At 35.3% G+C, this 144,179-nt stretch overlaps 4 protein-coding genes and 2 long non-coding RNA genes across 7 annotated transcripts; 3 read left to right on the forward strand and 3 right to left on the reverse strand.

Annotated features, from left to right (window-relative positions):
* Positions 1–29,052: 29,052 nt before the first annotated feature.
* Positions 29,053–30,705, reverse strand: LOC122518269 (SUMO-activating enzyme subunit 1). The gene is made up of 6 exons (XM_043637086.1): positions 30,521–30,705; positions 30,088–30,259; positions 29,761–30,017; positions 29,508–29,689; positions 29,304–29,436; positions 29,053–29,216 (listed from the first exon to the last, which is right to left on the reverse strand). The coding sequence occupies exons 1-6, from the start codon at positions 30,616–30,618 to the stop codon at positions 29,057–29,059; spliced, it is 1,002 nt and encodes a 333-aa protein (XP_043493021.1). The 5' UTR covers positions 30,619–30,705; the 3' UTR covers positions 29,053–29,056.
* A 291-nt stretch (positions 30,706–30,996) lies between these two features.
* LOC122518373 (protein C12orf4 homolog) lies at positions 30,997–35,113 on the forward strand. 2 transcript variants are annotated; one of them, XM_043637267.1, is made up of 10 exons: positions 30,997–31,331; positions 32,027–32,540; positions 33,177–33,398; positions 33,524–33,727; positions 33,834–33,946; positions 34,024–34,160; positions 34,254–34,374; positions 34,439–34,557; positions 34,639–34,764; positions 34,853–35,113. In XM_043637267.1, exons 2-10 carry the CDS (start codon positions 32,035–32,037, stop codon positions 34,964–34,966), a joined length of 1,662 nt encoding a protein of 553 aa, XP_043493202.1. In that variant the 5' UTR covers positions 30,997–31,331; positions 32,027–32,034; the 3' UTR covers positions 34,967–35,113. The 2 variants fall into 2 exon arrangements, with proteins under 2 accessions (XP_043493202.1, XP_043493203.1); XM_043637268.1 differs by lacking the exon at positions 33,524–33,727.
* Positions 35,114–36,633: 1,520 nt separating this feature from the next.
* On the forward strand, positions 36,634–38,904 carry LOC122518365 (leucine-rich repeat neuronal protein 1-like). The gene is made up of 4 exons (XM_043637253.1): positions 36,634–36,895; positions 37,328–37,684; positions 37,812–38,413; positions 38,605–38,904. Exons 1-4 carry the CDS (start codon positions 36,836–36,838, stop codon positions 38,897–38,899), a joined length of 1,314 nt encoding a protein of 437 aa, XP_043493188.1. The 5' UTR covers positions 36,634–36,835; the 3' UTR covers positions 38,900–38,904.
* A 15,617-nt stretch (positions 38,905–54,521) lies between these two features.
* Positions 54,522–113,648, forward strand: LOC122518289 (homeobox protein SIX3). The gene is made up of 3 exons (XM_043637155.1): positions 54,522–56,296; positions 112,307–112,696; positions 112,788–113,648. Exons 1-3 carry the CDS (start codon positions 55,653–55,655, stop codon positions 113,143–113,145), a joined length of 1,392 nt encoding a protein of 463 aa, XP_043493090.1. The 5' UTR covers positions 54,522–55,652; the 3' UTR covers positions 113,146–113,648.
* Positions 103,469–103,725, reverse strand: LOC122518320. Its single transcript, XR_006304050.1, has 2 exons — positions 103,661–103,725; positions 103,469–103,525 (listed from the first exon to the last, which is right to left on the reverse strand). It is a non-coding gene; the product is annotated as an uncharacterized LOC122518320 (long non-coding RNA).
* LOC122518323 lies at positions 104,522–105,002 on the reverse strand. Its single transcript, XR_006304053.1, has 2 exons — positions 104,914–105,002; positions 104,522–104,551 (listed from the first exon to the last, which is right to left on the reverse strand). It is a non-coding gene; the product is annotated as an uncharacterized LOC122518323 (long non-coding RNA).
* Positions 113,649–144,179: the final 30,531 nt, after the last annotated feature.

Below are 144,179 nucleotides of genomic sequence, written 5' to 3' on the forward strand. Positions count from 1 at the left end.
CAATTTATCTCACAATTTTCTTATAATTTCATACAATTATATATTTATATTTCAATTGAACAAATGTTTAATATACTTACATTCATTTTCATTTAATAGTAATTGAATTTTTTTGGAAAACGAAAGATACAACATATGTTGCAACAGTATGCAATGAGTCTGATTACATTTTCGTAAAAATTATATTCCATCATATAGACACCCATAAAAATATACAATCATTATTAATAATAATTATATTATACTATTATCTCAAATTACTAGCAACTTACTTACAATCCACTGTTATAATTACCAATACGAACGATAATCTACATACACGTACACTTAAGGGTTGCAACAATAAATAGAAATTTCGAAGAAACAAAGAATCAGAAATAAAGAATCATCATCAAATGGAGAAAACGAGATGGTATAAATTACAAAATCCCGGATCCTGATCGTAGTATTATTGCGTTACTACGCAGATAAAAAGAGAAAGAGAAATAAAGAGAAAGAGAAGATATAAGGACAACGACGTACGCTCGCGATTTTACTACTCGTTATCGTCTTACACACGCACGTGTGCATGTAGTACGAGACGTAGTACTACGTATCCCGTCTCTCCGCGTACCCCACCCTTCTTCGACCCTTCCCGTCCTACACCACAGCGTCATTACTCTCTCTCTGTGGCTAGCTGTTTGGCCAGTTTCTCTCTGCGGCTCCACATATCCCTCCCCCTCTTCCCCCCTTCCCCCTTCCCCCTTCCCACATCTCTCCTTCCATCACCCTTTCTCTCTCTCTCTCTCTCTCTCTCTCTCTCTCTCTCTCTCTCTGTGTGTCTCTGTCTCTGTCTCTTTCTCACTCGTTCCCTCAGTTTCTCTTTTGCTCTTTGTGCATCCCTCTTTTCCCCTCACCCTTCCCCTACAGCGTCACAGTCACGTTCGACTTGTTTTATCGCAGTCACGTGACTCTCGTTTCTGACGTCACGCGGTCACTAACCATATTATGTCCACGGCACTGACCTTACCCCTCCGTTGCTCCTCCAACTATTCGTTTTTAAAAGCTTTTCGATCGTACAACATACCTACATACATATATACGAACATATATATACATATAAGTGCATGTGGCTAGCTCAACTTTATCTACTTTGAGTTACGACTACTGTACGTGTATGCATCTATGTATGTATGTATGTGTGTATGCATGTTCACCAACGTGAACGTTGTGGTATAACCGTTAGAATAGAGTTAGAATCTAATTAGTAATTACACGTTAACGTTGTCACTGATTAAACTTACAATGTACACTTTCGATAAGGGATCGTTGTTCATGGGGAATTGTTTCAATAAAGATCTATCAGTCAATTTGTACGAATGAATTTTTGTTTGAAATCATGTATTGTTATGTAGATTTATCGACGTTTATTTAATTTTATTGAATATATTTTAATTATACCACAACGAGTCGAATTTATTATTCAGAATGAAGAAAATTATGAATTCAAATGGAAAATCTTTCGAGTTCCAACGGTCCAAATAAAATATTGAGAAAAAAGGTTTCGATTAAATAAACAATAGGCAGTTTCAATTAAGTAATTGGAAGTAACATTGACTTAATATGTACAAAGTTGACTCGAATTCTCGTGGTTTGTTGGTTGTGAATTCCCATTAACCGCGATGAACTTTTCATAGAAGGGATAAGATGCCGAAGTGAAGGGTTGATCTTGGCGAAGAGAGGCTTTAAAGTTCGCTACCTAGCAAAGCTCGGTCTCAAAGGCGAGCTCGTAAGAAAGGATTAAAGTGTCATTAGTATCATTAAATTGTATTTAATGTTGGTTAGTAGAAAGCTAAAGTAGGAAAGTAATCTCTTACGATCGAAAACAGAATCCCTCTTAGCTTGTACAATTTCAACGAACGTTTATTCCATCGTTAAGAAAGAAAGAAAGAAAAAAAAGAGGAAAGAAAAAAATAATTAAGGGAAACCTTTGACCATTGACGAGTAATAAATATTATTTTTTTTTCTCTCTTCTCTCCCTTTCTTTATTATTTCTTTCCTTCTTTCTTTCTTTCTTTATTTTTCCTACCCTCTCATTCGTGTACCGCATTATTATCGATCTCCAATACTTTCCCCAACATAAGAAAATAATAACTAAGAAAAAGGGCAAGAATTAAGGGATCGATGAGATATAGGAAAAGGGTCGTAAAACTGTAAGAACCGAAGTGATGGGTGCAGCCATTGATTTTATTCCCATAAATCGTAGAAATCGGGTATCGACGGTGGTAGAGAACCAGTAAATGAATTTATGCGACTTATGAATAAGTGATAAACGTTCCCTGACTTTTTTTTTTATATTCGATATATCTATTCGTTTGTTATTGTTAATATTATTAACGAAAAAATTGCGATAATAAATTAGACGATAAAATAATGAATAATTACTAACTATACGATACTTAATTCATTATTTTCAGTCACTCGATTATAATATTATTTGTCTCGGATTGAAATTTTTCTCGTAAAATTGTAACGTCGCAAATTGAAATTCTTTTCGGATTATATTCATACGAGAATCGCGAAACTCTTTCTATCTATCGGGTAGCAGAAATAACCACCGTGAAGATTTTCTACGTCGTCTTATTCGCGATTGCAATATACCGACAAACCCGTTTTCCAATAAAATAGTAAAAGACCAACGTAGTGGAAGGAAGGAAGCAAAAAGACACTCTCACAACAACAGCAACAACGACGACGACGACAACAACGTCAACGAAAAAGGATGGAAGAAGAGAAACGAAGAACTTTATACGAACATAACTACACATACATACACACACACACACACACACACATACAGAAAGTCATATGTGTATGGAACAGAGAGGGCTTACAACGTGTAAGAGAGGAAAAGAGCGGAGGTTGAACGCAAAACGGTTAAAAAGAGACGATCCTCTCTCTCTCTCTCTCTCGTGGTGAGTCAGAAGCGGCAACTAAAATAAAAGAAAAGAAAGGGGTAAAAAAAGAGAGAGAGAAAGAAAAAAAAAAGAAAAAGCCAGAAAAGAGAACGATGCAAGGCAGGAATAACGGACGCGTTAGTGGGATAGAAAGAGAAAGAGAAAGAGAAAAAGAAAGAGAGAGAGAGTGTGAGTGCACGACACACGTGGTCGAACACGTGTCCACGAGAGAACCACGAACCCATTCTGCGAGAGTTCGGTTCGACTTTATTTCTACCTTGCGCCACGCCGATTCCCGTATTCGATTAAGTACACCGGTGTATCTTCGTTATCGTAAAAGCCCTGGAAATACGAGAACTACGACGGGAGGGGAGGGGAGGGGAGGGTGTGGGTGTGGGTGTGGGTGTCTTGCTTGAAAAATTGCCCCGAGGCTTTCGTGATATCGCAAAATTTTTCGTTAAATTCGTTTAGTTTTCTTTTCGTTTCGTTTCGCTTTATCGTAACGTTGACAAATTTTCTAACGGAAAGATTTATTATGAATTACTTTTCTAATTGATAAAAAGATATATATTAAATGTTTATATGTAATATAGATTTTGTTTGTAATACAATCGAATTTTTAGCAAGTAAATGATGGAAAAAACAATTGATGCATCCGACTTAATCATAATATGAGAAACGTAATATTTTTTTATATTTAAATAAAAATATACTATATTCATTTTTAATATTATAAGAAAATGTGTATAACGAATAGGATATATTATAAATAGATTAGCATTGAAAATAATTCATTCGATAAAATTTGAATACCGGTAGCACTTTGAAATTTACATTAGCAAACACAGATATCGGGATTATCTCTTATGGTCGTGCGATACACGCTCGCGTTACGGATCTTACCGTAATATGTTAGCCGCAATGAATGGAGTAATCGTGTCAACGGAGAAACGAGAGCTGTACCAACCAACCCTCGTTTGAACTTCCAGCCAAGCGGCAAGATCACCTAGCTCTGTGTGCGTGCATTCAACACAGCGTTGATGCTGGGAACACGCTCGAATAAATTTACGAAAATATATATTTTCCTTTTCGTTGTTTCGCATTTATGCAATAACAAAAACCTCCAACCAACAGAACTGCTATTCCAAATGAAGTATCGATGAAAATGAAAAATGCGTAATAAGTGTACGATTAAATAGGTATAATATGTTTTAAAAAAAGAAAAGAAATATTTTACGAATGAATCAAATGAAACTTAAACTTTAAATTCGACGAGATAAATGGATCGTTTGCGTGACCGCAACAGATACGACGCAGGAGTAACAAGCCGAAGACAATAAACCTCGGTAGACGACGACATCCTCTCCTCCGATATTCCGATTCTCTCTCATCGAAAACCGAAACAGAGACATTGAAGTACGTACACAGGTGTGCCGGAAACAAGATGGGTAAACCACAGTAGTAGTAGTACTAGTACGGTAGTAATAGCGAAGCAAGAAGGAGAAGGAGGATTCACAGGACTTGGTAAATGCATGAGTAAGAAAGAGAAATAGAGAGAGAGAGAGAGAAAGGAACGTTCAGGTATATAGATATAGAGATATAATCTGATAGTAGACACGTAGGAAGCAATAGTATCTTGAATCAAGGTACAGCAGAGACCAATCAGTGAATTTCTAGCGATCCGTTGCATACAATTGAAAATCCAACACGATTATAACGCATAGAGGTGTATAAGAGGAGAAATCATCTCCTCTCCCTCTCTCTCTCTCTCTCTCTCTGTTTCTTTCTCTGTCTTTCTCATTCCATCTCGTAGGTTGAAGCAGCATATATTCATGTATGGCTTGCCAGTTGCAAGAACGCGAAGCTATAGCACGCTTATAGGTAACTCAATCCGGTAATTGCCGGTACGTTCAGAGATCCAGATGCTCCCCAATCAGTGAGAGTCTCCTCTTCCTCCGGATCTCCTCTTCGGGTATTCCTCTTCCTCTTCCCTCCGTCTATTCGTCGAACTTGAATCCGTGTGAGTGCGGAGAACCGTAACCGTGTTGAGAACGGCCGGTTAGCTCCTGACCATACGCATGGGATCACCGTTTAATTGGCACTGGACACAATGGATTATGGAATGGTGGTGGTGGTGGTGGTGGTGGTGGTGGTGGTGGTGGTGGTCTACCCTCCTCCTCTTCCTCCTGACATTCTTCCCCCGCGCACACACTTCATGTCAAAACCATTGCGCTCTCGTTTTACGTACGAAAGTGTCGTCGAGTCGAACGATCTACCCTTCCACCCTCCCTCTTTTTGTTTTCCTAGCCCTCCTGAGCGTTTTGAGTTACGTTTCTAATCGTCCCAAAATTGTCTTCCATTTCAACGATTTCGATCGACGAGAAAATAGACGAATTTAAGGGATTCCTCCTACTCCTGTTACGTTACTTTTATGATCGTCCATTTTTTTTCGTGCGTTAAAACATTTCTTAAATATTATTAGAAAAATATATTATATATATATATATATTACGAGATATTATCAAATTAATAATGAAAATAATATAAGGAAAATCATGTTACTTATTATATCGTAAAATTGTTGTTGAGAATTCTCTCTCTCTCTCTCGTGTATGCTTATGGATCATCTTCGCTTTGCTTTCATGGAGGACCGATAAACTATAAAGGAAACGTAGTAGTATATATCGTGCACGCGGAGAAACGCAATTACTGAAGGAATATTCCGAAGTTTATGACGGCACCTCTTGGTAACCATCGCCCATCGCGATAACGATGGTAATGACAGTAATAAAAGTAGCGACCTCACCTTTTTGCCGACTGCACCGCACTGCACCGCACCGCATCGGACCGCACCGTTCCGCACCGTTCAACTTCTAACTCTTATAGTATACTCGCTTCTATATATACATGTATATATGTATATATAAATACGCGTAGATGGACGAATGGTAAAATACTAGAAAATACGTATATAATGAGAAAAAAAGAAAAGAAAAATAGGATAATGTGTGTAGTGCTCGAGAGTATAAAACCCGTTATCCAACAGTTAGGAATTTCATCCGATAAAAGGCCAATACTACTTCTTCTTTTTCGATAACGATATTTTTCATTTATATATCATTCGTTTTTTTTTTCTTTTTTTCTCTTTTTCTTCTTACGGATTTTTTTTTTTTTTTTTTTGACGAAAGGTTATTAGCGAGATGAAATAGAGATAGATGGAAAGATATAGGAAGAAGAGAGAGGGGGTGGGGGTGGGGGGAGGGGTAGAATTTAACGTCAATATCTGTTATTATCGAAATGCAGTAAGCGTCTTAAATTTATCGTCCCTAAAACTTCAGCGAATAAAGAAGGATGGAGATAAATAATAAATAAAAGATAAGAAAGAATGGAATAAAGAGAGAGAGAGAGTAAAAAGAGAAGCGAAAAAGAGAAAATAATAAAAATAGACAGTTGCAGTTAAGGCACGGTAGACTGACCCTCGACAATCGTCGTTAGCTATATTTTGAGAGTCTCATTACGTTATTCCCGGATCCGCGCTTTTCCCTTATTTTCCCGGGTTTTCCTCGGTTTTCTCTCGGTCGAGACGCCGTATCGTCGACGTAGACGTCGCCGTCGCTTTCATCGTGGGAGTCCGCCCATAAAACCCCGACCCTTTCCTGTCTCCGTGTGCTCCCTCTCGTTACCGGAATATACGAACACGGATCTCTCTGCTGCAAAAAGAAACGAATAAGACGACGCATCAGATTTCACTACTTCGGAAAATCACCCCCCACCTACCCCATGGTTCTTCTTTTTTTTCTTTCTTTTTTTTTTTACTCTAAATTATTACTTTTTCCAAATAGAAATTATTCAATATTAATTAGTAATATTATAGTTATAATTATAGAATGCGTTCAATTTTAGAGAAATTCGAAATGTAACAGAATTTAATTATTTTTTGTTAATTATTTATTTCATATATCACATATATGTCGATAATAAAAATCAAATATCAAAATATGATATATATGGAACTTAATAATAAAATTCAATGTTTTACACTGTATACATGTACAAGAAATAGTTTCAATACATAAATGTATTTATATAAAGAAGGAGAAGTAGGGGGAATCTTCCGATTCCCTCTCACAGTGAAACGAGTCGAGCATTGGAGGATCGAGATGCAACGTCCCGGTCGAGACAGGGCATAATTTAACGCGGCCATTGCGAACCTAGGGGGTGGGTGGTGGTGATGGTAGAGGGTATATTACTCGAGTCCGTTCGTGGAGCTCGTTCTATTCGGGAAACTTGGCGCCCTCTCGCCCTTCTCTCCAACTTCTCATCCTCTTGCACCCTCTTTCTCTCTTTCCATCTCCCTTTCAAACCCATTCTCGCTTCTATCTTTTTTCCTCCTCCCTTCCCTCTTTCCTCCCCCCGTTTCCCCTTTCTATCTTTCTTTCTTTTTTTCTCTTTCTCGTAATATCGTACGGTCAGACTGAGCCGGACAATGCGTCGCATTCAATTTTACACCCAGCCCTGTGTATGAAAGTCCCGACACTCACCGCAGTAACGCGTCCTGGGAAAAGGGTATGAGTTAAACGAAAAAATAAAAAGAAAGATAAAGAGAACAACTGTGCGAGTAAAAGAGAGAGAGAGAGAGAGACACCCATCCATGGGATACTCATGTGTCATTTAACTGAAATACCTACCGATGCGTCGAACTGATTTACAGCTAAGGGGGAGGGTTCACTTCGCCAACGCGCGTAAAAAAATACCATCCACGGGTTCTTTTTTTTTTTCTTCGTCCCCATGTTTAGAAGAGGATCCTTGATACGCGTAAATATACCTATTGTTTTTTTTTTTACATTATTTTTCTTTTTATTCCCTCCCTCAGATTCAAATTAATTAAGGTAATTTGTAACACGTTTAAATGTTCATTTTGTTTAATCGGATATTTAATAGAATAAGTTAATGTAGATTAATTATCAACTTTCTTCAAAAACTTTGTTTTAAAGTAAGATAGGATTTTCTAGGAATTTATTTATGAATAATTTCTAATTATTTTTCATGATAAATATAACATCGTATTCGTATTTAATTACATTTTATTAGGTGGACCGTAAAGTAATGTCGTGTGTTTAATATAAATAATAATAATAATATAATATTAATATAATTTAATATAAAAATATTCAATTCAAATGCAGCTTTTAAAGTACACAATGAGCAGAAAAAATAAATGATAAATAAATATTGATAATGCACATAAACGACATTACTTTCCAATCCCCATAATACATATTTAGGATGAAATATTTATTGTATTCCATTATAATTCAATAAATGGATACAAATAAGTTAGTATTCATTAACGATTTAATTACGTATATATATATAATAAAGGTAAATACAAATATAACCGCTATAGTACATATTAAACAGTGTAAGGAATAGAGTATCTTGGTTGTAGAATATCAAGAAAGGAATTTGAAATCTTAAACACGCGCGTATGTATGCACACATAGGAAGATCGTTAATGGCGATGATCAAACATCAGGAAACCCTGTGCGCGTCTAGTCGTTGCTTGCACTTAACGTTAGAATCGATAACTACATCTTGGTTTGACGTTATAATCAATTACCAGCACCTCAAGCTACTGGCTATTTGCTTTTAAGCCGAGCTTCTCCTAACATATTTGTACGAACGAACGTCGTCGCGTCCTTCCTAGATATACATAAGTATGTATATGTATATGTATATGTATGTATGCATGTATCTATGCACGGCATGTACCTTCAAGTAAATCCTATATTCGTATGCAAACGCGAACATTATACATCGATTGAACTTGCGATACTAACTAAAGGTACACTAAACTCTAATATCGATAAGATGATGATAAATGGCAAATTTATTTATTTATATTATATTATTTAACAGTTGATTTTATTAACCGATTAGCTATGGTTAATCTATCTTTGAAATGCATTAAATGCATAAACTTTTAATTATGTTACTCAAGATAAAAGGATATCGTAGTATATTAGTCACAAAAAAATAAAGTATTTGTGTAATTGTTATAATATTCAATTAAATTCTGTGATCGAATGATTGTTTTATTTATTTTTTTGTTAAATGAATTATTTTTAAATATGATTTATTATATTTTAAAGGGGGAAAAAAATAATTTCTTTTTTTTTTTCTAAATTAATTAGTTAGAAATTTAATCTAGTGTCGTGTTGAATGTAATTGAATAATTATATAGAATAAATATATATATTTTAGTTAGAATATAGTAACATATATTTAACATATATTTTAGCTTTCACTTAAATTATTACTTAAAATAGCAAACGGTAACTATTTCTTCCGCATGAGGAAGAAGTATACTCTCTTTATATTAATCATGCTAAACGGTTAATAAATATCGAATATTAGAAGAGGATACTGATATTATAATACGAGAATATTTAATTAATTGTCGTAGCGTTGATAATGATCTGTTGCAATGAAAAAGAGAGAAAGAAAAAAAAAAAAAAAAGAAAAAGATCATTTAATTGTAAGACATCATTCTAAAGAAAATTAATTCGTAACTACGTGCAGGACGCGTATATCGCTTATGTTAAGCAATAATGTAATAAGATATCAGTAGGCACATAATCAAGACTTGCTAGCTCGCATTCGATGTACATAGAGAATATCTGAGTAATGCACGAGAATATACATTAGATCGGGAGGAAGGAGGGAAAGAGGGAGGGAGGGAGGGAGGAGGAGGTTAGAACGTATCAAGCAACGGTAATTCCATTGGCCATAAGCGTGGAACTTCTTAGAGACTAATGTTCTAAATATTACTCGTATCCCATTAGAATGTATGAAAATTAAACGAATTCGTTGTCTATTTTTGAATAAAATTATATTAAAAAATTTATCATAAAATATATATGTTATACATTCTTTATATTTCATTATTCTTCATTATTTTCAATTTCCATATCTGTTAGATTAAAAAGAATAATAGTTAACGATCAAAATATCAGTTATTCCTATTTTACTTTACTTATTAATTTCTAAATATAGAAAACAAAAAAAAAGAAATAATACAATTTATTAAATTACGAAATAAAAATAAACATATATATTTTACGAATATTATTTATATATAAATGATTGAAAAGAATAGGAGAGAAGACGCCAATGGATTCGCGAGTATGGTAGCAATAATCATCTCGGCGTAGTACACGATCGATCTATCCCATCCTGGAAATTGCATTCAAAGACGTGCAAAGGCGTTGCACTGTGGTGTGGCACCAGCTACCGTATATATCGCTACTTACACTTCCGTCTTTTTTTTCCTCCCTCCCCCTCCCCCTATCCCTCCCCCTCCTGCTACTGCTGCTGCTGCTGCTGTTGCTGCTGCTGGTGCTGTTGATTCTCCTTTTCCTTTTAATATCGTTTCACACTAGTCGTACGATCCTCCTTCTCTTCTTTTTCTCCTTTTATTTCTCCACCACCTCCTCCTCCTCTTCCTCCTCTTCTTCCTCCTCTTTCTTCTTCTCCCTTCTTCTCCCCTTTCAACCAGCACTTCTTCTTCCAAGAGTACGAGGACTATTACCATCGAGAGAAAAGACCTTAGCACAGTTGTTATTGGCGTCCATTAGAGAAACGTGTTTAATCAGAACTCTAAAGTTTCCTCTGACTGAAACTCTGAATGATAATTGGTTATTCGACGAGTATATTTGCGTGATGCTTTTGACTAAACCGTTTGGCGGAAATAAAAACGAGGATTGAGAGAGGATTAGAACGATGATGATGATGATGATGATGATGATGAGGGGGTTAGGGTGAAGTAAAAAAAAAAGGTAAAGAAGAGGAAGAAGAGGAAAAGGAAGCATGAGAAGTACAAGGATTGTATCACTAACCTTTCTCCTCACCACCACCATCACTATCTCTCTCACTCTCTTTCATCCTTTCTTTCTTTCTTTCTTTCTCTCGTTTTCGTATACATATTGTTTCTCTCTAAAAAAAAAAAGAAAAAGAATAGAGAGAAAGAGAAAGATTTAAGGGGGTTGTTCCTAGAGTAAACATGTCAAGCACAGTGTCGCCCATTAATTAGAACCCTCCGTTACTCTCTTTCTCTCTCTGTTTCTCTCTCTTTTCGCCCTCTTTAAATGTACAGAAGAAAGAGCGACTGAGAGAGAGAGAGGAAGGGAAAAAAAAGAACACATACGTATGCATACGTATACATACGTATGTATGCATCGTGTAACCCTCCTCTCTCTCTGAAACCTCTTCTTCGTTCTCCGGATGTATCATGCTAAAATCTATCGAGACAAGGACCGGGTAAAACCGTGAAAGCGGGTTTTGCTTGTTCAATCAACGACGCGACAAAGGGTTTAATTACTTGCACGAAGTGGTGCGGTACCATTGGCTTTTCATAAATCGTAATAGGTTGCAATACACGGCTTCCCACGCGTCACCTGTCCGAAGATTCTTATCTATGTCGGATCGGATATAATATAATAATAATAATAATAATGATATATGAATGAATAGAAAATATTTTATATGCGTGTAATAAGAGTATATAGATTGATGGAGGATTTCGATTGAAGTTGGAATAGAAGGAGGAGGAGGAGGGAACATGAACGAATGGATTTAACTATACAACGTGTTCATTTTTATTGTACTCGACTTTTAACTCGAAAAAAAGATCTTCACGTATATATGCGTGTACACCTATTTTCTCGAGACAATAGGTCTCGAACTGGTTGAACGAGGGATGCAACAACAACAATTAAAATTGTTTGAATAAACAAATAAACATATACGATACATTAACTTGTTTTCGCATAATTGACCATCGGTAATCTGTAATATAAGTTCGATCCTACCAATCTTTTCAAACACTCTGTATATTTCTCTCCCCTCTCTCTCTCTCTCTTTATATATATATAAATTATATAGGAACGTAGATGAAAGTATACTTGGTTCGATCAAAGGGCCTCATCGAACAGAACTAGACTGAAAAGGCAACAAAACGAAAGGTCGATAAGTCGTCGAAAGGGAAGGAAGGAAAAGGAAAAGGAAAAGGAGACCGATAAAGGGTAACGTTGGAGGTGGAAGAGAATGAGAGGGAGGGTGGGGAGGGTGGAGGGGGAGGTAGGAAGACAATATTAGCCGTTCATTATTCGTCGAGCACCGTAATTACAGTGCCACGAAAGCCCTCTCGTGAAGGCACGCGACCCGTAAGCGACATATGGCGAGCGACGTACGAATGTCACGTATATTATACGCCTAACTCCTCTCACCTATGTACACGCATACACGCGTGTCATATAAAATCTATTGCTTAGATGACGCGCGATGAGCAAATCTATTTATTTAATTTTTTTTTTTGTTCTTTTTCTTTTTCTTTTTCTTTTTCTTTTTCTTGAGTTTTCGCGAATCTCATTCCTTACGATTAAAAAGGGGGAAAAGTGATAGACGAAATTTGATAAAAGAAAAATATTCAAATAATCGGCTCGGGTACTCTTTCTAACTCTCTACGAGATGTGAAATCAAAATATTTAAACTTTTGCATAGTTTAATATAATATATATATAACGAAGTGTTGAGGAATATGATCATAAAGCATAGAATACTTTCGATTGAACGTTAGTAGAAAATGAAAAAGTTTATTTCGTTATTTCATTTGTCTGATCGAACACGATTGCGGGGGCGGCGGGAATGGGTATGTGACCTCTCACGAGAGATGAATAAGAAGATAGAAAGATGGAAAGAAAGATAAAATAATACGTACGATTAAAGAATGACAGATTATATAATAATAAATGTATATACGAGATATTAAATTAGATGATTAATTAATGGGAAAGGAATAAAAGTATATGAAGGAAAGTCAGGAAATAGTATGAAAAGATAAAGATAAAGAGATAAATAGAAAGAGAGAAAGATAGTAGTAGTTTAAGAATAATATCGAGGCGTCATCGCGAGTTAATGGTCCTGGATGCAAAACAGGCGAAACGATAAAATCCTTCGTACCGTGACGAAGGAGATAGAAAGAGAGAGAGAGACTGAAACAACTAAGGACTACAACTACCAACAACGTCGATAATAAGTAGACGTGGATATAACGCGAAAGACACGAGTCACGGAAAATGAGAAAAGGGGGATGGAGGAGAGAGAGAAAGAGAGGCTTGGTTTGTTTTGAGTTTAACAACCACCAACGTGGAATAAATTCCTTGGAAGAGGAAAACCCTTTGGACCCTGAAGCGTTACGCTACCTAAAGAAAGAGAGAGAGAGAGAGAGAGAGAAAGTACGAGTATAGTCATTGCCATAGTCTTCCACGTAGCCGACGGTGTCTTCATTACTTTAATGGAGTGCGAGTAGGATACGCCAGAAGGTGAATGTAAGAAAGTAAGAGAGAGAGAGAGAGAGAGAGAGAGAGAAATAGGGAAGGAAAAGGGAAAGGGATGGTAAAGAGGCATCGCCTACGCCTCGAAGGATCTTATGAAATCGGCAGGATAATAATCCTGAAGAGACGAGGTGAAGGGAAAGGGTAAGGGTAAGGAAGAAATGACTCAAGTCGAAAGTAAAGTGCTAATAGCAGAAAGGATGAGACTTTAGAGTGAAGGAGGGGGAGAAGGGGGAAGAGAGGGAGGAGGATTGGTTGCTTCGTTGACTCCTCCACCTTTTCTTCAAATCTTCTCTCTCTCTCTCTCTCTTCCCTATTATTCTTCTTTTTCTCTCGTATTTCTCTTCTTGAAAAGATCTGATGGATTTGATCCTCCATATTCGCGTTTTATTATTATTATTATTATTATTATTATTAATATATATTATCTCGAGAAGAGATTAAAATAGGGGAGGGAAGGGGTGAATCAGTAATTTGTATTTTATTTATCTTTTATATCTTTTTCTCTTTTCATTTTATTCTTGATTAAATATTTTTTTAGTTTTGTTTTTTTCTCTTACTATTAATCTGTTATTATAATAAAAGAAAATTGTATTGGACTCGTTACTAAATCCTTCACATTCTGAACTGAAAATACACGGGCTTCCGTTGGGATGATGATTAACACTCGAGGTAAGGAAAAACTACCGATAGGACTATCTGTCGGTGACATATTGTTGGAATCGTCCTTCCCCCGTTAGAAAATCGAGATCCCTTTTCTTCCCTTCCCATATATTCTCTCTCTCTCTCTCTCTCTCTTTGATTTTCTCATTCTTAGACCAAGACGTCTATCTCTCGTTTCCTCTCGTTTCCTCTCGCGAGCTGCCATTTCGTTGACAGGGCTCCTCTTCTCTACCAAAATCGTCTCCATTCGGATTCAAATGAGGCCTCTCGTTCGCACCCATGCCACGCGTCATATAACTCGTAAGGCACTTTTGGATAGCGGTAAATCGAGCTTTCCCAAATCGTCCGCGCGATTGATGAGGGCTTGGAAATCGTGCATTCACCTATTTCCAACTTTCTTTATTCCGTCCCTTTTATGTTAAAAAGTTCTCAAGAAAACAGAGGAAAAAGGTAGATGAAAATAGAGAGAGAGAAACGAGATTTACGAGATTTCTTTAACCACTTCCGGTGTTACACGCGTCTTCAGGCGATAATTTTTGTTTGCCAGTGCAAGTGGTTAATATTTTCAAAGGGATTCGTTTAAAAAACAATTGGAAAAATATTGGAAAACCGGAAAGAACGAGTACATCCTATGGGGGGAAGAAGAGAGTACGAATGGGGGGTTGGGGGCTGATATCTTCTCGGCTAATTAAAACCACCATAAAATGTTTATAATTCCACTGCGAGTACTGGATAATATAATGACGGTATATACATATATATATATTTTTTTCTCTCTCTCTCTTTCTCTCTTTCACTTTTTCATTCATTCCACGTTCTTGTTTTTATTTGAGTACTTTTACCACCGGCTTTCTGGACCCGGAATAACGTACAGTATTCGTCCTCGCGCCGCTAATGAATATCTAACGCGAGCAACGGTCCTTTTCACGAGCTCATAAAACTTGGACAGGGAAAGAAGGAAAGGAAGAAGGAAAAAAGAGGGAATGGTCTGGTTGCGAACGATGCTTGGGTGATAGAGAAAAGTCGACCGGAAGAGGACCAAAACTGGACACGCTAGTATTTTTAATCCTCGTTTCGTGAGAAGTTAAAGCCATCCTTTTTTTTCTTTTTTTGAGGGAGGGAGGGAGGGAGGATTTAGATCTGAACTGAACGCAACGAACAAAATAAATAAAAAGTAAAAGAGACAGAGATAGAGTCAAACAGAGAGAAAAAGACTCGTCTGAATAATTTAGTTAATTTCCGGTTAAACCGAAATCGTCGGCAAAGTTAAGCAAGGAAACACTTAGGGTCTTGTCCTCGAACCAAAAGAGAAATAAAGAGTGAAAGAATGAGATAGGAATAGTATTATAAGCAAGGACGTTCTCCAAGATCACAGCAAAAGCAGCAACAGCAGCAGCAGTAGCAGCAGTAGCATCATCTCGGTGAAACGGAGAAAGAGTTTTCATTGGAGAGAACAGGCAACCCGGTTAGGTACGGTAACGGATCAGAGCTAAGTACGTACTTAGTAGACCCCAAGCGAAGCCTGAGGCGTCTTAATCACGTAATTGCTCGCGAAATCCCGTACCCTGTGTATCTGCCGTCCCTTTTACCCACTCACCAGTCTTTCTCTCTCTCTCTTTCTCTTTGCATCTATCTGCCTATCCATCTATCTATCTTTCTCGTACTTGGAAACGATCCGTTATACCACAAACCTCTATACATAGAAACCGGGCTGAAACTACAAAGTGGGCGCAAACGGCTCCAGGCTCGATATCTTCTTACTTATTCATTCGTCGTTTCGTGCCTTGGCAATCGAAAATTACTCGGTCGAGGAAGTAACCACCCCCCTGGATACAGAGGGGACGGGAAGAAGAAGATCCCACCACCAACATCAACACCACTACTACCACTCTCTGCACGGTAAAAGATATATATGTATACGTATTACTTGACTTTGAAGAAAAAGGGAGGATAACTCGTGGAGAGAGATGGGAAGATGAGAGAGGCTTTTCGACGTACGAATTTCATTCAGATTTTCTTTGGACTCTAGTAATACGATCTTGTTTAATGCTTTTTATGTATTTCTTCTTATTCGTGTGCAAAGAGTGGAGTGGAATGGAATAGTCTTGTAAATATACAGTACATTTTAATAGTATTCGAACGTTTTAAACGTATCCGTCTATTAACGCTCGTTAACTCGCGGCTGTTTTAAAGATTCATTTGGAAATTATAGCGGATTGGTTCTTTTCCTTTTTTCTAAATTATTTTTCATTTAAACAGTTCAATATTTAGTTTTCTAATTTAGATTATTACTTTATACATCGTGCAAATGTAAAAAAACTTATTTATTACGAAGTAACGAGTTTGACGAGAATATAAATGAAAAATAAGAAATATAAAGAAAATTGAACGAACAAATGAATAAATAAGAATGAATATATTTAACGACGACGAAATCTTAATGCGAATCTCACGAATGTCGTAAAATCGAAGTAAATGTTCTTCGTAAAAAGGGAGAGAAAAAGGGAACAGTTTGTTCTATCGATGATCGATAATTCGACTGAGGAATAATAGTGGACACGCGATTTCACCCCAAATATTCGGACTCGTTGTTCGCGTAAGGTTCTTCACCCTCCCCCTCTCTTTCTTATGTGCGCGATAGTAGAATCGTATGAAATATAACCGAATCAAATCGGAAGTCACGGGAGGCATTACGTTCCGGAGTCCAGTGCGGAACGGAGGTTAACTTCTTCCGGCTTTTTCGAAGATGTTCATCGATATCTCATGTTGATGATCCCATAAACGTTAATGCCTGTCAACTAGGTTTGATTCTTAAGATACGTTGAGAACAATAGAGCTAAAAATTACCGGTAAAACTATAGACCGATTTAACGAGCGGGATCGTAAGCGGGAAAAGAAAAAAAAAAAAATTGGAAAAATTCTGTCTCTAACTCGTTTAACGAGAAACGTTTCGAGAGGAAGCCTTTTAATTATCGTTTCGATAAAACATTCTCTCTCTCTCTCTCTCTTTCTCTCTATATGTCTTTCTTTCTTCTCCCTTCTTTTTTTTTGTTCCTTTAGCGTAAGGGGAATTAATTCTTACGTAATTAGCAAAAAAATTCGTATTTGAAAATGCACCACCTGCACATTGAGGTATCGGTACGACCCGGATTCATCCGAGAAATAATGTTTCCTGGAAACTTGTTATAAGCTCGTTCGATTATTTTCTTTTTCTTTTTCCTTTCCGTTTTTTTTTTTTTTTGCTTTTTCATTTTTATTTGTATTTTTTCTTTCTACGCACTTTTCCGCTTTTATCTATGTTTTATTATTCCTTTTTTATCATTTATTCGAATTCAAACGAACGGCAGGCAAATAATCGTTACTTCGTAATTACTCAATAATTGCCTTCGAGGAAGTGGATTCGCGTAAACGCGCGTACGAGAGAGAGAGAGACAGAGAGAGTAGCTTAATGGATAGGAAAATAATATGCACGGGAATATAAATTATCGAAGGAAATAATAAACGATCTTAAGATACTCTTCTCTTTCTTTCTTTCTTTCTTTCTCTCTCTCTCTCTTATTTTCTTTTTCTTCTCTTTCGTACATTTCTTTTATCTCTCTCTCTCTCTCTCTCTCTCTCTCTCTTATACTCACATCCAACTTTCACGCGAACATTTTCAAACAGAATGTATATATATATATATATATATATACACACACGTATACGATTATATTAGTTTTCGCGCAAAACACCAGCTGGCGACACCGATCGGGAACGTGTACTTCAAATTACCCGCCACACCTGTGGACACTCTTGTCAATTATTAATTATTAATAATTAATAATAACGTTTTCTTTTGTGTTTTTTAAACATCAAATAGAATATTTTTTTTTTTAAATCATATTCTTGGAAAACATTCGACAATTTATTCCACCCCTTAAAAGAAAAAAAACTGGAACAAATTGAATAATACAAAACAATAATATTACGCCGAAAGAAATGAGGAAAAAAGGAAAAATACGAAATACGAAATATCAAAGAGAAAGTAAAGAAGGAAGGAAGGAAGGAAAGGAAACGAAGGGAGGAAAAAAAAGGAATTAAGAAGCACGCGTTGTTGAACGAACGGCGCTTGGTAAAAATAAATGTGACCGAGGAAATCGACGATATTCCTTGGGTTCTCAAAAAGAGAAAAGAAAAAATACGGAGGAGGCCTTATGTCCCAATGGCTTTAACGTTATTTCCGACCGAGATTTGCTCGAAATTTGCTTCCGTGCCGGGACCAGAAGCCCATAAATATGTAATACCTCCCACATTGCGAATATTTCTTTCTCTCTCTCTCTCACTCTTTCACTCTCAAATATTTTTCTCCCTCTTTTCTATCGTCTCTTTCCACCTACCTAATACTTTCCTCGTACCCTAACACGGTGACTCTTGCAACCCCTTACGTGTTTTTGCAGGAACGGGTAGTAGCTCGCGGCAATACAAGGGGAAACGCGGTAAATCATTTGTCCCGAAAGAAAACACAATGCAATATCCCGGCTCGAGACGCCACCGTGTATATATATATATATATATTCCTCTCTCTCTCTCTTTTTCTCTCTTTTACGTTTTTCTTTCCTCTTTCTTTCTTTCTTTCTTTCCTATCCTTTCGGGTGGAATCGCGCGAGTCATAAGTCAACCCCTTATATTGCCAAAAATACTTTAAAGTGCCACTCGGCTCCTTGTACTTTCATCTTCTCTCTCTCTCTTTCTCTCTTTCTCTCTCTTTCTCTCTTTCTCTCGCTCTCGCTCTTTCTCTCTTTCTCTCTCTCGCTCTCTCTTTCTTTCTCTCTTTTTTTCTCGCTCTCTCTCTCTCTTCTCTCTTTCTCTTTCTCTCTCTCTCTCTCTTTCTCTCTTTTTTTCTCGCTCTCTCTCTCTCTTCTCTCTCTTTCTCTCTTTCTCTCTTTTTCTCGCTCTCTCTCTCTGTTTCTTTCTCTTTTTTTCTCTCTCTTTCTGTTTGCTAGGTTCTCCTTCTTTTCCTTTCTTTTTTTAAAAAAAAGAAATGAAAGAAACTCTCTTGGTGCCTCTTAGAAGCTAAGACATGTTTTATCGCAGCAGTTAAATGCTTAGAAAGGAATGACATTTTTCGGATACACACACCGTGGGAAGGAATAATAAAGGAAGGAAGGAAGGAAGGAAAGTTAGTCTCGAACGAGTATAACTAACACACATTTCTTCGTAGCTTTTGCAAAAAAGTACAAAAAAAAAAAAGGAAAAAGTTAAATTCTTCCTTATCCATTCGTCTATTAAGATTTTTCTCTTTTACGATATACGATTATAACTATAATAATCTTTCGAACGTAGCCAGTGAATGAGTACGTGCGTGTGTATGTATGTGTGTGTGTTTGTGTGTTATAAGAAAATACGTCGAATAATACTTATATCGAAAAAGAGAGAAAATCGTTCGAGAGATTACAAAAAAGAAAAAGAAAAAAAGGAGTGCATTAGTAAAAGCTTTTTCTTTTTATTTCTCTCTCTCTCTCTCTTTCTACTCTCTCTCTCTCTTTCTACTCTCTCCCCCCTTCATCCCCTTTTTGTAAGCACGAGCAAGCAGCAGGAACACGACATATTTTTACTACTCGGTGGTTATCGAAAAAAAAAAAAAAAGAAATGGAAAAGTGGTGGGGGGAAGGGGGTGGGTGATTGCGGGGCGGGAGGGGGTGGGTCAGGAGTAAAAGAGAAAAAAGAAATGGGGGGGAAAAAGAAAGAAATAGGAAAAAGAAGGACACGGTAAACCGCGATCCCGAAAGCATTTCTCGACGTAACCTAAAATAATGCCCGACAGAATCGAACAAAAGCATGAAATATGGACCGAACCGAGACCATAAGTCTCTCTCACTCTTGTAACTTATGATACACTTCCTTTTCTCCACATATGTGGAAAAGAAAGGAATGGAAGGAGAAGGGTGATAGTATATAGATAAAGGGGGGGTAGGGCTAGTAGGGGGTGGGGTGGTGGTAGACTACATGGGAGAGGGGGTGGGGGTGAAGAAAGAGATGGTATTAAAGGAACGAGACATGTTAACGTGCGTGAGACTACCATTGTAATTTAGCAGGTTCATTCCTTCTCTCTATCTCTCTCTTTTTCTGTTTCTTTTTCTTTCTTTTTGTTCTCTCAGACGAGTTTTGTGTTTTTTGTCGAAGAACTAGACGAGTATCGTCTTCCTAAAATCGATCGAAGAAACGACACCCCACCCCTTCTATATATATATATATATATATATATATATATGTATGTATATGTATATTAGAAAGTTCGTACGTTTTTTAATTAATATTTCCAAAGTAAATTTTAACAAAAACAATTCATTATGCAGTTTTAAAAGTAAAGTTTCAACGCAATAAACGTACGAACTTTTTGTTCACTCTAATATATATTATATATAAAAAGATATACCATGTACACCATATATATCCACTTAAAGTAGTAGTAGTAGTAGTAGTAGTAATAGAACAAGAAACAACAAAAATTAACGATAGGGAGAACTCTTCCTATTTTTCGAATACTTTCGGTATCTACCTATAGTTATTTCGTTTGCTTCGAATCGAAACAAATAATTAACGGTTACTTTCTCGAAAGGGGGGTGAAACCAACTTTGTAGACGATGACAGAATGTGGGGAGTACTCGGTTAGTCAGTTTGCGAGGGTAATTTAACAATTGAGATAACTTCTAGAAATAATACGTCGATCAAATTCGGCAATCTTCGCGTAAAATATTTATCGAACGATATATCTATGGTACAGTTATTGTATATAAGAGAAAGAAAAAAATGAAACGAATAAAAAAACAAAAAGGAAGAAAAAAGAAAGAGAAAACATTGTTAACAAATTTGTTCTATAGAAAAAGAGAGAGAGAGAAGGAAATTGGCCTTGTTACGTGTTTCACAGAACAAATCGATTTCTAATTTTTCTACGATATTCGTATAAGTTTCGTCTATCTTTTTCTATTTCTTTCTGTTTCCGTTGATCTCCACATAGGCGTAAATGATAATTCTCGTGCTTAGTTAGGGACCTACCAACAACTCTCTGACAAATTACGGGTTTGTTCTGAGAGTGGTTATATACCTAGCAGCAACACGCGTGTCGGAGATAGATTTCCTCGTTCCATCATCGTCGGAGATAACCGAACTCCGGTGTTCTCGCGAGCCTTGGTTGGTCGGTTGGTTGGTTGGTTGCTTGCTAGCCAGGTCGTATTAATTAAATTTTAATGTAAATTACCGTACTCTCCACTTGCTCGCCCTTACTCGTCTACGTCTATGTCTATGTCTATGTCTATGTCTTCTACGTTGTCGTGGCCAACGTGATCCGACATTTTTGTAACCTCCGAAAGAAGCCCCAAGCTGAATACATTAATAGTCACCGGGTATATAAAGTTACGTTAAGTAGAGTTTTTATAAATAAACAAAAATATATATTTATATAGTCCTTTTTTATTTATTGTTAATATTTCTATGTATATATTATCTATTTATTTATATTTATTTGTATATATTCTTTTTCTTTTTTTTTCTCTCTTCTTTTATATTTTAATTAATTTATTTATTCATATATATAAAAAAAAAACGACAGGAAAAAAAAAAGATAAAACAAGAATTCTACCCTTAACAAATAAAATCAAATCAAATCAAATAAACACCTCGGTGTGCAAAGTTAAAGTAAAAAAGTTTCCTCTTACATCCGAGTATCGTCCAAAAAACTTCACTTCCCGGTGATGTAACGTCGTTGTCTCGCTAATGTGACATCGTATTAGTTTATATCACCAACGATGCAATTTCCTCGTTCGAAGACCAAAGAAAGACACTCAAAATGGCTTTAGCAAACTCGGAGAATAATACTCCGGTGTTTAGGTGTTCGGTATACTCGGGGACAAGTTTATTCGTGAAACATACCGCGTCCGATGTTCTTCCACAATCACTGGAAGATACCCACCCCCCCACCTCCTGTATTTTATCCTTCTCTCACTCACACACTCTCTCTCTTTTATTCACACACATACACACGTAGACATAGACATAGAGAAACTTAAGCAAAGACAGTGCAGCCATTTCCGCATCCCGGTTCGGCTAGCAAGCAAGCAAGCAAGTCCACGGAATTAATTGCAACGACCGTGTCTTAATTGATAACGAACGGGCATTAAGATTTCGCGTAATGTCTTTACCCCCAAAGACTAAGGTACTTCGAATAGAATGAGAATAAGAAGAAGAAGAGAGAGAGAAAGATAAAACATGGCCGACGCCAAGGATCCCAGACACACACACAGACACACAATTCTAAAACTAGAATGAGAATCTTAAGGATAATAGAAGAGGTGAAATAATGTCGAGAACAAGGATGAAACACTTCTTATTTGCATTAGCTAGCTAGCTAGCTAGCTATTCGTTTGACCCTAAAAACTGTCTGAATAATTGTACCAATGGTTGTGCTGCTCGTAAAACCTGGGCAATATCGCAACGAGGATCACGCTGAAAATTCGAAATTCTTTTTTCCCGTCTGCTTGATTACTCTCGAAAATTGAAAAGAAAAATGTATATATGCGATGTGTGACATTGCAAAATGTAAAGAAGCGTGAGATCGTATACGAAATTAATGTTTCTCTTTATTTTCTTTATTTTCTTTATTTTTCATTTCTTTCGATTTCTTTTTATTTCTCGTCTGTTGCGTGACCAAACTCGAGACGACAACTAATAACTCGTGTCGCGAAGACAAATTTCAGGAGACTTTTCTAACCTTATCGATTGCGATCGTCTGATATATTTAACGTCTTCTTATTGCGATGAAAATAATTATAATGATTTTTTTCGTCCTAAGTTGGACAGGTCAATATCCCTCGTGTTCGTTCCAAAAAATTTGCCATCATTTTTATATTCTTTTTTTATTGTATATATATATATATATCTTTTAATTAAAGTTATAAGTTTATGTCATATTTGTTTTACCTAGTTATCAAAAATAATTCTTTTAATTATTTTTGTATTATTAATTTATTAGTATATAAATTATTTATTATACATTTATATATTTAATTGATTAAGTTCATTATCATCTTCGTTTCGTGTTAAAATTTTCCCTATCGAAAAATATTATCTTAATCTATGATTTATTTATCATATCAAGTTTATTACAATTATTCAATTATTTTATAGATATAAATGTATCAAAAATGTACATACATTTATTTAATTAATTAACGAATAATACTTCTTCGTTTTCGTGAAATTGAAATATTTCTTGACAATATTTATTCTATCCAAAATATCATTCGTATATTAAATATCTAATTGTGATTTAAATAAAAAAAGATTAAAAATGTATATACAAGTATAAATAATATAATATAAACAAATTTTCATATTTAAAAAAAAAAAAAAACAATCATCTCGTAGAAAGAAGAATATCGAAGGATAAAATTGTCGATCGATTCGCATTGGGGATAGGAAAAAGTAAATAAAATCTATAAGTAGATTACTCAGTTCGCGGTCAGACCGAGAATTCGTTTTGATACGTTGATACATCGGACTTCATAAGATTGTACAAAAATATTGTTATAGATGTAGAAATATAAAATAAAATAGAGTACTCTATATAAACTCTTCTATGAAATTTCTTCTACGATCGATCCCAGGAATACTCTTTCGGTAGTATCTACTGTAAAAAGTAAAATCGTAAAAAAGGTTTTTCATATCGTTGGATCGTGAGTCTGATGAACAACGTCCAAGGAAAAGGGAAGTACATATAAAAAGAAGAAAAAGGGAATAGGTGGATTGAGAAAAAGGGTCGATTTCTTTTCGTTCGTCGCGTGTCCAACGATGATGGTCGATGGTCGACAACCAACAGTTACATACATGACGAATAATACCACTGCACAATGTATCGGATTTTACGAGTAACTCAGCTAGGAACGAAAAAAAAAAAAGAAAGAAAAGGATAAAGAAAGGAAAAGGGCAGGGAAAGAGGGGAAAGGGAAGGAAAGGTGACGGGGTATAGTACGCGAGAATTCTCGTTGGTCGAAAATAAAAGAAAAGAATAAAACGAAAAATAGAAAGAGAGAAAGAAAGAGAAAGGGATAGGACAGGAAAGGAAAGGAAAGGGGAAAATAAGCGTTGGAAGGCACTCAGATTTTATTACGTTATTTTGTTAATGCACTCGGTAAGGCTCGCCCACCACCACCACCACCCACCCACCCCCACGTCGCGAGTGTAAGAGAGACTTTTTGCCCCGACGAAAAATATTATGTCCCTCGGTCAGAAAACGGGCTATGAAACCTCTTTATGCTTTTTCCTCTTCCATCGAATCCAATGTTGCGTTCCTACGTTCGTGAAATTTCACCTACCTATATCATCGTCCTATACCCGAGTTGCGTTTGTTCCGTACAAGAAAAAGAATATATCCTTCCTTTTCTAACCTTAAGAGAAGTTTAGCGAACATGGGAAAAACGGGAAAGAAGAGGGAACGAGTGAGTGAGATGGGTGAAAGGGGGGAAAGGGGGGAAGGGGAAAAAATTTAATAATGAAGAAGAAGAAACCATACCGACGACGTAAGTAGAAATAGGTAGAGACGACGATAAGACACTGATAAGGGAAAATCGTGTTTCCTATGGAAAAAAGCCGAGCTTATAAACGGTTTAAGCCAATGGAAAGTGATATCAACGAACCACTAGTCGTAACCAGTTGACTCACGTACTTACACCATACTTTCTTTCTTTCTTTCTTTATTTCTTTATTTCTTTACATTTATTCCTTGTCTTTTTCGTTCTACGTGCACGCGACGATACCATTTTCTTATTTCTTTTTCTTTTTTGCCTTATCCAAACGCGATGATTGATTTTTATTCAAGAGAAAGATTCAGTCGATAAACAATGTATTTTTAATGGATTCCGTAGGAAAATTATTGATTAAAAAAACAATGTGGTGTAATATTAGGGTCAAGCAACAAAAAGTTCGTACGTTTTTTAATATTACAGGTAGCCCTTCTACAACACACGGGATCCTATAACAAAATTTGGATAACAGCACATATGGTATACGGATAATAACACGATGGTTGTTTAACATATTTAAAAAGCATATTTTTTTAGGAACCTATCTACCGTGTTATAGTAGGATTACATGTATTTTCAAAGTAAATTTTACAAAAACAATCCATTACATAATTTTAAAATGTAAAGTTTTCAACAACGGCAATAAAAGCGAGAACTTTTGCTTCACCCTAATAATAATGTTTCATAAATTGAGGAATTATAAAAAAGACAAAAAAAAAGCAAGCAAGTAAGCGAGCGAGCAATCATAATTCGAACGAATGATACTACGATAAAAGAAGTTAAAAAGGAAAAAAAAGAAAATTAAAAAAAAAAGAAATAATGCACACGAAGTGTTCCAGGAAAGTGATTATTATATGTAGTAAGTTAAGTTCAGTTTCAAGACCGTTATGTAGGAGAAGATTTATTATTTACTCGTCGTAATCGTTACTATGCACGATCCTCCCCCTCCTCCTCCCCCTCCCCCTCCTCACGTGCAAACTCAACGCCCAGGAGCAGCAGTTGTAGACGGTCAAAAAGTTAATAGTGCATTAGCCGAAGAATGTGCTCTCCTTATACACCGAAAAAAAACTCCCTGCATTCACGAGTATACATTTATGCGAATGGTTTTTTTTTCTTTTTCTTTTTTTTTGTTAGAAGCTTTACAACGGCCCGTTTAAGACCATCTTTAACTATACAGTCTTGTCGTTTTAGAAGGGCAACCCTTCTCACCGTTGTACGTACGTAATAATATTTTTCGCATCTCTCTCTCTCTCTCTCTGTGTCAATAAATACGCGCCAGAAGAGAGATCGTTTTTTTTTACGGTGGTAATAATTTCCGTCGCACACCGTAAATCAAAGAACGGGACGGGATGTGTGAAAGGGTTACACCCGGTTTTTTTTTTCTTTCTTTTTTCTTTTCTTTTTCGTTTTTTTTTCTTTTCGTTTTTTTTGTTCTTTCTCACTTGGAAACCGCGAGAAGAGAAAAGGGCCGACAAGGTCGTGGACGTTAAAAGGACCTTTAACGTCGAACTTGTGTACAACCATAAAAATATAAACTCTACTCTTGCTTGCGTTAGGCCAAATTCCTTTCGTGGAATGGAATAATAAAATTGTTACTGTTTCAAAAATAAATGATTGTAGTAATGCAGTTTCAATAGTTCGTTCGTTGGTTCGTTCGTTGGTTCGTTCGTTCGACTTTAAAAACGGGATTTGTTCGATTATTTTTCCTACCTTGATGACGAACTCCAACATTCCTAAAGAAGTACGCGTTTTATCGATTTACTTTATAAGAGAGTCGCGTATTATAGGTAAAAGCATTAGTAGTTGGTATATACTACGTATATTAACGTGTTTATGTAGATTAATAGTGGTAGAGAGGTAGTCTCTTGGTAAATTCCTTTTCCTGAGTCACGGGAAGTACCAACGAGTCTTTTTACATTATTTAACGTGCTTCTTTCTAAGCAGTCACGCGAGAAAACCTATTCTAACAATTCTATGAGGTGTCGCCATCGCTCTTTATAATGTTTTCAACGAATGTCATATTCAACGTTGCATTAAATAATAATTCTCGTTGGTCAAATGAAAAACAAATCAAAATATCGATCAAATGCATCCTTCATATTCATATATATATACATTCGTACATTTTTTTATATTAACTTACACAAATTTGTGAATATTTGTTGAATCACACGGTAGAATAATTTTGATCCCATGTACTGTATATATATATATATACATTTATAAATTTATTAATTTAATATACGGATATCGGTAAGGAAAAATGTTATTTAATCGAATGAATAAGTAGACGTTAAAGTTATAAATCATCGAATCTAACAATTCGATATGCTTTTCGAATCGCGAGAAATACATCAGTCACGTAACACATATATACACCTACGAATAGTAATATCATCCCCCCCCACCCCAACAAAATACGATGCAACAACGGTGTTATACCAGCAGAACTTTAACATGGTTTTAGGTGAAGCTCGACTAATGGTTTTTCGACGAGCACCAAATAAACTATCATGAAAGATAATTCGACAACCGTGAAGAGCACGTGTCTGGATCGTTAAGGGAAATGTCATTTGTACCTGTATAAAAGACAACTACATCTAAGGGCATGACATCTACGAGGATCATTAGACTTACGTGCATACATACATACATACACCCATACTATTACTATGCATCTCGTAATCGTTACAACGTCGAACGACACGTCGCGTCTATAAAGCACAAAAAAGTTGAAATAGAACCGCAACAGCAGAAAAAAATCAATAAGTGCTCTTAATTGCTCAATCAAAATCCATAGAATTTCTCATTTTATTAATTAATTATTTAATTAGTTATTAATAATTGAAAAAACAAAAACGTATTTTTTCATTTCTAAGCAAACCTATGAAGATTTCTATTGTTTTTTGTTTTCAATTAATCCCTCACTTTTTATTTGTCCGGCTCCTCAACTTTATTTTATTAAATATTTTTTATTTATCGTTAATTAGTTGAAAATAATGACTACACTTTGAATAATTATTATATTATTATAATTAATTATTATTATAATTTTTTAAGTCTGTTATTAAACAGTTACCGTATATAAAAGCAGTACTTTACTATCTAAATGTTTTTAAATTATCAGCCGTATAAAAAGAAAGTTCGTATATGTTTTACGTAAAGATTCCTTAATAATTAAATTATAATTTTTCTTAAAATAATATAATATCTTAATATAATATATACTTCTATAACATTTCACTTAAATATGAATGTCTATAAAGACGATTATTTAATTCAAACGGTGAAAAAGTAAGCTACTCGAATGAGCCACTATAGTGGCCATGGACCTGGAAAAAATAATCGCAAAAGCCACTTTAGTGGCAGGCCGGCTAAGGCCTATATCGGTAATTGTAGTGCTCTACCTTTATCATTTCGACCGTCGGTAACTGCCACTGTCGGTAACTGCCATCGTCGGTAACTGCCACCGTCGGTAACTGATTCCTACTTTTAAAACATCGACCGTTTTTAATGAGAATTTGTACTTTAATAATATTGACTGTCAGGAATCTAAATACAAAATATTACCGACGTAGATTAAAAAAATTTCAAGTTTACTATTACCGACGGTGGCAGTTACCGACAGTGGCATTTACCGACGGTGGCATTTACCGACGGTGGCAGTTACCGACAGTGGCAGTTACCGACGATGGCAGTTTACCGACAGTGGCAGTTACCGACGGTCGAAATGATAAGGGTAGTGCACTACAATTACCGATATAGGCCTTAGCCGGCCTGCCACTAAAGTGGCTTTTGCGATTATTTTTTCCAGGTCGATGGGCCACTATAGTGGCTCACTCGAGTAGCTTACTTATTCACTGTTTGAATTAAATAATCGTCTTTATAGTCATTCATATTTAAGTGATCTGTTATAGTTTAAGTATGTAGAATATATTTTTAAGAAAAATGAAATGGTCCTTAGCAATGTTACTTGAATTTCAATAAATTTTAAACTTGCTTATTGTAGTAACTTCTTTCAATTATTAATTACTAATTAAATAGTTAATTAATTCTTTTACTCTCTTCCGTTCTCATTTTACGTATTGCGACTTATGAAATGTATTATACCAATAACCCGAATATAACGCGAGAGAATACGAATAAACAGAAAATTTCTATGAATACCTGTGATCGTGTTTTAAAATTGAAACGTTTTAGTATACTGCTGAAACGTTGCTTGAATTTTCTCAAAATTCGACATGATTTTCTTTTTTCGTCTATGTTCTAATATTGCTGTTTATATATATGTGTATGTGTGTGGGATTACAATATGTTGTTTAGTATTTTACAAAATGAAAAAAACGTTTGTATTTTCAACGTAGAAAAAAGAACTTTATTGGTAAAAAGTTAATTATTCTTTAAACTTAATTTTTACTATAATTTATTGATGGAAAAAATCAATAAGAATTGATATAAAAAAAAATAAATCCTTATTCGAAGAAAATGACAATAATCAAAAAAATAATTAAGCTAATTTTAATATTTTTCCGCACATCGTCGTAGGACTGAAAAGGAACACGTTGTTGTGTGGTGCTTCCTTAAGTGAAACAGCTTTTATGATTTCTTGAGCCATAACTCCGCCAATTATGGCACAAACTGGACTAATTTGGCCATACAAATTTTCCCTGAAAATTAAAATCAAATGATATATAATGAGAAATTATAATTTATATTATGTTTAGTTTTAGATGAATTAATCGAAGGATACGTACTCTGACAAAAATTTGACTATATCTTGTAGTTCATATTTGTCTGCAATCTCTTTGATTTCCTCGTGCAATTTTTCTGAATTTCTTTCACTAGGTAAAGGATCCCTGTTATGTTTCTCACGATAATGCAACATTGCTATAAAATTGAACAAAAAATGAAAATTTTGAAGATTTCGAAATAATCATTAAAAAAAAAAAGATACTTACTCATCAATCCATAATACATTACTGCATCATTTGTAGGAACACGACTTTTATCCAAATCTATGATAGATTCAAAAGGGACAAATGTATCCCTGCGTTTGTCAGTAACAACTATTTTTTCAATTCGATCTTTGGCTGGACTATCTCCGGTACCGACAGGTACTGACTTAGTTTGTACAACTTCCCTAAAAAACATAGCACCGTATTGATATCGAATTATAGAAACATTTTATTTCCAGTAAAGAAAATAACTAACTCGATATATTCATGTTCCATCAAATCTGCGAAAGTATATCCGAAAGAACCCCAAACATCTCCAGCAAAGAATTTTACATTATGCTCCCTGCATATCTTATTAATTCTTTTTAATTGAGTAATAGTACACTGTATAGCACAAATAACATTGAAATTAGTGAAATATTCATCCGGTTTATCATCCACGTTAGTAGTGTCTGCCTTAACGACAACCATAGGATTCAAATTCTGCGCTCTTTGCAAAGATAATTCTGCTCTCTGTAAATACATAATAATATATAAAGAAAATGTTTAGTTGTATCAAACGAATTGTTATAAAACTACTTACATTTTTACCTAGTTGATCACGAGGTAAAAGGAACTGAGCACAGGTATCTTCTATTGTCATATTCCTATGATCTAAAAGTGTTACTGTTTTAACACCCACTAATACTATATTTTTTGTAACCTCAGATGCAAATCCATTCATTCCAATAATCAAAACATTTGCTGATCTTAATCTGCAAACAAATAATTACACTTATGATTAATTAAATAAATATTGCTTATAAAATTTAAACATATTTTTAAATAAATATTTCTTAATATTAAATAATACTTCTTCTATTCTATACTATGGTATATATGTATGGTTAAAATATTTATAAACATTTATTACCAATATTTAGGACCAAAAAAATTTTAAATAAACATATTACCATAAAATTCTGAATACGTTCAAACACCGGTTATCATTTATAGGTTACAATGATTATATTTACCGTCTCTGTGATTCTACACCCCATAAACGAATTTGCCGATCGTATAATTCAGCCTCGGCATCTGTTAATTCTATTACGTTATTTTTATTCTCAGTCATGATTCAAATAAAAATAAAATTATCAATAAGAAAAGCAAATAGTCTGAATAAAAAACGTTAATAGTGTCACTAGATACAATTCAGTGGTGTCAACATAATCATTTTCCCGCTTTAAATATCAAATCTAGTAATAATTAATGCCATTTTTTTTTGTAGATTATATTGTCCATATTTTTACGAAAAAACATAATAAACGTGTAAAAAAAAATCGACATTAAGTATAATTTAACATAATTTAAATTATAAAATTAATAATTTGATTTTACTTTGACTTTATAAAATATACGAAACGATACAGTTTAACTTTATTCAATAATAATAATAATATGCAACACAAAAATATCTATATAGAAATACAAATTTTAAGTTGGTAGTACTGGATTCAGTAATTGCGGGGGCGTTTACAGTTGAGTCAGTGATTGTTTTCCTTACGAATGATATATTAATTTGAAAGGATTATTTACAACAATGTGCGGTAAATTAATCAAAGCACACGTTAACCGGTCAAGATTAAATTATAATCAATTAAATCATTGTTAACGATAGTATGAGTAGATTAAAAATTTCATTTAAGAGATTTAGGTTAACCACTGAGAATCACAACATGACGTTCCAACGATCTATCATCTGAGTATTGTATATATATGTATTAGAGTGTATGTACACATTAACGAAAATATTGAAATTATTTCTATTTTATATAATTAATAAGCGTAAGTGTTTTAATTCATATGTATTTGTTTTTCTTTTTTAAACTAATTCTATTTCACGTAAAATACTTATTTTATCAATGTCAATGTAGAATAATTTATTCGGCTTGTATTAAATTCCTTTTTCCATCGATAACAAATTTACTATATATCCAATTTTATTATCAATTTGATATTTGATGCCATTTAAAATGATCGGTTTAGAAAAACTTTACCATTTTCAACAATTCATTTTTAAATAACATATATTAATGTTTTAAGATTTCATATTTGTTGATAAAATAAATTGTAAACATTATATTGATAAAAATAATTCCTATTTATAGAGAATATAAAATTTATTTTAATATTAGATTTGATATTATAGATGACTAAATTAGGTGTAAAAATGTTTATCGTGAAATGATTCTTGATAAACAAACACGTACATATATTTCTAGAGATTATCTTGAACCATTTGACCTGAACGTTGCGAAAGTTGACCTTAAAGCAATAAGCAACACTCGCTTTAATATTGAACTGCATTGACCTCTTATAATTTTTTAATATAATTATGTGTTTATTATAATAACCAAATTTAATTATATTGATACATATAATAGATATATATGTAATCTTTGACTTATTAAAATTATTAAAATGAACGTTTTATAAGATGTTATATTAAGTTCATATAATACAAGATTTTTCATTTTTAGCATGAAAAATGAATCTACTTGAAGAAGAATGCGTTGAAAAGGTTTTTATATATAAATTTCCAACATGTACAACAAAGGAAGAATACGTATTAGAAATACCTTTGAAAATTCCATATCAAGGTTCTATCAAAGAATTAACGTATAGAATTATGTCATCGTTTAAATTACCATGCTACGTGGAGTCAGATTTAATGGAAACTATACAACGTACTATTAAAGAATTAACTTTACAATATTACGATGAAAAGTCAGAAAAAGTTATAGACGCTACGAAGAAAGGTGATCTGAATATAGAAGATATTATTAAAAACTTGGAAAAGATATATAAACAAAAGACAGTAGAATACGCTGATCCGATAGGAACAACCGATGAAGAATTATTTGCGACAGCTTATCATAGATTAGTACACTCGCCGTCCTTAGAACCAATTCTACAAGCGGAACATAAATATGGTAGAGATGTCACAGAAGTCATTCAAATGAGAAACACAGATTATGAACAGCTCACACAAAAGTTAGTACTCATATACTTGGTCTATGTTACCTAGAGTTACTTAGAAAAAAATATTCTTATTCTTATGCGAAGAGTCTTTGCCAGATGATAAGTTTAATCGATAGTACAGAAAAATAATATATAATATCATTTTTATATCAATCATATTTCACTTAAAAGTTTACTAGCAGAGAAAGGTCAAGATTATAATATATCTTTAGTAGACAAATTTATGGGAAATAAGTTACGACTTGTATAGACTTTCTCGCATAGATTATCTCAGTAACTTGAATACTATTGAGATTATAGAAGAATACACACACACACACACAACGATCGTTTTAACTATACATCATTGCAACATACTAATTATCTTGAACTAATTGATAGATTTATTAGGTTCGAGTCGAGACAAATATTTTGTTCCCAATACTGATAAAGTCTTATATACACACCATCGTTTTATTTATAACAAATTATCCACCTATTCATTTTTTTCTGTGAAAAAAATGTAATTAGAAATTCCATATATATCGAGTATATTTTATTATAAATTAAAAATTTTAAATAAATATGTTAGATATTATCTTGTTAAGAATAAAATAATCATAAGGCATAGTTTATGAGAGAATGGATAGAAAATAAATGGTCTTTCAGACAAACTGAGGAAATGCGTCTTGCCGTAGAAGCTTTGGAAGCTGGATCGACTGAAAAATCTATAAATGATATGGCAGGTCGTCATTTTGAGGAGCAAAGTTTACTACAGGGCCACTGGGGTTCGAGAGTCGATGCATTAAAATTAGAACAAAGACGACAGTATCGTAATTGGATTATGAGATTATTGGAAGAACAACAGACAAATATGCTACCGACTCCTATGTAAGTTTCTTTTTTTATTTTTTATTTTGAGGACCTATGGAAGAAGAAGAAGAAGAAGAAAAAACAAACATTTAAAATGATTCTTCGATAATAAGTAAGGAAATTAATGATAAAAATAAAATTAGGGGTTCTCCGATGATACCAATGCCACCATTAAGACCAGGCTTAGGTACGTTTGTACCAAACGAAGAAAAACAAACGTCAGACTATCCCGTGCTTGAAGAAAGTTTTACCATACATTTAGGCTCGCAAATGAAACAAATGCATAATATAAGAATACTCACCGGCGATGTTCTCGATTTTTGTCGTACAAAAAAAAGTGATTCAGGGTAAAAAAAAAAACCGTATAGAAGAAAAATTATTTATATTATTTCAACGATATATTCATTTTTATTAATACTACGTTTGAAATTAAATGTCTCTTTAAAACAATAGGGATCCAACGCCGCAGAGATTGCAAACAGCGTTAGGATTATATTCAAATGATTTGTGCGGATTGGTTTTGTTAAGCGACAATCATCTGGGCAGTTATTCAGGAATAACAAAAGGTGTTAGATTGCTTAATATTGTTCGTTGATTAGAAATTTAACTGTTAATATTTTTTAATGTATTGGGTGGATTGTAGAATTGTGTTCGATATGTCAATTGACGACAGAATTTCATTTTCCCCCGATCGACGAACAATTGGAAAAGATTCGTGATGATGTTAAGGAAGCTGTTGCATGGCGACAAGCTCATCATCGGGAAGGAAGCGATCCTCAGGTAAAATATCGCATCGAATTTTCTTGTTTCTTTCGAATATAATAACAATAATAATAATAATAAAAAGAAGATTATATTATTTTATTATTTTAGACAAAAAAACCACCAATGAGTAAGACGTTACAAACCGGTGACGTTTTTATCACGAGACATTCCAATTTAGCACAAGTCCATGTCGTATTTCACATGGTTGTAAATGATTCTTTAAGATCTGGTAGGTGATTATTATTTTATAAATAAAAAGGAGGAACGTACTTTATAAAATGAACAAATCGTAGGTGATATTAATTCAAGGCATCCAGCCATTTTAGGATTGAGGAATATATTGAAAACAGCTTGTTGCAACGACGTTACTACATTGACTATTCCAGTTCTTCTAGTTCATGAAATGACAGAGGTCAGTTTCATAATGTTACTAGAGAGTACAATTTAAATTATATTCGACAAATTAAATCGATGGGATTGTCTTGATCATCAGGAAATGACAGTGGCGTGGTGTACCAAAAGAGCCGAACTCGTTTTCAAATGTGTCAAAGGTTTTATGATTGAAATGGCATCGTGGGGTGGAGCAGAATTAAAAAATTTACAATTCCTTGTACCGAAGGTACATTCATTAGTTAATCGTTGTCAAATTGATCTGATCTACTTTAATATGTTTCTTTTTTTCTGTTTCTTTTTATTTGTTATTATAGGGAATGTCGGAAGAAGTTTTTGGAACTCTAGCAACGATGTTACCAAGCATATTTCGGGTATCTAATCCATTGGTATTTAAAGCTACGAGTACACCACAAACTCCAAAAAAATGAATCGCGTATCTTGCCTTTGTTATTGAAGAAAAATCCAAAATATTACGATATTTGCTACTACGTGTCACCATATATCTCAAGCGCAATCGTTCATTTCGAACGTATTAAGATGATACGAACGCTGTGAATAAACGTCTAAACTCTTAATGAGCTTTTTGTTGAAATTTATTTCGCACCGTCGAACCGATAATCTCGTAAAATATCGTTCGTCTTCGTCTGGCTTATTTTTCTTTTCTTTTTTTTTTTTTTTTTTTTTTTTCTTATAATCGAATCTCGAAATGAATTATTAATATTGCAAAATAAAATGCGTTAATAAAATTGCGATAACGCGAGATTTAATACAGAATTTTTATATTATATTGGATAAAGGAAGAAATGATCTTTGATTTACGAGTACTCGAGCAATAACAATTTGTATCGAAGATCAAAAGGGCAATTAAAAAGAAAAAATGAAGAAGATTATACCTGCACGTTATTATAATATATAAAAAAGACTTTAATACAATTTTTTCGGTTTATTTATCGCAAGAAGAAAGGAAAAAAAGAAAAAAAAAAAGAAAAAAGAAAGAAGAAAAAAAGGAAAGAAGAAAAAATTGATAAAAACTCGGCACAAATAAGTAAGATATCATTATTTTTAACTGCAAATTAATTTAGCAACTGACAATGAAGAGAGAGAGAGAGAGCTCCATGGAAAAAAGAAAAAAAGAAAAAAAGAAATCTTTATCGTCGTTAGACATTCGGTTCATCTACACGAAGAGTCAGGAATTATCACGTTCACCCTGTATTTTTATTCCCAAAGAAACACATTATAAAGAATAGATTAACGTTTATAATATTTCGTTGCATCGAATTTTTTTACGAACGAACATTTTGTTCTTTCTTTCTTTCTTTCTCTTCTTTTCTTCTTCTTTTTTTTTTTAAGATCATCATCACACCGATCAAAGAATTTTGCAATCAAAATCATCGCGATCAGCGTGAACAACAAAAAATATTGATAACGATTAAACGTTTGACGGTTTAAAAAGAAAAAAAAAAAAAAAGAAAACAATTACAGCGTTTCGATCAAAACACACGAGATTGTAATAAATAATATTGGTATTAATACAATAGTAAAGAAGAATCGAACGCGAACGAGAATTAAACGCGAATAATAATAATCGCCGGTTTTATCGTAAAAATGAAGTACGTTCGCCTCTGAACGATTCTGAACTTTTGATTCGAGAAAACGTATTCTGTAATTACAAGTGCCCCGGGTATATACACAAATGGTTCATTTTCAAAAATAAATAAAATTATTTTTTGATAAATAAAATTTTATATAAGGAAATATTAAAAAGGAAATATATTATTATATTGAAATTACGTTTTTCAAAGAATTTGTTACAATTGTTGCGGACAAAATTTAATCAATATTTTGTCGATAGAAATTTATTTAAAAATTATAATTAAATTATTCGAATTATATCATGAAAAGATTGAACGAATATAATAAACGAATTATAAAATGTTATATATTTAATAATTTATGATAATATTACAAAGGTAAATTATAATATTTTATATTTAATAATTAAAATAAAATTTGTGACAGTATATAATATATGAATGAATAATAATTGCAGTTTGTGTGCAGTTATCACATACGAACCCCTTATGGTTCGGCACTGAGATGAACGAACACAGGGAACTGTCGCTGATGAATTCGTTGTCATTCCACTGGATCGTTTTGTGAGAAGCATTTATTCGTAGTTAAGTCTCTCAGTTATTAAGAAAGGATCCAAACGATTAATATCTCGATCTCGATTTAATTTTATTTTTATTCAATTTAATATCGAGCCAGCAACTAAACAGAAAAAAACTTGGACGAATATGTCGCTTGGAATATTTTTCGTTTTAACTTCGTTCCTGTCTTTCGTTTCGGCAAATATGGTGGGTGGTGTTTCACCTATTATCATCGTCATTAATATTATCATCACGATCATCGTTATCTTCTTAGTGAATACTGACTTTAGTGCTTGTTTATTTAATTAATCGTTTATCAAAACGCAGCTCGTAATCGTTTCGGAAATGTGTGCGACACTATGAAATATCTTCTTCCGGTTTCGTTATCTATTTCCTACGTGTTTAATATTTCCTATTTGTCTCTCTTTCTTCAAACGTTTCAATTAAATCTTATCGTTATTAATAATCACCCTTAACGCGAATTAACAACAAATTTATAGTTTTTCTTTCTTCTTTTTTTATAAACGTAATATTATCGAAATCAAAACCGCAAAAAATCTTCCTCGTTCCCGCGTTAAAATTCGGCTAGAAAAATGTGAAAAATGAAAAAAAAAACAATACGAATTTTTACATTTTTAGGTAAATCTTACCAATAGCAATTTAAAGAAAGAAGATTTCTTCTTGAAGATTCAAGCGATGATAGCTCTAAGCGAGGTGACGGATCTGATATTACGTCAAAACCAATTCGACAGTTTTTTAGATTGCTCAACGAATTTGAGTTCATTGAAAACGTTGGATCTATCGCAGAATCATCTCCAACGTTTTTTCTTTCTCTGCAAAGACGAATACAATCTTCAGGTGTTAAATGTCAGTTATAACAAATTGGAATATATCGACGACAATGCGCTTAATAATAGAATACCAAAGTTAAAAATATTGGATTTATCATCTAACAAACTTTCTATCGTCAATGAGACTATGTTGGAACATTTGAAGGTACGTTTTTTTTTATATTTATTTTCGTATTAAAAGAACAATCGAAACGAACGAGATTACTTAAAGGATTTCGATAAAAAGAAAAAAAGAAAATTTGACCGACGAGTGACACGAATTTGTTTTTTAGATTTTAGAATTTCTTTCGCTAGCTAACAACCCGATCGGCGATGGAATACACGAGAATGCATTTTGGCCTTTGACCAAATTGAAACATCTCGATTTAAGAAACATCTCGAGTACTTTCTTCTCCGCGGAACTTTTCAAAGGTTTAAATAATCTTTCCACTTTGGATTTATCTTGGAACCCGATAAGTACGATTCCTTTGTTACCGATAAATCTAGAAAAATTGGATATATCAGGAACGCAGATATTTCAATTGGCTGGTTTCTATTTGCCACGATTGAGAGAATTTCAAATGAATAATATGCCAAATTTGACGAAAGTTGCGTTAAATGATTTAGAAAATTTAACGAGTTTGGAGATATTATCGTTGATCGGTTGTAGGAATTTAATTCAACTCACGGTTTGGCCGCACCGTGGCGCTTTATTACCAAGATTGCAACGTTTATCGATCGATAATTGTGCTTTGGAAACATTGGAATCCGATCTTCGTTTAATTTTACAAAGAACAGCGGTCGTAAGTCTACGGGATAATCCTTGGAAATGTGATTGCAGAATGCAATGGGTTAATATTAATAATTCTTCGAAAGAATTGAACACGGAGATAAGGTAGGAAATTACATTCTTATGATAAAAATGGTTTCCATAGTTTCGCGTGTTCGTTCATAGATGGCACTAGTGATACCTTTTCTATAATTAAATTAATTTTTATATAATATAAACATTATTTATATATATATATATATTGTTAAATGTCAATAATGTGTAATAACAATTAGTGATGAAATGAATATTTTTAGGTGTTCCATGCCGGATAAACATCGTAGTAAACTTCTCAAAGAAATTCCTATTTACGAGTTAGAGTGCGACTCGATTTCATCGATTTTTTATCCGATTTTATGGACTTGCGTAACGTTACTGATCGTTTTAATTATTCTTCTAAGTGTTTTCTTCATCGTTAAGAGACAAGGTGGACAATGGACTGTTCGAAGACGAAATCAGGATACCGTTACGTACACGAACGTTGTAGAATCCTCGAACGATCTGATAAGAATATTAACTGTTAGCGATAATCACGAACGTAATGACGAATGAATGAAGGAAGAAAGGAAGAAAAGAAAGAAATAGAACAACAACAACAACAAAATTAAATATCGAATTAAAAAAGAGACAATTATCGTTTTCGAACAACTTAATATATTCTAATTACAATTAGAAATAATTTTGTTAAACATGTTTTTTGTTTTTTGTTTGTTTGTTTGTTTGTTTGTTTTTTTTTTTTATACAAACACACGTGTACAGTACTTCTTTTTTCATAAATAATAATATTGCGTTACGCGTTAATAAAAATTGAGATAATATAATTAATATAGTCAATTGCGAGAGATTAGGAAAAGATTAATAATTTAATAATTGCACGAATACGTTTTTCGATCATTCTTCTTACATTATCGAACTTTAGTATATTAGATATAAAATAAATGAATTTTAGTATATTATATATAGACATAAAATATAAATGAAATGATCTACGGATCAACAAGGCTCGTATTTTTGGTGCCATTATCATTTTTCTCTCTCTTTCTCTTTTTTTATATTTTTTTTATATATTTTTTTTTCAAACCCGATTCACCGGTTAGCAATTACAAGTTGGAGTACTACCCAACAACGTATGCTTCGTAATATTCGATAATAGTTATAAGTTCTTTGTAAACGAATAAAACACTTTTGTCGGTAGGCATTCAACTGTTTTTCGAAACCCTTTACCTTTCGAAAACCTTGTCCGTAAACTGTGTTGCCATACCACAAAAGAATGAGTACAAAGAGGGAAAAATGGTTGATTGCGTTCGAATGAAACTGAAGAGAGGAATAGTAGTACTAGTAGTAGTAGTAGTTTTTATCTTTTTCTTTTAGTATTGCCTTTTTTTTTTTATTTCTTTCTTCAAAGGCAAATAATCGTACATACGAATATTATATATCGTTTCTAAATCTTTGATATACATATACATATATATATATATATATATATACAACGATGGGGAAACAAATTAAGATAATTCGTTTTAAAGGATTTCGTATATAATACACGAGTTGTTGAATGAAATGAATTTTCTATTGAAAATGAATCATTAATTAATACACGCATAAATGCCCATTCGGGATTGTATTAAAATTCTAACAACACTTACATTCTTACATACAATAATTATAATATATTATGTCAATGTTATTAAATTAATTATGATATATTAATTTGATTTGAAATTAAATATTTACAAAACATATATATATATATATATAAATTACATTAATAAATATTATACCATATTAAAAAGTAACAAACAAAAAAATCATAAAAATCTATAATCAAACATAACGATAATTTTCACGAATAGATATGATAAAGAAAAAAAAAAAAGTCAGAGAATATATCGATGGGGTTTTACGTAGGGTTTTACGAAAGCCAGCCAGCACATACACCTATAGCACGTTATAAAGAAAGAATAATATAATCGAGCAAATGGTGCTATGAAGATCATCAGTTTCCCTGACGTGAATCGTGATCGCGTGCGATGTAGCGATCAGCCTTTGTACCGAAGCATGATCTTCCTACGGGAAGCCTATTGGGTTACGGGTCGTGCATGGAGAGCCCCCATATGCAAGACCGACGTATTACGGTAAAGGGAGAAGATCATGGAGGCAGCCCACGATGATGGTCAAAAGAAAGAGGAAGAGATAGACAGAGAATATATATAAAAAAAAACAAAAGAAAATATTAATATGTACAAGAGAGAAAGAAAATATCAAAATGAAAATGCAATAGTGTGTGTGTGTGTGTAAGAGAGAAAGAAAATATAAAAAAGGAAAATATGGGTGTGCAAGAGAGAAAGAAAATATCAAAATGAAAATGCAATAGTGTGTAAGAGAGAAAGAAAATATAAAAAAGAAAATGCAAGTGTGTGCAAGAGAGAAAGAATGTTTGAATGGAAGAAGAAGTATCGTCAACTTCATTTGAAACATTGTTCGTTCGTTTAATAAAGATAGAGATACGATAAACGTGGTGTACGTGTGAGAGAGAAATCGTTGGTTTGTGCGTATGAGAGAAGGGTGGTGGTGGAGGAGGAGGAGGAGAAGGGGTGAAGGGTGGTGCAGAAGGTAGGTGGAAGTTTTATCCTCCTGGTGATATCGAGTATCGAGTAATTCGAGATTCCGTGCGAGCCAATTTGGCGAACCGGTGGAAAAATAATACACTGGCTCCTCTAGCAGGGGAACGAGGATGATGTCGCGAGCTTTTGCAGAAGAGGCAAATTTTAACGGTCAACGTAAAACACGTGGGCGGACCAACAAGCCAAGAACGAAGGGATGGATATCGTGTTTCCTTTTGCGAAGATGAAGATGAAGAAGAAGAAGAATAAGAAGAAGAACAAGACGAGAGATTCTCTACCTTTTTCTTTCTACTAAAACCTCTTTTTAGGGCTCTCATATTTTCTCATAATTTTCTATCTTCTTTTATTCCTTTATTTCTTTTTTTCTTCTCCTTTTTTTTATTTTTGTTATTGTTTTTTTTTTGGGTGCTTAGTTTTTTGACCGTAGCGTGTAATATTCTTCGATGGATCGATCATTTTGATTATCGAATCGATCACGTTGATTGGAACCTATTCGTTAATGTTAATTATTTGTAATATCGAATTTTGATCTATGGTGTGTTTATATACGTGAATATTTTTTGTAAATGTATCAACGTTGGATTGTATTTTATGTAATGTTTTATTTTAATTTCTTATCTTTTTTATTTCTTTTTGGATTAGTATTCTAAAAACTCATCATTTTGTCTTCTTACGTTTTTTTGTAAAATTATCGTGAATTTTGTTATACTCGCAATTAGGAGTAGTATTTTAATTATAATATTATTATTTGAGTTTTCTATTTATTACGAGAATCGAAAATTATTTTAAATAGTTTTACTAAAATTTGAAAAACACATACACACATATGTATATGCATACGAGTATAAGATAAAGATATTTACATGGTGTGTTTTAGAAAGGAAAAAAAAAAGAAAAAAAAAACAAGTCGAGATATGATTAATCGCGGAACGATTTTCGGCATGTTCGCCACGGTTTTATCTGATTAAAGTGGCATAGAAACATGGGGTTATACGTGTAAGCTTTCGAACCATCCATGGGGAACAGCCGAACAAATGAATAATGAAAATAAAACCCATGATGCTATCGGTAAGCACCATGGGATTACGTACGCATCAGCGCGCCACCGATGAACTTACATTATGGAACCCCCTCGTTGTATTCGCCAATCGTTGACGTATATGAACGCACATATGCTCACCCACACACACACACACACACACATACATACATATGTATATATACAAGAAAAGAAAAGAGAACTTTTTTTGTTTACAATGCTAACATTTCGCGAATCTAATTCAAAGTTTGTCGTTTTAAATTTGGATTTAACTAAACCAAACTTATCGATACATTTTTGTATGCAGTCAAAATGCATTTATAATTAAAACGTAGAATAATACGTTATTATATATATATATATATTTTTATTTTCTTTTAATCCGGTCATTTGATGGTACATGGTACTTGGTAGAAATTTGGTATGTTAATGACAAATTGAATATATTAAAAACAAAAGAAAAAAAATTCAATTTCCCCCCCTCCTCATTAGAAAAAATTAACGAAGTTAAAAAGAATCTCCTTAATTTCCTTTTAAAAAGTGTCACAATATCAACAATAAAAGAATAAAAAAAAAAAAGAAAATAAAAAAGAATAAATAATGAGAAGAACGTGAAACGATATTCATCGTCGATGAAAACCATGAATCCGACAGTTTCGTCGGATAATCTTTTAGGATCACGAAAATAGGGAAAAAAGGTTCCACGTGGGTAGAAAATTGTCTATCGATTCAAAAGAAAGAAAGAAAGAAAGAGAAAGAGACTACAACGATGACGATGATGATGGTGGTATGATGGTGGTCTCTTTTGAAAATAGTGAACGTGGGTAGAAGGTTAGGGTGATTATAATAACTCAGAAAACGTGCCTACAACCTCTCTGTTAGATATTTGGTCTGGTCAGTTCTGCTTTGGTCTGATCTAGATGGCACTCCGATTAAGTCAAGGTGTGAAACTCAGGAGCTTCACGAGGCAAATAGTTCTGGTTCTAAGCACAAAGCTAAAACCACCCCATGAACCAGCCAAGCCGCTTACGATCAATACATTGATCCTATGATCTCTCTCACTCGCTCATTCACTCACTCACTTACTCTCCCAGATTCATTTCTATTCTTCTTTTCCTTGAACGGTCATGGTATCTTTCACCTATCCCATCCCCATAGTGAATAGTATACTTTACAATATATCGAACATTATGGAAAGATGAATATCTTGTATATTAGTCTCGAAAAGAAAATCTTTTAATATGATATTATCATATCATTTCTGGTATTAGTATAGGATATTTATGAGTATCAGGTTACTTTCAAGATTTCTTTTTCAATCATTTCTTTATTTTCTTATTTTTATAATAGATAAAGGATTATAGTATTTATTGATCCTTTTTTCTTTTTCTCTATATTTGCTATCCCTAGGGATTAACAAATAGTAGGTGGTCTAGGAGATATGTCGGATTTTAATTTTTTTGTGTGTGGAATTATTACAAGTATATATATATATATATTAATATTCAATAATAATTTCGAAAGACCACGATGGTATGGAAGAAATAAAATTTGATGATATTGTTCGAGATATCTTGAGATTTTTTTTTCTTTCTATTCGTTATAAATATCTAAATAACTATGTGTATGCACAACTGAAACTTTCTGTTCTACAGTATCCGATCTGTAAACATCATTTTAACCTTTTATACATTTTCTGGGTTATTTTAGGACGCTAAAGCTGGCCAACGTAGGCCAATTTTCTAAAGGAAAGATCGGTTCTGAAAAAGTCAACACGTAAAGATAGTTCCTAAAAATCTTGACTTGACAAAAATTACGATACATTTTATATTTCAAAGTAAAAATTCGTAGCTCGGTCTTGTGTCAATAATAATTATCATTCGAATTGATCATGACGTATACACTTTTCTTTTTTTAAATAATAATATTTAGATTTATATTAAAATACAATAATATTTATATAAATATATAATCAAATAAAATCAATCATAATGATACTCTAAAACAAACACAAAAATAGATAAGAAATATTAGAAAACGATTATTCTAAACTGGTATTATAAGTTTTAAAAGGCTCCTACCACTACCACCACCATCAACACAGAGAAAGAAAGAAAGAAAGAAATAGAGACACGACATACCATAAGATGTAACATAACAAACAAGCTCGAAGAAAAGCGTATTTGCTCTGGTCGACAACGACGACGAAGAAGACGACGAAGACGACGAAGACGATGATATCGAGTTCCCTTTTTCTGAGCACTTCCTGCGCATCTTTTCCTTCATCATCGTAGTCTTCTTCTTTTTCTTCTACTTCGTCCCTTTCCTCGGAACTCCCCTAGCCCCCCGTTGCCCCCTTGGCCTTTAATATTCCTGGTACACCTCTTCACATTGGCGCCGTCGCGTAGACGCCGACTTGACGGGCAACAGATTGACGAGTGCCACCCCTGAAGACAACAGGAATAGACCCAGGGTGTCTTCTCACGGAGAGTGAGTGCATTTGCCAACATGAACTAACGCTGCTAACACGTTACTACTCGCTCTCTTTATCTTTCTCTCGTGTGAAAAACACAGAGTGAGATAGATAGATAAAAAAAGAGAAAAAATATAAAAAAAAAAAAGATAGGAGGTACGCGCGGTTAAGAAAATACACGCTTACGATACTTTTTCTGGTTCCAACTAACTACTCTCTCACTCACTCTATTTCATTTCGAGGGGTGAAATATAATAATATAATAATAATAAAAAAGAGGAGAGGAGATAGGGGAAGAGGGAAGAAGAAGAAAACAAAAAAAAAAATATATGTAGACGAAAAAATATGAAAGAAAGATAGGAAAGAGTGTGTAGATATGTTTTTACGTGTATTTTGCTATGCGACAACGGAATAATAAACTGGCGTAAAGCGTAACAAGTATAATATGCGTTCGTGAAAATATAGAGTGAAACAGAGAGAGGAAGAGAGAGAGAAAGAGAGATATATAGAAAGATAGAGTTAAATCGTGCGAGACTAACGACCTCACTAAAATATCAAACCGTGGGTAATACTTTTATTCCGCTCGCTCGTTTCCGAGCTTCACCGTACGCGTACGCTTCTCTGATTTCTTTATGATCGATTTATCAAATAGGTCGATGATCGTTTGAAACTCTCTCTCTCTCTCTCTCTATCTTTTATTATTTTTTTTTATTTTATTTTCTCTTTTTTTTTTCCCATTCATATATATAATATTTTATTTCATATAAATGTATATTCTCCGTATGTATGTATGTATGTATTCCGTTCCTCAATAATCATAATAAGTAGCATAAAATATCGAGCGTAACACAGTGGGACTACTACTGCGTGTAGTAGGAAACGTCATATAACAACCGATGGTATAATTTTTGAATTCCACGATTCCACGCTTTGTAGTGGGGTGGAAGGGGGGGCGGGAGGAGGAAGGGAAATTCGAAATTCACGTGTTACGTGACTCGCGCCAACGACAAAACGGTAGTAGTCCTCGTCATAGGGTGGTGGTGGTGGTGGTGTTTCCGGTCGAACGGTTTCTACTAACAACCAAAGAGAGAGAGAGAGAAAGAGAGAAAAAGGGGGGGTGGGAGGGAGGAGGAAAAGGAGGAGGAAGAGGACAAAATTATGGACAGGAGTCGTCGATGTTAAAAGCACGATGTAAATTCGGTAGAGCATTGGCAACCCATCTACCACCTATGGGGGTGGTGTACTGCTGCTGTTGCTGTTGCTGGTGATGGTGATGGTGATGGTGGTGGTACATAGATAGGAAGGGAAAGAGGGATGAAGGGCTCGTGAAACGAGGTACCTAGCCAAACACCCAACGATGTTCAACGTGATTGCGATAATGCCAAACGCAATAACTTGGCTAAAATTTATCGGATGCATCGCTCGCGATGGCACGCGTGGCCAAGCCGCTTAAATAAAAAAAAAGAAACAAGGAAAAAATAATAATAATAATAATGATAATGATGACGATGATGATAATAATAATGAGCTTTCCGGATAAAGGTGAGGAAGGTGAGAAAGGTGGGGGGTAGAATGAAAAGAGAAAACGTAATGCGAAAAGATGGGTGGACGGATAGTTAAGTAAAAGGGGAAGGGGGAAAGAGAAAAGAAGAAGAAGAAGTGAAGGAAAAAGAATAAAAGGAAAAAAGAAAAATAGAAAGAAAATAGGGAAAGTTAGGAAAGGAAGGAAGGAAGGAAGGAAGGAAGGTATGTAACACGCGAGAAACGTTTTTAATCGACGTGCAAAGCTGTCCTACGTCGATGGGAATATCTGAAAGATATGAGGAACAGCCATTGAAAAAGCCTGTCAATCCAAGTACTTTTCATTTTGAATATAAAACAGTCGATAGAATTTTTCTATCGTCTTTGCGAATTGAATTAGAATGGAATGGAATGGAATGGAATGGAATGGAATGGAATAGGATGTAATTCCTTGCGAGTGGAATGTACGTCTTGAGGAATATATATATTTTTTTTTTCTAAGGATAATATTCTATTCAATTATAAGATTTTATTGGGATACAATAATTTTGTATATATTTTTGTTATATTATCTATTCTCTATTCTAATCTAGTATACATCAAGAATCTTAATAAATTTGCCAATAAAAAGGAAAGAAAAATGAGAAACATAGATGCCACCGATGAAAACGTAGAATACGGGAGGGGTGGGGGTGGTTACTTCGATCATCTTTTCAGATAAGTATCACTTTGGAAAAAGGTTTGGAAGGAAAGAGAGAAGAAAAAAAAAAATAAAATTGTAGAGTTTCTTCAAAACGAGAATTACCGAGACCTCGATAATGGTTAACGACCTCATTAAGGTGCGGTTAGAGTAGAAGGGTGGAGTAATAGATAGAAAAGAGTAGTAGTGGTAGTAGTAGACCTTGGTTAGAAAAGTCTAACCTAAAGTAAAACAAACAAATGGTTGTGGCGCCATAGAAGCAGATGAGTCCTGTCATTCGACCGGCTTTTTCTTTCTACTTTAAACTCTCTAAAACCATCCAACTACCCCCTTTATACCCTTACCCCTATTTATTTCCCTCTCTCTCTTTCTCGCTCATCCTCTCTTTTTTCCTCGTCATCCTTGTTCCCCTTTTCCAATCCCTGCAATTCCCTCTCATCGCACGTTGCACCAACTTTTCGAACACCTCGAATTTCAAACCCTCCCCCCACAGTCACCCCCCCCCCAGTCACTCCTCCGCTTCTTTCCTTCTTCCGAGATTCTTCTGTAAACACACCCTAAGAAAAAGAAAGAGAGAGAAAGAAAGAGAGAGAGCGCCACTTGTGACACGACGACGACGACCTACCGAAAATCCGACTTTTCTACTCTCCTTCAAAGTTTTACCCCGAGTCTTATGTTAGAAACCTTCTTCTGCTACTATGTCTTTTTCAAACTTTGCCACCTTTTTGTTTCTTTCTTTTTCTTATCCTTTTCTTCTTCTATTTTTTTTTAATTTTTCGTCTCTCTCTCTCTGTCTCTTTTCCATCCTGAATAAAAAGGAAAACGACCTTCGTCAAATTTCTTCGCGATAAAAATCTATCCGAACAACCCATTTTTTCTCTCTCTCTGTCTCCCCACCCCTTCCCCAGTTTTCCTAACTTTTGAATAACGAAAAGTGCCTGGATAAATATAGGAAAATGATGGAAAAGAAGAAAAAAGTAAGCAAATCGTGAAAAAAGTAATACGAACAAAAATGATATCGCAAGAAAAATGTATTTTAATCGTATTACATTAGAACGAATGAAATAATATTTATTAATATTTAACGGGAGACATCTAATTAATAATAAGTAGTCAGGTGTGTGTGTGTGTGTGTGTGTGGAGAGATGGAGGGGGGGGGTAGGATGATCTTGAATAGAAAGAAAAAAAAAGGAAAAAGAGAAGTGAAAACAATCCGGTCGTAACGCACATTTGCAAGAAGTAGTATACAATACGGAATAAGGCTGAGAGAGATGAAGGAAGGTTCAGGGTTACGAAAAGGGACCCCATTAGGAAGCCGTTAAATAATAATACTAGGCATATTAGCTAGCTGCAGACACCCCATAGTCCGCAGAACCAGAAGAGGATTATCCCACAACGATACGTCTCGCATATTCTCCTCTTTCTTCCTTCCCCCTCCCCATTTTTTTTTTCCAAGCTTTTGCAGTAACACTCTCTAACAACAGCAGTAAAAGTAACAGTAATAGTAATAGTAACAACAACAACAACAACGGTATTCAGCAAGCATAAGTAGTAGTCTTCGTTCTCGTTGTTGTTCAATGAAAGACTCGATTCATACAATGGGAAAACTTCTTCTTCTAACTCGACAAACGTTAACGTGTTATTCCCTTTTTTTTTCAATTGAACCTATGATCCTGGCAGAAAGGTTTATATCGTTAATTGACATTTTTCTATGGTCGTTCAATTATTACAAGTATAATATATATATATTACGTATACAAAATCATTGTTCAATGAAAGACTCGATTCATACAATGAGAAAACTTCTTCTAACTCGACAAACGTTAACGTGTTATTCCCATTTTTTTTTTCGATTGAACCTATGATCCTGGCAGAAAGGTTTATGTCGTTAATTGACATTTTTCTATGGTCGTTCAATTATTACAAATATAATATATATTGCGTATACAAAAACATTTTTATTTCAAAATGTTTCTATGCACTCGAATGCATATATATATATAAATCTTTCTGTCTCTCTCTCTCTCTCTTTCTCTCTCACTCTCTTTCTTTCTCTCTCTTTCTCTCTTTCAATTTATCTATCTTTCTTTGAAAAACTTTATTTACGTTCTGTAACAACTCTCTAACACCGACGACGAGATGTACTACTTCCACCGAAGTAATGCCGTTGCCAGATGAAATTCGATAAAGAGAGGAGAGAGAAGAAGAGAGGAAAGGAGAGAAGAGGAGAGGAGACGAGAGAAATACGCGTTGCACATTCACTCGACACTCTCGGATAGATTGTTACACTCGTCTCTTTGGATAAATGAAGACAAGCATTGGGGAGTGGAGAGGAGGAATGGAGGAGAGGGCTTGGGATTGGGGTGTTTCAAAATGGATGAACAATTTATTTTATATAAAAAAATAAAACGAAAACTCGTTTCTTATTTTTCCAAAGGGGTGGGTGGGGGATGGGGTTAAGAGAAGAGAAGAGAAGAAAATAACATCAAACCGAGATGGACAAAGTTGTGAAATAAAACGAAAGAAAAGAAAGAAATAGATAAATAAATGAACGAATGAACGAATGAATGAATGAATGAATGGTGGGAGGGGCAAAAGGTTAAGAAGAGAAACGAAAAAGTAAAATGGCTACCCGAGAACAGACTACGATGGAATCATTTGTCTAGGAAGTGGTAGGTCTCTACAAACAACACAAAGAGAGAGAGAGAGAGAGAGAGAGGACGGGCAACAACACGCAATGGATCGATTCGCATAATCGAGGGTGAGATGATGGAACGGTGTAATACTCATGGAACTACCCGTCGCGTTATCGCGACATTAATCTGCGAGACGTTCACATGCCCGATATTCTATTATATCCTACGCCATTGTAATCCATTACTCGTGGTCGTCAGTTCATTCGGTGAACTCGTCGTCTATTTCTATATATATATTATGTGTATATATATGTATATGTATTTTGTATTCGGTTGTTCTTCTATCTGTCTCTCTCTCTCTCTCTTTCTGTAGTGTTACACGAGTTTATTAATCACACGCAATATATTCGTAAATATCGATGGTGCTCGTTAAAAGGTCGTTAAAAAAGTTTTCAAGCCTAGTTTACTATCATCATTTTTCTATCTCATTTGATCTAATTTTACTTATCTATCACATTGTCTTGCTCGTCCTTCTCTTCTTACTCTATTACCTGTGTGTCTACTTATGCAACAGATACTAATTGTTAACAAAAAACTAAACGATTATGTTTATTTTTGACGAATTATAAATGAAAAAAAGAACACCATAAGAGATAAATCGTATATTTAAATATGATCGATTGAGAAATAATATTAATAAAAATTTGACTGAAACATCTATATATATATACACATACACACACACACAGACAAAGAGATGCGTATCGCGTTAATGGACGATACTTAAGAATACTTTTCTTTTTGGTTATATGTTGAGTTTAATCGTAATTAGGGTCGATGTTAACGTAACTGTCGTTATAATAATCTGCCGTATAATTTATCTACGAGACATCCGGCGTGTCGATATATTCCATTACATCCTACGCCACTGTAATCCATTATTGGGTAACGTCCCCGCAACCAACCAACCAACCAACCAACCAACCAACTACTACTACTACTATTACTATTGCTACAACTACAACTACGTGAACGCGAACGCGCGAACGTTGCTGCTATTTATTCACCGCGTCGCTATTATTAATCCCATAATTATTCGCGTAATATAGACAAATATACAGAAGGACCGAAGGTCATTAATAGCTTACGATAATGCGAGATCAACGTTATTTATGCATCGACGCGTCCCTCTGTACCCAATGTAATTGCGTTTTATATAATTTAATGACAAACGTTAATGAAATTATTACTCGATTTTCGTACGCGTATCGATGAGATTACCCCGTTGTTAAAATTAGACTACCTAAACGTTTCTCTCTCTCTCTCTCTCTCACTTTCCATATATATATGTTTCTCATTTTCCCATTAATCATGTAAAAACAATTAGATTGTTATTGTATTAAGAAAAAACATAGTTTATATATTACTTTTCAGTATTCATACATTCATACATTAGATTTTCTAATCTTATATGATATTTTAGTCCTATTAAGGTAAATTATTAGATCGTTATTATAATAAGTAATATCTAGATTATATTTGTAATAATATAAATACCATTACCAAATAAAGATTAAATTATAATAGTATTGTGAAGAGAGAGAAAAAAGGATGAAATTGGTGCTACCGTAAAAAAGGTTTCTTTTCCCCTTTTTCTTTGGAAGAAAATATTCTGAAAATATAAGAATCGATAATATTTTTAAACGGACAAAAGAAAATTTCTTCGAATAAGGTAAACAAGCATTAGTCATCTTTTCTGACAGGAAATTTTATTTCGGCCATTGTTATCGTTTAGGATCATGGGGTGTCAGTGGCATTTTCTTGTCTTCTGCATAACAAGTTTCCATGTATATTTAACAAAAAATCTGTCCTATGATATTCCTAATATGGTATTTCTGTATTTATTTTTCTTTTTTCTTTTTTAAAAAATGTGCTTTTCATAGCGTATTAAAGTATTAAGAAATACAGGTATATATTTTTCGTCCTCTCCTCTTCTATCCCTTCTTTTATTCTTATTTTTTTTCTTTTTTTTTTCTATAACGAATTTCAATTAAAATATTTTGACATTCCGTCATATATGGAAAATAAATCTTAAGTAATAAAAGTATTTGTAATCGATTGCACGAGGTATATACATTTTTTTTTTTTTTGAAACAAATACAATATTCATTTGTAATGCAAACAAAACTTTTCAATTCTTGCACACGGAAACGGAAAAATTTCGAGATTATTCGCCATTCAAATTAATATCAATTTGATTGGAAAACAACCATAGATCGTTTAATTATAATTTCAAATAAATAATTAACAGTATATTATATATATATATGTATCTCTAAGAAAACATTTAAAACAATTGGAATTAATTAAATGGGACAGGAAACAATTATTATGTCTTTTCGAACAAAAATTCATAATCCCTGCTTTTCGGTCCGTAATCCGATTTGACTGACCGGATGCCCGGTCTGAACGGGAAAGATCGATGAACGAAACGCAATGGAGACATATCGATGAAAAATAACAAACACACACACACACACACACAGAGACAGACAGAGAAAGCCGAATTTTATGTTGGATTTTTCTCTCCCTCTCTCCCATTGACTATTTGTTTGTTTTTATTTTCTTTTCGCAATTTTTCGTAATACTTTTATTATTCTTTTTTGATTTTGATTTTTATTATTTTTGTATATTTTCATGTTCTTCTCTCTCTCTCTCTTCTCTTCTTTGGCAAATCACGTGGGTAACGCACTGTAATTCCGCCAGTAATTCCAAACAAAATCTCTGCCGTTGATCGTTCGTTCGTTCATTCGTTCGTTCGTTCGTTCGTTCGTTCGTTTGTTCGTTCGGCGAAACAGAAATTGCGTGAAATTTGTTCTTTTCCAAATCCAAAGCGAGCCCAGTCGCGCGTCGTTCGTTCGTTCGTTCGTTCCTTTTATCGGATCAATCGTAGCTTTGATATAAAATGTCAGAGGCATCGAGTAGTAGTAGTATGCCCTGGTTACTTTTTCTTCTTCTTCTTCTTCTTCTTCTTCCTTCCTCTTTTTATTCTTTTCTGCTGCTTCTGCTGCTACTGCTCTCTCAATATTTTTACGTAGAAAACCGAAAGTAGATACGAGAAAGTAGCGAAGTGCGAAGTTATAATGGCCGTACGAAAAAGTTAAGAGCATTACGTCGCACAAGTCTTGCCCCCCCAGCCTCCCACTCTCCTCCTCTTGCTCCCATCTGCCATAAGTGATTTGCATTTTTTACCTAAAGAACAAAATTTTCATATTCCTTTCCTCTTCTTCTTCTTCTTCTATCTTTTACGTTCCATCTCTTCCTACCCCTTCCCCATTCCCCACGTTTTACTTTTTCTACGCGAAGTTTGCGAATCGTACGTACACGATTGATCGTATAATGTTTTTTTCCATATGGGGGTTGAGGGGAACAGGGACAAAAAAAAGGGAGGAATAGGACGAGTAGGACGAATAGTGGGATGAGAGTAGTTTTGAAAATCAGGGAATATATTTATCCGTGAGATTCGTAAAGCTAGCTAGCTAGCTAGCTAGCTTCGCTATTAGAAAACACCATTGAGAGAAACGCTGACTGTATGGTGGTGGTGTGGCGTCGTCGTCGTTCGATAAAACGTAGACGCCTTCGGCGCCGTCGCCGCGTCCTCTCTTCGCGTTCTCGTTCGAACACGTACCAACATATCTATCTATATATCTATATACATAAAGAAATATATATATATGTGTATGTATCCTAACACGTAGGTGGGAATCCTGTCCTTCTTTTCGAAATGGAAATACGAGTCGTGAATAAGCGCGTCAAAGCCTTAATATTCCCAGCGAGTAGGAAGGAGAGCTTGTTTCCAAGAGAGGAAAAAAGATAAAGCGAAAGAAAGAAAGAGAGAGAGAGAGAACGAGATAGGGAGGAAGAGGGGTAAGAAGAGAGAGAGAGAGAGAGAGTGAGAGTGAGAGCCAATCGCATGCACCTACATCCTAACTGTCATCATCGTTCGCGATAAGAGCAAAGAGCAAAGTGGCTGTCAACGAGACAAACGAGCCCACATCGATAGGAGTAGGAGAAGAGGGTGGGGGTGGAGGAGGAGGGCTCGGTTAGGAGGAGGATTCTCTTGGTAGTGATAGATACGTGGAAACAAAAAGGAACGAGTAAAGTAATCATTTCGGTGAGAAGAGGAGGAAGAAGAAGAAGAATAAAAAGAAATGAAAGATAGAGTAGATAGTAAAGAAGAAGAAGAAGAAGAAGAGGAAGAAGAGGAAGAGGAGGAAGAGGAAGAAGAAGAGAGGCTATAGAGAAACCCAAAGCCACCAAAAATCCTGTCAACTTTATCCCGCTATCGAGGATCCCGAAGAAGACGACGAGGACGACTCGGGGATAGGGTTCCTTCTCTCTCTCCCTCTTTCTCACTCTTTTTCTCTTGGGTAACGTTGGGCTCGGGCAAAAGATCACGCTAACAGAAGCAACGCATTGGTAACGGGAGCGGGAACAGAGAGCTAGAGGGATCATGCTGGTCTCTCTCTCTTTCTCTTTCTCTCCCTCTCCCATCTCTCTCTTTCATTTTGCCCCCTCTCCAAGTTTCGTTTCCACGATCTCCGTCCTACTTTCCGCACCGTGCATCGATCCTACTCTTCTGTTCTCTCTCTCTTCCCCCCTATCGTAGTTCTATAGCCGATATATGTGGTCGCGGAAGAGAGAGAGAGATAGAGGGGGCGGGAGTAGAGTATGGGTGGGATATACCCGACGAGGGGTTGTGTGTTCGAGCGGGTAAGAGTGGGGCTAGGTTACACGGAAAGTCAGGTTGGAAGGGATAATTAAACTGACACAAGTCCGTACAGTCCTGACACGACGTTACGGAAGGACGAAGAAAGGTTACCATGGATACGTGGATGGGATCCGGCCAATCCTGGTCTTCCTGGTAGGCGTGGCTTCTTCATTGGCCACCGAAAGTCCCTTTCTCTCTCTCCCTCAGTCTCTTTCTTCGTCCCTCTCCCGAAAACATTCGCCCCGAATCCGTCCTCCCCTCTCTCTGGGTTTCCTATAGAACCCAAGAAGACCATGAGAGAGTGGAAAGGAGAGGGAAATAGAATCGGGCAAGGGGGTGGGGGGCCAAACGGTTGGATAGAAAGAGAGAAATGGTATTTGGTGAAGGAAGGTAGAGGTAGGTCGCTACGAACTGCTGCTGCTGCTGCTGTTGCCGCTGCCGCCCGCTGCTGCTGCCGCTGCCGCTGCCGCCGTTGTCGGGGTACTACCCGATTCCAACGGGCGCGTACAAACGTATCATGCTGGGTAGGGCCGGTGCCGAGATGCCGGCTTGTAAACGAAACCAGTTTGCTATCCGATACGATCCAGGCAACAGCGGCCTCGCGCGATATATCCTACACGAGCTAAGATCGTTCCTGCTAGGTGGAAGGATCCAAACTCATCTCGGTCCAAGAGGAGACGACAGGATGTGGGGATAGGAGGAAATCACCTGACACCTGAGGAGGACACACGAGGAGAAAGCTGCTGTTGCCGCTGCTGCTGCTACTGCTACTCCTGCTCCTGCTCCTGCTGTTGTTGCTGTTGCTGTTGTTGCTGCTGCCGCATAGTCCACGAGAAGAGATACGACGAGAGGGACAGTTTTTCAGTACAAATCTACATGCTCCTACGATCGGGATAATCGTTGTCCTTCTTTCTTCTATCTGCGTGGGACTAGTTCTTGTTCTTCTCTTTATTATTCTTATTCTTCCTAATATTATTAGTATTATTCTTTATTTTTGTTGTCATCGTAGTTATCGATTCGTCAACGTATCTGTTGTTTAAATCGTCGATCGGGATAGTTCGCGTGCGCGACGAAATAATTCTATACTTTATTATTATTATTATCGTAATTAAAGGACCGTTGGCAAATTCGAATCGTTCTTTTTTTTGGTGTAGATAGTGTACAAATTAATAGTGAACTTTGTCAAGTGACGATATACAATCGTAAACATCTATTCAGATACATTTTTAAATGGGGGGTTCGTTCGGTTCCGATTGTCAGTGAGTTACATTGAACTATTTTCTTTGATTTTTCTTCTCTTATCGTTGGAGAAGAAAAAAAAGAAAAAGAAAAGTCAAAGTAAAAAGAAAACCATGAAACTGTCATGAGAGTGTCGAGAAGAAAGTACAAATCGGAAAGGCGGGAATCCTGAGACAATAAAAGTTATGAAGAAGAATCGCGTTGTCGATCGACTGTTGTATCAACATCAATAATAATAATAATAATAAGTAGACGGTTCAATTATAATTAAGGAATATTGTGAGAAAGTTTGGGGTTCCGAGATGTCGGCAGTGGCACCGCCAGGAACCGGTGGTGCGGCGCCCGCACCAAACGGCCCGATTGTTCCGGCTCCGGTTTTTGCTTTGCCGACGTTGTCCTTCACCGTCGGTCAGGTGGCCACGGTTTGCGAGACCCTGGAGGAAAGCGGTGACATCGAAAGATTGGCCAGGTTCCTTTGGAGTCTTCCGGTTGCTCATCCGAACATTCAAGAATTGAATCAAAACGAGGCGGTACTTAGGGCACGTGCTATAGTTGCCTTTCATTCGGGACATTATCGGGAACTTTATAACATATTGGAAAGGAACAAATTTACCAAGGATTCCCATGGTAAATTGCAAGCCATGTGGTTGGAGGCCCATTATCAGGAAGCCGAAAAACTTCGCGGAAGACCCCTGGGTCCCGTCGACAAATACAGAGTAAGAAAGAAATTCCCTTTGCCGAGAACTATTTGGGATGGCGAACAGAAAACTCATTGCTTCAAGGAAAGAACTAGATCGTTGCTACGGGAATGGTATCTTCAGGATCCTTATCCTAATCCAGGAAAGAAGAGAGAATTAGCTGCCGCGACTGGGCTGACACCGACGCAGGTTGGTAATTGGTTCAAAAATCGAAGGCAAAGGGATCGTGCTGCTGCAGCGAAGAACAGGTATAATATATCAACATATATATATATCATTTTGATCTTTTATTTTCTTTTCTCCCCTCTATTCATCCTCTTAACTCGCTAAGTAAACGTTCGTAAAAATATGAAAAAGGGAAAGATACTAATCTTTACGCTTTAAGAACGACGACGATGACTATGACGATTTTTATTCAGACGAATAAATAAACGACGATGGTAAACGTTAAATGTTGTGAAAAATGTAAGATTTAAAGAAGCAATTGTTGGCATCGATTGTTAAATACAATATGATAACTCAATCCCATAATTATTTCTTTTCGTTTGCGACTTCCGAATGCATAGAAGAACGAAAAATAATAATCATCGTCGTCGTCGTCGTCGTCATCATCCTCTTTGATGATAAGTTGCGCCTAATGTAGAAGTTGTTCGCGGTATGACGCGAAAGATTTGTTCATTAAGTAGCGTTTAATGGAAGTTAATCGCGAAACGATTAGTGGTTTAGGTCCCTTTAGCCAGATTGTTGTACTGTGTCCTCGACAAACGAGCCTTTGTGCCCACCCCAAGGTCCCCGCGCGTTTCAAGGGTCGCGTAATTTCATTTTGACGTCCGACGGAGGGTCGCTGCCGTCGGGCGAACAACGATTTTCGAATTACGTCTTTCAAATTGTATTTCAACGTTGTTTTATCTCTCTTTCTCCTTCTCCATTTCTATTTCTCTTTATCTTTCACGAGATGGTTTCTGTTCCTCGTCGAAAGATAATATTCAAATCGTTTCCTGACGCACAACCCTCCTCTCCCTTCCTCTCACCCTTTCTTCTTCTTCCTCTTCTTCTTCTTCTTTTCGTATTTCGATAAAGGACAAAAAAATAATAAAAAAGGATTTTATTTTAAATATATTATTTTAAATATATTTATTTTAAATATATATTCTTATTGCATTTCTTTTCTTTTCTTTTTATATTCATTCATTATTCACACACTTCGAAGTTTGAAAAAATTTTATTAAGTTGGAACGTCTCGTTAAAATTTGTTGTTGCTTTCTTCACTTTTTTCTCCTCGCTTTTCTTTCATTTTATTATAATCTTATTTTATTGACAGACAGCCGAGACTAATGAATAATAAAAAAAGGAAAAGAAAGTTTTTTCGGTATGGTTGTTAGACGTGATTATTGTGATCACCATATTAATACTAAATAGAAAATATTAGATACATATTAGGATACTTATCTCAATTTGAATCTTTTCATTAGTTGTCACCTTACTGTCATAGAAATTTTTCCATTGTATATAAGAAAACTCATCCCATGGAATTCTATATAGTTTTGTCTAAAGAACACCATGATGTCTTGGTTCGTGTTTTCGAAGACTAGTCTCAAGTTCTCAAATGATTGACATTTGACAATTTAAACCACAATTTTCTATTGAAATTGATTTACAACTTTCTTGTAAGGAATACCTTCCGATTTTTTGGTCAACCCCAGAAAAGAAAATAATATTTTTATTGTAACATTATTCTTTTCAAGTATTTCCTTTTCTTTTCCTTTTCTTTTCCTTTTCTTTTCCTTTTAATTTTCGTCTTCCCTTTCCGACGGTTTAGAAAAATAATTTCAATTTGCCGTTTGGTATAATTCTAAACGCACGATATTCAATGGGTATAGGAGGAGTATTATATATATTAATGAGCTAATAATAAATATTAATGAAACTTTTAGAAAATTGTTAATAACAATATAGAATATAAATAATACTTAAATGATCATTCAAATTAATTTCATGTAAAATACAACCGAGAACGTGCGATAGATCAATAAACCAATGACAATGTTTTCTTTCGGACCACATATTTATAAATATCATTATAAAATATTTTAAAAATTGTATTATATATTTATAAAAAACAATCTCTACGTAACTTAAAGAAAAAAAAAAGAGTAAAAAATTCTTATAATCGTAATACGTAGGAAAGTTCAATGCCTGTCACAGATGATCGCACATTGTAATGAATATACTACGTCAATTCAAATGATCAATTTTCTTCAACTATAAAATTATCATTTTCTATTACATACAATCATCCTATTCTATTTTATTCATTCGAAACTTTAATAATAAACTAAATGAAATTTAACAATATTATTAACAACATCTAATATAAACTTCACATATTACGTTTTATCTAAAAAAAATTGATTCTAATATCTCGATTAAAATAAAAGAAAATTTGTTTCCAAAAGATTCAAATTTTGTTTGAAACAATTGTACGTATTACGAATAACTTATGAATTATTTGATCGTGTTATCATTAAATGATCAAATGACGTAATTTTTTGATGTCTTTCTGTATTTTTATATTTTTTTTATATTAAAATTCGTTGAGGTGCACGAAGGTTTAGGTTGGAAAGTTGCAACAACGACCCATATCTGTCGCCACGCTTGCTCGTCTATAATTATTGCGCTCTGAATGAAGTCATTAATAGTCATTATCTACGTCTACGTTGTAATTGATATATCGTTAACGGTCGACGATCGTCCAGGCATACTGCTCTAATTGATCTTGATGAGCTCTTGCAATCGGTAAGATTACACGTTTGAAGTTCAACTCCATCCTTAAACGTATACAATGTGTTTTGTCGTATTTAACATCATCGAGAATTACAATGAGAATATTCATACTCTTGATTTACTAGTTCAATTATACAATAATTATATATATATATAATTATATAAAATAATTTTATATATATATTGTTTATGTTACATCAAAAAAGTCATTAATTAACAAATTTTTCTATTTTATATTTATCTGAATTAATTATTCTTCCGTCAAAGACAATTTTATAATTGCGACAAATTAGTTTCGAAAAAAAAAAAGATGTGTTCTTTATTAATACATATGCACATAATATTGATATATCTTTTTTTTATGGAATAATGAATAATAAATTAAAACAAATGTTAAACTATGTAAGCTACATGAGTCATTTTTATACTGAAAAAGTATAATTAGTATAACAGGTTGATATTTATATCGTATATGTTAAATCGAAAATCATTAATTAACATTTATGTTAATCCGAGTTATCTTAACTGAAAGAAAATCTTTAGAAGAATTTCATAAAATATTGCATTAAAGGAAAATATTGATCGTTAGAAAATTGACGAATAAAAATAGGAATATTTTTGTGACTTATTACGTTAGCGAATAAGTAACAGAAAATAATGGAAATAAATACTAAAACAATTTTTCAAGTATGCATTATACTTATCTATCATCGATGACGTAAAAGTGTACTTCTGTTCCTGGCTCAAGGCCACTGGTTTTCTTTTAGATAAACCAATGCATCCCCCTTTTCGTTGTACGTGCATATATGGTGTATCAACGTCGATAGAAAAGCTTCTTTCAAAAGAATGAACAAAAAGAAAAAAAAATAGAAAGAGAGAGAGAGAGAGAGAGAGAAAAGTAAAAAAGAAAAATGCACAGTTTTCTTTCAGAAGCATCGATCTACGTATAGATAGGTATTCTCCAAAGTCTCGACATCTTTTCTTGTCCTTTCTATTTTTCTTTTATATTTCCAACCCCCCGATTTCTTCGTAGACAATCTGCATATCTATCGGAACTCGAGTACTTTCAGATATTTCTGAATTTTTTCGTCCAGTTCGATATTCACGATATTTTATACAAGATGAATATATAATTATATAATAATAATAATTATTATTATTATTTATAGATAACATTATAATATATCTTGGATATTTGATATCAAATTATACAGCTTTATGATTTCATAAAAATCAATGATACTTTTTTCTTTTTCAAATATTTCTTTAAACGTCAAATAATTTGTAATAATTAAATGTAAAAAGTAAATGGAAAATCAAGCTTAATATTAATTTAGAATATTTGACGATATTTCAATTAGTAATTTTTACATTTTGTTCACTCAAAAATAGATAAATATTAATTTTCTATAATTTCTAGTATCAGATCATCCACTATATGAATACGCAGAAAAATATAATATAATATAAAATATAATATAATAATAATAAAATAAATATAATATAAATAAAAATATAATATATAATATAAAATATAAATATAATACATTTTCCAGAAATACTTTCTGAAAATCAAACGTACAAAATCAATTAACAATATTTATTAACGTTCCAATTAATAGTCTCATCATTTCAATCTTAAATGAAATCATTTTCCACGATACCTTTATATTCCAAAAATATATTTATATATCAGAAATGTCACTTAAACGAAAATGAATATGAATTTGAAGAATAAAGGAGACAAAAATTCGTGGAACGAATCTCTTTCGTTATAACACTGTATATATATATATATTATTTTAAAAATCAAACGTACAAAATCAATTAACAATATTTATTAATGTTCCAATTAATAGTCTCATCATTTCAATCTTAAATGAAATCATTTTCCACGATACCTTTATATTCCAAAAATATATTTATATCTCAGAAATGTCACTTAAACGAAAATGAATATGAATTTGAAGAATAAAGGAGACAAAAATTCGTGGAACGAATCTCTTTCGTTATAACACTGTATATATATATATATATATGGTGGTTGTCGTCATCGTCTGGGGTAGGTAGGGCAGGATACTATATAGACAGAGTGCAGTATCCGCCCCGAGGATCCTGCAAGGTCCTTTCAGAAACGTCGATCCGCATACTGGCAAGCTCGCGGTATATTTTCGCGGTCCAGCGAGCGAGTTATTCAATATGCTCAACCCCAAAAGCCCTGGAGCCATCTCCGTGCTTGCACGTTCCTCCTCGTTCGCACACCTTTGAATATCCGACCGTATAGGAATTCACATACACACACACACGCACGCATATATATATATACGTTTATTCGGTCCACGGTTAAGTTCTCGCATTCTCTTCTATGCTTTACAAAGAACTAACTCGTACAAAGTTCATTTTCGTAGTCAGCAAGTTAATGCAAATTGTTAACATGGAATAATTTCTAAAGTAATTTATAACAATCATTTTATTAACTAACAACGATACGATTGATTTAGATAGAGAGATAGGAAAATGAAGAAGAAAAATGATCGTTTACTTGTTGTATTATATATTATTAAGATAAATCAAAAGTTCTGTGCCGTTTATTGTGTTGAAAACTTTACTTTCAAACTGCATAACGGATTGTTTTTAATTGTATGATTTATTTTAAGAATATTAATATAAAAATTCACGAACTTTGGATTCGCTCTTTAATATTATTATCGACTAGTATGCAAGATAAAGAATCAAGATAAAATAAAAAATATAGAAAATAAAGAATCAATCGAATCGTTTTTGGTGAAAAGTCGTGCTTGGGAAAAAAGAAAGAAAGAAAGAAAGAAAGAAAAAGGAAAAAAAGGTTCAATTGGTAAATATTCGATTCGTAGGAAGGAACCTTCCTTAGGTATTATAGAAGGAGATGAGAAAACAAGAGGGTTTTGCTAGAGGGTGCGTGTTAGAAGGGTGGGGATAACCACCACGGAAACCCTCCCGTTCTCTTTGGGGGTTAGCTTTACTTCGTGAATACGTATATATACATATACAATCACACACATTTATATATATACATATATACGTACACCCTTACTTCGTGTTCTCCACCTCCACAACGAGTTATCAGATTTTGATAAAGTCCCGGGTGTATTAGAGAGCTACGTTGTTTGCGTTTCCACGCAGATCCTGTCTGGCTTGGATTTCCTACCTTCCAACCTTCTCTCGTATATTCCAACATTTCATACTTTCATCCGTTCTTGTTCTTCTTCCATCATGCATCTTCTGCTTCGTTCTTTCGTTTATCCTTTTTTTATTCAAGAATCGCAAATTTCGCGACATCCTTCTCAAACGAATAAAATAAAATAAAAAAAGGAAGAAGTATAAACGACGCAATTTAATGCGAATAGAAACAGGAGGAAGGGATGGGGGGGTAGAGGAGGGGGAAAGTCGGTCAAATATTTTTCTACCCATATTCTCATAATAATATTTCATTCTACTTTTTCTCCCTATACGCACTTACATTTCAAATTTATTTCAACTTCTTAATACTCTTTCACGTTTATCAAAGTTGCCTCGTAAGACCAATTCATCGATCGTAAATTCTACTTACTCTTCTCTACTACTACTACTACTATTACTATTTTATTTATTATAATATACTTAACTTTTGTTAAAAGATCATTCGGTTGAAGATGGTTGTAAAAAAAGAACAGAATAAAAAAGAAAACAACAACAACAACAAAATAGGAAGAAATTCCTTCACGACACGGATCATTCATTCGGGAAGACACACGTGGTCTTTTACGATAGACACATTGAAGTACTATATATATATATATACACACACATTATATACTTAACCGGACCGTTCCGTATTCTATTCTATTCGTGTCCCGGAGTTTGATGAAAAATCGTAATTCGTCTCGTGACGTTAAAAATGATAATGGCCGAGTCCAAGATTATTTCTCCAAAGATTTTGCGATTAACGTCCGTTTTCATGATTTATGTTGTCCCCATATACTCGTTGGATCATCTTATAATACTATACACGACGAGAGAATCTAAAAGCTTTCGAATCATTACCGTCCTCGTCCTCGTCGTAGTCTACGAACCTTTCCGGTACCCTTACCCCTTACCCCTTACCCCCTACCTACACCTACCTATCTTCCTTCTTCGAGTCACGGTCAAGTGTCACTCAGAGTACTCCTCCGTTATCTTGATGACCTTAAACGAGAAAGAAGTATTATAGAAAAGACGTGCGAGAATGTCATCGTCGCGCATTACGCAATCTTTCGTTCTACGCGAAAAACGCATCCTTTTTTTTTTTTTCTTTTTCTTTTTCTATCCACTCTCCGACACTTTATCCACGTATCTATCCATCTTTCTCTTTTTAACGACTGATAGATGTGAAAGAGGGGGAACAAGGGGGCAGGAACAAAGTTCTTCCTGCAATCGCAGATTTATGACTTCGTAGGTAACGAGAAAATTTTACTTACAATTGGGTAAAAACAAATTTACGTTAGATATGCGACCATAATCGTGATTAATAGAAATCTCGTATTGCAGTTGACATCGTTTTTCTAGGATACTTATTCGCATAATTAATGTCTTCTAAATTAAAATTATTCGAGTTTATCGACCGCAATAAACGTTTTATTTGAAAGGTGATCATCAACATTTTAGGGGAGTGGGAAGGGTAACACGTTAAATACGTTCGTAGTTTTCATTTATAATTTAAAATCTGAAGAAGAATGGGGATCATCATTATTATTAATTAGAGAGTAGAAGAAAATATATATATATATATTTATATTATAATAGTTGAATTGAAATTTGATTGGATCGTTTAAATATCGCGTATTATATTGTAGCACAAAAATTTAGATTTAGAAATGTTATAGTCATCGAAATATTATATTTGGTAGAAGGACGACGTACACGCACGTTCGGTCGTATTAGTTGGGATAATGATTGAAGAGTAGATCGTAAAGAATGAATGAAAAAGAAGAAAATAAAAAGAAAGAGAGAGAGAGAGAGAGAGAGAGAGGTTGCCAAAAGCCGAAGTTAGCAAAAGAAAAGGACGTGTGAGTTGGTAGGATCGAAGAGAAGAGAGAAGACAAAGGGCAATGATTAATTCCACGTTGGATGTCGAGGATCATTAGCGGCAGACTGCCATGACACCTGCTCGCACGAGCCCTTCGTGATAGATTACAGGGGCCCAACAGTCAAGAAAAGAGAAAGAAATAAATAAGTAAAAGAGAGAGAGAGAGAAATAAGAATCTCACTTTGGATCGTCCAAGTCCAAGGGATTACTAATGATTCCGTATTTCGACGTTTCTGAGCGATATATATTCAGGAAGCGATGAAAAAGAATTCTCGGAGTATTAAACACGTTCAGGGTGGCCAACAACGGAATTCGCGTGGCAGCTTTTTGTCAAAAGATTGTCACGACGTAACGTGATTGATGGCTTGCTTTTCTGCTACTTTTGGTTGAACCTTTAGCTTGGTAACGAATGTGTGTGTACGTGTACGTGTGAGAGAGAGAGAGAGAGATACAAAGGACTCGCGTGAATTCATCCACGGTTTTAGGAGATGAGACCCGCTATGGGAAAAACGGTAAATTAATAAGGCCCCAAATCGTCAGGGTGGTACCATGATCGGGAACTCGCGTGAAACGAGCAACCTGTGCAACACAGGGAAAAAGAAACTTCTGCTGTCTTTTTCTATTTTTTTCTCTCTTACTCTCTTTCGAAACGATTTTGGATCGGAGGAAACGTTGCATCATCGAGGAGAGACGGTTCCCCCCACTAATTCAATTTGCCATCCTACATTTTTCAAATGCTTCCTTTATTAATGGTTTACGTCAGAATCAAAGTTATCGATATATAATTGAATATCATTCTTTTTCTTAATCGAAATCAATATTTTATTTCGTTTTGTTTTGTTAGAACGTTAGATTAATTTCATATTTATATTATATAGTTTTTGTGAATCAGATAAATTATATTTCAAAGGTATATCCTTGCTATTATAAAATCAGTAGTTATTTTGAATAGTTTAATTGGATTGAATAGAAATCAATAGAAATATTTTAGATAATCGAATTAGATGAGACAATTGTGTAACATGATATACAAATATAAGTAACAATTTGTTTTATATTATTTTCACACACACACACACACACAGTGAAACATATTATATTATACTAGATCTAATAACTAATAGATACTTTTATACTATAATGTACAAACATAAAAGATCATTTTTCAATTAACCATATTATAATATACTAATTCTATCAATTATTAGACACCTGTATATCATGACATATCAAACTTAAATAACAATTATTATATCTCATATCTAAATTTTTCTAGTAATTAGATATATTTCTAAAAAGATTTCCAATGGAATAAAAGAAAAGAAATAAAGATTGAGTTCTTTACTAGGAAATAGAATAAGAAGTAAGAAGAAATGGGGGTAATTGATGTGCACGGGGCAGCTGTCACTTGTTTCCGCGACTATTGCTTTTTGTTTCATGACGAGTGTTAAGAGAGAAATAGAAAAGAAAGAAAGAGAGAGAGAAAGAAATAGAGAGAACCCGGTGGCTGTTTTCACGAGATTCGCCATGGGGGTTCCCCCTTTTTCTGATCTCGCACATATCTCACGCACACTAATGAAAGTTCTCGCGCGAGTGGTTACATTTCTATATATATATGAATATGTTCATTCACACGTGTTTGTTACACTGTTATAACGCGACTTATACAGACAGACAGAGAAAATAGAATGAAAGGAATATTAGGGCGTAGGATATTGGACCACAAGGTAACTAATTCGTGAGTCGGTGATATCGATTCTAGTTTCGAAATCGTTCAATGACGTGCATCCAGCAATTTCTTTCAACATCTTGCAACCTTTCTCTCTCTCTCTTTCCTTCTCTCCCTATTTTTCCTATCCACCAGTCAATAATACTCTTCTTCTATCGTTTACTATCGAATTCGTTGATCCTTTGTCCTTGCTGGTAAATGGTAGGGAAAAAGATATAAAATGAATATCTGTCTGCTATGTGCCAAAGACACACATCGTTTATCGAACCGATTTTCTCATCACGCCTAGTTTCGTGTTAGGTATCTATGTACTATTTATATTTCAACCATAGATCATTATAATTATTATTATTATTATTATTATTATTTGTTAGAAACACGAGACTTTTCTCTTCATAAGGAAATCATTTATTTAGAATTAAAATCTCATCGAGAGGAAAATATTTTCATTGATTTATTTGACTTATTTCGATAGACTTTTAATTTGTATTTTTTAATTTTGTTTATCGTTGAAATGTTTATATTATTATTATTATTATAAAATATATGATTGTGTCCAAGGATAGGTGAAATAAATTTGTAAGTTAGATATTTCATTTATATTAAATAAAAAGTATAGAAAATAACGAATATAAAATTAGGAAACTTTATTAAAGTATTATAAAATATTTCTCATTTTACGTTATACAAAAGTCAATAAGAACAATTAAATTTTCATACTAGCATACTTAATTATTTTATAACATTATTCTTCTTAAAAAAAAGAATGAAAAATATAATAGAAAACGTTGATAGTGGGAATGGTGACACGGAATACAACACAACTTGTATCCTTTCTATCACTTTTGTTTTCGTTTCGAAAGATGATGTATTAAGAATAAAGAAATAAATAAATAAATAAATAAAGTAAGAAAGAAAAGAAAAGAAAGAAAGAAAGAAAGCAAGAAAGAAAGAGAGGAAGATAGATTTAGTAGGATGGTAGTTGGATCATCGATCGCCAACGATCGTTAATCGTAGAGACATAGTAATTGCCGCTCATTAGGGGGCTAAAGGAGCGTATTATGTGCCATGAAAAGAAGAGAAGAAGAGAAACGTGTTCGGAACGCGAGAGAAGAAGAGAGATGATGATGGTTAAAGGTAGTAAAGATAAAGGTTTGAAGAAGAAAAAGAAGAAGGTGGGAGGAATTGGAGATATATTATAAGAAAGAAGAGAAGGTGAAGGTGGAGTAGAAGGAGGAGGAGGAGGTGAAGAAGGAGGAGGAGGAGGAGGGGGTAGAGGTGGTGGAAAAAAGAGGGTTTAGGGGAGGGACTTTAGAAGGCGTTGAAAAGAGTACTCGAATATATATATGTTTGTGTGTGTGTGTGTGTGTGTGAATGAAGGGCTCATGAGGTAACCGATACTCCTCGCAACGCTTTGTTCCGGAACTGGAAATGAAATATAGCGATGAAACGCCATATCTAATTGTAAGTGAGGATGGAGGAGGAGGAGGACTCCTCCCTCTCTACCCCCCTCCCCCTCCTCAAAGAGGAATCAGAAGAAAGAAATAGAGTATAGGTATGGGTTGGTAGAATTCTTTGGAGAATAAAATCAACAAGGAGTTCGCGTGACTTAGACAAACTGGAAAATACAGGTGTTTGTTATTAGCTCGTTCTACGTTTCTTTCTTTTTTTTTTTATTTATTTCTTTTTTTTGGTTGCCATTTGAAAATTGTTTTCATTTAAATAATAAGGGATATAAGGGAATGGTCGTGGGTTTCTTTTTGCTCTCCTTTTCTATCTCTCTTCTAAAAGTTTTCTTTTTATTATTATTTTGTTTTTTTCTTTTTTTCTTTTTTTTTTTATTTTAATCCCAACGAATTCAAGACGAACGAACCGAAACGAAACGAAACGAAACGAACGGCGAACGAAATATTCGGTAACTCGTTTTAAAACTCATTTCCACCGGTAGAAAGAAAATATCCAGAGCGAACGGAAATAAACGGAAATATAGAATAAGAAGTAGAAGAAGAAGAAGAAGATGAAAGAAAGAAAGAAAAGATTCTCCAACATCCATTTGTCTTAGCGAGAGTATAGCGCAAAAATCATAAGTTGGATTTTACAGCAAGGGCAAAGGGGAAAGGAACGAAAAAACAAAAAACAGTTTTTCTTCGCGATCTTTTTCTATCTCAACTATCGAATTAAATATAAGTGAACGTTCCCCTGTCATTGAGAAGGAAAATATGCAACGTGTGATATAGAAGTTATTTTAAGTGGAACGACTGCTTGCTTTTGCAATCAATTATACTACATTTTAATCAGGGGTCAACTTTTGATCCCTTTAACAGTATACATATATATATATATAGATTTACTTCTCTAAATCCTTTTAAATATTATTCTTCAAAAAAATACGTGTTCTTTTCATCGATTTCCGCGTTCCTCGGACTCTTCGAAGCATGATCAAAATTGAAGTGTACCATCTTTTATAATCAATTTCATATATAATGAATTATATTCTACACGAACTTCTCGAATCACATTTAACATTACAATATGAAAATGTTTAATTAATTAAATACTTCAAATAATTTTTCTTCTTTATTTTCTTTACGTATATTTTTTTACGTAAATATATATGTATAAGAAATAAATTGAATAAATAATTAAACTCTGCGATACGGGATTTGTTTCGAAGTGTTAAAATAAAAAATAGAAAAAAAGAAATAAAATAATAAAAAAAAGAAGAAGTAACCTCTCGCACACTATGTTCGAACGTGATTTATCGTACAATACTTTCACAGAATATTCTGACGAAGTAGAAAAAGAGAAGCAGATATTCCTCGTGTAATATATTGACTGACCCCAATATCGTTGGACGATACGCTTAAATGAACGCAACGATAACCTGACACCGCTCATTACACCCGTCGAGTAACAACGACTCAAAGGATAATTAACGATATCGAGATGCGAAGTATATATGTTACGGTCAATGTAAGAACAACGTTTCTTTCCCCCCCCTCCCCTTCCCCCACCCCTCAAATCTCGTCAGAATTTCTCTCGAAAATTAGTCAGAATTTTTTCCTTTGATAACGTTGTTAAAGTATTTTCAACTAAATATTCTTTCGAATCTGAAAAAAATTAATAAGAACGTTTCTTTCCACCCCCCCTCCTCTTAAATTTTGTCAAAATTTTGTTCTGATAATGTTGTTAAAGTATTTTCAGCTTGATATTCTTTTGAATCTGAAAAAAAAGCCCTAATTCTCAACTTTGTCATAACTCTGAGAGGAAAAACGTTTACCGAAGTAGATTTGAAAGATTTTTAAATCTAAACTCGTTAAAAGAACATCGCGAATAAATTGTTTAATTTGCAAGGTTGGAAATCTCGACCTTCTTTCTTCTTTTTTTCATTGATCAGAAACAGCGAGTATTTCTTTTTCCTGTATCGGATGGAATTGAAATGTGGCATCAAATGTTTGCGAGAAAGAAATAAAAGATAAAGATATAGAAAAAGAAAGAAAGAGAGAGAGAATAATGACTGAATTAACAACCTGGAAGCTTAGACATCACCGACAATGTAAAAAAAAAGGTGTCTAAATTTTCAAGGATAATACGAGACGTTCTAAAACCGATAATCGGCCGAGTCACACCGATCGATAAACGTCCAGTGCTTTCTCTGAAATAATTATGCATCGAATGAACGAAGAAGATCGATATCTCTAAATCAATCCCCCTTTTCTCCTTTTTATATTTTTTCTTTTCTTCAATCTTCATCGACTTTTAAAGTAGACACCCCGAGTAAGTACAGCAAATTACTTCCCCTTCCTTCCTTCTTCCTTCCTTCCACCTTCTTCTTCTTTCTTTTTTAATCCTAATCCTAAACCATTTCTCGAAGAAAAAAAAAAGAACAAATTGCTAAAGTATCGAAGAAACGTGAATTCTCTTTTTTAATATATAACAGATAGAAAAGACAGAGATAAACTATTTCGAAAAGACAAAATGAGATGAGGAAAGAGGGTTATAGAAAAATAAAAAAACAAAACCAAGAGAAAAAAAAAGGGGGCAAGGAATAAAAAGTAAGATACGAAATAGGAATAAAAAAAATAAAATAAAATAAAATAAAAAAAAAAACGAGAGCATCTCTAAAAGGCGAAAGACCTAAAGGACCTAGCTAGAGCCACTACTACCACCTGTGATATAGAGTTCCATCGGTCCGTGATCAGGGTGTCCGATTACCTGCTCGTGGAACCAGGTACAGTACTACCTACCTACCTACCTACCTACCTACCTACCAACCAACCTACGGCGTTTCCAAGGACTACTTCATATATCGAGATCACATTCTATCTATCTATCTTCCTCTCACTCACTCACTCATTCTCGTATTCGTCTCCGGTTGGTCTCCTTCTTCTTCTCTCTCGTCATTGGTCTTGGAGAAAGAGAGAAAGAGAGAGAGAGAGTTCGGGGGTGTATCGAATGTCCTGCCATCGTGCGGTCTCGTCTACCTCGGTGTCCGGCTACCACCCCTCGCTCGTTTCACGCTTAATTAAGCGGCTGACAATCTAACCACGAGACGGTTAGCAGCTCGGGGGGCTAGGGGGAGGCTGGGATGAGGGGTAGGGGGAGTCCACGATCTTCGGGAACTCGTAAACAGAAGGAATTCCTCGAGCATGAATGAAACACGTTGATAGATAGAGCGAGAGAGAGAGAGGGAAAATAAAATACGAAAGCAAAGAGATATCGATCGTAAGAGATCGAACCACCGTCGGCAAAGTTTTTTAGAACTTCTCATTCGATTCATGGTTTCTTGATACAAAGAAGGTTCTGGTTACCCGACTCCAACAGACGTCGGATATCCTTAGTGCTTTACCAAATAGGCGAGTCCCGTCAAAATCCATCCGATCGATATATTTCATTCTTATATACTCATATGTATGTATGTATATGTATGTATATGTGTATATATATCGTGTAATCCAAGTATCGAATTTTAAACGCGAACAAATATACGACTTTCTTTAAACATTAAACGTACCATGACCGCGATCAAACGACACCGTTTCCTGTAATTTGTACTAAAGCATAAAATGATGTACATTTATTATTTATTTTGAAATAAAAGAAAGTACAGGTAATCTTCCTGTAAGACGGTAGATAGATTCATAGAAAATTCTACGTTATATCAGACTCAGAATTCATTATATTCATTTCTAAATAAAAGAAGATATAATGTTAACTATCCAATCGATTAAAATCTCATTCTATATGAAAACGTACATCATAGGAAGTGTCGATAGGTTAATTGTTAACGTTGATAAAGATATTCTAAAGATAGGATCGAAGTTTAATCCTTTGAATGCTATGAACGCATATATGCGTCTAACGAAAACAATACGCTTATCGAATATATTTTCTTTTTCTATCTACCACCTCGATACGAAATTTTGTTCGAGTTTCCATTTTCAAATGTCGGAATACTCGAATCTGATATTTTCGCGAAGAGTCATCGAAGTGGATCAAGGAAAAGGAAAAAGGTAGAGAAAAAGGGAGAAAGAAAGAACGGATTATATCGGGCAAGTATCGAAGGCATCGTCTCTCGTTTCGTGAGCTACGGCGGATAGTTACACCAGGAGGCGGCCCCAGGTACCTGCTAACAAACGATCCGTAGATGATTTAGCACATATTCTCTCTACTCCTATGGTGCCCCCTCACCACGTTGCTTGGCATCTCGATCGCCTTTTATGTTCACCACCAACATACCAATACCAATACAACTACCCACCATTATCCTTACCACCACCACCACCATCATCACAATCACCACCATCACCACTACTACCACCATATCGCTATCATCATCAACAACAACAACACACCGAAGGTATATAACTATCATCGTGTATAGAGACATGGGTTCTTGTTCGTTCGTTCGTTCGTTCGTTCACTCGTTCATTCGGGCACCACCGAAGCGTGATTGTTTTATAATTAAGCCGTTACCGGCCGATGCCATTCGGTTGGCATACAGGAGGCGACGGCCAGGTGATTAATTATTTTAGAATTGAAAATCTATCGCAGTATACCGTCTTAATTTCATTCGATTCGTCTAGACCCACAATATCGAATATTATTCTATTCTTAAGTGTGTTGAAAATGTCACTAATCATTATTTTCTAATATTACCTAACGAAAAATGATGTTTCTTTTAAATCGTATTTTACTTCTATCAAAGTGCAAAATATATTTAAAGAAGATTGACTAATCAATGACTCGATTAAATGATTCTTTTGTTTCTCCCCCTCTTACTCTTATACAAGTATACATAAATATCAAAAACATAATTATACTTTCGAATAATACACTTATAAAAAAGAAAGAAAAAGAAATCCCATAATATATCTATTTCTTTCCTGTCCAGTGTCGTCAAGCATTGCCACGAAATTCGGCGAGAGTCTCGAAAGCCGCGGCACACATTTAACGGAGCAAATAGACGTCGAGGGGGTGTGCGGCGGGCCGGGGAAGGGGGTGGGGAGGGGACAGAGCAAAAGGGTGCTGACTGAAAGGCAAACAGTTTAGCTGGAAACAATTGACTGCAGATTGAAGTGAGAGAGAGAGAAAGAAAGATCGAAAGATCGAAAGAGTGAGAGAGAGAGGGAGGGAGGGGGGTGGCAATGGTGGTGGTACGCGAACGACAGGGTGGTTTCTGAGGGAGGCGAGAGAAGGGGAGGGGTTCGAAGGCGTGCGAGAACGACGAACGTTTGCCGATGGTAGAGAAGAGGAAAAGGGAAAGGGAAAGGGAAAGGGAAAAAGGGTGGAGGGGTTAGGGGGTGGGGGAAACTCGGTTCGAGAGACATCTGACGATCGATGCACGCGTCGTCGGTGCCACGAGAGCAAAGTTACATCTGTCCGACGATGAAAATAGATTTTGAGAGAGCAGTACCTACCCTATCAACTGGTTGGAAAAAGATAGAGAGAGAGAGAGAGAGCACGCGACCCCCGAAAAAAGGGGCGGACAAAGTACGAGGAAGGCAGGAAGGAAGGAAGGAAGGGGGAATTTGTTAAAACACTCGTTTCCAGACCAGGAATTTCTGGTAGTGTGTTTCTATCTAGCGTTGACGACAATGCCGTCGGAGCTTTGATCGTGAAAGTTCGTTCAACGAGAACAACGAACCCAACAAATTTTATTTTGTAACCTTTTTCCAAACTGAAAGAATTATAATTGTCATATTACGTCGATTCCTGATACATCCGGGAATCAAAAACTCATCCCCTTTATTCTCTGTCTCTCTCTCTCTCTCTCGTTTTCTCTCTCGTTTTCTCTCTTTTTCATATACTCCGCGCATACGTATACCTACACGAGTAGATATACTACGCGTGTGTGTGTGTGTGTGTATGTGTACTAACTCGGTTGCTCGTGTTCCTCCGCGTTCCAGTGAAAATGCTCGCGTTGCAGCCACGCTTGGCTTTGCCAACGTCCTTCCTCGCTGACGTTTCCCAACGATATTTTTAAAGCGTACTATACCTCTTTTTCTTCTTTTTCTTTTTTACTTTTTTTTTTTTTTATTTGTTTCCTTTCACAAAAAAAGAAGAAGCAGAAAAAAGTCCACCACCCTCGGAGACAAACTCAACGTTCCCCATTTTGTTTCCTAGTACTCCTCCATAGAAAAAAAGTGGTAACTCTCGCAAATATAATTTCAACGACTATTGTTTGATGTGTATGGAAAAAGAAAAGAAGGAAAAGAAAGAAAAGAGAGAGAGAAAAAATAGAAACGAAGGGTAAAAGAAAGAGTTAACGTTAACTTTATGCACATACAGAACCTATAGTGTCCTAATCTAAATCATTTATCTTTAGATATTTTTTTCTTCGTCCTAATTCGATATAGATATATATACGTGTACTTACATATGTAATATCGATAAAGAAGAATTTTATCGAAGGTAGGGGATGGGGGGTTGAGTTGTGGGGATGGTAAGTGAATATACGGAACCCCTGCTTCCCCCTACCCCCGAAAAAAAAATGTTTAGTCTCGTCTTGACCCTTTTAACGTCACTTAAAACAAAACAGTGTATCGATTTGACCGTTTCACCCCCCTCCTCCTCCTCCTCCACCCTGTTCCGAATATTCACGCTCTCGTCGAATGCCCGGAGGGACTATGGGTTCGGTTCGGTTCGGTTCGGTATGGTAACCATACGAGAAGACGAGTGACACTCCATTCGTTCCTGGTCCTTCAAAACTGTTCTTTCAAGTTTTTCCTTTTTCTTCCCTTTTTTTTTTTCAGCTCGCGCGTATGCGCTCGGTCCTATGGTTATTTGTAAAAAATACAACAAAAAGAAAGAAATACCAACGACGTTATTTCCATCCTCTTTATTAGCGTGGTAAGAGGGGAAAGGTGGGATAGGGGGCTGAGGGGTACTATACAAATTCTTCCTAGTTTTTTAGTTATTTTATTTTCAACGAAAATAAATTTCGTATGAACAAAGTAATAACGAAATATATTTTTTTTAATGATAAATTTCGAACAATTTCAATAACACTTCTTTAAAGATGATAAAAATATCAGGATATCTTTAATAAATGATAGAAATATTAAATGATAGGTTTATAAATACCTACTTGTATACGAACATTGAATACATATGCAATTTATAAAATATACATATAATAAAATACATTTTTCCAATGATAAATTTCGAACAATTTCAATAACACTTCTTTAAAGATTATAAAATGATCAGAATATCTTTAATAAATGATAGAAATATTAAATGATAGGTTTATAAATACCTACTTGTAAACGAACATTGAATACATATGCAATTTATATATTACACATATACATATACACATACATAAAGTCGAGATATATGAAGGAACGATTAACTCGTTCGAGCTTGACCGTCTAACTAATTAAAACACGGAACTCATTTTGGAATATCCTAGACCACCCGTCCGTGCATAAAGGCAGAACAGTACACGTCTTCATTACTCGACGGATCGCGTGGCATAAAAGAAGAACAGAGAAAGAAAGAAAAAGACAGAGAAAGAGAGAGAGACCCTTTAGAAGGTAGAACAACCCACCCAAGGATGACTTTCCGTCGGTCAGCAGCTTTTTTTCTCGGTCAGCTTGAAAATTGAATGTCGGCGTCGATTCCTCATCCTTTCCTCTCGCACAAATACAAACACACACATACGCTATTTTACTCTCTCTCTCTCTCTCTCTCTCTCGTTCTTTCTCATATTTGTTTATTCTTTATTTGAATCTTTTTTTATACGTTAATCTAGGAGCCAAATTATAAAGTATAATACACCCAAGAATTCTTGATGTTTTTCCCAGATTAACGTCGCCTAACGTACGACACGATACCCTACGCATCGCGTGTCAATTAGCTACGGTATATGAGGTTACAAAGTATGCCAGGTCTTTGCACCGAACGTTCTTTCTCTCAACACCCCGATATCTTTCTTTGCCAACTCGTTGCCCAACTACCGTACATGGAAAATTATGAGAACGGTTTTCAGATTATTAAACAACAACAACAACAAAAAACCATTGCTCTAATTTGATTTCTATCACTCCGCGGTGTTCACGGATCGTTGATTTATTCGCAAACGGATATATATTTCAAATATATATTATATTTAGAAAATATATTACATTTATTATTATTATTATGTCGAACGCGTTTTTAGAAACATTAACTGCAGAATTCATAAATCTTTATTAAATGATATTCGAATAATAATTATTATAATCGTTGATTTTCTAAATTAAATCGAATTAAATTTAATCTCGATTAAATGACATTCTAAATAATGAATTTAAATCTAGAATCAAATTCTGGGGGTCAACGCAATCCTTAATAGAACTCGAAGATGTTAGTGAGATAAAATCAAAAATAAAAAAAAAAAGAATAAAAAGTAAAACCCCCCTCCCCCCACCAGCAAAAAAAAAGAAATGACGATGAACACCCTGTGTTTGTTTGTGCCCTTCAGCCTTGATCCGAGTACACGGGAAGGTAGTAAATCTCGTAGATGGAACTTATTCTTTTGTAAATGGGGTTGGCTCAATTCGTAGCAGTGATTGCACGACGCATAAATTACTTAACTACGTATATATACATTGCCGATTATCGAGTAGTAGTAGTCGTCTTCTCGTGCATGCAATATGTACCTCGCATAAATACACACACACACACACAAATAGTTATACGAATGTATGTAAAATATATCCACGTAATATTACATACCCGAACGAAGCTTACTACTCTTGGACTCCTCTTATTTGAAAAAAGTCACGGCTTGGTATCCTTTCTTGCTTCGTCCTCTCGATCGTGGCGATTAATCCTCTCGTCATTTATCTTCGGTCCTTCAACAAAAAAGGACCCCTTCGAGACCTGGTGGTGGACGTCATGTATACCGTGTCGCAATAACGTCGAGTAAATCAGGACGCTGGCTTCGTTATAACTTAACTACCGTTCGAAACTTCAAACTCCCGGACCTGTTGTACATACACACACACATACACACGTATATATATATATATAGAAAATAAAAAGAAAGAAAGAGAGAGAGAGAGAGTATATGTGTTTGTGTGTATGTGTGTTTGAGTGATCGTACGTGTATTACATTCTACATACTCTTATTCCTTCTTTTCCACATAGGTTTTTTTTCAAAACGTTCCATAAAGATACACCAACAGAGAGGAATTCATCCTAACGAGCGTTCTAAACACCAACGAGCCCGCGTGTGTTTCTTCATTAAAAAATAATTTCACGCTGACTAGAAACCAACTGGGGATACTATCATCTTTTTCATGAAAGGATATTCTATGAAAAGACTCGGATTAAAACCCTTTCTCCCCTCCTCCTCCTCCTCTTCTCCTCTTTTTACATACCAAATGATGCACTTAACGTTTACGATTACAATACGTGAATCATTTAATTTCTAATAACGATAACAATAAGAGACTAAATTATTTTATCTGTCTTTACGTAATACGGAAATGATGGGTATCGTTAATTAATTTGATTTTTGACACTGGTCAGTGTCTCGGTTCACTGATTACTTTTTTCTTCTTCTTCTCTTCTTTTGTAAACCAATGTTTTGTTCTTAAAAGGCGTTAAATCATTCGACTTATTTTCTTTTTTTTCTTCTTCTTTTCGTTTCTTTTCGTTAGACACTTTTTTTTTTTTATATATAAGCCACTGCGAGAAGAGAGAGAGAGAGAGAACACTGATTGTGCCATACATAAAATTACGATAAATTCATGGGGTTTCGCGCGTTGTCATGACCCGGGGCGATCGATTGTTTCGAGGCGCCGATGTTACCTCCTAGCATCCTCTTATTTCTCTCTCTTTCTATATATATATCTTTCTCTTTCACTTTCTTCGTGGGTGGTTTCCTTCCGGACTGTCAACAACCCCCCCCCAGTCTCCTACCACCACCGGATCGTCTCAACAAATTATAATTATTTCTTTTTTTTTTTTACAATGATGTGTCATTTACATAACACTTGGAAATGATGCAAATTGCAAATTTATAATTTTTTTGAGAGAGAGAGAGAGAAGAAAAGAAATGAAATTATATTTCTATCATTCGTTCTTAATGTTATTTATTTAATCAACAAGTAACATTTATTAATTTTATCTAATTTCAAAATCGAAGTATCTCTTATATCAAATATCTAACTTAATAATTGAATATAAATTCTTATTAGTATAATAATAATATATATAAACACAGGTGTGTTACTCTTGATTGAATTATTCAAAAGATCGATAAATGAATTTTTGGTATTATTGATAAAGATAGAAATGATAAAGAAGAAGATCAAGAATGATTGTGATGATAATGATGTTGTTGATGATGATGATGATGATGATGATGATGATGATGATGATGATTCTTTTACTTGTATGAAGAATAACGTTACTATTCTCTATGCTACGAGATGAACGTCGTTAACTCAACACAATACTGTTTTGACGGTGTTACAAAAGATCCCCGAAGAAGCTGCTGCTGGACCATGTTCTCAAGAGACAAATGATCGAGAATCTTGAGAACAAATGACAGTGGCTGGCTTAAACGTAGAACCCGTCGGTTTCTTTTATCCGACGGTTCTACAACACAACTCATTACCCGACCTACATCGAAATTGTTCGTATCTCTTCTTCTTCTTCTTCTTCTTCTTACCATCTTCGAAAATAAATTCATTCTATTTTTCTAGACTTTTTTTCATCTTTTCACGTACATATTTCACTTCTCTATTTTTTTGTTTCTTCCTGCTTCTCTTTTAAACGAAATATATATAACAAAACTTCTGACGCAACCTTTTTCGAATTTTTCCTTTTGGTAATTTTATTTTTTACCAGTTTAAAAAAATAACACGCGAATTTTTTCAAACGAAACGTTTATATAATATATTTTACATTATTTATACGAGAAAAACAAAATATGTATGTATCTCTCTCTCTTTTATATATATATATTTTTTTTTAAATCTAACTAAATATAATGAAAATAAAATACGTTCTAATATTTTCTCACGAACGTTGTGAAAATATTTAACGAATATTTGCATAAGTATGTTCGAATAAATTTCATCTTACGTATTTATCTTTAACATTTTATACATGCAAAAGAAATCTCTCTCTCTCTCTCTCTCTTTTTAAACTTTAACAAAATCTAATAAAAACAAAAATAAAAATAAAAAAAAAAAGTACCCTTAATATATTTTCTACATTATAGAAAAATAAGAAAAAAATTAGGAACAAATTTGAAAGCATCGATGGAAAATACATTTATATCAAATTTAAACGACCCTCGTATTTAAATATTTTATTATTATTATTTAAGAAAAAAAAAAGAAAAAACAACACGAGAACAAGATTGTTCTTTTCCTTCAGCTAACTCTTTCTAAAATCTTTCGTCTGTAGAGTAAAAGACTCCTCATCGTCGTCGTCGTCGTCGTCGTCAAAGGAAAGTCGAAGATGTGAAATCTCAGAATGGGATGTTACTAGTCTTCTTGAACGTCAGCAAGCAAGCAAGCAAGCAAGCAAGCAAGCAAGCAAGCAAGCAAGCAAGTTGGTGTTCGAAAGTAAGGAAGAAAGAGAGGTGTTAGTTCGTTCTTTCGTTCGCATACAAACACACATACACACACACACACACACACATGCACAAATATACACGTTACTCTCTCGCAAGGGCAAATAAGCGTCAAATGAAGCGTGCTTAAAGATCAAACGAGCGAGCAAACACGAAACAAGTGACGGGGCGTTAACGTGTGTCTCCCCCTCCCCCAACCCCTCCTCCCCCCTCCCCAACCCGTTGTAAAAACATTGCTGTTTCTACTACCGCGTGTAATGCCGTGCTTTGCCTACGGGATTACCATTTGAACTAATCCACCCTCCTCCCTTTATTCACTTACCCACTCCCACCCCTTAGCCCTAGCCCTACCACTATCACCACTACTAACACTACCACTACTACTATCGCATCATCCCTGTTACTTTTACTCTTTCTATTTTCTTCGTTCTACAACGAGATGGGTGAACGTTAAGGAATACAAACATAGGCCTAAAAATCTAAACGATTTGTCGGATTATGGAAGAAGGGATTGATAGAATGCTGGGGACACATGACCTTGACAATAATACAACACAGTTCCCCTTATTAAAAAAGAAACGCGATACGCTACGAGAGAATAAATAGAAACTATAATAATAATAATAATTAGGTATTATAGAAAGATTCGTAGATTAATACGATAAAAATCAAATTTTATGAACATTTTTTTCCTCCGTGCATATTTGTGTGCACACACGTGGGGAGTCATTTGCATGAAGTGCAGATTAATTTTATAAACCAGAACAAAAAGAAAAAAAAAAGAAAAGAGAAATTCTACGAATTCGTTTTATTGCTTAATGTATCAAATAAATTGTTAAATCAATATTATTTCTATTTTTTCACTCTTGTCCGGTCTATTGTTACGACAACTGGCACATATATGATTGTTGAGTATGCAAACATTGGTAAAAATCTAGTCTATAAAATAGTTAAATGGGGATTTATGACCTTGACGATAATAAAACAACCCTAAAAAAGTAAACGAAATACGTGGAGAGTAATAGAAATAATAATGGAACAGGACAATGGCGATATAATAATCGACAAAATGATCATTTCCAATATTTTCATATAGATATATAAAATTATTTGTGTAAAATAGACTATACGAAATTTTCAAACAATAACGTATTGTACTTGGATGTTTTCGAGTTAGCGAATACTCCCCCAACAACCCCCCCCCACCCCTGTCATTCCTCCCCGACCCCTTGAACATCACCGTTATCTCGTAACTGATAGATAATCTCTTTAGTGTCATTGCATGGTTACGATATACATACGTTTAAATTTATGGTCGTATTAATTAAAATGACGAATTAACGTGATATACCTATAACAACGAACCGGGGAAAATGATATCGCGTTGTAATAAATAGTCGTACACGAATTTCTCATAATCTCTAGGACGGAATCGGATCGATGTTTAATATAAACTCACTCGCATAATTAAAGTTAATCGTATGGCAATCGTTTGACTATGATCAGGGTCGTGGTTTTGTGTGAATTGATTACTCTATATATATATATCGTTTTGAAGTATATAAGTTGTTGCTGAGTCATCAAACAAAGATGGCCGCTATTAGTATTACCCTGGTTTAATGTAAGTGTAATATAATTGGTCGACTAGGTGGAGTGCGATATTTGTTAAATAAAGAAAGAAAGAAAAAGGAGTCAGGTTTTTGTTGAACACGAGCACGAGCTTGAAAGCACTGCGAAAGTACATCAACGAATTTACATAAGTATGTGTATGTAACTTTTTGTGAATTCATCCTTTCGCACCCTCGCACGTACTTCTATTTCTATCCAATCCCCTCTCTCCACTCCCCCCACCACTCTTTCTCTTTCTCTCTCTCTCTCTCTTGCTCACTCTGTCGAATGGGTCCTCTTTTCTACTCGTGATTAACTTGTCACGAAACATTGTAGTCACGTCTCGGACTATTTATTAGCAAGATAAGGATCTACAATGCGTTCTAACCTCTCGCAAACGAACGAACGAGTGAACCAACCAACTCACGGCGTATCGCGGTCTTCGAAGTTCGATTCGTGACGTCCCTTATTTTCATCATCGTCGAATCATTCCTGTAACTTTTCATTCCGAATGGTAATTCGATTCCTACGTTCGTCTTTTCTCATCCGATAGATGATATATATATATATATATATATATATATATATATATGTCTATGTATCTTGAAGAGCAAATTTCTCTTAGAGAATATTTCCACCCCACGTTCTTCTCTTTCTCTCCCCCATAAACAATAAGCTTCAATGGCGAAAGGATAATTTAAACGATGACTCTCGACTCGGGCTGCATTCAATTACTAAATAATTGACGGAGTGGGGAGGGAGAGGGGGTAGTGGTGGGGGTAGTGGCAGCTCTTGGGAACACAAGGGGTGACTTCTGTCTTTTACTTCGAGCTTATACTTTGATGTATTCCCAGCTACGTGCTGCTCGTCCTATCTTCTTCTTCTTCTTCTTCTTCTCTCTCCCTTTCCCTTTCCCTTTCCCTTTCCCTTCCTCTTCTTACCGGGCCATTTCGCAAGCGAGGTGACGAGCGTGACTTATCTCCTTCGAATTATAATCCAATTTGCGATTATCGTCTTGCCATCGTTGTTGCGAGCGCTTGCCTTTGGGGCCCGTTGTATCGAAGGACCAGATGGAACCAACCAACCAACCAACCAACCAACCAACCAGCTAGCCAACCAACCAGCTCTCCCGGTGGCTGGTTAGTAAGGCATAATTAACCGTCGTGTCTGTCCCAACCTACATAGTTCCACCTTTCCTTTCTTTCTTTCTTTCTTTCTTTCCTTCCTTCCTATCTTTCTACCTTCTGTATCTTATTCAAGAAAAAATTGCGAAAACGTGGCCGATATTAATAGGTCTCTTAACATTGTATCTTTTCTTTTTTCCTAATTCGTCATACAATTTTGTAATTAACCCGTTGAAATATATTCACGTTCTATCGTACGTAAAGTTACGCGAAACTTTTCAACGATGACAATTTTGATAACGATATTATTACCCGTTACACCTACTCCCACACCCCCTCCCCACCCCTGCACGACGTAACCCTGGTATATCTAGTTTATCGAGACTTGTGTTACACTTAATTAATGTCTACATTACATACGTCGTTAGATTACCTGTGGAAGCTAATCGGCCAGCAATTGATTTTCAAATTTATATCAGATAGTCGTGGTAGATTGTCAAACACGTTTTCATTACGTATTTTAATAACGTCTAATACCGTGTATTCAAATTTATTACTCCACTTCTTGATACCTCAAATTTAAATAATCATTACTTTTATATTACGAATATTAACAAAAAAAACAAAATTACTTTCACCTTACACACCTACACACACACATACATATCACCTTTTTTTGTTTAACATACTCCGATTAAATAAAGAAAGAAAAAAAATGAAACGTTGTCTGTTACGTACGTCTATTATTGACTATCGGTACGCATACACATACACACATACATATATAATATATAAATATATAGATTCGCGAATCATTGGCCCGTCATTGAATTGAACCGTTCACCAAGATGGCCGACATGTTCAATAGAAATTACTATAGCGGTAAGAAATCGCAGTATGAAGTCGTTACCAACATACTATACACGAAACGACGACGACACACGTTCGAGATAATAATAATCGATGCTGCGAATTCCACGTATATACTACTCGTCATATTTCTTCTTCTTCTTTCTTCATCTTTCTTCATCTTCTTCATCATCTTCCTCGTTGGTAGCTACTAACTTTATCCTCCTCCCCCCCCTTTTCCCCCTTTCCCACCCCACCTCCCTACTCTTCTTCCTATTCTCAGACTTTCGCGGATCGCGTCCGGCGTGCAAGAAATCCGTGGAATTCACAGCGCATAGAATCACGAATGACACGCGACGTCAAAGCGGAAAGATATGCGATTTAACCAGGTAAGAACGACAGGTGGGTAGTATATACTACTCACCTTTGGGGAAGCTTTCCTGCTTCTCATCGCGAGAAATTGCCAAGGGTTTTGCTTATAGTATCGCCGAGAGAAATTTACGATTCTCGAGGACATTTTCTTTTTCTTTTTCTTTCTTCTTCTTCTTCTTTTTTTTATTATTATTATTATTATTATTATCATAATCGTCTGCTTCCTTCTTCGACAAATTACCGATCGAATTTACTATCTCCTCATTTTATTTTATTTTTATTATTTATATATATATCTGACACACATACAGTAGTTTTATTTATTCATTTATATTTTCGTTCACTTATTATTAATATATAAATAAATCTATATAAGTGCATAGTAAATTTAATTAATGCAATATCTGACACGTTATACAGTACTCTAATTTATTCACTTATATTTTCGTTCACTTATTATTAATATATAAATAAATCTATATAAGTGCATAGTAAATTTAATTAATGCAATATCTGACACGTTATACAGTACTCTAATTTATTCACTTATATATATTTTCGTTCACTTATTATTAATATATAAATAAATCTATATAAGTGCATAGTACATATATTTAATTAATGCAACATCTAACTCTTTATACAGTAATCTACTGTAACGATTAATATTTCCTCGTTCACTTATTATTAATATATAAATAAACCTACATAAGTGCATAGTAAATTTAATTAATGCAATATCTGACACGTTATACAGTACTCTAATTTATTCACTTATATTTTCGTTCATTTATTATTAATATATAAATAAATCTACATAAGTGCATAGTAAATTTAATTAATGCAATATCTGACACGTTATACAGTACTCTAATTTATTCACTTATATTTTCGTTCACTTATTATTAATATATAAATAAATCTATATAAGTGCATAGTACATATATTTAATTAATGCAACATCTAACTCTTTATACAGTAATCTACCGTAACGATTAATATTTCCTCGTTCACTTATTATTAGTATTATAAATAAATCTATATAAGTGCACCGTACATATGTTTAATTAAACAACACGTCGATTATTATTATCGACATACTTTTTTACGTTTAACGAGCTCTCGATAATCCTTCTCCCTCCTACCCACCCCTGCCCCCCTCGTCTCCCCCCCACCGATTACTGACGCTCGTCATTTTCGTGAACGGCTGCACGCCTGTTAAAGCTCGAACCTCGAGGAAGAAATCCGCCGTCTCATTCGTTCTCTTTCAAGATGCACGCACGACGACAACGAAAACGAAAACGAAAAAGAAAAAAACGAGAATAAGAAGAAGAAGGAAGAGAAAGAGGAGGAAGAGGAGGAGGAGGAGGACTCTGTAAAAGAAGGGAAGATAAAGTGAGATAAAATATCGGACCTCACTACCGTGTTTCGTTACACGATCATTATAATCTTTTCCAACGTTGTGTTGCTTCATTCTTATACCTATCACGAATTATCGGTTAGGATCATTATAATTCAAAGAGAATACCATTATTAGATGTTACATTTTTTTGTATTTTTTTTCTATCTCTTTATCTCTATCTATTTCTTTTTTCTTTTTGGTTGTTGTTGTTGTTGTTTAATTTTGATCTATAACTAGTACGTGTTGATATCGAACGAACGATACCGAATAAGTAATTTCAGAATGTATGCAAATTCGTATCGCATTTGTGAATGTAGTTTAACTCGATTTTATGATGTATCGTTTCTAGTATTAAATCAAGCGTAGATATTTTACGTAAGTAAGTAAAGTAGTACAATATATATATATATATATCGTAAAAAATTAATTAGGTTGAAAATATACAAAAATTTAATCTTAAAGTTAATATAGAGAAAATGATTTCGCGAGTGGTGGTAGTGATACGTAATTATTTTCAAATAATCAATCTTACAATTTATATATGGTTTTTTTTTTTATATTTTTATTAGAACTTTTACATAATTGAATAAGTATCCACAAGGTATATATAAGATATCTTATACAAAGTTGCAAATAAATTCGATATAAAATTGTCGTGGAATAATTTCAGTGTATAGGTATGTATATATATATATATATATATTCCTTAAAAAATAATAAACCTTGAAATATAAACACAGGTTGCATTTATCAAACTAGTAGAGGAAAATTGATTTCGTAGTTTATTGATTCGATATATGAAATATCGTGTAGAGATATTTTACGTAAGGTAAGAAAGTGTCTTAACGTTATACGAGATATATGTATATATATATATACAATATTGCAATTTAATCTTAAATGTCAGGAACTTTGTAGAATAGATTTCACGCTTATCAATCATACAAAAAACATATCTATTTTATTTGTATTTTTATTTTTAATTAAATTGATCCCATACAATATTTCTCTCTTGTGTAAAACACATTTCTATAGGAGACTATACATATAAATAATATTTAACGTAAATAACGAATAGTCTAAAAACGATGCATCAATTAACAAATTCGAATATTTTCTCGAAACGAATCTATGGCAATTAAGTCGCAAAATTATTTCTCGACAACTCTTGCAACAATAAAACAAAAAAAAGAATAATTCAACCTAATTCCTACCCCCGGGGGGGGGAGGAAATAAATAAGTACGTACTTTAAGGATGACAGCTTAGTTGAAAATAAAATATCATCTGGGAAAGAAAAAAAAAAAAGTCAAGGACGATTCTTGAAGGGTGTAGAGTAACGTGTATCCATCCTCAAAGGATCGTCAACCCTCCTCGGTCCTTCGCAAAAGGGCAACATACTATTAAGCGGTCAGAGTGCTGTTCAAGATAGAAAGAAAGAAAGAAAGAAGGAAGGAAGGAGAAAGAAAGAAAGAAGAAAAAGATAAAAAGTATGAGTGGGGGTTTAGTGTGTGGTAGCAGGTACGGTAGTCACACAAAAAGGCCCACTTCCGAAGGTTGCATCGTCACATCCGCCATCGAAAATAGCCGCGGGCCTTTAATTTACGAGGAAAAGCAAGCTTTTCGAGCAACGAGGAGTAGAAGGAGAAGAAATAGGGTGGTTCGGGGGGAGGGGCGAGGGGAAGGAAGATTCGTTGAAACGATAACGTTTCGTACCTTTCGAGAATGGCTGAGTTAACGTTCTTCTAAAACTTTTCTTTCTCTATCCATTGCTTTTCTCTTTCTCTTTCATTTACCTTTTCTCTTCCCAAACCTCCCATGCCATTCCAGCCCACTTTACCCCACCCCCAACTAACCCCTACTATCTCTGTCTCTCTTTCTTTCTTTCTTTTTATCTCTGGTAATTTGAATTTTTTCTTCGTACGGTTCTAAATGTTCGCGCTGGTAAGAAAACGCTAAAACGTTTTCGTAAAGAAATCGAGACGATATTCTTGTAGAACTAGAACTCAAAGAGCTTAACGATAATAATCGATAATAATCGCACGGGCCGATCGCGTGAAATGTGATCACGAAGAGAAACACACTTGCTTCACTAGCGTTATTCGATCGGCTGCATAGAAAATCACATTCTCAACGCTTTAACAGACTACAGGTAGTCTCTTATATATATATATGTAAGTGTTAGGGCGCGTGTGTGTGTGTGTGTCAAAGTATAAATCTTTCAGCAGTGTACAGTAACCGCTGACGAAAAGAAAGAGTTCTATTAATCCAACAGGATCGTTCTAAACCGGTTTAGATCGTTTTGTCGAATCGACGTTTTCTTAACGGGTTCGCGCCTAAATAGAGCCACGTAACACCTGAGCCTAACTCTAAGGAGGTATAATAATAATAATAATACTATATTAATAATAATAATAATAATAATCATGATAAACGCGATCAAAGATTCCTACCAAAGTTTGCGCCTGTATTTAATATCTCTCTCTCTCTCTCTCTCTCTCTCTCTCTCTCCTTGTATTTTTTTATTTTTCTAACGCAAATATTATTATGCCGTAAAAATGACTGCTTTACGTAATACAGACATAATGCCGTTGTAGTTTTCAATGAAATTACTTGCCACATTGGTATGTTTCTACCACACACTTGATTATATATATATGAACGCACATGCACATTTCAAAATGACACACATTCGAAATTCTAATGATGTAAAGGCAGGTAATAGAAAAAAAACTAAAGCTAACAACGGAACTCTGCTATTTTGTGTTTTACGTGTTACGTAAAAAGAGAAAAAAAAATATAGACACACACACACACACACGCGTGTATATCCACTTACACGTATTAATATTCCGAAGTAAAAAATACTCTCTTTATAAATTGGAAGCACGCGTTTGGTCTCGATCACGACGTGCAAAGAGATGAGTGTTAACATTAAGCGAACACATTCATTCGCAACGTACTAATTGCAACGGAAATCGGGGGCTGGGGGGGGAGGGGGTGGAGAGGAAAAATGACGAATGTGTTCAGCCAACCGATATCGAAACGAGACAATTCGTTTTCCTTGTTTCCATTCTCGACAACTTGACGATGAAGAGAAGGAAGAGCGAGAGAGAAGGAAAAAGAAGAATTAGACAAAAAAAAAAAAAAAAAAAATCAACGAACAAGTAGCGTTAGGTAATCGTTATTCGATCGAACCGTACTATTACTCATATACTCCATATGAACGGTTAAATCCTCCCCCCACCCCCGCCCCCACCCCCGCCCCAATCTCGTAATACGCGAGGATTTGTGAACCGTTTAATCCAACTCATTTTTCTTTTTTCTTTCTCTTCTTATTAATGAGAGTGAACTGATTCGATCAGATCAAACATTGTCACTGTTTTCCTACTTTCTTTTCCTATTTTTCTTATTTTCTTTGATCAATCTTAAACGATTATTGTATCGTTGCGTATCGGGAAAAACGATTTTCGCAATTTCGTTTTACGTTTACGAATTAACGAATATTTCGATTAACAATGATTCAAATTAAGAATAAAAATAATTATTATTATTATTATTATTATTATTATTAATCACGCTGTTTTCATTTTTATTCATTTCTCTGTCTCTCTCTTTTCACTGCAACACAAACAAAAAAATGGGATAAATTATAATTATCATATCATAAAGTTCAAATCGGTAAAGAAATTATTATTATCGCATAAGAATAAAATAAAATGATAAGTAATTATTAGAAAAAAAAAAAAAACTATTTCGCGAATCCACGCACCAATTACTTCTTATTTCCCATTTTTTCTTCTCAATCCTAGCGTTTCTATTTTTGCAACGTAAAAAGAAATAAATACATATCACACACATATCAGAATATTATCTATAATAATAATAATAATAATAATAACGATATATAAAAAACAACAGAAATAAAATCAATCCCATTAAAAAGGAATTTTGAATTATGCTATCACCTCTCTCTCTCTCTATTTCTCTCTGGACACTCAAGAAAAAAAAAGAAAATAAAAGAAAAGAAAAAGGAGATAGAAACATAGGGTCCGTCGATTCTGCACTTAGATGACTTCGCTCAGTGAAATGTCACGGATCCATAAAAGCCCCGATGGGCAACGTCTTATCCACGATGAAGTTTTCGACGAGCGTATTAAAGGCATTAGACTCGCGACGGCAGCAACCAGCAACCAACACCAACACCAACCAGCAACCAGCAACACCAACACCAGCATCAACAGCACCCAAGCCCCAGTAGTAGTTTCTCGTGTTCGCGTTGACGGTTATCGGCTACAATCGATGCTACGAGATAACGTTCTACTGTATCGAGTAATATAAGATATAGACGAAGAAGTATTATTAATACAAAAAAATAACAGAACAAAAAGAAATAGAAATAGAAAAGAAACGCGTACCTCCTCCTCCCCCCACGGCCCCCTCGCTCCCCAAAAAGAAAAAGAAAAATGGAACACTTTCTAAGAAAACCGGTTACACTGCCAGGTACATTACAAAATCTTAAAAAATCTAACCGGACGTATGCCGAGAACCTATGCTTATGTGACTAAACGTATTAATGTAAATAAAAATTCATTTCTCAGAGCACGCGCGCTAACATTTTTCTTATAACATAGTTGATAATCGTACGACGTGAAACGAAAATTCAAATCATAACGATAATGAATAAATGGGAGAATCTGATATTTTAATAATAATGATTAGAATAATAATAATGATAATAATAATCTCGCGTGGCAAGGCTTTTAGAAGGTCGAATCGTTGATTCCAATAAGAATTCGTATGCATTTGAATATAATTTGTTCGAAGAAAATAGAGACATTAGATTTTGATTTTTCATTTTTCTTATCGAGTAGCAGGTTTATTCGATAAAGTGAGAAAATATTATCGACAATTTCTAAACCTAATTTCGTCACGAATTAACTAAGAACAATATACTCTTCTTTTTCTATTTTTGTTTTAAACTTATCCACCGTTATTATATTACTATTTAACTTCTAATATAAAATCTAGAAAGAGAGAGAGAGAGAGAGAGAGAGAGAGATAAAAATATGATAAAAATAGTAAGTTAGAAACACGCACGTGACACAGCCAAATATCTTTGTCGGTTGTAGTATTAGGACATGGAATTAATCGTGGAACCGATTGTAGAAAGATAACCGGTTAATTAACGTACACCATTATAGTTCTCTATCTTTCTTTTCTTATGGTGTTCCTTTTCGAACCGATCTTTCGTTCTTTTTCGATGTAAACGCTTTAAGATAATCATCTACAATATAATATACATACATACATATATATATACATTACGTATTAACACTCATACATATACATACATGTACATACATATATATATTACGTATTAAGACACATACATACATAACTATTAAAATACATACGATATAGTAGATATACATTTTCGCACCGTGCAAATACGGATGATACACAGATGTGCGTGCACACATAACGCATATCCGTTAAAAACCCATGGCCGACCAACATACGCGGTTGAAGGAAGGTGCAGCCGACGTTGCAAAAACTTTAACGACCGGGCCCCGTTCCACGTTCACGTGGAAGACCACGAAAAATCTGCATGTAATACCCCAACTCTACAGAATGTTGCTAAGAAATTTCGAAGATTAATGTTGAACTACCGTGTATTAAAAAACAAAAACAAAAACAAAAAAAGAAAGAACAATTTTACTTTACAACTAAACGAAACGATCTTTTTCGCAGAACGAATGAACCAACGAACCAACGAAAGAACGAAAAGAGAAAGCTATGATAATCCATAAATATAATTTTTTTTTCTTTTTCTTTATTTCCTATACTTTCCCTTACCTTTCTTTCCCTCTACTACTCCTCTTACCACTACTACCACCATCACCACCATCACCACCGTCACGCCAACGAGCCCTTTGGATTCTCGTCAATCATCGATCGATCGATAGGCCTATCGATCCATCGTCAGTGTAGTTGAGAAGATTCTTAGCACGATACTGACCCCAGGTGGTCGTGTCAACTACTTGACAAGAGCACTAGTAGTCAACTACGCAAGTGGCAATTAATGGCTCTCTCCATTTGTATTATATGTTACTAAGATGCTGTTGAAAGACGGATACTGAGCTTCTCCTATGCTTATCTTACTATTTTTACCAAATTTTCTTCTTTTTTTTCTATTTCTTATCTACCTTGTTTCTTGTACGAGTCACTAGTTTCTTGTGGTCATTATTTTCTCACGTTAATTAGCATCGAACTTAAAATAATATGAACATATTATATTATATGTTATATATTATATAATATAATTAATAATATATATAATAATATAATTATATAATACAATATATTATATATTACATTTATTATATTTTATATTTTAATTATATAGCCATAGACCCTGCTGGGATTCGATCCTTCGACGTTAGTAGTCGAGAGCAAAGCCTCTACTGCCTGAGCTATTCAGGGACTACCGTTAATTATATATTATATTTATAATTTACGGTAAATGTAATTAATATACACATTATATACAGTGTCCAAATAATACATACATTATCCAAGACATTGTATAGATTACCTGGTCAAACTATAGAATAATGTTCAAAGTGTTTTGATCAATCTAGAATATATACTTCAATTGATTGTGTTTAGAGAACAGAGAGATGAGGGGGAGGGAAGACTCGTAAAAAATACTGACCTAACCTGACGAAATATTCGACAAAAATTTTAGGATTAATGGGGTGACCAGTTCGAGAAAAAAAAATCAGTGTACTGTTGATACGTGTGAAATGGTTTTTGTTGAAAAATGACACTCGTATCTGTAAAAAAAAGGGAGAATAATAAAAGACAATAATGATATGTTATTATATTGTAATATTAAGTTCTTAAACAGATAGTAACCTATCTTCGTTGCTTTTCTTCAGCTTGCTAGTTTGAGAGAGAGAGAGAGAAAGTGAGTGAGTGAGTGAGAGAGCACGTAGGAAATTATCCCAGCAATTTATGCGCTCACCGTAAAGAGAATTTACTCGGAAGTGAGAGGATCTACTCCTTTGTGGGACATGTAATAAGTTTCTAGTCGACGTCGAAGGGAAATTAAACTGTGACTCTTATAATATATTGTTTTATATATATATATATGTATGTTACCATAAAAGATTGAAATCGAAAAATGTGAAGATTCACATAGTTATTTGGTTGGTATACGTCCGAAATAATAGGGTGAACCAAAAGTTCGCGTATTTTTAAATGAATATTTCCAAAATAAAAATTTGACAAAGAGAATCCATTAGACAGTTTTTCAAATTAAAATTTCAATACAATAATAGCACGAATTTTTGAATTCACCCTAATATTAATATAACATAAGAATATATATAAACAAATATTTGATCTTTCACCGAGACGTATTTGGTATACGTTGACAAGTATAATTTAATTCTAACACATAGATACAAACAGTATTATACATACTGACACGTGTGAGGGGGTAAACAGTATCGTTGTTCAATTAGTCTATATTCTAAAGTATCAAAAGAAAAACGATAAGATCATTTTCAATGATCAATCTTATCCGTAGAAAATTGTCCTTCTCGTTTGGTAGAAATCGAGTCCTACGTTAGAATATATATATACATATATATATACATATACATACATATATATTAGTTGGTACTCCGACTCCGAGTCGAGTCGAATCGTCGTCGCTTATTAAATTTGACACTTCAAGAACTCGGAACATTGAAAACGGGGGGGGGTTTGTTCCCCAACCCAAACCCCCTTCCCCAGCCCCTCCCTCCCGACGAGATAACATAGCTGCCAACGTATCTCTCCCCGTTACTACTACTCAATCGATCCATTCGACAAGCAGCAACCAACCCCCCTCTTCTTCCTCCTCCTCTTCCTCTTCTTGTTGGACCGGGCATATTCTCGACAGCCTCGAGGGAATCGGCAGGAGGGGGTGGAAGGTGGTTTGGGGTGGTTAGGGGTGCCCAAGAGGAGTAGTAGTAGAGAGGTTCACGGGGCTGGGTAAGAGAAATTGAGCGGGGCTACGACCGGGGCTGAGGATGGGGTTGGGGCTTGGGGTGGGGGTGGGTTTTGTCGCTAATTTCACTCCGGACACGCGGATACGCGTCTCCGTGAAAATACTCAGACGATAAAATTGTCCGGAGGCTAGCGATTCCCCTGGGTTCGTTCGTTCATTCGTTCGTTCGTTGGTTGGTTGGTTGGTTGGTTGGTCGAGTTCCACTCGAGATGCAATCTTCGAATCTTTCTTTTTTCTTTTTTTATATAATACTCTTCCTTCTTCTTCTTCTTGTTCTTCTTTAGTTCCTTTTTCTTGCTCGTTCGAGCGACGAAAAGTACCTTGACGAAGTACCGTGAGACACCCCTTTACCAAAACACTGTTGCGTCTATCGTATTTGAAACAACGAGACACACTTCTTACACGTCGATTGAAAACAGTTAGGTACTAGTATCTAATAGTAAACTGTTGCTTTTCGTATCACGAATTGAAAGAATTTTTATGTTTGTTATAGATTTTCATTTCATTTCATTTCATTTCAAATTGTATACGTGTTACTTTAAATCAAATTTAATCTAATCGAATTGGAACGACAAATTTTTAAACGCATTCGTAAATCTAAAAAAATCAAGAATTAAATAGTATCGTTAAATATTCTAATCAAATTTTTTTAATTCTACAACACGTATATATCAATCTTTATACTCATTTAAATTTACAAACTTTCCCAATACTGATGTATAAATAAAAATGATCTTTAATTTTTCTTTTTTTTGTAAATAATTTTAGGAGAATTGAACTTTTCTATATAACGTAACGAACTATAAAGTAGAATTTAACGACAAAATCGTAAACTCTGTGAATGTCTCTATAATATATATATGTGTGTATGTGTGTGTGAGTGTACGCTCGTATATATACGTGTATTCTTTTCTACGAGTATTCTCGAGATCGGTTAAAATTGGAAAGGTCTTCGCGTGGGTCAATTCATTGTTGAAGTGGCTATTCTTGACGCGAAATTGCCTGAAATTGGTTTACACGGGCACGTCCGGACGGTACGTCAGAAATTGATTCGCCCCTACGTTCTGGCCCTTTTCGTACATTCGAGACGGTGAATGCATTTAATTTTTCTTCACGAATGCGTTTTATTCTCGTTTAGGGTCTCCTCGAGTGGTCAACCTTGTCGATCTTTTAAAAGAAAATCAAAAAAAAAAATAAAAAGAAAAAAGAACGTAAACTCGGAAAAAGAAACACGAAAAGAGAAATGAAAGATAATTGTTGTCGTATAATTATTCTTTTATCTTTTTTTGCGTTTATCTCAAAGAAAAAAAAACGAATTTATTAGATTTAAAAATGAATGACAAAAAATAGGGAAAAGAATATTAAAAATAACGAGTAATTATAAATTATACAACGTGTTACTTCAAAATGTGCGTGTGTAAAACCTTTCTTATTCAACTCTGATCAAATAAAATAAAATAAAATAAAATAAAATAAAATATAATAAAATAAAATAATACGAATATATACGATAGATCGAAATAAGATAATTAATTGTAAAACATTATATAATTATTATCATTTATACGTACAATTTTTCGTATTATTACAATATATATATATATATATATATATATAATTAATATTATTATTATATTATGTATGTATATAGCCAGATTTTTCTCGTTAAAAAATTGATTAGACGAGTGTAACAAACTCATTGTCGAATTAGCATAATTTTTATTTACTGATTTTTTCACACCGAACACCATAGACTTTTATATATATATATATATTTAAAAATGAAAAAACCATGGAATTGAGAGGACAAAAAATGAAGGGAAAACATCGGAGGAGGGGGTGGAAGGGGGTGGGGGAGGGGGAGGGAAAGGGCGTGAGTTCTGAGTAATACCCTTAGTCCTCCTTTCGTCTCCGGATCGAATTATCGCGCGGAATGAGAAAAATTAATAAAATGGATCAACAACCGGCGCCGTGGGTCGTTCCGGTTGAGAAATTAGTTAAACGGATTCTTTTTTTTTTTCCTTTCTTTCTTTCTTTCTTTCTCTCTCTCTCTCTCTCTCTCTGTGTTTCTCTTCTCGTCGCGAAGAATCAACTCGGAGATTTCCATTTTTTTTGTCTGCCCCCCTAGCTTTTCTCGTTTGGTCCTCGCGCTAATCGAATTATTCTTCTTCGAACTGCTTTCAGAATCCACGGTTTGTTTCTTTTTTTCCCTTTTTTTTTCTTCTTTTTTTTTTTCGAATACGAAATCTACACACACACACATACACAGGTTGCACGAAGGACAAAGGTTTTCTGCAATTGCAATTTTTCTTGATCGAAGAAAAAAATGAAACAACTGGGACGATAAAAAAAAATGATTGAATTTTCATCGTAATTAAACTCGGACCACCATGTTGGATGATAAAAATGGATTTGAAATTTGAACTAACGTAGGAAGTTATTAGTAAAAGAAAAAGAGAGAAACAAAAAAAAAAATAATAAAAAAGATGATAAAAAGATAAAGATAGTTAATAGACAACGAGAACGAGATGACAGGGTTCTATATCAAAACTGGTAAAGTGTATATAACGAGGAACAACTATATAGCTATGGTGTTCGCTAACGGGGGAACAAAAACGCCGCAAAACGCTCGGAGCGGTTTAATTGCTTAATCAGACGTAGTAAATCTTACGACAGTGATATTTATTTATGCTGGATATATTATAAGACATAAGAAACCTGTCTCTCTCTCTCTCACTCTCTCTCTCGAATAAATTACACACATTCTTCCGATCATAAATAGATTTTATAAGTCCCGTCAAAAGTTTTCCTAATACTTATCGCCTGACCAAAATTATTTATTAATCGTTTCAATCAAATAATATTCATCTCCAACGATCCAATTGTTTTATTTCTAATCAAATTATTATCAATTTCAAAGTTATTAAATATTACATTACATTATACGCGTAATAGAATTTTCAATGTTTTACATTACAAACGATATTACGAATTATTTCAAATTTGCAATGAGATTTGTTTAAGAATATATCTATGATTTACAATAAATGTGTTCAATGTGTTTCTACACCTATCTATATCTATATATATATAAACCTATTTAAGTACTCGAACGAGTCTCAACAAAACCTGGAATACACAATGGGGGACCAGTTCGCTGGACGCCATACTTGCCAGACCACGCTGCTATAGTTTTTATATCCTGCCACTCGCCGATAATAATACTCACCGTTGCTAAAGGTTAATCACCTGACGGATAAAACGTTTTCATCGTTCGTTGCTCCCGTTCAACGTTTCTTTTTTTTCTTTTTTTTTACGTTGTCATTTTTTTCTTTCTCTCTGACGTCTCATAAACTATTCCCTCCCCCTCCGCCTCCCACCATAAATGACAACGTTAAGAGATCACTTGGGATCAAAGTGATCTGATGAAATTATTACGAAGAAAAAGAAAGAATGAAAAGATCGATGGATCGATAGATCGATCGATCGATCGATCGATCGATTAAGCATATGTCTTGACTAATCTCTCGTAACAAGATGCTCATTTGTGGTTTCGTTAAGAGAACACCCAATACATTAAGGGATAACCGCAGCCGATGATGTAATGCAACACTGCAGTCCTGATCCTGATCCTTTGAATGAGATGATGGTATCTCAGTTGTCTCGTACACGATACCTCCTGGACTCGTACTATACCTGTACACACATATGTACACACGTGTACATATTACATACTATGTTATACGCGTAATTGTAAGAACAGAAGGTATCGTGTAACTTTGGTTAATATTCTTCGTCCCTTCTTTAACTGTATTTTATGTTTTTTATTTTATTTTATCTTATATTATAGAAAATCATTATTTTTCTATATATTCATTTTCGTGTTAATTAATTACGATCAATACCAAAAATTCATTTCGATTCATTTCGATTATTTATTACAATTATTTATTATTTATGTAATATATCAAATATCTGTGATTAATTCAAAAATTGTTTTACCATTAATATATAATTAATTAATAATATATTAATTATATATTATATATTAATTATATATTAATTATATAATATAAAATTAATAATTATTTAATATATTACTAGTTAACTATTGAATGTTTTATGAATTACATCCTACTTGTGATACGAAAAAATGATAAATAATATATAAAAGTCAATTTAAACAATTTGTATAGAGATAATTATAATAACTAGAACGAAGATATATCCGATTTGTTTTCTAAAATGTAGATCTTTTTATCTCTAAAAAAAGAATGAAAAAAAGAACTTAGAAGAAAATAATCAACAATATTCGCGAATGGGAGACAGGACAATGACAAAAAGAAGCCTAGAGGCATGAAAACGTTACCCCTATCGCGAGCAATGATATCCACCCCTAGTCGGTCAGTGGTGCATGAAACAGTTAAGCATCGACAATGTAAGCCAATCAAGGGGTGGGTATATAAGGGGTGTATCACAGAGCGGGACGCGGTAATCACTTGAAATTACGTTAAATTTAAATTTTTACTCCCGCGCCTTAGGGGTTGTATCTTCTCTCTCTCTCTCTCTCTTTATCGTATTCTTCATCTTTTGACGATGTTAGTACTCTAGCAAATATTGTAAAGAAGATATACCGATATTCATCGTATTGTTTTATTTCAAACGACTAAATATATTTTCATTAATAATAATAATAATAATAATAATATACATATACATTTAACATTAAATCCTATCTAACGTTAGGTCAAATTAATAAATAATTTATAAAATTGCATTTAAATTAATTTCTATAAAAAGATCATACGATTAAAATGCATAAAATAATAATAATAATAATTATAATAATAATAATAATAATAATAATATCAAAATACAATTCAATATTATACTAAGAGATATACGTAAATTACAATAGTTATCAAAACGTATAAATACTTTGACAGAATTTATCCGTGGTTAGCCAAGTTTGAAAATTATTATCAAAGATACATACATATATATATATATATATATACATACACATATACTCTGTTAGAAACTCCTGTTAGATTCCCTTTAGAAAATAAGCTTGGCAAAATCCCTTAGGGCTTTCTGGAATAGTACGTAGGAAGAAAATAATAACGCTGTTTTAAGGACTAAAAGGAGGGTAGTAATAGTAGTAGTAGTAGTAATAGTAGTAGTATGATATTGCTAAAGGAAGTTGAAGGGGTGTAAAGGGGAGGTAAGGGGGGGAGGGAGGAAGGAAAGAACGAACGAAAGCGGTGGTCGCGAGTTGGAAACTAGCGGGGGAGTAGAGTTGTAGAACGGCCTGTTACACCCAAAACGAAACACACACACACACATACGACTAAAAGGCTTATGGGGTAATTTGCGACGGCTTAAGGCCGACCCAATCTGATCCATCTCTCACGTATATACGTGAAATCTTATACCCAGCAGAACCCTACGATCATCTTCTTCTTTCCTCTGGGTGGAGACAACCAAAAAAAATAAGAAAAAAATAAGAAAAGTAGCTAAAGAAGAACACAGAAACTTTAAAGTCGCGAAATAAAGAGAGAGAATGAGAGAGAATGAGAGAGAGAGAGAGTGAGTGAGAAAGAAGGAAGACGAAGAAACGGGAGTCTTTGAAAAACGATACAACGTTAACCTCAATGGAACCTTCTTCTTTCCTTTTTCCTTCTTCTTTCTTACTTCCTTTGCATCCTTTTTACAATCTTCCCTCTCTCTCTCTCTGTCTCTTTCTCTCTTTTTAACTTATTCTTTCTCGTACAGCTTCCAACGTCTCGAATACGAGACCAACGGACTTTACGGGCTGTCGCGCAGAATTTGGCCAAGAAATTTTTTCCCTGAATATGCTTAATTGAGCGTGCCCTCGAGTATAGGGAGAGGTTATACCACGAGACACTATCCTATCCTCCTCCTCCTCCTCCTCCTCCTCCTCCTACTCTTCCTCCTCCTGCCCCTTCCAATCTCCTTCCGTACCTTTTTATATTTTTTTTTGTTTTTTCCCTTTCGCTACCCAGTGGGTCTCCTTCGTCAAATTTTACTATTACTCGTTTTCTTTTTCCTTTTTTTTTCTTTTCTTTTTCTTGGTTGTTATTTTAAAAATCGTTTCGTATTTTGATATCGGTCAATCTATCTCGATGGAGACGTTATATGATTTTGGTCATAAATTTGAAATATCACGTTTTGTATTTTGGGTTCGGTTATATATCACGAGAGATTAAATATAATATTACAAATTTATAACGCGATGATAATCAATGGGAATGTAAATAATGGTAATGTGTGATAAATAAATTATAAGATTCTTAGACCATTGTAATAATTAATATGACACAGTATATATTACAAATATACTTGAATAGTATACCTACAAATTTTGATCGATATTTAATTGTTATATTTAAAAATATATATATATATATATATATATTATATTTATATTTAACATTTTGAAATATATATATATATATAATTTAACATATTATTATATTTTTAGAATATTTCAAAGAATCTTAATGATTAATAAATTTATGCAGCGTACCAAATATATTTTCTTCTAACTTTTATCAAAAAGATCAAATTTTCTGGTTACGTAGCCAAGTTGAAAAAAGGAAAGAGAGAAAAATTCTTAGACCATTGTAATAATTAATATGACACAGTATATATTACAAATATACTTGAATAGTACCTACAAATTTTGATCGATATTTAATTGTTATATTTAAAAAGATATATATATATATATATATATATATATATATAATTTAACATATTAATATATTTTTAGAATATTTCAAAGAATCTTAATGAATTATAAATTTATGCAGCGTACCAAATATATTTTCTTCTAACTTTTATCAAAAAGATCAAATTCTGGTTACATAGCCAAGTTGAAAAAAAGAAAGAGAGAGAGAGAAAGAGACACAAAGAGAGCACGCAGACATATTTCAGGAGCGGAACTTAATTTACCCCGAAGTGTGCCACGAGACTCGAATCGATTCGAGGGCCCTCGAACCTCCAAGAGGCCTCTAAGCGACGGCGCGTGCCTCAATCGGATGGCATTGAGGTTCCTCTCTCTCTCTCTCTCTCTCTCACATACACACACGTACACATACACTTACTTTTTCTCTTTCTTTACTCGGTACGATAATTGAGAGACATCCCATCGAACTCGAATTCTAGAATTTGTTCAATTTTCGTCGTGTCGTTTAACAAACCCACTTCTACGAAATTCTACGAAAATTACGATCGATGCGTAATAAAATATTTGTATTGGACGACATATATATATATATATATATATAAGAAAAGTCGAATTTGTTGAAAAAAGGACTGTTACGGTCTTTCGCAAATAAAAAAAGAAAAAGAAAAATGAAAAGAAAAGTCAAAGATGAAGGGGAAGGAGTATGGGGGGTGGAGTAGGAGTAGGAGTAGGAGTAAGAAAAGGAGAAGGAGGAGGAGGAGGAGGAGGAGGAAATTCGAACGGCGAATTTCTTCGGTTCATTCTTTCTCCGATTCCATCTTCTACGTCAACTTGGCGTCACAAAAAGAACCCTACGAGGAACGTTTAGGACACGTTAAGAGGCTCTTCACGATGTTTGCCAGCAAACACCCTTCGTTCTCGCGTAGCCTCGATAGCGCCCTTTGCTACTTCCCTCTCTCTCTCTCTCTCTCTCTCTTTGCCTTTCTCTTTCTCTTTCTATCTTATACTATTGAGGCACGAGAAGCCTAAGCATTCGTGTCCCTTTTACTCTCGGCCGTACAAACGGAGTCTGATTACATATTAATTATTTACCGAGCGATTTCTGATGTATGTACGCGTGTATGTGTATAAGCATGTATGGCGTGTATGGGTGTACCGCCCAGCTTCCACGGGGGACGGGTCATTAAATTAAATGAAACGCTGAATCCTCATTGTAAGAAGGAGCCGTGAGAGTTCGTGCCTCGAAAATGTTCATTGAAATTCGAGCTGCCCTACGTGCACCACCAACACCAACTGCACCACCAACTGCAGCAGCAACAGCAGTAACAGCACCAACTGCAGCAGCGGTTCACCTTCTTCTTCTTCTTCCTTCTTCCTTCTCTCTCTCTCTTTTCTCTTTTTGTTTTTTTTTCTTAATCTTTCTTCTCCTTCTTCCACACGCGAGAATGATTTTCCACTTACTTACCTACCTACCTACCTATTACTACTACTACTACTACTACTACTACTATGTCCGAAGGTTAACATAGTAATCCCTTGGAATTTAGTAGCTCTCTAACAAGCACACGTATTTTTCCATCAACTTAGACGTTTCCACATCCCAATAGTGTTCAGCTTTAGTCTTTTAACGTCGAACGAACCATATAGAAAGTTCAAACAAAAACTATAGTTCGATAAAACTGCTCGTTGTTTACCGTGTACGATGGTGAACGTTCGATGTTCGGGTAATTACATCCCAGGTAAGGTAATTGAGTTTTCGAATTCGTTAGTTCGTTCGTTCGTTCGTTCATTCGTTCGTTCGTTCGATTTTGTTGATGATAAGTTTTGTCTGATTTTCTAACCCAAATGCCATATTAATCTTTCTATATTTTTCTCTCTTAGGAAAAACGCTAATAAGACTGACAAAGATTATCCCTGTCATAAGAAGCAAAAAAAAAAAACTGAGAATAAGAAGATAAGGAAACACAGAGATATTTATTTTCGTAATATGGGACCCATTTCTATCTTCTTTCTATGGTTTCCTGATACCAGGAGGATAATCATAAGACATTCAATGGATTAACACACACAATGGATCAACGACATCAGTTTAAGAACAACGTACAATGTTTTATTAATTAATTATTATAAATAATATGTTATTTATCTTAAAAATCAGATCTACATTAAAGAAATGTAAAAAAAACTTTCTGTACAAGATAGAAATTTTTAAAATATACTTAAATTAAATCAAATAATTTGTTGAATTATTTATATTACGAAAAAACCATTCCTAAACAAAAACTCCAAACAGGTGAACAGAAAAAAAAGATATAGAATAATGCAACGTTAAGGTAAGTTATTTTTTAGTTACCAAACTTTAAACATAAATACGAGTTCCAAAATTAAAAAATTAAGAATCGGTATCTCATTTCTATGAATTTCGGACTTTTCCAAGAAATGACGTCATCAGAAATTCTTGGAAATGACGTCATCTGAAATTCTTGGAAATGACGTCATTTCTTGGAAAAGTCTGAAATTCTTGGAAATGACGTCATTTCTTGGAATTTCTGAATTCTTGGAAATGACGTCATTTCTTGGAAATGGCCGAAATCGAGATACCTCCTCGCACATCATGTGATCCTGTTACAAAATTAAATTTCCGACAAAATTTCAAAGTTTTCTCGAAAATTGACATTGTTAACAGGATCACATGATGTACGAGGAGGTATCTCGATTTCGGACTTTTCCAAGAAATGACGTCATCTGAAATTCTTGGAAATGACGTCATTTCTTGGAAAAATCTGAAATTCGTGGAAATGACGTCATTTCTTGGAATTTCTGAATTCTTGGAAGTGACGTCATTTCTTGGAAATGGCCGAAATTGAGATACCTCCTCGCACATCATGTGATCCTGTTACAAAATTAAATTTTCGACAAAATTTCAAAGTTTTCTCGAAAATTCAGAATGTTAACAGGATCACATGATGTTCGAGGAGGTATCTCGATTTCGGACTTTTCCAAGAAATGACGTCATCTGAAATTCTTGGAAATGACGTCATTTCTTGGAAAAATCTGAAATTCTTGGAAATGACGTCATTTCTTGGAAAAGTCCGAAATTCTAGGAAATGACGTCATTTCTCGGAATTTCTGAAATTCTTGGAAATGACGTCATTTCTTGGAAAAGTCCGAAATCGAGATACCTCCTCGCACATCATGTGATCCTGTTACAAAATTAAATTTCCGACAAAATTTCAAAGTTTTCTCGAAAATTGACATTGTTAACAGGATCACATGATGTGCGAGGAGGTATCTCGATTTTGGACTTTTCCAAGAAATGACGTCATCTGAAATTCTTGGAAGTGACGTCATTTCTAGGAAAAATCTGAAATTCTTGGAAATGACGTCATTTCTTGGAAAAGTCCGAAATTCTTGGAAATGACGTCATTTCTTGGAAAAATCTGAAATTCTTGGAAATGACGTCATTTCTTGGAAACGGCCGAAATCGAGATACCTCCTCGCACATCATGTGATCCTGTTAACATTCTCAATTTTCCAGAAAACTTTTAAATTTTGTCGAGAAAATTTTAAAATTTTGTCGGAAATTTTATTTTGTAACAGGATCACATGATGTGCGAAGAGGTATCTCGATTTCGGACTTTTCCAAGAAATGACGTCATCTGAAATTCTTAGAAATGACGTCATTTCTTGGAAAAATCTGAAATTCTTGGAAATGACGTCATTTCTTGGAATTTCTGAAATTCTTGGAAATGACGTCATTTCTTGGAAAAGTCCGAAATTCTTGGAAGTGACGTCATTTCTTGGAAAAATCTGAAATTCTTGGAAATGACGTCATTTCTCGGAAACGGCCGAAATCGAGATACCTCCTCGCACATCATGTGATCCTGTTAACAATCTCAATTTTCGAGAAAACTTTTAAATTTTGTCGAGAAAACTTTAAAATTTTGTCGAAAATTTAATTTTGTAACAGGATCACATGATGAGCGAGGAGGTATCTCGATTTCGGCCATTTCCAAGAAATGACGTCATTTCCAAGAATTTCAGACTTTTCCAAGAACTGACGTCATTTCCAAGAATTTCAGATGACGTCATTTCCAAGAATTTCTGATGACGTCATTTCTTGGAAAAGTCCGAAATTCGTAGAAATGAGATACCGATTCTTAATTTTTTAGTTTTGGAACTCGTATTTATGTTTAAAGTTTGGTAACTAAAAAATAACTTACCTTAACGTTGCATTATTCTATATCTTTTTTTTCTGTTCACCTGTTTGGATTTTTTGTTTAGGAATGGTTTTTTCGTAATATAAATAATTCAACAAATTATTTGATTTAATTTAAGTATATTTTATAAATTTCAATCTTGTACAGAAAGTTTTTTTTACATTTCTTTAATGTAGATCTGATTTTTAAGATAAATATCATATAATTTATAATAATTAATTAATAAAACGTTGTACGGTGTTCTTAAACTGATGTCGTTGATCCATTGTGTGTGTTGATCCATTGAATGTCTTATGATTATCCTCCTGTTATCAGGAAACCGTAGAAAGAAGATAGAAATGGGTCCCATATTACGAATATAAATTTCTCTGTGTTTCCTTATCTTCTTATTTTCAGTTTTCTTCTTGCTTCTTATGCCAGGAATAATCTTTGTCAGTTTTATTAGCTTTTTACCTAAGAGAAAAAAATATAGAAAGATTAGCAAACGAGAAGAAATAAATGTTACAAAGAGAGTTCTTCTTGTTCTCAAAAACGAAGGATGCTATTGCAAAAATATTAGCACCATTCGATTCAGCGTCGTCGACTTACCCTTAGATCAATTTTCCTCCTCCCTACCCCAAATTTAGGATGTCTGGCCCTATTTCAGTGGACTATGCAGTGGTTGGAGGCTGGATGAACTAACTGTGTTCGAACAAATACCGAAAAACAATTATCCTTTTCTTTTCTTTTCTTTTCTATCTCTCTTGTTTCGTTCTCTCATGGTTCGATGAAGTTTACAACATTTTCGTTTAGCCCAAACGATTATTTTCTTTCCCCCATTGATCCTACGCGCGTACGTATGTTTTCCAATTTGGAAAAATGCAGCCCAGATGATCGATCAACCATGGATAATTGTTACATATATTTTTTATGTTATCGTTGTCGTTGTTTATCTTTTGCCATTGTTTTTTTTTTCCAAACGAAATAATATCGTCTACTTTGAAAATTTGAAACAACAGGGATTAGGATCTTCTGCCCATTTTACTTTTTTTCTCCTCCCTCTTTCCCTTTTTTTTTCCTTTCTCTCTCTCTCAACCTACTCTCTCCAACCTACTCTCGAAGGTCGTAACCAAGAAGGATTTAATTTTCAAAGATTTTTCCCACGAACTGGCCGGTACACATATACATAGGTAGGTACATAGACCCTTTTTTCGAGGATCTTGGCAAACATACTTGAAACCGTCTATGTTCATCTTCTTGTAGAAAAATGTTTGTCATCCCCATAGTCAATGACCACACTACCACCATTGCCTTCCTTTTCGGACAAGAAAGAGAAAATGTCGCATGACGCGTTGTCCTTCGTTTCTTTCTTTCTTTCTTTCTTTCTTCCTTCCTTCCTTTCTTTCGTTCCTCTCCTCCTCCCCCTCCTTTCCTCTCTTCACCAACCCTATTTATTCTTGACCATATTCCTTTTTGTCTATCCTTTCTTATGGTAAATACCTTAGGAAATAATTTCATCGTTTTACACAGGCGACAACAATTTTTCTACGAATTTCGATTTAATATCATCAAACTTTATGACAGAAAATATTTTATCGGATGTTTGAAAGCAAATTAATTAATTTCTTTTTTATCATCGATCGAGGAATAGTCATTAATAGAAAACAACGACATTTTCAAATGAGAATTAATTAATTCTGTCTATACGATTGATTAATAAAACAAAAAACTCACTTACTTACCGAATATTTACCTAAATGTTGGAAATATATAACGCGAGACAAAAAAAAAAGTATTTGTTTTAGAAAAAAATAGACAACATGGGTAGAACGAGAGGAGGAGAGGGGAGGAGTATCGATTACCGGTTGAAAAATCTTGACAAACGTATTGAACTTTAACGGAACAATACTTTCTATCTCCTATCTCTGGCTATCCTTTTGTTCCCCCCTTTTAGCAAACATTTGTCAGAGTTCTCAGGGTTGTTGTCGTTGCAAATGGCCGGTCGTCGTCGTCGTAGTCATCCTCGTCCTCGTCCTCGTCCTCGGTAAGGCCTGACGATGAGGTGAATCGTTCAGTTAACTCGAACAAGCTTCTTATCTTGGGTACGTCTTTCCAGCCGGATACAAAATCTTGCGAATTCACGTACTGGTCGTTTACCGTGTTCACTACAACGTGTTAAAAGTACTTTACTTTACTTTACCTTACTTTACTTTACTTTACTTTACTTACTTCTTTTCCTTTTACTACTACTACTACTACTACTTATTCTTCTTCTTCTTCTACTTTTTCTTCTTTTTAATTCTTTTTTCTCTTCTCTCTCTCTTCTTTTCTTACACGAACGAACGAACCTTCTTTGTAACGTGCCTACGCGCTCTTTATTATCCGGCCGATGCATCGTCGAAATGCAATCGCGATAAAGTAGACCGCGTGCGAGCCACGATTCGTCTCGGTACTTCCGTTCGCAACGTTTCTTTAACACCCGGTTGGGTGTCCGTCTCTGTGTATATGTGTATGTATGTGTGGTTCGGTTTTTCTGGAAAAGAAACAAGAAAAATAATCCCAAGATATCTTAACCTTATCTTTCTTTCTTTCTTTTTTTTTGTTTTTTCAAAACTTTTCCAATCAACTTTCATCGAAAAAGCAACCCCCCAAAGAGAAAATAATAATAATAATAATAATAACAATAACGTCTAGGATCGAAGAAAAAAAAATGACGAACCTCCGAAAGACAAAGGAATCATTGATAGAAAAAAAAAAAAAGAGAGAGAGAGAGAGAGTAAAAAAGCTTTCCAGTTCAATTGAGAAGTCTCGTTTGCTCATTTTAACCGGTTTGACCTCGGACAATCAATCCCCGGGAAAGGGACGGGGATTTCAGAGGGGGGTTGGTTGGCGGCTTTTGCGTTTAGAGAGAGTGAGAGAGAGAGAGAAAATGAGACAAAAGCTAAGTATAATAAGAGAAAGAGTAAGGAAGAGAAACCAAGAGGGTTTTGCGAGGGCGAATAAAGAACTGAGCATCGGGGGGGTCGGCTCGACTCGAGCAAGTAGGCCCGTATCGTTTTAACGTCTCTATTAGCGGCTATTAAAAATGAACTAGCAAAGAAAAAAAAAATAAAAGCAGTGAAACGAGTAGTAATAGTAGTAGTAGTAGTAGTAGTGTGGGTCCAGAATGATGAAGAGGGAGAAGGGGGCAGGGGACAGGAGGCAAGGGGGGGAAGAGGGGGGGTCCTATGGCTAGGTTGAAAATCGCGGAGGTTCTCTGTTCACATGCCCTTCTCCTCCACTTCGTACCAAGGTATCCAGTTACCTTTTGTCAGAACCTTCGTCGTGGCTCAGATTCTCGAACGATATGTACCCCATTGTGTGTGCCGGGTATTTAGCATGGCACGGGGTTGGTCCCAAAAACTCACTGACGTGAGTGAGACGGAGAGAGAGGGAGATGAAGATGAAGAGAAAAAAAGAAAATAAAAGGAGAGAGAGAGAGAGAGAGAGAGAGTAGACCAATGGCTCGTACCACATACAAAATCCACGATATCCCCTGACACGGGGTAGATTCTGTTAAAATGATATCCCCTTCCCCCCCCTCCACTCCTCACCGTCACTCTTCTTTTCTGAGGTCCCTTCCAGACTGGATTCTCCGATGATCGAGATATCGCTATGAAATCGATCGTTTCCCCCTTCTTCTTTTTTACTTTTCTCTCCTACCTAGCTTTTTATTTTTATTTTTATTTTTATTTTTATTTTACTTTTCTTCTTCTTTTTTTTTTCTTTTTTTTTTTTTTCTCTCTATATCATCTCCCTCTTCTTTTTTCTCGACCTTCTTTCTACACAGATCTATGATAGATTAGGAAGGAATATGTTTGATAGGGGATATAAGAACAAAAAATTGGAGATAAAAATCGGTAACAGATATTATATTCGGGGTTGCTTGGAAAATTAATACCAAATTTTTGAATATAACGAATTTCGAGACAATACACGCATTTTTATAGTTTGGTGTATCTTTGTAAATCGGGGTAATTCGATACTTACGTATCTGTTAAGTTGTCCGAAGAATATACGTGCCGATCTTTTTGAAAATGTATCAAAAATCGGCACGAATTTTAAGTACAATCAAATAATACTCATACTACTATCTTACGAAAAATGTATTTCAATTAAAAATATAAATAGAATGTTGATAAAAATCAGCACAAATTTTAAGAACAATCCAATACTCATACGAAAAATGTATTTCAATTAAAAATATAAATAGAATATTGAAAAAAATCAGCACAAACTTTAAGAACAATCCAATACTCATACGAAAAATGTATTTCAATTAAAAATATAAATAGAATGTTGAACAAAAATCAGCACAAATTTTAAGAACAATCCAATACTCATACGAAAAATGTATTTCAATGAAAAATATAAATCCCAAATATCTAATGAAAATCGTTACACAAACGTACAAACCCAATCCGATATAATATAATCGTCAAGAAATACATTATAAACAAGTATATTATTTACTTGACGATTAAATTAATTCTCTTATGGATAAATAATTTGCGTAGAGTCAAAATGATTTCTCGATTCGCGATATAAGTTTGAAGAAAATAAGAAAAAAGAAAAAAAAAGAGAAAAGAAAAAAGATCCACGTCGCGATTCGAGTGAGCATCATTCGCGTAATTACAGCAGCCTCGGTCACGGCTCCCGACCCTTTCTTTCTTTATTTAATTCTTTATTTCTTTATTTCTATCTCTCTCTCTCTCTCTCTCTCTCTCTCTCTCTCTCTCTCTCACCGTCATCGTCTTTCGTGCATAATACTTTATAATATACGAGGGATTTCAAAAATGACTCGTCATGCGGCGTAAATACTTAACGGCAGGGCGCATCCTCATCGGTCTCTGCAGTCTCTCTCTCTCTCTCTTTCTCTCTCTCTTTCTCTCTCTCTTTCTCTTCCTTTCTTTCTTTCTTTCTTTCTCTTTCAGTCTTTCATGACTGCTGCACCTGATACTTTCATTCCCCTTCTCTTTTCGCAGCTTGATGAATTTCTTTTTTAATCAGCCGAACCCCGCGTGGACGGCAAACCCCAAAAGGATGGATGGATGGATGGATGGATGGATGGATGGATGGACGAATGGATGGATGTGGATCTCACCGTCACCTGTACACTCTTCCTTTTTTTTTTTTCTCATTTTCTACCTCATACTTTTTCCTTTTTCATAAACTTTTTATCCGGTTTTGCGATTCGCAACGCGAATCTCATCAAAGAAAAAGAAGGGGGGGGGGGAGAAAAAAAGAAACCATAAGACGAATACTCGTAACACGCGCGCTTCCCAACGGCAACTTGCAACCAAATGCACTTTTCGAATTATCAACGAAAGAGTTGAATCGAACTACTGGCTTTACAAGGACTTACGAGAAAGAGAGAGAAGAAAGAAATAAAAACTAGTAGTAGTAAAAGTGTGTGTATGTGTATGCGTGTATGTGTGTGAGTATGGAAAAGGTGGTAGAGAAAAAAATCGCATGGAAATAATTCTGCGAGTATCGGAGGATCGTTAAGAAAAGAGTGGCCGGAGGGAGGGGGGGAAGGGCCTCGCTTTTTTATTTAAAAATAAAAAAAAATAAAAAAAAAAAAAAAAAAAAGAAAGAAAGACGAAACCCTCGAAACGAAACGTTTCACGATCGATTCGCGACGATTCACGCGAGTTTCGAGAGTAATTAATCGTACGTCGACCTACCTACCGCCCATCTCTTCTCACACACATATATATGTGTGTGTGTGTGTGTGTATACGTATAGGAGAAAGAAAGAGTTGAGAAAAGAGACAGGTATAGAATAAACGAGAGACGAGAATAATGAGCGCGGTGATTCGGTATTAAAAGATCAGAGTAACGTAATACCTGGCCTCTTCCAGTCTGCACACCACCACCATCCTCCTCTTTCTTACCCCCATAACCATAACCCCCATTTCTTACGTGTCGTTGTTTTTTCTTTTTCTTTTTCTTTTTCTTTTCTTTCATCTTTTCTTTTTTAATAATAAAAATCGACATCGGGGTTAAGGCTGTGAAACATCCGCCGAGTTTTCAGCCACGCACGCACGCACGCACGTCAAAGTGCTTTACTTTGCTTTTTCAATGGGTGAAGGGGAGGGGGAAAGGATCTTTGGCAAAAGGTGATTGGTTGAAAGAAAACGTGAGCTTTCGGCTCGCATAATAAGTCGTGCCGCTCGTGCTGCGGGTGGGTGTAGTAGTATAATATTATAAAAAGAATAAAAAGAGAGAAAGAGAGAGAGAGAGAGAGAGAGAGAGAGGAGAGAGAGAGAGAGAGAGAGAAAGAGTGAAAGACAAAGAGAGAAGAAACGGTTCTTAGGGTTCATAATTAAAACGCGTCGTCGACTGTCTCTTAGTTAAAAGAAAGAACCTGGAAAGGGATAGGAAGGAAGGTAGAAAGAGAGAGAGAGAAAGAAAATACGTGTGGGGGTTCGATTACCATGACCAAACGTGTTCCAAACAGGCCCACGTGAGAGTTGTTCAACTCGAATTATATCTCACTACGTTCTAACCCCTTTTTTTTCTTACCCCCTTATTCTTTCTCCTGTTCTATTATAACGAAATTGGAACCTATTATGCACCTATCTTACTATGATTTATGTATACCTATTTACCGATTTGCACCGATTATTAATATGTAATAGAAAAGTGTTATATTATATAATTAGAATTTTGTATGATCGAATTTGTATTTAATTCTATCGATAACGGTGGTGTTTAATTTAAAAAGAAAGAAAAAAGGGAAGTCGATCAATTCTTTTTTTATATTTTAGAAAATTAAATTTGTATGTATTTTATTTTTATATATTGTATGTATTATATTTTATATATTGTATGTATACAAATTTAAATTTGTATTTTATTCTATCGATAACGGTGGTGTTTAATTTAAAAAGAAAAAAAGGAAATCGATCATTTCTTTTTTTATATTTTAGAACTATTTCTACACATTTTTATATGATTAAATTTTTGTTCTATTCGATTGATAACGTTGGTGTTTAATTTAAATGGAATAAAGAGAGTTTATCATTCTTTAAAATGTTTGAACTATTTCAAATGTTAAAGGAATATTTAGTTTACAAAAGAAAAAAATCCCCTTTGCAAAACTTGAAGAAGGATGAACGTATACCGAAACAGATTTTAACAATTTTTCCGTGTAAATCGAATAAAATAATGGATACATTTATTATTATTATCTTTTTCTTCTTCGTTTAATTTTGAATTTTATTCATTTTCAAAAAATAATGACGAGAATAAGAGATACATTTTGTAAGATTCTTCTTCTCGTATTCGTATGCAAAGAAACAAAAAAGGAATAAAAAAAGAGGAAAAAAACAGAAAGAGAAACTTTCCCATAAAATCGAATTCGTAGTAACGAATGAAATACGAAAGAAGAGGAAGAGGAAGAGTAGAGAGAATCTTCTTGTCTCGATAAAAGAAGAAGAAGAAGAAGAAGAAGAAAAATCTACTCCAGGATCAGTTGTGGAGGTGTTACCGTGGTAACAGTTCGAACCTTCAGGACTCGATTAGCAACGAAAATACGAGAGAGGATCTTGGGAGGTCTGTCGGTTTCAATCGATCTGAAGTTCCGAAGGGCTTTTAAGGGGACCGCAAGCTTTCTTTCTCTCTCTCTCTCTTTCTCATTGTCTTTTTCAAGTAGCAAAGGATTCTTCATCGTAGACAATAGCTCAGAAGACCATCATCGATTCTTACCATCTAAACGTCAAAATCTTCTTTACTACTAAAAGTATTTATTTCCCCTTTTCCTTTTGATTTCTAACACGCGACGACGCTACGCTTGTTAAACGAGGAAAGGTAGAAGAAAAATAAATAAATAAATCTATCGAATTGTATTATTTTACGAGAATCGAGAAATAAGAAGAAGAAGAAGAAGAAGAAAAAAAAACGGGGTTCAATTTCTAAATGTTCCTATTGTTACGATATTTTGTACATTTTATTTCGTCGCGATGAAAGAAAAATATTTTATCGTGGATTTATATATAACTCGACGAAGTATTTCTACGCGTAGTAAAAAAAGAGTGTACTTTAATTTAATATAAAAATTCGTGAAAATCCGTTTGTGTTCTAAGTATAAAAAAATATTAAAAGTATATTCACGAGAGTAAATCGGAAACGGATCAATCAACTTTTGTCTAAAGTATGTTTTTCTCAGATTATCATAAGTGCTTGAAAAATCGTGACACCCTATATATATATAATAATACGATATATCACGAAAATTATATCGAATCAACGAGTATCATCTATTTAAAACATAACTCGTAATCTTCGTGTGAGGTAAAAAAAATTCTCTTTCCCTCCGAGCCCCTCACCCTCACCGTAAACACACAAACTAACCGTTTCCCTGTCGACGAGTAAGTGCGAGAATGAAGAATCTCTTTATGGATAGAAAGTTATTCGTCATTTCTTGTCGCCCGGAAGAAGGATAGGTCGCGTGGGAAGATTTTTGTTGAGTTTCTATATCTATTTCTAATCTCTCTTGAGTAATGAGGTGGATCCCTTCTTCTTTCCTCTTTCCCTCTCTCTTGTTCTCTCTTGTTCTCTTACCAAAGAAACTAACACACAAACGAGCAAAGAAGAATCATCGTTACTCTCCCGTGAATCCTTGCTGCTCACCTGGGAAGGATGAACCCACTCATTAATTACGCGTGCGCACCGGTGTGATGACTGGAAACAAAAGCGTTTTCACTAAGGTGCACATCCAAGTTTCATATATATGTATATGTATGTATATGTGTATATGTATATGTATGATGAACCAAGAGAACGATTAAAATTCCCCAACGATGATCTTACACCTACGCACACCTCTTCTTCTTCTTCTTCTTCTTCTTCTTCTTCTATCTAAAGCTGACCAGCTTTGAGACTTTGTACTGGCGATGAACTTCGTTAACCTTTTCGTCAGACTGTCCGTTCATATCGAGTAACAGATACACGATTAAGTTCGTGAAAATAAAGGACCAAGACAATGGCCGTCGTATTATTATTGTACCTACTCGTTTTATAGCAATCTGTTTCTTTCTTTTTTTCTTTTGGTTAAACAAAAGATATAATGTTGTATCTTTTTATAATACTTTACCTTTTATGGATTTAACTTACTATGAATATATTTTCACACCTATCTCTAATATTATCAAATAAGTCATGTATTTCAACAACAAATAATAGCATTTAAACGTACGATTATTTGCTTCAGATTGCAGCAACAATCGAGCCCGGGAAATGGAAACAATCGACGTAATTTGAGTCCAGGACCAGGTGGTAGCGATTCCGAGGATTCTGACATTTCACTCGGTGGAACATCCCAAGCATCGCCGAATTCCTCGCCAACCCCGACTCATCAACCCTCTCCCGTACCATTGGGCCCGCTCGGGCCACTTCCACCACCCGGACTGAGCTTTCGTTTCGACCCAAATCAGCCGTACCGATTTGGTCAAACGACAGGCTTCAAATTCCCAGGTGCTTTTAGATATAGTCCTCATAGTCCCCAACACAATCACCCGAACATCGTAGGTGGTGGAATGTTCAGGCTTACCGAAACCAGTCCCTTTCAAGCGGTAGGACCAAGGGGTGATCTTGGATCAAGGTAAAAATCACTCAACAATTCTTAAATGACCCTCCCCCCATGTCAATTAATTAAACAAAAATATCAAACAAATGTGTTCGTCTATTCGTAGACTACCAGATCCACTTGGGCTACCACCGCCAAGGTTGCACCCTCACGAAGGTTTGCTACATCATCCGCATCCGCAGCATCCTTTACCCGAGGGAATATCCAGGATATCTGAGGGCTCCAGGTTATCCGATGGACTCTCGGAACCTCACAGTCCGCCATTGATGGCAACGAATCTGTCGGTAACGGGTCCGTTGAGAGTGGCTGTTCCAAGTCCACACACCCCATCCTCCAGGGGCAGCCCATCCTCGAATCAGCCCACTCCTCAGGGCCAGGCTCAAGGTCAAGGTTTAATAAGGGTCGCTACGCCACCGGTCAATCCAAAACCACCACAAATTCACAGGCCATTCTCGCCGGCGTGATACGACAGGTCTTCTACCGAAAACGAAGAAATCGTTGTTGTTACGGACGACAACGCGGTTGAAGATAATCGTTCGTTGATCTCCAGGTACGAAGTGACGACCGGTAACTTACAGCAAAGACATTTCGAAGTATTGTGAAAATTCATTGACGAGTGAAAATTCATCGAGAACGAACGATCTTCAAACGAAGAAGAAAAGAAAATCTTATCTATGATGATCGGTGTGCAACTTTGGGGAACCTGGAGTGGGGGAGGGAAAGAGGGACGAATGAATCTGTGAATCAAGGTGAATATATTTGTCACGCGGGACGGGGGACAGGGTTCAGGAAACGTTTTGAAAAAAACCAAACCCCGTTTGTGTGTTGTGCGTGCGAACAAGCAATATTACTTCGCGAAATTTTCTTCTAGTGATTTTGCGAATAGGTACCTACTATTACCGCATTTTTTGGATCGTCGGATCGAATGGATACGAAGAACGAACGAACAAAGAAAGCAAGAAAGCAAGAATGAAAGAAAGAAAACAAGGCCGTTTGTGCGGGTTCGATTGGTTCGTGATATTTTAACGATTATAACGTTCTGTGTGATGAGTGATTATATGTTGTTAAAGTACGAATGAGAGTGAATCGTGTCGAATCGATTGCACAAAAGAGAACGAGTGCAATAATCTCGATCTGTATTATGATGTAAGAGAAATAGAGAAGGGAGTAAAAAAAAAATAAGGGGTGGGAGGGTTATTATTATATAATATGGTTGATATATTATTAGATTGTATATCATTTTTCTTTCTTTTTTTTTTCTTTTTTCTTTTTTCTTATTTCTTATTTCTTTTTTCTTTTTCTTTTCTTGCGTGTGTATATATATATAAAAATTGAGAATATAATTATATTAGAGTCGAGAGATTATTCCTTACGAGAAGAAAATCATTTCGTTTCACAAAATATTTTGTGTCGCTAATACCTTCTCTCCGATTAATGAAATAAATTTACGCGGCTTGTAAATAGCGTCCCGAAAGATCGATCGATCGTGATCGATCGATCGATCGATCTCATGTGTATGACATAATAATCATATACATGGTATATATACAGTGAGTGAACTTAATTATTCGTATTCGTCAATTTTTTGTTGTTTTTCGGATAATAATATTTCCTTTTAATGAACAATTTTTATACGCAATAATAATTCTACTTTTGATTAAATTGATATAATATGAAATTTGATTGGGGGAAGGAAGAAGAAAAAAAAAAAAGAAAAAGTATTTTATTATAAAGGAAGTAACAAATTTTTATCGAGTATCTCTCATTGAAAAGAAAATATAATGATAAATTGTACTTTTATTATATCCCCAATAAATGCAAAATATTATTTTTGCGTTGTCATTTTTTAAAATCATATTATTATCAATTTGATAGTTACGAATGATCCTTGAGAAAAATATAGATTTTTGTGTATAAAAAAGAAAAAACATTTGCATTGCAAAGAGATATGAATTATTTCAAATTTACAGCAAAGAAAAGGCAATATACGAATACTATCGTAGTTCACTGTATATAGTATATATAAATATATATATATATACTATGTATATTATAAATATATGTATATGTACTATAATATATATACATATATTTGAAATATTAGAAATTTCTTCCTTTTTGCACGGTGTCGTGTATCCTTTTCCTCCTCCTCCTCCTCCTCCTCTCGATGAAACAACACCTCTCTTCCACCCCCCCGCCCCATAAAAATCGACGTCACGATTGGATGGAATTTAAAACTTTCCAAATTTATTTATAAAATTAAAGCAATTAAACTTTCGAAATCGTATATTTTACGATTAGGTGGTAGTTTGTTCCGATCGTCTATCTGAAATTCGACGCTGACCATTTTCCCTTTCCATAAAAAATAATTATAATCACTGAACGCTGATTGGTATACTAAAAAATCAATCGATAAAATCATCAAATTTCACTCGAATTAACAAACCTAACGTTAATATAAAATACATTTTGATAATATTCCAAAATTAATAACAATAATAATAACAATAATAATAATAATAATAACAACACAAAAAAGAAAAAGAAAAACATAATTAATTATTGAAATTAGAAAAAAATTATTGGATGTAAGTAACCGTATGATAAGGGAAAAGGGTTAATGCGATAAACAAAAAAAAAAGAAATAAACATTTTTCATGGTGGTGTATATTATTCGTTCCATAACTAACGTTAGCTGAAATTCTTCGAATGGTAGAAAAGAAAAATGTTCTAAAGAAAATTGAGACGTCGGACAAAACTAATTTACGTTTCCATCTCGCGATTAACCAGTTCATCCCCCCCCCCCGCGTGTTCCCTGTTTTCCACTTTCGTTGGCCCTTTCCCTACCTGCCAAGTCCTACCATTTTCAACGGCATACCTTGTTAACTCTAAGTAGAAACTAGCGACTTGTAAATTCATTAATTGACCGGGGTCTTTCAAGGAACACGCTAACTTTCAAAGTATAACTTTTTCAAACTTATTCGCGAATTTCGTCCAATGATAATAAATAATAAATTCGATCGATCTTATATTTCTAAGACGATAATAAAACGATGATAATGATGATGATGATGACGATGATGATGACGACGATGATTACGATGATGATGATGATGATGATGAATGATATTGATAATAACAATGACTATAGAAAAAGAAAAAAAAAAAAAGAAAAAAAAGAAAAATACTCGCGACGAGATAAAAAGTTCCGCTAGATATCTTGAAATGGCCCAATTACAATTTCTCTTTGTAGATAAAATAAACTAGTGAGAAAAATTCCTTGTATAATCGGACCCTATAAATATGAACATAATACGAACATTGCATACGACATAAGAGACGTATGATGGAGTATGTTACGTTAAGATTATTAACGCGAAATTAAACGGATATTTAAAATATATCGATGAAAAATAAAAAAAAACAGTGCAGCATTGTCATGAAATAATATTATTATTATTATTATTAATATCATCATGATATATTATTATTATTATTATTATTATTATTATTATATTATTGATTATTATATTCTTGATTATTATTCTTGTTATTATTATTATTATTATTATTATTATTATTATTATGAAAACTATTATTATTATATTATTAGTTACGCCTGTAAATACAATTCACGCGAAAATATATCAACAGATTATTATGACATTAAATAACGAGTCATTTCTATACCTATCTCTATAACTTATCTAATTCTAAACTATTCTCTAATCCCCCTTCCCCTCATTCGATTCCTTCAACCAATAGACATTAACAAAAATATAATTATTCAAATTTGCAGCTACGAAATGGCATGAAATTAAACGTCGTATTACAAGGTGTAATTAAAACATATAGACAAAAAATTTGTCACGTTGTTTCAAATTAACTGTATAATATTAAAAAAGAAAAAATTCATCTACCAAAAGAAAGAATGATAGAAGATTAAAGATGAAGATTATCGATGCAACGATAAACTATTATATTAACTGGAACAAGAAATAGAAAAGATAGAGAAAGAAAATAAGTAAGAAAAGAAAGGGAAAGATAGAAAAGAAAAAAAAAAGATTGAACGAGTAAAGTTGCGCGATAACGTTGCGTGGGCGGGTATCGCTGACAAAATGGACCAATCGTGTGGCTTCCTCGGCTGTAACCGATCCCGTAGGTTACACCAGGAACTAGGAACATCGACCAAGGTTCTCCCAAAAAGCCGATATGCTCAGAGCGCACGCCTAACCAGTGCGTCGTCCTGGGTTTTCGACTCCACCCTATACGATGCCTTCACATGACCCACCACCACCACCACCACCACTACTTCCTTTCTATATATATTTTATTCTTTTTATCTATCTCTTTTTCCCCGTATCCTCCCCCCCTTCCATCCCCGTCACCCTATCACACCCTTCTTTCTTCCCTTCCCTTCTCTTTTCCTTTTTCTCTTCTTTATTTCTTTCTCTCGCAGAAAGTGCTTAACAGCTGAGTGGATTCTTCTTCCTTTCGAAGAAGATGGAGTCGTGTTATACCAGAAGACATTTTGCTCCCAAGTTTTAACATTTTTTTTTTTTTGTTCTTTTTTTTATCAACATATTCCTGTATACTTCGAATACTTCGTTTCTCCAACAACTTAAATTGTTTCAATTTAATATATATGTTTAATAACGTATGTTCTCTCAATTGCAATATATGTTACATTTTTTATACGTATCTTTCGTAATTATTTAATTTTTCTCTCATTACAATTAAAATCCTAAACAGAGTGTAATTATCTTTTTTTTTATTAATATTTCACTTACATAATAAAGTAATTTTATCGGATAGCGAAAAAAAATTGCACTATCCGAAAACAATACAACAAACTCACACAACTTTTGTTTCATCATCCTATATAATTTCAACAGATATATATATATATAAATATTTAATTCGCGTAAGTGTAATATACTGCACGCATACACGATATCCAATTATACAACGATAAATTAAATCCAACAATTTATTTAACATTATATTATGGAATATATATATCGTAAGATGAATTAATCGGAATTTGTTCATTCGATCTAATCGTTGTAATTACTCGTAACATAATTGATACCTTAAAAAAAAAAAAAGAACAAGAAAAAACAACATTGACAACAGAACAAAACGGATTATTACGTGTCAAATGTGTCTCTACCACTACACATTTATTCAAATGAAAAATCTAAACCCGCGATATAACCGATTAACACAACTATTACACCGGAAATAAGAATATTATTATTGCAACTCGTGTTCCCATTATCTTTCCTCTTAACTTTAAACCGATAACAATCAGATATAATGATTTACTAGCAACAAATGGGAAATATGAACGGCACCGTTATATAATAATAAAGAACGTGTGTGTTCTATATATACACACACATACACACACGCGTACGCGGTGAGTAACAATACTAGTTTCTCGATGCATACTACTACTTACAACGCCTGGAGGAATTTTCTGCTCGAGAATGAAAGGATGGATGTCGCGATTATCGATACACGCATCGGGGGTACCACCGCGTGTACCGGTGGTGTACCGGTGTGTACCGTTTTCAAGGTATTATGTTCTCTATCTATCTATATCCTACTTTATATATCTTTTTATTCTCTTTTCTCCAACAGTATCTATCTCCATCTTTTTTCATCTACCTTCCCTTCCCTTTCTAGTACCCTTCTCACCCCCTCTGCCACCCTCCTCCACCCCATCATCAACGTCGTTCGACGCCACGGTCACCGTCTTGCCGCTCGTGTTTTGACAGTTGCTGCTCTGACACCTCTGGCACATTCATTAGCAAGTGGTTCTCAATATTTTTCCTTTTTTCTCTTAATATAATATAATAAATTATTATTAATATATACAAAAAAAATTTACAAATTTCTTATTATTATTTTATTTCTATGAACATTCCTTTTCTTTCTTTTTTTTTATTCCTAACGATATATTCCTATCTCAATTATCTCAATTATTTCAATTAATCTAATCATCGATACTTACTTTGATCTTATTGATCAATTATTCGTTTGATATTTAATAACAAGATAGACATATTATTACGTTATTACAATCATATAACAAATGTCTATAATAAAACGTAATGATTCACTCTAGTATTACTTTAATAGAAAATGAGAGAGAGAGAGAGAGGATCCCTCGGTTGAGAACACCTGAGGGGAACTACAGCTGTCCGGATTTAGATGTTTAGGATAATGCAGTGTGGCCTGGGCCTTACAACAAAATAATGTAGTCCATTCTGAATAGCAGGAGAACTCGAACGAAAGAGAAAAAGAGAAAGAAAGAAATAGAGAGAGAGAGAGAGAGAAAGAGATAGGCGTCGCAACGCTTGAGTGAGAAGGCAGGAAAGATGGATGGGGGGAGGAGGGTGATCTAGCCAGATAGATAGATAGATAGATAGATAGATAGATGGAAAGAGAAAAAAAAGAGAGAGAAAAAAGATGGCTAGAAAATATAGTAGCGACGAAGTAACCATTTCTCTAGTGGTTATTTGTAGACAGATTCGACACATCGACAATGCCAGGAAAATAATAATGGGGGTTCCCAATAAGGGGAGCCCAACCACTATGGGAGGCCTTAGTGAGATTACGATGCCTACCAGGTATTTGTTGTAGGTCTTAAAGGTCGACACGTTAGGGTGCCATGGAGAAGAGGCGTGAAAGTGATGGTAAATCTTCGTAGGATTCTTTTTAAAATCGCTACACGCCATTGTTGCGGTAAGAAGTTTTTGAGGATTTGCTTTCACACTTACTCCATCTCGCTCGCTCGCTCTCTCTTATGGTTGCTTGCTTGCTTGCTATTCGTTTCAACGAACTCACCCCTAACGCGTTCCGATACCTAACAGCAGCAACCTTCTTCTTCCGGACCCAGTCGATGGATCATCATGGGCTCACTTGGGTGCTCAAGGGTGCGAGAACAAGTCGAGGAAAAGAAATAAAAGATTTAAAAAGGAATTCTATGAATGAATGAATGAATGAATGTATGTATGTGTGTATGTATGTATGAACGAACGAATGAAGATAAAGATGAATGATGGATTTACGAGTGTGTATTGCAAATAGGTATACACATTAAAAGATAATAAAAACGTTTGAAAAATCATAGACAATCGTGAAATTTAATTTATGGGATCGATAGACTGACTTATTCGTTATTATAGATACGATTGATCCGATATAATTTATAAATTGTAAGCTAACATAAATCATAACTATTATCGAACGCACACATATTTGTCGTAATTGTTGCTACTTGATTTCCTAACAAATACAAACGGTAATTAGATGGTAGTGTGTTATATATTGTTAATGTATTCAAAGAACAAAATCATACTCAACGATCTTTCGTTTAGGTTTTTTTTTTTCTTTCTTCTTCTTTTTATCAATATACTAACGTACGAATTATCGTTTGTATACCTAATTATTTCCTGTTCGAGATAAATGTAATAATATTAATGTACAGAGGGTAGAAAATGACGATTTTGAAAATTCACGGTCTCCTATTACACTCTCACCCTCTCTTCGCCCCCCCCTCCTTCATTCCCCACATTTTCTTTTGACCAATCTGAGTTCACACGGAGTTAATGAAAGGTTTGATATAACTTGCCATTCTCCGACATAATGCGACACCGGCCTCCGTTTAATTCAAGTATATACCACGCGCATGGAATTTCAATGGGGGTGTGTCGTAGGTACCGTAGTTGTAACCCTAGGACCCTTAGGATTCGTACGGGGTACGACGAACTAACTTCATGGGAAAAACAAAATGTTTTACTAGCTGCCTCTTGAAAAACACTCTCTCTCTCTCTCTCTATCTCTCGTTCTGGTTTGTCATTTCACGTATTCGCAAAACGTTTGTGCTACGAGTTCACGCGTTAATCTCGATAAATAAAACAGCAAATAATTGGATTAGAAATTGTCTATGATTTGTTCTGTTGATTTCGTTGTTTTGTTAAAAAAAAAAGAGGAAATTAAATTAAGTAAATTTTTCAAAAATTTTGTCCTCCCCATACATCAAAAATAAATCCCTAGACATAGTTAGTTTTTGAAATCCGGAGAGTCAGTATACAGGGATATGTCAGGCGTCAATACCCTTACGAGGTACTAAGCCGCTTAGTACCACAGGGTTTATATTGCGCTCGATGGAGAGTATCTCCTAACTCCATAGAACTTATACGGGAACCCATACACACCGTTTCTAGCATGCGTTATTTTACTCCCACTTATCTACGCGTAGCACTATCATCGTTCCTATCTATTTAAATTCATTTTTATTTCAAACTAATACAAAACTTTTCTTTCCTTTACCAATATCAAATTTAAATGAAACAAATAATAATAATAATTGTAATATAAAAATCAGTTTGATCGTTTCAAGATAATGCAATTTTTGGAAATCCAATAAAACGCGAGTTTCATGCGAGTGAAATATTAATATTAAAAACTCCCGAACTTTTGTTTGACCCTAATATTATTAAAAAATAAAAAGAAAAAAGGAAAAAAGAAGGTTTCCCAGTAGGTATTACGTAAAAAAGAAAAAGAAAGAAAAAGAAAAAAAAACGACTGTATCGGCTTTTCTGTGTTTTGATTTCGTCACGAGGGGGACAGGGGAGGAGGTGTAAGAGCTAGGTGGGTGGAGGAGAAAAAAATGCGAGGGGGTGGTGATGGTAGTAGGAATGTAAGAGAAAGAGAGAAAGAAATTGTATGGGAAAAGAGAAAGAGACAGATACTTAACCGAGGACTAACAGAGGACTACGGATTAAAGGGGGTGGAATGTTATTATTGCAAGGGGTACGTCTGCGCTCGTGAGTACTAAGTAGCCCGGTTAAGTATGTTGTTTAAGCCAACACTGTAAGTAAGCATCCCCCAGAGAAATTGCCGTGACGGCATTGCAGTAAAGTCCAAACTCCGCCTAGCACCGTAGAATACTTTACCGTCAAACTGCCATAGCCAGATGGCTCGTTCTCTTAATGCCACCACGTTTTCGCAAGGTCCTATGAGGAACATCGAAGAGTACTTTCCGGCATGATACTTTAAGGAGACCAGGAGTTCGTTACTTTCTCGATATACTCCTCCACCATACCCCACACCCCATACCCCATACCCCATACCACCATTCTCTTAAGAAAAGTTTTTCTTAAAACCCAAAAACCCTCGTCGATATTATTTTCTGCGATATACTTTTAACATACTTTTCTAAGATATTAGCAAAAGGTGTTTTAACCATACGAAATAATATGTTAAACTAAAAAATATGCATATTATTATTATTATTATTATTATTATTAATGGGTCTTCTGTTTTATTTTTTGTTTCTCGTTGAAAAAAAGAAGAACAAATAAAGAGGAAGGAGAGGGCCGAGGTATAAAACTACCAACCGAGTGAAATTAGATTTACAGTCGAGTGGACGTATCATCGTGAAATATAAATTGAAAATACAACGTTACTACTAGTACGAGTTACTAGATTGCAGTTTCCTTCCTCCCTCTCTCTCTCTCTCTCTTTCTCCTCTTGTTTTCTCATTTTCTCTATTCTCGAAAGAAGACGACGGTGGAGCTAGCTTTGGCTTGGTAGGAAATGACAAATGCACTTCCCTGAACCGAGATTAAAACACGCTATTGCCGCTATTAGAGTCCGGACTCTGAGCCTTTGCTCGCGATAGAAACGTTAACAGACGTATAATTTCCTGAAAGCTTTGAATTGAACGACTCTCTCATTCCGCCGTCGCGTAGTGAGACCAGTGTAACCGGCTTTCAAAGCTTTGAGGGTGAGGAAGCTCATTAACGAGAGCTTTCTGTTCCTTCGTCTCGACCTTCAGTTACTTCGACTTTACCTTCTAACCATCCAACAACCACCAACCAACCATTCTCTCTATATCCTTAACGTTACAAATCGCATGCTCCCTTTTTCATCGTTCCTCCTTTTACATCGTGGCTAACGCAAAACAAATTCCTTATTTACATAAATACCAAATGCCCTTAATAGATCCGGAATTCTAATGAAATTTACTTTAGCGAAATAAGGATATGCCAAACCACCTAAACCTTTTTCTTTCCACCCTCCTCTACCCTTTTTCTTTTAAGACACGAAATTAAAATACGAAAAACGAATCAAACGAACTTTTTATTTCACGATATATGCACCCCCGACGACTGTTCGTGTAACTCTTTGAAGTGTTATTTTTATTTATTTATTTTTATCAATACCAAGCTACCAATGAAAACCGTCAATGGGCCCGTCACCACTACTGATATTACTCGGTTACTTTTGATCATACTTTCTCAACTAACTAATTTGTAATACTAGTATACGGGTTGCGTTCGAAGGTAATCATTTCTTCTCGTTAGGTCAAATGAATTCGATTAATCGTCAGCAAACCAGTATTAACTCGACTCATTTCTGCATTAATGCTTCGGGGGATGAATCTCAACAAATTCACCATGTGTAATTATCATCGTATTATCTTCAATCAACATGCCGCTAATTCGAAGTACTCGAAGTACTAACCCACCAACTTTTCAAATTAAACTAATAAATTTATCTATCTATCTATCTATCTATCTGTATATTTAATCGTGATAATGTTTTTAACGTTTGGAAAAGGAAAGAAAAAATAATCATGAAAAATCATCGGATCGGTCAGAGATGTTGAAAAATATAAGAAAACTTTGCCGCTTTAAAACATGAATGAAATTTGTCGAAGTGGTTTGGAGATCGGTATTAAATCTTTTATATATATTAAAAAAAAAAAAAAAAAAAAAAAAAGGCAAGCTAGCCCGGCAAGGGGTAAGTAGAAAGTACATTAAATAATCACTATGAAGTTAAATACGGAACGTGAGATGTGGCTAATACAACCGCAAAATAAAGGGCGTGGTTTTAACGCGCAGCCGAGGATTGGCTGTTGAACTTGGCTACCCGGTCGATACTGGCCCGACTATATCTGCACGAGCTGTATACTTGATACTTATCCGGTAGGACCGTATATCTGGTCTCTCCTCGTCGATGGAGAGAAAGAGAGAACGAGAAAGAGAGAGAGAGAGAGAGCTATTCGCACGGTTACAAAATCCCCAGGACCTTGGAAGATCCTCGAGAAGAAACGCGAAAGAAAAATACAAAGAAAATAGGCTAAATTATAAAACACAAATTATCAAATCCTATCGAGAAAAGTGTCCTACTTCAGTAACGAAATATTCGTACTACTCTAAACATATATTTCATTCTTAATTTAATAATATCACGTAATTTTTTAATATTAACCTACCTGATAGAAAAGAGATAGACAAAAAAAAAGAAAAAAATGATAAAAAACGTATGATTTAACCGAGCTGATGTGGGAGTCAAAATAAAATCGCAGAAAAATTCGAAGAAATCTTATCTAAAATAATGTGCAATTTAAATCATCTACTAGTTCGTACGAAAATGATGTATATAATATAAACATCGTATGTATTAATACAGTGATTAAATTGTATTCTACAATTAAAAGGCATAAATTACTATCGAAAATCTCTTCCTTTTTCCCTCTCCCTCTCTCTCAGTTAGATTGTTACAGTTATCTAGTATTACACTTCTCCACGTATGTTCGAACAAGATACATACATACATACATGTATACATGCATGCACGCATATATATGCACATATATGCATAAATATGTAGGTATGTACTAGTTAGGAGCGAAGCATGAAGCTATTGAGTCATATTCCGCGCAATGAACAAGGCATTAACGTTCATGATTGTCTATAATAAGTATACACGTCCGAACGCAGACGTATGATTTGCAACGTACGTGCCGCGACGTGTCTTGCGACCCACCTGTGGATGACACAGCAAAGGGATTAATTATGACGGTTTAATAGTACACCGACGTCAAAAGGATAATAGATTATATATGGACTGTGGTTGGTAATAATCTAGGGTAGCAAAGGGACAAATTATGCATTACGTTAAATGTTGTGTGTTACTTGCCGATAAATCGGTTTCATTTCCTTTTTTTTTTTTTTTTTCTATACAAAAATAAATTTATAAATAAAAAGATTAAGGTAATATAATAGTAAGGGTGTTCGTGTATGAAGTAGGAACGTTGGCCAAGGTTTATCTGAAAAATCTGATACGCCGATTTTCTAATAAATCGGCAGTCTAATTTGTTTTCTTCTACAAAAATGAATTTATAAATTAAAAGATAAAGGGAATATAATAATAAGGGTGTTCGTGTATGAACTACAATAAGAACACTGATCAGAGTGTTATCCCGAAATTCTGATACGCCGATTTTTTAATAAATCAGCAATCTATAATAATTCTTTTTTATCTACAAAAATAAATAAAAGCTAAAGAAAATAATCGTTAGTATTCCTCTGTGTGAATTAAAAACATCGATCAAGATTTTCCCAAGAATTTGATATACCGATTTGCCATTAAATCGGCAGTCTAATTCTTTAAATCGAAAAGCTAAAGGAATAATAATAATAATAATAATAATAATAATAATAATAATAATAATCGTATGTTACTATGGATGATGGACGTGGTGTGTTCCCCTTGGTTCGAGTAACCATACTCGATCGTCTACCAACCGGAAAACTTATATCGCCGCACAAAAGCGAGTAGGTTAGTATAATAACGCGATACCCGCAATAAATGCGACCGGTATCCTCTCATTGAGGGCAACAATGCCCATGGTAGATGAGTTAATCGGTAAGTTCCTCCCAAAGAGGGCGCATTGCCGTTTCGAACCTCTATTGTATTATGTATGGAGCTTGATCATAGCTAGTCTTCGTGCAAAGAACATTCCTCTCTCTCTCTCTCTCTTTCTCTTTTGTCTTTATCTAAATCATTCTAAATGTTATTAACAAAATCTTCCCCTTCCTCGACAACTATTTCACGATTTTAATAAGTTGTTAAATAGAATCATCCTTTTACTGATAAGTTCATACCGATTTTTAACACGTTGCATAAAGTTCACATAAATTCTCGTATATACTGAGTCGAAAGTTGAGAACAAGTTAAAAATGTTATTAACAAAATCTACCCTTTCTTAAAAATTACCAAACTACAGAAACATATCTCGTATGAAAACAGATCTATCAATTCCCAAAATCGTCAGAAACAATATTCCATTTTCCAAACGTTTGATATCAAATACATAAACTATTATCTATTATTGTTATAAATCGTTATGAACTTTTCGAACAACTCAATAGTATCTCTGAACAACGTTTTGAGCATGAATGAAGAAAATAAGTTTACGAGTTAATGACTACTCTGAACTTGTTCGTCCATCATATCGAAGAAGAAAGAAGACGAAAGGTAAATGCATTGGAAAACAAAAGGATGACTGACATCCTTCGGTGATCCTAATCGAATACAGACCCAGTGGTGCCCAATCTTCACGATTTAACATTTCAATATTTCGAATATAATGTAATACAAGTGATGATGAGACAACCCTGGGGAAAATATCTAAGGATCACTGCTGTAGAGAGAATAATTCGTCAAAGAGGATGCTGAAGCTGCTTGCTCGACTACGTTGGCCTTTCCTCTTTCTTTCCTTTCCTCTCCTCTCCTCTCTTCTTCTTTGAAAGCGTCTTTATCCATTTCTCCATCTATCTCGTTCTCGCACGATACGAGTTCCTTCTTGCACTTCACAATGGGCAACGAGGTCAAGCTGCAGCCTCCGTTCGTTAATTCCTCGATTCTCGTGCCTTTGTCCTGGCGCTAAAATGGTTATCTCTTACTTTATATGCAATCGTTTAAAAAATTCAACAATTATTTTCATAAATATTCCTCTAATCAATTGTTATAGATAGAAATTATTATCTTTTAATGAATTGTCACTGATTAACGCATCCTATGATCACCCAATCATAAATGAATTGATCTGATTTAACATTAAACTAAAATACAAGTTTTCAATTCAAACAATTACAATCCTAAATATTATCATCCTACATTAATATTCGAATTAACTATTATTAATAATATTAAACCTAAATTTCGTTATAAATGACCAGTAACCATTTGTGAACTTACAATATATAAACAGGTGTACTTAAATCGTCAGTAAATTCAGTTTTAATATAACGACACTCGATTGGTACGTCGCGAGTGTAGAGAATGGTGTGTTCATAAAGTTAGTTTTTAAAGAAGATGAAAAAAAAATAAATAAAAAAGTAGTTTAAAAATGGAAGGACATTCGTTCCAACCATAGGAGTCCTTATCGAACGAGAAAGGGAAAGAAGGATGAGAAGGGAGGAGTAGGAGAAGCGTGACATAAAGCTGAAGGTTCACGGAAGCTTGTGGTTTCTTGTATAGGAGACGAGGTAGAGGGGAAAGGAAAGAAAAGAAAAGGAAAGGAAAGAAAGGAAGAAAGCAGAGGATGAGGGGATAAAGGATGGAAGGGAAGGGCGGGGGGGGGTGTTTCGCGAGAGCTCCGAGCAAATTGCTTCATTCCGATGTAAGTTTTCGTCCTGACAGCCGGCTCCGCTCCGATATTAACGCTCGGCACGAAGAACAGAAAGAACGAAAGAACGAAAGAACGAAAGAACGAACGATCAGGTGCGGAGAGTCCTGATGATTTCATCAGGGTATCTGTCCGTCCGTCTATCTATCTGTCCTCGCTAAGGGATCATCATACTTTGTAACCGGCTGGCAAAAAGCAAGTGGCTTTGGTCAACGTCAGAATGAACGTCGGGAGAGAGGTACCTGGAAACGCGCAGGAGGTGGAAATATATGCCCGTAATACGCCGTGGATTTCAGCGAGGAGTCGGCGTGCGCGCAACGGGTGACGTATGATGATAGTGTGGCCCAAGAGAATCAAGATGCCCCGTAATAATATCATTATCCCAGTGGTCTCTCTCTCTCTCTCTTTCTCACTCTCGATCTCTCTTTCTCTTTCTCGCCAATGGTCGCTCGTTCGGAGCCCCCGGAGTAAGACATTTATCGTAACGACCAGCCCATTCGTTATCGACCCCCTCCCCCCTCCTCCTCCTCCTTCTTCTTCTTCTCCTCCTCCTCTCTATTCTTCTCTTTTTCACAACCCAAGCCAAAAGATTCCCTTTCGAAATAAAGGCCGCGGCGATACACTTTGCAGAAGCTTAACGCAAGATCCTAGATATTGTCAGAATATTTTATATCTTGTCCTCTCTTCGGCACTTCGCGTTACGAACTTACAATTTGTATTCGAATGATTTAATACCAATAAATACAATAAATGCTCTAAATAAATTCTAATATATTTATCATAATCCCCTGATATATTTCCGCAGTACCTTCGTGTAAACACGTGCGAATAAATGGTCGCGAAAAAGAATGCGTTAAAAAGATGTGGTGAAAGAGGAGTTCAAAAAAAAAAACAAAAAGAAAAATGAGGGAGACAGTAAGAGAGAGAGAAAGAGAGAGATTTGGAAGCAAAAAGTGTAGTAATGACGTCAGCGGTAAAGCAGCTGCCTTTGTTATTAATTAAGAGTACGGACGGATGGACGGACGGACGGATGGATGAACGGACGGACAGGCGAAACGATCGTCGGACTTTAAAATTCGCCTAGGGGACTTTGGGAAATTAATCGTTGACGATGGATTTTGAGGTTAGGAGACCGACTCGGCTCAAGACATGGATACCTTTAGGCTAAAAGCGCGCGTGCTACGAAAGACCGAACTTAATTATCACGGGACACAAGGTGTAGAGGACTGCCATTGGTAGAGAGAGAGAAAGAGATGGGGTTGGGTTGGGATGGGGTGGGGTGGGGGCCTGGAACTCTGACTTCTCGTCTGCTAATTACTCCGAAATCGACTAATGACGAGATTCATCAAAAAATCATCACGCAGCGATAGCAGTCTTGGTTCCATCTTCATTACTTCGAAAAACCGTGTATTGTTGTCCACCCTAACCAACTTTGAATTTGGATAATACTTTTTTTTTTTATGTTAGTTCAAAAGGACCATAAGGGAATGCAATTAAATGGAACAATTAAACGATTGACCCACTTTAATTCGTATGATTAAGGTATGTTGTCTTTTGAAGAGACAACGGGAGACAACAATTTGTTGTCTCTGGTTAAACGTTAACAACTCTCCTTGCTTGCTCTTTTCTAACTAACTATAAAGTACTGCAGCAAGAAACCAAAGCTTCCTGTCAAGATAAACGACGCGGTACTCAAATTAACTCGACTGTCACGGTTCATAGAGAAAATTAGTACTCCAATCTCGCCGTTAAGAGATAGACGTGTAGTAACGGGCTTTCTAGGAGAGCTAGGCTTTTCTCTCTCTATCTCTCGCTTTGTTACTCTTGGAGCTTCCAAAAGTCTGTACTACAGCTCAGAAGTAGCAGTAATAGTAGTAGTAACAGCAGTAGGAGTAGTAGTAGTAGTAGTAATAGAGACTCAGAGCTGTACCCAAGCACAACTTCCCCCAAGAATTATAATAACGAATGCTTAAATCAGCTCAACCGGTCTAACTTCGCTTTTGCGACTACCTCCCGTGTAAATATGGAAGTAGCTCTCTACAAAGTGGAAGAGTGGGGCTGCCGGCCGATTGGTTAGACCCGTGTAGGCGGGTAGCAAGAGGTATTTTATCTCTCTCTCTCTCTCTCTTCTTTCTTTCCTTCCCAGACTTACTCGACGATGAGGAGGAGAAAGGACGGAGGAAGCAACGGTGGTGTGCGAAGTAAAGAAATAGAATGAGTAGGAGAGTAAGAAGAGAGAGAGAGAGAGAGAAAGAGAGATAGTAGTAGTGGCGCAACGCGTTGAGGAGCCAGAGGGATTCATGAATCCCAGATGTGCTGGATTAGACCGTCTTTGGCGTATTTCTGTTTTCGAGGAAGACGGCAAGCAGCCAGCCACCCAACCACCCAGCCAACGCGGGCCGCAGATTACTGCGAAAGTAGCGCCGCCGGCGAACTACTGCGTCTGGATTAGGAATTAAATAGCCATTAAGTTCCCTCGACTACAAGCTTCCTCTCTCTTTCTCTCTCCCTCTCTTTGGCTGAGTACGAGTTTCCCGGATTGAAGTTACTTTCAACACCGTCATCATCCCCCTTTCGCGAACGCGGAAATGTGCATCGCGGAAATGTTCTCGAGCCGCACCTTGCTTCTGCTGCTACTGCTGCTGCTGCTGCTGCTGCTGCTGCTTTCTGCTAATCCGATTGAATAATTGGAGATACGTGTGTTGTTGTTGTTATTCGTAATTTACATAAAATATAACATACTATAATAACCCAACTAATTCAACAGTAGTCAGATTTTCATTCGACTTTGTGATATAATATACTCGATGGTGGTTGTAGGAGGGGGTGAGCGAAAAAACAAACGCAAATAAAATGTATTTTACAATACTCGTAGTAAACAACCAATCGATAGATCGATCAATTCTTGTTCCTCAAACGACTCGAATAACTCGAGCCCCGAATCCCTCCTTCCCTCCCACAGCCCCATGAATCTACGATTCGACTCAACCATCATCTATTGGATTCCGTTTGAGCACCTCTGATCCGTTGGGTTCAACTATAGAGAGCTCTAAACCGAATCCAATCCTGATTGACGTGAAGGGAAAGAAGAAGGGGAAACTATCGCGAGGATTATCTCTGGCGCCACTAACACCATCATCCACCAACGCCCACGAGATCCGTACCACGAGGTCTTATATTATATTCAACCGAGTAGGGATGTTCCGATAGTGGTGAGACGACGGTCCGAGAAGCCTCATCATCGTCATTCTCATCCTCGTTCAAAGAGTAAAACAATGGGTTGCTTGTCAAAATCCATCTTGGATATCAGCTTCATCCAGTTTGTTATACGGATCCTAACATGGCTTTTCACTAAAAAGGGACGCGATTATTAAACGTTGTTATTGTTATTTTCTCGATATTGTTTTTTCGAATTTGTATTCGGAATCGTTCGATCGATTTTTGAAATACCTAAAGATACTTTCTAGTAACTTAGATAAATAATAATAATAATAATAACTTGAGAATGAAAACTAATACTACCATATAACACAGAATGATTCGCTTAAAAAAAATTCTATTTATCTTAATAAATCTACCAATGAGAATTATAAAAAAGAGAAAACAACATCGTACCCAATCGATTATACCCCGTGTGGTATAATAAAAAGAAATAAAGGGTGGTCCTAAGAAAGCAAACGAGTTAGATCGAAATAGTGATACCTGAATGATAAGAAGGTAGGGTCTGCATTCTCTCTCTCTCTCTCTCTGTCTTTCCTCTAAAAAGGATCGCGTGGGGATAAGAGATAAAAATACAAAATGAAAAAGAAAATGAAAGCAATCAGAAGGAGTAGTAATACCTAACGTAAGACAAAAGGCTGACTGTCAAAATGGATCTTAGAGATCTATCGATTCATCTTCCTTCGAGAGCAAGAATCTAACACTGATCCGTATTAAACGACCTCGTCCAGGATAAATGTTAACCTCTTACGCATACCAACAAACTACGACACGCATAATCCTTAAAGAGCATCCGTTAATAGATCGAAATTTGTTTGAAAGTTAGGAAGAAAGATAGAAAGAAAATGAAAGACTAAAGTTAAAAGTCGGCGTGTAAGAGCAAAGGTAATGTCGTTAACTCGTGAGAAAATGGCAGAAGAAGAAGAAGAAGAAGAAGAAGAAAAGGTTGCCTTTGGTGTCTTTACGAATGGTCTGCGGCGTAATCTGGTCGGCCGATGATTGTCAGAACAATGAATCGGTGTTACTTCTACGTGGGAAAACTTAAATGTCCGCGAGAGAGAACATAGTCTGAGCAACACGGAGACGACACTAAAAAGTAGAAAAAGAGAAGAAGAATAAGAATAAGAAGAAGTAGAAAATCAAAGAGAGAGAGAGAGGTAGAAGGGGGGAGTAGGATAAATTGACAGTGACTGGAATAAAGAAACGTGGGGAATGAAAGAAAGAAAGTAGGAACGGGGAGGGAAAGAGACAGTAGGAGGAAATGCATACAAGAGGCTGAGCTTGCTCTGAAGAGGATTGTTTGTAGGCAAACAGAGGTTCTTCGTAGAGAAAGAGATAGAATGAAAAAGAACCATGATAGAGACAGAGAGACAGGGACAGAGATAGAAGGAGGGAGAGGAAAAGGACAGGGATAGAGAAAAAAGAAAAAGAAAAAGAAAGAGAGAGAGAGAGAGAGAGTATTCTCTCGTGTGTTAGTGAAGACATAAGCTGTGCGAGAGAAACTACGACGAGGACGAGGACGAGGAGGACGACGACGACGACGAGGATGACGATGATGATGGAGGTAGTGGCTCGTGAAATAAAAAAAAGGAAAAAGAGAAAGAAAGAAAGAAAGAAAGAAAGAAAGAAAGAGAGGCACCATACCGGGGATGAAATTACCAAGACGCAAGTCACTCCTGTAACACGTTAACCCGAGGCTCGTCCAGATATTATAAGTAAGACGTCCTAAGAGAAGGTGGACTCAAGATATCCGATCGCTGGAATGTGCGCGGGCTAGCGCGCTCTTTCCCTTTTCTTCCTTTGCCAGCTCTCATGTTACGCCAGTTACCCCCCTATATTCTATCCTTGTATTGGTTAACTCTCTCTCTCTCTCTCTCTCTTTTTGCAAGAGTATCGAAAGCAGAAACGCGGCGGCGGTCTGCTGATCGATGCAAAACGCATTAACGCCCGCCGAACTCTTTCGCTCGTTCCGCGCGGTTCATCCACCACGGTTATCAGACCGGATTATGATTCCGAGCTAAATATACGCGCCTGCCCGGGTGGATAGTTGTTTCAAGTTTTAGCGCCGTTTGAGCCGCGTCCCTCTATCATTTTGACGTTTGATTTGACGAATCGGATTTTAAAACCTGATTAATTTTCTTCCCTATGCTCGAACCTTTTCTTTTTTTTCCCCCCAAGGAAAATAATAATTCAACGAAATGTATGAGATTAATTATCGATATCATAACATCCGAGGGTAAATCAAATTGATTTTGTTTTTAAGTAAAATCTACAAAGAAAAAGTATTATAATATCCATTATCATCATCTCATCTCAGATTCATAATTCTTGTCTTGTCTAACGGAATAGAAAAAGTTTCGTAAACGGTAAGCGTATTACACACAGACCGAGAATATAACGTCAAAGTTGCCGGAGACCATTTCCGTAACAGCACGTATAACGGGCTACCTAAACCACCATAAACTTGTACAATCTGCATTCGAGGAGGTATACCGATGCTACTACGTCTCTACGCGTAGCCAAAGCCATGTAACCATAAGCAGGGACAACCGAGCGAGCAAGCAACCAACCAACCAACCAACCAACCAACCAACTTGCGACCCGACGGAACTGTTCTTCCGCGGTGTAGAAAGACAAACAGAGGACAGGGCCCAGATAAAGAGAAAGCCTCAGAGAGATGGACGTGGTGGATCATGGGGAAGGAACGAGACCAGAAATTGAAGGACAGACGGAGACTGAAATAGATAGATAGATAGTGATAAAGAGAGAGAGAGACAGAGATAGAGAAGACGAGCACAGAACTGGGAGATGCACGGTTAGTTAGGGCTCGTGTTTGCCGAGCGAGTTACCCTTACCTAACTCAGGCGGTTGGCGGAATTAAACGTTCGACGGAGGCTCGTTAACGTCATGAATATGTACCCTCCTACTCTCACAACCACGTTATACTCTAACGCGGTCCACTCTCTCGGCTGCTGAGTTCTCTCTCTCTCTCTCTCTATCTGTCTCTCTCTCTGTGCATGCCCGACTATGCTTCATTCCATCGCTCGAACACACACCGATGTGTGTTTGCTAGTTAATATTCATCGATTATATACGCCATACAGTCAAACCCTGATCCTGGATAATTTTCGATTGGCTCTGATTACAATCGATTCGTTCCCAGACTCTACTTCCAATTTCTCTACTTAAGTTGGAATATCACTTCTAAGTTAAATACTAATACTATATATATATATGTTTGTGTTGTATATTGTGTTATTAAGTGCATCATTTTTGTTAAATTTATTTTACATAATATTAATTAAAAAACTTATGAAGTTTTGATTTACCCTAATATATAATTGAGTTTATTGAGTCGTTCCTTTAGAAAACCACTAACTTACCCCCAAAAACTACCCTCTCTTTCTCTTTCTCTTGATTTTTTCGTTCTTTTTCCTTTTCTTTTTCTACTTGATTTTTTTTCCCAAGCGGACCGATACGAGAACGATTTATGCCGCGAGGATGGGCGCGCGATTGTTTTCGATAAAAGAAACATGGGAATTCTTTCGTGAATGAAAAGTAAATGGGGTTAAGGGGTTGTTGGCTTCGAGGGTGGATACGCACAATAGAGGAATCTTTGATGCGTCTTCTTCGAGAATTGAATTAGGCGTATATGCTATATAAAAAGAAAGAAAAAAGAAAAAGAAGAAAAAACAAGGAATAATAATAAAACACATATTAGATGATGTAAAGAAGAAGAAGAAGAAGAAGAGGAGGAGGAGGAACGGCTTTTGGGCTTCTATAAAGTTGGTAATCAAGTGGAAAATAATGGTGTTCTTCTTTAAGAAGAAGAAGAAGAAGAAGAAGAAGAGGTAGAAAAAGATTTTCAATGTTTCGAATCATTGAAAAGAAGGTTTTCTTATCGTTCGACGCGAGTTAACCATTAAATGTTATTTCATTTTTCTCAAAGTTCCGAACGTGTTAGCCATTAGTCATAATTAACTGAACAACGTTCGGCGAAAGGTAGGTGCACAGTCCTTAAGCCACGGTAGTCCATGGTTTGAACGTGACAAGTTATGGGTCCTTTCAAGCAGGAAGGTAACTCTTGAAAGCCGTGACGAGTCAACAATGAACACCATAACCGATCCATCCGCCACGTCGCTTAAACGCAGAAGGAAGCAAACCCCCATTCGCCGACTCTCTGCCTAGATAGCTGACTAGCTAGCTAGCTTGCATTTCAAACTAAACATATTCCAACTTTAACATTCTACATCCCAAAGAAAAAAATGTTAATCGATATATAAGGAAAGATTTTTTTTACTAATCCTATCTTCTCCCCCTTTACCACGATCTAATAAAAGATAGTAGATATAACAACTATTACTATTACTACTACTACTGCAACAACAACAACAACAAAAACAACCTTTTAATATATACCTAAAACCTTTACTACGATTAACTTTCCGTCGTGCATAGCTTGAGTATGATTGAGAAAAGTCAAGGTATATTGCGAAGTCGTAAAATTACACTTTAACGTTGCTTAATCCTCGACAATTAATTTATCATCGAGCTCGACACGTTGCGAGATCATTTCGAACCCGCGTGTGTGTGTGTATGCATATAAATACGAGGGTCTACTGTATGTGCGTGTGTATGCGTGTGTTGGAAAGAGACTCGTGTGTTAGTCCTCGGGAGCTCAGAGTTATGCGCTGGTCATTTATATAAATAAGAAGCAGAAGCGATACCTGACTACCATCCGCAGAGTGACTCCACACTTTGCATTATTCCCGAACGCACGTTCGCTCGGGAATCGGTCGTGTTGCAGCAGTACCATGAAGACCAAGACCAAGACCAAGAAGAAAAAGAAAAAGAAAAAGAAAAGAAAAAGGAGGTGAAGGAGGAGGAGGAGGAGGAGGAGGAGAAGATTACGAATACATAGGAACGAACGAAGGCAGCATTCAGAACACGTTCACGAGCGGTATCGTTAGCGTATTTTTCTTCGAGCAACGAGCGGCCTCGTATATACGCGTTTAATGAACGGCTACTGTCCCGCACGTCGACGATTATAATTGATGAAAGGAGTTTCCACCGGGCCGAAACGTCTTCATCCTTGATCTCTAATCCAAACGCGTTTGTCTAATACCCGTCCGTCGTCCCTTGTGCGCGAACCGTGCTGGCTGGTGTAATGATCCGTAGGTATAATTCCTTCGAGAGAGTTTCCAGGAGCACGCGTAAACTTCGCCAAGTACAAATTCAATTAACTTTTACTTCTTAATCTTCTCAGATAAATCATTTTCCATCCAGCATATATATATATATATGTATTATTCAGACGTATAGAAATTTGATATCGTATCGATTAATCGATATCTTATCGTTGGATTTATCGGAACGATCTAAATGACTCGTGGCTCTCTTGCAATTTCAATTATCAAATTCCTACAGCGAATGTAATAATATATTTGTTCGTTTACGTAACGATATCGTGACTTTTCTAGCTATATTATATTATATATATATATTCGTAAGAAATATATTTGTTGCTATTCCTATTTTAGAGAGCAGTCATTTTGACTGGTTAAGTTGTATCAAAATATCTAGGGTAAATCTAGTGTTATTCTTATATTATCTTACCGAACGAAATTTAGAAAAATCATCGATAATCGAGAGAGATTGTGACACGAATGCGACGCGAAAGTATGAAAAGAAACCGAAGGGGGACAGGGGGCAGGGTGGCAGGGGGACGACTGAAAGGCGTTCCACGAACTCGTAAGCAATGAGGGGAGGTGGAGAACAGGGGCCACGTTAACAGGTCGTCATAACACTAGTCGGACTCCTGACAAAAGAGCCCTAAGCAAATAAACATTCTAACGAACCAGTTACTTAACCACTAAGGCTCCTCCTGCTGACTGACCAACCGTGTTCATCTTCAACGAGGAAGAAAACAAAAAGTAAGAAAAACATTTCTACGATGAGTTAGAACTGGTCCATGAAAACGACATTAACACGCATATATGAGAGGAACGTACTTTGTCACCGGATGCTGCAACCCGCAAGCTGCGGAAACAAGAGGGACCAGTTAGTTCAAAGGTGGATGGACCAGTTTCAAGGACGCGAGACTATTCGACTATATATAACCCCGTATAGATCGTACAGGACAATTATTACCCTGAAATGACCCGCAAAGGTCAACCTGGTACTCCTTCAACGAAACCGATGAAAAGAGTTAAAGCTGTTTTGTTGGATTTAATATTCATTCTGTTATTACAGCTTTCGAATATCCCTTTTCGCGAGCAACTGGTATTAGATCATTCCTTTCTTCGAATCTCATTATTCTATTCCTTTCTTATCCTTCTCAATTGTATAAACCAAAATCATGAATAAAACTTACAACCACATTAGAGATTTTGTTTATTTCGTTAAATCCTATTCGTCATTTACGCGTCGAAAAGATAGACGATTCGTTAAATCGTCCTAATATTTTCGAAGATATTAGTTTGCCGTAAAAAAAAAAAAAAAAAGAAAAAAAAGAACGGTCAGAACGGTGAAAGTTTTCTAATATGAAAGAACTATAGTCAAAGAGAATGATCGTTGAACATTATCCGACATCACGGGTCTCGTTCGTCCGTGAAAGCCCTTTTGTGTCCGAGGGCTAGTTCGGATCTCAATTAACTCATCAGCTACCGAATGGCTCCCGCGCTTGAGTTACCACGAGACCTTCAACTAAAAATCAAAAAAATAAAGTACTACGAAATCTAAAAGAAACGAATGAACGAAACGAAACGAAACGAAACGAAACGAAACGAAATGAAACGAACGAAACGAGAAGAAGGAAATAAGAATTGAAGAGAAATAAAGAAGATGAAGAAGATGAAGATGAAGAAGAGAAGAAGAAGAAGAGGAGGAAGAGAAGGAGGAGGAGGAGGAGGAGAGAATAAAAAAAGAAAAGGAAAAGAAAAAAACATTAACCGAGCAAAAGTCTATCCCCGAAACCGCTTAATTAATTCGGATTTATCCGAGGCATGACGGGCCGGATTTTAATTCAATTCCGTCTTTTGTGCCACGTTCTCTCTCCTTCTCTACTCGTTCGGTAGGATAGAATGAGTAAGAGAAAGATCAAATGGAAAAAATAAAAAGAAAGAAAGAAAGAAAGAAAGAAAGAAAGGAAGGAAAAGAAAGAAGTTTCTCGGTTCTCCATTCGTGCAACGCACGAATTTCGCCGACGCGACACCTTCGCCATTTTATAATACCTCTCTGATGATGATTTTTAGTCTCGCAATTAAGTAGTACACGTTCAAGAACAAAGAAATAATAAACGCTTCTTTTTTTTTTTCTTCTTCTTCGGCTAGGACACCGTAGAATTTCTTTTTTTTTTTCACGAATAAAACCGAAGTTCATTTAAGACAAAAAATACACAATGGTGGAAGTTAATTTTTGAAAATACGTAACAGGAAGTTAGTTAAACGAAACGATGTAGGAAGAATGTTTCTTTTCTGTGTTTTTTTTTTTTTCTTAAACAAGTATAATTCTCATTATATACTAAATAAAATATATGCGTGTATCTCCTTTTTTTATGTTAATCTCTAACCTTTCGCATCTTCCAAAGGCTTCCCATATATATATATATACTCCTTTAGAGTTAATCCCTTAGGTAATAAATATATTCGAAACTTTCGCGTAATTGGTGAATTCAAACGAATCAACAAATTATGCAAAACATCGTCATTTTCGTATTAAAGCGATGAGTGGTGATTGAACTGTCAGAGTCGTCAACGAGCAATAGAAATATCTCTCTCTCTCTCTCTCTTACTCTTTATCGTTCATGGGGTTTTATGACGTGCCTACTCATGCCTATTTTTTTGTCTACTACCTATCTTCTTCTTCTTCGCGTCCACGCTCTATAAATTAAAAATTAAAAAAAAAAAAAAGAAGAATGAAAAAGAAATGAAATAAAAATATACGTATATATATATAAATAGTATTCATCGACGAGAACTACGATCCACTTCGACGACAACGACCACGACGAAAGATAAAAAAGAAAATAAAGAAACAAACTATATATATATATATATATATATATAAAAAAAATAATAATCACACGTATATAGGATTACAGTTAGTCAATGTAGTAGGCAGAAAAGTTTTCTCTTCGTGCAATCGTACGGGGCACGTTTTAAGTGGACATTCCGATGAATTATATTGCATCCTCCTCTTCTTGAATAAAAGTTGAATTACTACCGTTTGACGTATGCGTGAAATAAAAAGAAAAAAAAAAGAAAAAGAGTATAAATGAATGTGTGTGTGTGTGAGAGAGAGAGAGAGAGAGAGAGAAATCGTCTCCCATGTCAGGTGGTCGGCGTTCTCGTTCCCGTCCATCCGTCCATCCGTCCATCCGTCCGTTCATTCGTTCGTTCATTCGTTCGTTCGTTCGTTTCTACGAGTCACACCTTGCAGGAAACACTTCAGGCTTAATTGCTCCTTCAGGACCCTCCCCCAGAAGCACCTCGTGAAGCGCAGAATATCGGCTCGAAGGTTAAGGATATATCCAAACCAGTTCTCGATACTCTTTTCACCTGCACCCGAAGAAGATACGAAGACTCATGAAGAAACAAAAAAACACAAAAAGAGAGAAATAAAAGAAAATAATAAAGATTTAAAAAAAAGAAAAAAAAGGAAGAAAAATTATCGAAACGAAATCGGCAATTATTTAACGATACCCATTAATCGAATTTACTTTATTAATATCAATGTATCTTTAACCCTTTGAACATTTTCTAAAATAAAACTATCCACGTGTATTGCACAGAAATTTGATTAACATTTAAACTGCACTAAATTGGTTTAATTTTTTCATGGGACTCGGATAGTGTCCCACCATGCATTATGGTGCATCAAAAAATTGGGACACTTTTAATACAGCTGTACCTCAAAGAATTAAAAATATTGTTAATAAAATTCTATATATATATATATACTTAAGTTCTTTTCTATCCTACCCTCTCGTTCTGTTATGGGGAAACAATATCGATATTATATTATAGAAAGAAAGAAAGAAAAGATTGATTCGAATCACGATAGACGTAGCACGTGACAAGCCAAGGGAATTAATCCGTGCCCTTCAGGAAGATTACGGATTTTCGGCAAAAGTAAGGATTTCCGGGAAGGGAGTAAGCGTTGCAACGCAAAAGCAGCAATCTCGTCAAGTGTTTGCTCTGTTTCAAACAACCTCCTCCTCCTCCTCCTTCTCCTCCTCCTCCTCTTTCTTCTTCTTCTTCTTCTTCTTCTACTTCTTCACTCTAGTTCAAGCAATTCCTTTGCCATCCAGAAGGTTTCCTAGTCCTTTCTTCTCTCTCTCTTTCTATTTTTCGAAATGGTTTCTCCACCATGAAAAGATCTACCCTTTATCCCAGTGGATACTTTCCACGGGCAGATTCGTTCGGGGGAAAATTCGCAAAAATCGCCCTAAGGGGGTAACTGACGTGAACGTACGTACCACCACTGTTTGCCACCTACGCTCTCTCTTTCTCTCTTTCTATCTCTCTTTCTAGGTTCGAGTATTGTTGAATCACAGCCAGCATCGCCGAGGAACAAATAAAGGGGGTTTTATTGTATTTGCGCGGAGGCTTCGAGCAACGACCAGAACTGGTGTTATACCACACCACCCTAACTACTAAAGGTTATCTACCATTTTAACATGAACTTCTTGACTACTTCGACGAACGATACTAACTACTTTTATTTAAATATACTACCTTAGCGACGATTATTATTTCGATGGTGTAACGTAAAAAGACAGAGAGAAAGAAAAAAGGAACAAACAAGAAAACTAAAGAAACGAATAAATATTCGAGTTAAACACATTCAATAAGAGAAAACAAGAATTCAGTTTCCCTATAAAAGTACGATTACGTTTATCAACGTTATGCGAGAATACTATCAACGTTAAAAAGAGAGAGATCACTGTAGAAATATTAGGGGTGAACCAAAAGTTCGTGAATTCTTTTTTTTAAATTAATATCCTCAAAGTAAATTTTACAAAACGAAAAAAAAATACGATCCATTATGCATTATGCAGTTACAAAGTAATAATTTCAACGCAATAAACGGCACGAACTTATGCTTCACCCTCTAATACGATATAATAGATATATCATTCCGAATAAGTTTCCTTTCATTTTTTCAAGTCCATTAGATTGGTGTTGAGGGGGGAGGTAACGGGAGGGGGTGGATGTATAATAAATATGACTTTTCTGCGTGTGATATAAACTATCGTTAAGACTTTATTATGTAATCGGCACATCGCGTACCAGGAGTGTTATCAAAATCAAAGTCTCATTACGGCCAACCGATAATCCACCCTTGCTTGCCGCATGAAATAGAAAGAGAAATAGAAATAGAAAGAGAAAGAGAAAGATGAGAAAGAGAGAGAGAGAGAGAGTAGGTAAGCGAACAAGGTGAGTAAGATAAATGAAATCCCGGCTGTAGGAGCTTTATTCCTTGTAATCGGCCATCTCCTTATTCCCTCAACGATCGACTCTCTCTCTCTCTCTCTCTTTCTCTGTTTCCTTTTAACTCTCTAGCATGGCGATAGCGCTATCACCTAACACCGTCAGTGCGGCGTGAGTAACGCCCGTCGTATTAACGTTTCACACGACGTAATGGTTACCGAGTATAACAGAAAGAGAGAGCAAGAGAGTGAGAGTGAAAGAGAAAGATCGAACTGTAGTAGAGAACCCACACAGGATTTGAAACGAGCCACCCACCCAGCCAGCCAACGAACGAACGAACGAACGAACGAACGAGGTAGTTGCCCAGGTCTGACGGTGCCCGGAGTCACAGAGTATAGCACCAGAAACGAGCCACCCACCATGCCTTGTGATTACGTGAGAGACTCCACCAGCACCCCTTTTTGCCCCCATAGGGTGACTCTCTCTCTCTCTCTCTCTCTGCGCACCAGAGAGGGTAAGTGAGACAGAATGAGAATGGGAGAGAGAGAGAGGATGGTGAGACCCCAGAGAGAGAGAAGAGAAAGCGAGCAGCAGCATAGCCTCTCATTAGTACTCGCGTGGCACGAAACGAAATAAGGGTATATCGCCAGTCGGGAAAATTGTAAGTGTCGCGAGATCAAAGGACAAGCCAGTAACGCGATATCGGCCGAGCCGCATGATAGGGCGAGACTTTTGGGTTCTATACTTTACTTTACTTTACTTTACTCTACTTTACTCTACTCTACTCTACTCTACTCTCATTCACTTTCTGTAACCACCCCTTCCACCCTTCCACCCCCATCTCTTTCATCGATCCTACATCCTTCTTCTTCCTTCCTTTCCTTTCCTTTCCTTTCCTTTCCTTTACTTTCATTCCTTCTCCACTTCGATGTCTTCTATAAACCCTCCTCTACAGCGTTCTATGAACACGACGACCTCCTTCTCATAAACTGCCACCTAGCTAAGGAAATACAGTTGCTTAGGGAAGGTGTCAACTGCAGCGACACCAATAACAGACGCTACGCGGTGCCATGTACCAACGATTACTAGCACCGGTTAGAAACGAGATTTCAAAGAGGATGCTTGATCAGAAAAGAGAGGGAGAGAGAGAGAGAGAGAGTAAAGTTGCGCACGCGTGATTTCCTAGTAAGAGAGAAAGAGAGAAAGAGAGAGTGTTAAAGGACGAATGTGTTTCCTTCGCTTTGATCGATTCCAAAGCGAATTGGAACTGTTTTTCCTTACGTAAGATTACCCTTTGATTTATTTTCTAATAATCATTCTTCTTATTGTATCACACTGATTTTTCTTTATTATAATTCCTATTCCATTTTTTATAATAGAATCGATTATTATTTTCCTTTACATTTTTAACAAAAAAAAAAGAAAGGTCGTCGCGTACGTCATCGCTAACAGAACGATAATCACGATCACGATAATATATTATACATATATATATATATATGAGTAATTATTTCTACCTGCATTCTTGACGATGCATTTATCGATGCAGTAGATCTTATAATATCCTTCGTCACACGTCGGATAAATCGATGAATGTGCAAACGGTGTCCCAATACATTTACATTTGCGATCGTTCGTCGAACCCCCCACCCCCCACCCTCCACCCGCCAGCCCCCCCAATTCACCCTCACCCTGCCTACCCCTCTCCGTACGCTTGAACGAATCCTTCTCATCGTTTTCTTCAACGATGAAGAAGTGAGTACCGCGAAACCGCTATCGATACGAGAATCGACGTGCCCATCATGGCCGGTGGCTGGTTGCATATCGAGTGTATGCAGCGCCTATGCACCGATCGAGGAAAAAGGATGCACGGATATGGACGAGGATGGGATGGGATGGATGAAAAGAAAAAGAAAAAAGATTAAAAAAAAAACAGCAACAGCAAGAAGAAGTAGGGAAGCCGTTAACATGCCGTACACATTACATCGGACTAGTTACCGCTATCACCTTCGAAGGCAACCAATCATCTTCCGCGCCATTAACTCACGTAAAATCAAGGCTTCTGAGAGACTTTGATATCATGATACTTTACTTCCCCTTTCGAAACGATGAACGTTAAGAAGATATTTTATGTACATAGGATAAGGATAAAATATAACATCGAGTAATTGTAGGAAAAAAAAAAAGAAAGAAAGAAAGGAACAAATCGAGATGAATAAAATAGAAATAAAATAGATGTGTCTTATTATTAAAAGAAAAATTTCAATCTTCCTGCACTGGATCGATGATCAAAAGTAATTTCATGGTTATCGTGCGAAGGGGTGCAAATTTTTGAAAATTTTCGTCAAGATTTTGTCAATACTTACGCGAAACATGTTCCGAGTCTAACATGTAAAAGCAATTGTACGAAAAAAAGAACAAAAAGAGGCCTCGAGTCCAAAGGGTTAATTCGTATTATGGTAATTTCGTTTTCCATACTAGTGAAATAAATCATACGCTAGAGACGTTCTTATAGTGGTAGTGGTTAGAAACCCTTCACCGCAATTACTTCTGTCTGTCTATCTATCTTTTTATCTTTCTCTATCTACTTGTAATAACTACGTACAGATAGAACACGTGTAATATATCCAAACTACTTCGAGAAACTTATAGCCACCGTCACCGTCGTTGCTTACACCGGACACCAAGTTAACTTACAAAAAGGCTCTAGATAAAATACTTTCTCGAGTAGGATTTGTTTTACTTATTGTCGAAGAGAAGTTGTGCTCGAAGCAGGCAGCCAGCCAGCCAGCCAACCAACCAACCTCCTACCTACACCTAACACCCCAGAAACCCCCTCCCACCAAACCCTCGTTCTCAATCCTTTGACTTATCCAGTTGGTTGGTTGGTTGGTTGGTTGGTCTGCCACCTATATCATCGAAGAGAATTTTGCCCGGAACACATCTGAGGTGCCTTTCGAAGGGCTCGGAACCACCCGATAGGACCCCGCGATAGGATCGAGCTGCCGTGCTTCCTGCGACGTTATTTACGATCGATAATTAGCGGTATCTATCGCTGCCGGCGCCCAAGTTCGCTTTCCACTCCGCCCAGAACTGGCCAATGATATAGCATTGAACGCATGTTCACCCTGCAGTGCCACAGCTAGCACACTACTACTCTAACCCGTTGCCAACTTAAGAATTTCGTCGCCGGGTCTGTCTATCGATTTTTATTCCCACCCACTAAACCACCTATTCACCCTCCGACCCACCCCCCTTCTTCCACCACCACCACCACCACCACCACCACCACTACCACTAACAACCTCCCTCTGGCATCACCCACCTCTTGCCGACCTTTCCCTACCTT

This window comes from Polistes fuscatus, unplaced genomic scaffold (assembly GCF_010416935.1).
Source record: "Polistes fuscatus isolate 324 unplaced genomic scaffold, CU_Pfus_HIC Scaffold24, whole genome shotgun sequence".
Taxonomy (NCBI): Eukaryota; Metazoa; Arthropoda; class Insecta; order Hymenoptera; family Vespidae; genus Polistes; species Polistes fuscatus.

What these genes read in the sequence shown, in the direction of transcription:
- LOC122518289 (XM_043637155.1), top strand. Translation starts at nt 55,653, where the DNA reads ATGTCGGCAGTGGCACCGCCAGGAACCGGTGGTGCGGCGCCCGCACCA. An exon ending in GCTGCTGCAGCGAAGAACAG is followed by an intron (nt 56,297 to 112,306) that starts GTATAATATATC and finishes TATTTGCTTCAG; the next exon opens with ATTGCAGCAACAATCGAGCC. An exon ending in AGGGGTGATCTTGGATCAAG is followed by an intron (nt 112,697 to 112,787) that starts GTAAAAATCACT and finishes GTCTATTCGTAG; the next exon opens with ACTACCAGATCCACTTGGGC.
- LOC122518373 (XM_043637267.1), top strand. Translation starts at nt 32,035, where the DNA reads ATGAATCTACTTGAAGAAGAATGCGTTGAAAAGGTTTTTATATATAAA. An exon ending in TATGAACAGCTCACACAAAA is followed by an intron (nt 32,541 to 33,176) that starts GTTAGTACTCAT and finishes ATGGTCTTTCAG; the next exon opens with ACAAACTGAGGAAATGCGTC. An exon ending in AATATGCTACCGACTCCTAT is followed by an intron (nt 33,399 to 33,523) that starts GTAAGTTTCTTT and finishes AAATAAAATTAG; the next exon opens with GGGTTCTCCGATGATACCAA.
- LOC122518269 (XM_043637086.1), bottom strand. Translation starts at nt 30,618, where the DNA reads ATGACTGAGAATAAAAATAACGTAATAGAATTAACAGATGCCGAGGCT. An exon ending in GTGATCAACTAGGTAAAAAT is followed by an intron (nt 30,018 to 30,087) that starts GTAAGTAGTTTT and finishes ATGTATTTACAG; the next exon opens with AGAGCAGAATTATCTTTGCA. An exon ending in ATAGTCAAATTTTTGTCAGA is followed by an intron (nt 29,217 to 29,303) that starts GTACGTATCCTT and finishes TTTAATTTTCAG; the next exon opens with GGAAAATTTGTATGGCCAAA.
- LOC122518365 (XM_043637253.1), top strand. Translation starts at nt 36,836, where the DNA reads ATGTCGCTTGGAATATTTTTCGTTTTAACTTCGTTCCTGTCTTTCGTT. An exon ending in CTATGTTGGAACATTTGAAG is followed by an intron (nt 37,685 to 37,811) that starts GTACGTTTTTTT and finishes TTTGTTTTTTAG; the next exon opens with ATTTTAGAATTTCTTTCGCT. An exon ending in GAATTGAACACGGAGATAAG is followed by an intron (nt 38,414 to 38,604) that starts GTAGGAAATTAC and finishes GAATATTTTTAG; the next exon opens with GTGTTCCATGCCGGATAAAC.